The following is a 120798-nucleotide window of genomic DNA, read 5'->3' as shown; positions in this document are numbered from 1 at the left end:
GTTTTTATTAAGTAACTGTACAGTCTGCACATACTCATAAACAAAGCCAATGCTGTGAGCACCCAGTACGCCTGAGCATAATTCCCCTGATGTGCCCAAGAGCTCCCAAATACACATCCATCTGGCCCAATCCTTTCCCCATGAAGTACTTCATCCCAGAACTCATCTGTTTTAGCTGGTTACATTTAAAAAGAAAAAGGGAATTTCCTTTTTCATAACTTTTCTTTAGAGTTTACCTAGCCTCATAAACAACAGGGAGGGGGTCTCTGGGAGGATTTAAAAAAATCTCTTCCTGCATGGTATTTAAGGTTTGAAAACCAGAAGGTGAGACTCTTTGGCATTACATGGGCAAGGTGCAGAGAATCACTCTGATAGCTGAACCCAACCTCTTCTGCATTTCTGCTTAGCTGAAATTAGTCAGCTAATAATTGCTGGTTAATGCTGAACCACTCTGTGTGAACCTGCAAATGATCTACAGCAGCTACACAAGGCACATGACTGAAGCCTTCACCCCAGAACAATCTGGAAGAAGGCTCATATTTCTGATTCAATATCTGTTTTTGCCACAGAGGTTAAATAACTTCTGCAATACAAACTTGGAGACAGCTCTGCTGATGATAACTTGTCAACAGGGCAGCAGAGAAAGGCAAGTGCATTAGCCTTTCAGTCCCTGTGTATGGAAATGTGGATGGATTTCTGGGCTGTTGCTCAAGCACGAATACCAGCTCAGCAGCACATGTGTTTGGAGCACTAGATAAATTAAGCCACCTACACTACTTATGAATTACCAGAAATGGTGGACAACTGGGAGCACCTCCTTGGACCTTCAGGAGAGGGTCATAGCTGAGCTAAGAACAGAGACTTGTTCCCTGACGCGTGGCTGAGACCACTCCCACATCACTGAGTCATTCCCCATCACCAGGAAAGCTGGATCCATCTCTGGTGGCCTCTCAACAGACAAGGTGACCCCAGCATGGGAGGCAGTAGAGGGAGAGCATCCACTTTCTTCACTCATCCCTACTCAGCACTTTGCATCCGGAGCACCAAACGGTGTGGGAGACACCAGCCTTTCACTGAAGTGGGGCACCTTCCCCAGCCCTCAGCCATGACTCTGCAGTTGGCTGTGCCAGGCCTGCCCACAGCCACCCACCACAAGGACATCACAGATACATCCACTTTAAATATAGAGAGGTGATCCACTCCCCCGCCACTGCGCAGCCAAATGATGCTTAGCCAATTAGACTGAACTGAGTACCCTAAGTGGGATATAGTCAGCATTTAAGTAGATCACTGACAAAAATAGAAAATCAGAAGGACCTGGGAGCTATTTTGGTCTAGCCTTTGACTGTAAATGGTGTGGCTGATAGCTGAGACGACTGGCTCCATTACAAGTAAAAGCCCCATCTAGAGTAAACAGATGAGCTGACTCAAATAGACCAGCTTCTGGTTTTACATTTTTATAAGTCTTTTCCTATGAGAAATACTCTTAACAAGGTCTCCATTGCCTTATCCCAAGGTCCCTTACAAGTGAAACAATTAACTCCTATTTTCACCAAATACCTTCCCTCTTTCATGTGTATCCAATTATTGACGTACACAACTGTTTTCAGACGATGTCTTTTCATTCAGAACGCCAATACCCATATAGGAAAATACAACTCTTATCTTCTAGCAATATCAGAGGACTTGGCTTCCAGTAGATAATATTTCTGTACTAAACCATGCTTTGGAATGCAATATCTCTGACTGACATAATATTTGCTTCCCACTAATAGCATTTCAGAAATGTTAATGGTCTTTTTTTTTAACAGCCAACACCTGTGAGAGGGAGGGAAGTAGTATTATCTCTGTTTTACAGAGGATCCCTGTTAGCAGAAACAAGCTAAGGTCAAGGTTATCTGAAATGTCTACAACCCAGCCAGAAATAGTTCTTCTGGGTTCTATTGAAGGTATTGAAAAAGGTAGGAAAGTTGGACAAAATTGTTCTTGGAGGCTAAACTTCCCCTGGCAGTAGAATAATGCTTAATCCAGAAAAAAATGCCCAACAAAACGCACCAACACAAATCCCAGAGGCTGAAAGCTGAAATAAAGCACTGAAGTAGACAGTATTTTTGCCAGCTGTGAGTATTATCTTACCATGATCTCCCAAAAATGGTATCCTTCATTCAAGAGTTTTATTACAAGCTCATTTGGAAACTATGAGCTTAATGCAAAATGATGTTGTATGGTCTGAACCACGTAGGAGTTCAGACTGAAAGAGCATCACAATCCCTTCCAGCCTTAAAGTCTATGACAGATCAGTGTCTTTCATACAGGTAGTTCTTGCTCTGAGCAGATGCTGAATTATTTCAGCATTTAAGTGTTTTGCTGCTGGCATTTTACTACAACAAGCACTAGATCCAATAACAGACTCACAACCCAAGGTAAGAGAGTGGCAGAATATCAATTTACAGCATCTTTCTCAAGATGGGAACATCCCAGAAACACTAACCAAACACATGGATGAAATGCTTGTTCACATTGCTCCAACATGCCAAGGCTTCTCGAGTGTGTCTGATGTCTCTTGTGGAGGAACCTACTATTAGAATTCAGCCTAATTGCAAAATTATGGAATAATTTAGGTTGGAAGGGACCTCTGGAGACCCCTTTTCCAACCCCAGCTTGAAATAGGGTCACCTTCAGAGCATTCTGCTCCACTTTTGAGTATCTTCAAGGATGGGGAGTCCCCAGACTGAAACTAGTGAAAGAAGAGCAGTAAGTAGTGGAAACAAACTCTTCTTGGTAGCGGTAGAGGGTAAAGCAAGGCACAATAACAAAGGGTAGTAGAAGAGGTTCCCAATTGTGGCTCAGAAGGCTCAGACTGGCAGCTTTGGAATCTGTAACTGCAGAGAGAGTAGAAACTTCAGCCTTGGAGGTTTCCAAGAGTTGGCCACACAAAGGCTGCAGTGGCCTGACTTCCAATGGCCATGAGCCCTGCTTTGAACAGGAGTTTGGACTAGAGGTCTCCAGAGGTCACTCCCAACCAGCATGTCTATGATTCTGTACATAGGTTGTTCAATGGATCAATCAACCAATAGAAGCCAACACAGTTTTTGTAAAGCTAAGTCGTACCTCAAAAATCCATCAGGTATTTCTGAATATGCCTTCATTGCCAGGCATGAAGGCCAGAGCAGTTTGGTTGATTCACTGCACTTGGGTTTTGAAAAGCATTGACATCTGGTAAAGTCTCTAAAGAAGTTATTGTTGTGGGTTATCATAAACTCATACCAGATTAAGACATAGGAAATTAAAAGAAGAATAAATTATGCTATGTATGCAAACGTTCACAGATGGGTGTATAATTTTGCTTACATGCACATTCTGACATAGGTAATAGAAGAAAAGTTTCTGGAAAATCCCCTAATGCCTTGTAAATTGTACTGGAATTTCAGGTGCTTAGTGCAAATCATAGTCATCTGTAAAGGGGATGAGCGACGGGTGAAATGACCAATGATCAAGTACTAAAAGTTATCCAAGATTTTCAGATCTAAGCCTGAATGTGAGTAATTGTGGGAAGATGCCATGACACTGAATAACCAGGCAATGAACCCACACTTAAAAGTCAGTGTCAACAAGCAGAGATCAATGTATGTGGGAGAAATCATCCTAGCCATGCACAGGAAAAGGACTGAGGTAATTGTGAATAACTGTCTGAAAATTCCAGCTCAGAGGCTTTGAAAAAGGGAGTGATAGGATTTATCAGAAAAGGGCAGAGAACAAAATTAAAAGTCCATCTCACAGCCCCAAATTTGGGAAATTTTAGCCAGCCATGCCTGATCAACATTTCCCCATAGCAAAGCTACAAAACGTGACATGGAGAGAAGCACTGATCAGAGACCTGGAGTGGTATTTGTGTGCCAAGTGACTGCATGAACTCTTCAGCTTGCAAAGAGCTGATGTTCGGATGGGTCCCCAGTGTCATAACACCAGAAACAGGCTGCTCCATCTGTAGGTTTACTTTCCCCTGGCCCTGGCATAGGTTCCTTGCAAAAAGCATAACTGCACGATTCACACCCGTGCACCCAGATGCCACCCATAATGTGTGCAGAGGACAGGCCCATTAGCAGCCTGACACCATTTAGGTGTCTCATTCTCTGATGGCCAAATTACATATATGTGACAAGGTCTACCAGAAATCCCCAATTTCAGCCTTCAGACTGAGAGAAGGGAAGAAAGCAAGAGACAGACCTCTGACTCACAGGTGCTCAGGTGTGATAAGAATAAAAGATAAACGGCTCAAAACAAGGTGCATCTTTCACACTGACAGGCCCTATGATGGGACTGTAACAACCATGTAGTCTTTGATTTATTATTATTCTTTGGTATATCAGGAACAGCAAGGATTCCAGTTTAAGGCCATTACTATTTACTTATAAATAGTATCAGTGGGTGGGAACTCCTATTTCCAGTTTTGTAAGAGAACTAATCACTCTACAAGTCTCTGCTCTCTCCAGAAATGTCAGGGTCAGGGCACGTGGCAGGTTCACTAACCTGGAGGACAAGGTCTGGGCACCAAGAGCAGTGTAGAGGACACTGTATTGCATGGGCCAAATTGGGGCTGCCGCACAAAATTTGGCTTGCCTGTAACTGTTCCCAGGTAATGAGTCCAGTGAAAGAAAAGCAGCCTGAGTCTTGGATCAAAAAGAGCTTTCTTCAGGTCTGGGTGACATGTTGCCATAAGAAGCAGGAACCTGAACTGCCAAGTGCTTTTGTGACAGCTGAATAAATTCATATTTGGTGGACAATCCTTTCTAAGAAGACTTCCATACAAAGTGCTTAAATACACTGGAAGATTTATGATACAGGTTATTAAAAGCTGAGATGCCAAAATGGTCAGGTTCATAGCTCCCACCTATGCTCAAGCCCAGTTTTCCAGACACTACGTACAGACCCTTGAGCTTTTGGTATGTTAAGCATCATCCGAATGGATTTGGGCTTCTACTCCTGGTATAATCAATGTGTAAGTCACAGGGGGCAATTTTCTGACAGTAGTATTTTGACTTCAGCTTCTTGCAGAATACTAAAGGTCTGTTCCGGAGTCCTGCAAAGCCAAGCAATGCCACTTTCACATTTTAGTTGTGCCTGACAGGTTTCAGAAAACAGAACTCAACCCCACGAAGTTTTGCAAGTAGAGAGTGTGACAGGAAAGTTGGCCAGCACCCAATCCCATCCTGACAGGGGAAACTGGCTCAGCTGTTGCTGAAAACACCTACTCAGTTCACCCATGCATCGAGCAGTTTTACAAGTTAGTCATTAACCACCTCACCCCCACTGAGGTGCACACAGTGTATAATAACCTCATGATGTGGCTCTCTACAGCCAAGTGCCTTGCAGATGTGTAATGGATCCAAATCCTCACATGCTCCTCTGGGGGCTTGGGCAGGAGCGAAAGGGAAGGGGTCTTGGAAGGAAACTCCCATGATGGTTTCAATGGTAGTCCAGCTGCCAAAGAGGAATCGGGGTTCTCCATGGGCACAGCCCCAAGTGATGAAGGTGAGTTACAGAAAGTCAGCTGAAGCATTACAGAACCTGAAAACAGCTGCTGGAAGCTGCATTGTGTGGTACTGCTCGTTGGAAGGAGCTTACCTAGGACATGAGAAAAGTGTTCCTCCTCCACCTGGAAAACACTTAAATCCCCGTGTTGCTTGGAAGGTGTCTTAAACACAGGAGACCAAGGCATCAGGGCAGGTACCCTCACAGGAAAGACTCGTGGGGCTAGAAAGAGGCCAGGTGGAGGGAAATGAGACCTGGTAATTCAGGCACACAGCAGAGTCCTAGCTCCCACTTCTTGTTCCAGCTGGGTATCCTTAGCACTATACCATGCTTCAGGACAAACTCTGCATTTAACCACTCATTTTCTTATCCATTCACATTTTCAGATGCCCATTAAATCTAGAAGGGCTGGGAATAAGTCACACAGAAGAGGACCAGCCCTTTTTGTTCCATTTTGGAGAGATCTACTTTGACAGAGCTGCTTTCTGCCATGGAGTCCCAGGCCCTTTGTCCCCTCAGAGCAGGACAAGTCTCATTAGCACAGGGGAGGATTTCCCGACCACCTTCTGGCACTCAGGGAGGCTGCAGTGAAAGGCTGGAGAGAACATTTGATAAACAAAAAGTTTCCCTCCCCTTCACAGCCACGACATTAAGGAAGGAAACAAAACAAAAAGTGACAGTGGGCTGAGATAATGCCCTGCACCCCAAATCCCTCTCTCAGGCAGTGGCTGTGCTGGTACCCACTGTCCTCTCCAAGTGTGTCAGCTGCACTCAGGGCATGGGTTGGCCTATCCTCAGATGGAAATGGGGTCCAGCCATGGCTGTGTGGTGAGCTGAGCCCCTTGAGCCTCCCTGAGCGCCTCAGGCCTCACTGAGCCCCGCCACGGGCTCTGAAGGAAGGAGTTTCACTTCCATCTGGCAGCTCTCAGCGCAACAAATCAAGCAACGCCTTGTTAGTTTTAAGACAAAAGGGGAGGGGAAGAACAAAAGATCAGAGCAGGGCTGATTTCTGTCTTGTTGGCCTCCCCGGGGCTCTTTCCTGTTTATGGAAAGTTTGCTGAGGGCTATGGATGAGCCTCAAGTACAACCTCTGCTCCAGACAGCCCTGAGCGCTTGGGAGAAGGAAATGACTCCAAACTTGGCAGCACGAGGCCCGTCTTTGCCTGCACGTCCTTCCACTCGCTGGGGAGCAGAAAGCCAAATGCCTCAGAAGAGGCACTCAGTGCGTGGCTTTGTGTCACAGGCCTCCAAGCAAAGGCAAATGCACCCTGAAACTGTGGCTCTTAAAAGGATGCAGCCAACTCTGCCAGCCCAGCAGAGTCATGGATGTCATGCATACCTAGAAATTGCTTTGCCATGGTTCTACACAGGGTTTCTCATAAAAGTTGCTCAAAGGGAAGGAAAATCTCACCCCTCAAGGCTGCTGAGTTTGCTTGTCGTGCTTGCCTGTGAACGCTTTTGGCCTACAAACCTCAGGGGTGCTGCCAAATAGTTGTGGGAAGACTTTGCCCTGTCCAGATTGTATTTGCATGGAAGTAGCATTTGCTGTGGCATTTGCAGAGCCCTTGTTCCTGCAGCAAAGGCATGCTTGTAGGGCTCTGGGTTTTGATAATTTTTTTAAATAGGAGCCAAACCTTGGGTTCCAAACACAGAGCCACTTTTCCCTCCAAACAGGCAAATCTGGAGTAAAGGGCCACGGCACCACCTTCCAGCAAGGAACGTCTCTTTGGGCAGCTCTGCAATTTCCTATCACTGTAACCCCTGACACCGGGCAGAGACAGTGATGTCATGACTGTCATCAGTGTCCTAGGGGGTATCTATCTGGATTGCACACCTGGGAGGGAAAAGCCAAGAGCCTCGGAAGAGAGGAAGTGGCAACTAAACCTTCTGTGTTTCCCCTTCTCTCTCAGGGTATGGGAAAAAAATCTGTGGCAAAAGTGCAAAGCTGAGCCTTCTCTAGAGGGGCTGGTCTGGATTTGACCCACCAGTGATGCTGCAAAGGATGATGCACAGACAACATGCACCTGTGTACCAGTGCTCTTGATAGGGACCTCAGGGTGATGAACAAAAGGTCAAATAGCTTAGGTGAGGAAAAAAAAGTTTAAAAAAAATACTTTGCCCATAAGGAACAGAAACGGGCCATGGCACAGATCTCGTCTCCCTGCTTACCAACAAAGCTGTTGCTCCATGAGCCTGGAGAGCTGAGACCACTCCCACAACTCCAGCAACAAACATCGGCCACAAGGGTAGCAAAGGCTTTTCCATAGGTGAAGCTGAGGACCCTTACCCTGCCCAGGACCCTTCTGTTCAAAATGACCAGCTAAAACATGCCCATTGCCATGCCCAGAAAAAGCCCTTCTGAGGTCCTAAGTGTAAAAGGTGAACACACAAACTGTCCCCGTGACACAACAAGGAGCGCATGGGTGAGCAAGCACAGTTCAAAGGCACTCTGTCAAACAGCAAGGCAATGTTTTCCTCCTGACTGCAGCCCTGGAAATGCAGACTGTGGTCTGAACGCCCCCTTCCAGGTTCAGCATCAGCTCACTGTCTCTGTGCAGTGCCCCTGGGGCTGTAGCTGTGTCCCAGGGAGGCCGCAGCCCTCCAATACCCTGCTACATCTGCTGGCACAGGGATACCCTGGCTGTTGGGAAAGAAAGGACATGGCTCAGCTTTCCAATTCCCAGATGAGTCTCCAAGGCAGGCAGTAAACAACCCACAGCAAACAGACTAAATAGAACCAGAGAGATAGCAAAGCAACCAGGCCATTTTCAGATGGCTGGAGTATTTTGCAAGCCAGGGATGATTTAAGTGAGTTGGCCCCAGGTTTGCACGTAGGCAAGACACAAACAGCTTTTGTTGGCCAAAATTCAGCACATCCTACAAAGCTAGGAGAAGGAATCAGAGGGTATCCTGCAGGGTGCAAGTGCTGTGTGCCCAAAGCATCCTGCAAAGGTAAAAGCTCATCCTTGCTGGTATCACTGGTGCACAGAGATGCCTCTAAGAATGGGACAGAGTTATAGTTGCACTGCATGAAAGATGTCCTCACCCTAATCTACTTTTCAGGCTGATTAATTCCTCCTTTAATTGGACCTCTTCCCCAGTCCTTGGCATACAAGGGATGTTGCCTTTCAGGGCTCTTCCTTCCCACAACCTTCCCCGTGATGAGGTGCCTCTGCCTGGAGGAGCAGCCTCCAGAGCAGTGTGTGCAGGGAAATTCCTGGTCCCTTGCATGGGCAGTGACCAACTTGTGCCCTGGGGAGATGAGACTCTCAGCCAGGTGAGGACATTCGTTTCCCAAGGCAAGGCCCAGAATTGTCCCCCTGAGGGCAGGTCAGTGCCAAGGGACACTCTTGAGCTGGGGTGACATGTCCCACATGGGCAGTGGCCTCCACCCCGGCCAATGCGCTACAGGTGGCCACAGCAACTGCAAGCTCTCCTGAAACTGGAGCCTTTACAACTAGTTAGATAACAGATATGGTCCATTAGCTTGGCAGGCCAACAGGCCCCCCGTGCCAAAAAGCCCATCTCTACTCAAAAGGGACACTGTTAACAGTAACTCAAGAGGATGCAACAGAAGAAAATAAACAACAGTTGAGGCAGTTGGTGTAATTGGCCAGCAAACGAAAATAAATTTATGCCAGCTTGTGAATACGGCTGCTGAGCATGATTCAGTGAGTAAATCGTGTGGCACAGAGCACAGGGCAGGCAGGAATAAAATTAAGTAAGAGACAAAGGCCAGGCTGCCTCTTGGAGAGTATCACCCCTCCAACCACCCAGCTTTTCCCATTTCTGCCCGTTTCACTTGCATGTGTCCCCTCATGTCACTAATGTATGGGTTTCCCAGCCAGCCATAATGTTTCTCAGGAGGGACATGTGCTTGAGCCACTGCTAAAACAAATACCCAAACCCCCCAAAACCCAAGCAGAATTAAAAAAAAAAAAAAAAAGAAAAGAAAATGTTCAGCAGAAAATCCCAACCATTTCAAGTGCTCTTTGAGCACCATACATGAATAACAAAGAGTGAGCCTGCCATTTATTCCTTTGCGGATCACTTTTAAGATCAGCTTTTGTTCTGCGCTTTTTAGAGCAGCTCAAGTCCAATGGACAAAAATTCCATTCCCAGGAGCACACAAGAAAGAACTGGGCAGCCCTGGGCTGCACATTTCACCTTTACTTTTTTATTCTATGCTATAAATATTCGGCATGGTCTTAACACATTGCGCCAGCGTCTTCCTTTATGCAGTGGGGCCAACAGCTTGGAAACTGGGACTCTGCAAGCAGGAAAGGAGGATGGAGGCTGTAGATGATGTGAATCACCTAGGAAAAAAGAGACCTCAGCCAGGGTGGAGGGGACCCTACCAAACATTAATATAACCTCTGCTTTGCAGATGCTGCTTGTGGATCTTACAGGCAGCAGAGAAAACAGCTCCCCTGTCTGCATCTCGACCTGGATATGTAGAAGGCATTTTAGACACCTGCTTATCTCCTGGTTAGCAAACCACTTGCCCTTATCAGCTTTCTCTGTGAAACACCAGCCTACCTTTTTTTCAGAGAAGCTCCAGTTCTTGCTGGCACAAAGGTGGTTTCAAAGGCAGCAGAACCCCAATGCTCATGTTGTCTCTCACCTTCAAAGAGACATCCTGGCATGTTGACAGCTCAAGCCCATCCTTTGGAGAGAGTTAGGGGGCCCTCTTTCCTACAGAGAAAGCACTGAACAAGTTCCCACAACAGTTTCTTTTCTTTTCTTTTTCCTCAAATTGGTGGGCTACCTGTTTCCCCTTGGTTTATTCACTCTTTTTCAAAACAGTCAACTAAATCACCAGCATTTTCTTGACACTTGTAACTCCAAGAAGTAGAATTTTTCCTTTTTTTTTTTTTTTTTAGTTATAGGTGAAATATTTGGGCCAGATTTTCAAAATTTAGTTCAATTCCCTGTTAGGCACGGCAAATAAACAGCCTGGTTTTCCCCTAGAACCTAGAGGTTCTTTGAAAAATCAGGTCATAAAGGTGACAGGAGCTGCTGAAGGCAGAGACCTTCCACCAAATCTTGCCCCAAACATCTTCCTGTGCTGACAGTCATTCCCTTTTACAGCCTTCCATGGAGTTTGGGAAATAACATCACACTGGCAGCACTGGACAGCTGGAGGAGGTGGGGACCACTGAAGTTTGTATTGTTAGATATAGGTGGTGCATTTAAGCAGATACACTTTCATGCTCTGACAGGATGATAGATTCACTCTGCCTTCACCAAGGCCAGGAAGATCCACAGCAGGCATCGTGTGTCCAGTACAAAAACCATTTCCCTCTTTGAATACGAAAAATAAATCCATAGGGTGACCACAGAGTCTCCAGGCATAAGGCATTTTAGGGTAAGGTTAACTCATTAACAATGAATTGTTGGTGAGGAGACTCTAAGGCATATCTTTGTACCTGCAAAGTCACTCATCCAAAGTCCTCCAACTGCCATGCAAATATTAATTGACAACTTGCATGGTGGGGATGTAGGTAAATATCAGCTCCCCTGTTTTACAGACAGGTCAACTGTTGCATAATCTCAGTTGATGTAATTCAGAAACTAAAACCAAAAGGTCGTTTTCTGTTTTAAAGACTATATGACTTTCCCTGTGTTGCGTAATACTTCTTCATGTTATGCAACCATTTTTCCTGGTATTTTACACATGTGTCTATCCTGAATTCCGCTGTCTTCCATGGTTGTCTGTTCTGCAACCCAGATAAGTCCTCTGCTTATTTATTGGAGATCTCCCTTATCTGCAGGCTTTCATCACATTTTGGAGTCCCCAACAGCTCCTATCCCTACAGACCACCACTAAGCCCCATATGCAGGTAACTGGGACTAATGGTTTGGACATAAACCTTGAGCAGGTATCACTGAGGCAAGCTGTGAACCAGACACTGTTATGTCTAATGACTGTCTAGATCCATCTGGAAATGTGAAATGAAGCCTGAGTAGAAGGCACATCTGCCCTAGTAACAAATGGCAAATCTAAGGCACCTCTTGAGGTTAATTTTCAGCATTTGGCACACAGCTTACCCCTTTATTTGGAGAAATGCCATTGATCAGAGGATTTTTAACTCCCCAGGCCTCCCTAGGGTGGTGGATGTGTTAAACTACACCTCGTGAAGAGAAAAGAAAAGGTGTGATCTCAGGATGGAGGGCTACTGGAGACTGACACAACCATAGGGACACATATCTCAGCTGTGGGGCAATTTCTGCTGCTGCTTCATTATTGAAGTGTGCAATTACAGCCAGCTTTAGAATAACCTTGTTTGCAGCAAGTGTAGCTCCAGATTTCACATCTCTGAGTTAATCTTTTGTTTGCTTTTCTCTTGTTGTCCAAACGTCTGGTAGAGTTCTGCTCAGGAGGACAACACCAAGTTACAAAGGCTGAGTGGATAAAGAGCAGGAAATGAATTTCTCTAATGGATAAAAAATTCAGCATCAAGGTATCAGGGTCAAGCAGAAAATGAGATTTTTTTTTCTTCCCCTCCTTTTTTTTTGAACAGGATGAAATAAGAGTGATATTCTTGTCACAGCTGTGTGTAGCTGGTGGCAAGTGACATGAGAGGCTGTTACTTGATTCTCCTCCCACCACTCCTTCAGTTTCCCATGGAGGATGCCCCCAGGAAAAGAACTAACTTTGACAAGACTGTGACAAAATATGCAGGATGATCACCCTGGGAGTAGTCAGAGGACTTTTTTGGCACCAGCCCAAGGAAAGCCATGATTCCCCTTGGACCTGGGGCAGGGCGGGGCAGGCCTCACATGGCCTCTGCCCCCACATTGCACAAGGTATCCTTTAAAATAACTGGATGAGATACCATGCAGTCTTTACATCCTCTCAGTATTGGTTGTGGAAATTCCATGTTCATCCCACCTTAGTGGTGGAGAATGCATTTTGATCCCTATCTGCCAATCCATTAGCTATGCTGGTGCTTGAGGCTGAAACATCAGCTTTAAACTGAGTCCTCTTCCAGGAGGACAACAGAATGTTTCTGTCCACACTGATGATGGAGGACTTAACCTAGGAATGAGCTCAGTTCAGCAGTCAGAAAGATGAAGAGTTGATACCCTTCCTGCCCAGCAGTAGTTGAAGTTATACAACACCTACTAGGTTTTCCAGAAGACTATTTTACTCTTAGACAGGCTCTTAAACTTTTTTCTTTTTCTTTTATGCAGTACAGAAGGGGAAACACTAGCCTTGCTGATTGAAAACTCTGTTTCAAGCAGTAAAAGCTGGCAATACTGAGGAGAAACATAAGCTCGAGAAGGAACTGTGCTCAAACGAGTGCCCTATTGTGAGATAAGTTTTTCTTTTGGTGATGAATCAACATAATAATCCATCTGTAACACTAGATGCGTCTGCCTGTACTACAGCAAAGGGCCATCTGCCCATCTGCATATATGTTCAAAATGCTGCTGGGACAACCACGATGGTTTCTTAATGAAAGGCACTTGGCAATCAGTACTTAAGTGAAACCGTGCCTGGGTGGTTCTGAGCCCTCATTTGTCCTTCCCACTCCAATGCAACAAGTGTCTGTAACTTTTTCTCTTTATTTTTATTCCAGCAATTTCTTTTTAAAGCCGGTGGGGAGGAGTGAACACGTTCTGATTCCTGCAACAGCAGGAGCCGAGGCAAGTTGTAATCAACATATGTCCGGTGTAAGCTGGGCGGCCACGAATTATCGGGGCAAACCGCCCGTCCTTTCCAAAATACCCACCTGCTCGGGGGCCAGGCTGCAGCAAAGCCATCCACTACGTGGCTCCATCTGTCCGATAAACAGGCTGCACACATTTGCTGAAAGCTGAATCATTTTGCCTCTATTTACTTCCTTTCTTTCCCCCCTCTTCTCCCCCGCTCTTCTAATTGGAGCTCGCTTGAAAGGTGCAGACACCCGCAAAAACAAAGCAGCACAATGAGGCCAGTGCTGACTGTTCGTTAAACTGCTCCAACTGAAATCCATGCCTGGCTGAGGCTGAGCATAAAGGAGACAGACCTCGTCAGCCTCCAGCCTGAGCGGGAAAATTAAAAAGAAAAATTAACCAGGCTACAGAACGGTGCATGAAATCCACCGGGGGAGGGTTGTGTTAAAGCTAAAGTAGCTGCAACCAGGATGCAAAGGGTGCCATAGCACCGGGGTCCTGCTGGAAAACCAGGTGAGAGAACATGCCTTATGCTAAAAATCCCGAGGATCAGCTCTCCAGCAGCACTCAGCCAAGGAAGAAACCAGAAGGAAGACCAGAGCATCCTTGAATCCCTCCCCAGCTCCACCACAGACTCTCTCATCAGTTTTAAGGTACAGTCCCAACTGTTACATCAAGCACAGGACTAGAGCACAGACCCCAGAGTGTACAAGAAAGTAATGAAAATTATGTGTATTGGCATTGTAGTGTCTAAGCAGATGTAATAAGGAAAGCACAGCTTCTTGGAGGAAGTCTTCCCTCAGCATCCACATCCCAGAATCATCCTAGCAGTCCTGTCATACGTAAAATAAGCATGTTTCTTTCCCTACTGCAGAGAAAAAAAGGATGGCCAGGAAGCTCAATTGCTCCCAGTGTGGAAAATGCAGGCTGCTGCATGGAGCTTCTAGGCCAGGACATACTGTGGTCATGAATTTCCTTCATCTAATCGCTTAACCTCATTAGGGAAACGCTGGATTTCTCCGCTAATCAGACCTTCCATTTCACTTACAAAGGAGAGACTGAAAAAAAAGGGAACTAATTGTGATTCTAAATAAATTTTACTAAAAATATTCACCAATCTACTAGACAGTAAAGACACATTATTTTCCCAGTCCTCTGAACTATCTCCGTAGGAATCAGTTGAGTTTTCAGATGGACTACTTGCAAAAGGCATTAAAATTAGACAGTAAAAGCTGTTTGCAAGAATTAACATTGGTAGAAGCACTGACTTTCTGGTGAGAGAGTGAGACAGGGGGAATGAGTCAAGTTTCAAACACCTGACAAGTCAAAAAGGGTCTTTCTGGGGAAAACACCTCCTCTCTGTAGATGATGGTGAGATTTGTCTTCATTCTTTGCCACTGTCTCATTGGGTTGCTCCCCAGAAGGACACAGAGAGGATCTGAAAGATGCATGAATTTACTATTTAGCATAGGAAGACCATTGGAGAATAAGTGTTGCCTACCTGAAAGTGTTGCTACATGCAGCCGATGCTGCTGCCAAGTGCAGTAAATTTCTCTGTGGGTTGCACGCAGTGTCTTAAAAGGTAGTACTTTTCCATTCTTTATATCCATGACCCACTGTTTTCCACTGGCTTTGGAAACCCATATACCGACCTGTTAATCCAAGACAACCTTCCTTCCACACAAACATCTCACCATGATGAGCAGCTTTGCCCCAGCCCACCATGAGTCCCCACTGCCTGTGTGTCCCTCCTGACTCCCCACCTCCAAACCATGCAGTTCAACATTCAAGAGCCCAAAAATTTGCATGACCAATTGCACTTCAAAGTTTGTCGGGGTGGATTTCAACACCTGAAATGATGCTCGGCCTTCAGCCGGATGAATTGTTGGTCGTATTTTTCCAGTCTTGCTCCCACCTCTGCCCAGAGGAAGGGTGCTGAATTCCCTGTATCCGTGCATCTGGTGTCCTGGCTGCGTTGTATCCCTGCATCCTGCCACCCACCACACCATGGTGGGGGTTTTGATGTCAGCATAGACACGTGGTGTGCTTTCCAGGAACAACTTTTATGGGAGCCACGTGTTTCACAACCACACACATGCAATGACAAGGTGAGAGGTGCTGGTGCAGCACATCCACTCACAGGGTGCAGCTCTGGAGAGCTTTTGCCATTGGCTTCAAAGGGGAGTGTTCCTGGACACCCGTGTGTGTTTGGTAAGGGATGAGAAACACAGTGACTGACAGGGAGCCAGCAGGCCCACCACAGGGCCAGAGCCCAGTGGATGAGGTTAAAGGGAGACCAGGACCATCCCTGAGTCCCCACCCCAGCTCCACTGCAGGCTCTCTCATCAGTTTTAAAGTACAGGTCCCAACAATTAGATCAAGCACAGGACTTGAGCACAGACCCCAGAATGGACAAGAAAGCACCCAGTTCTCTGGGTTGCAGGTGTTGCTCTTGCAGGTGCCCATGCCAGCACATAGCACAGCATGTGCATCCCTCTTGCGTGGTCTCCCACCACAGCATCCTGTGCTCCTTCCTGCCCTCTGGTATCGCAGGGGGCACTCCTGCTGCCCTCCTGCCTCTCAGCTCTCAAGGTTGAGAAAGATCTGGGAAGAGGCAGGGAGGAGGGAAGGGGCAGCTGCCCTTTGTAAAAGGTCTGTGAGGGATCCTGACCCTGTCTCAGCCCAGGCCAAGGCTGTCAGTCCCTGTCCCAGTGATGCTGTAGGACACCAGACCACAGCTCCTCACCGTGGACACCACGGAGCCAGGACAGACATGCAGGCTGATGTCCCATCCCAGCACCCAGGGTACTCCCAGCTCAGCCCCTCCCCAGCCATTCAGGTTGTTTGGGTGTACAAACACCCCAGTGAAGAGAATGAAAATAGACCCATTGGGACAGAGTCCTCAGTGTGAGGGAAGTTGAAAGAAAGGTGTGGAAATGAGGTTGGATGTTACTATTTGCAAGTGGATTTAGGAACAGGTGTAACTCTGGATACCAGATTCTGTGAAAATGCAGCATTAGACAAATTAGGAAAAAAAAATACATTTAGAAGTTGCTCTTTTCCTGCCTGAGAGCCTCTGGAGTCACTGCTACCATTCTGAACAGCTCTTACTGTGCAAGAAACACACATCTTCAGGAGTTCAAGGTCTAGACAACTTTGTGTATGCACAAATAAGACTTACAGTCCCGGTGCTTTCCTGCCTATGGGCTAAATTCACATTCTTTTCCTCAAGGGCAATAGTTTTAGGAAACCTGTCTTGGCAAGAACTCAAAGAGGTTGGTGCCTAAAGACTATCCCAGCCCTTCCCACTAGCCCTGACTGAGGCTGACTTATAGAAATGCCTTCCTTTAGAAGGAATGGTTTTGGTTTGAGTCCAAAAATATACTGGGTAGAACAACTTGCATTTGCTACAGTTTGAACATTGTCCACAAGCCATTTGGTTTAAATCACGGTTTACATTACTGGATATTTTTTTTTCCTATTCAAATTCTGATATTTCTGTTGATTTCTGTGGGTTTTCCCCCTTTGTTTCTCATTGTCATCATTTTCTCATTTGCCTAGACAGACTCCAACATAATGACATTTGAAAGCAGAACGTTCACATCAGACAGACCAGTCAGACACACTTACCCTGCCCTACATGATGGAGAAGAGCTCCAAGATCAGGTCACCCAACATTTTCCATGACAAGATCCTGATTTTACACTTGTTTCCCATGACTTAAAGGTGTTAATTCTTCCATGTTAGGTATTTGTCTTGGGTTGGTTCAATCATCACAAAATTAGTGTCACAATTCAGCATTTGTGATTCCGATAAAATTTCATCCAATTTTGACCTTGCTTTAAGGTCTTAAAAACCAGTTCAGTTTCTAAACTCTCATTTAAGATTTAAAATTTCAGCATCTCAATTCTCTAAACATTTCATACAGGTTGGGCAAGCACCTGCTGTCCCAGTTCCCTGCTGCTGCCCTGTTAGCCCACATACCACCCAAATCCTTCCAACAAACCAGCTCTGGACATGATTTTTCAAACTGACGAGAGGATGATGGATGTAACTGAGCAGAAGAGGAAAACCAGAACTAGATCATCTTGTAATAGCCCGACTTAATTCCAGAGTAAATCCTATGCCCCCCAGGCATGGATGTTGCTTTCTTGGTAAGCAAAAAGCCATGAAGACATCCGTAAAGCATGTATCTCATTTCCCCTCTGGTGGATCCATACTATCATAGAATCACAGAGTCCAACCTATGGCCCAACACCACCTTGTCAACAAGACCACGTGACTCAGTGCCACATCCATTCTTTCCTTAAACACCTTCAGAGATGGTGACTCCACCACCTCCCTGGGCAGTCCATTCCAATGTCTTATCACCCTTTCTGTGAAGAATTTCTTCATAACGTAAAACCTAAACATCCCCTGGTGCAGCTTGAGAATGTGTCCTCTCATCCTGTCTCTAATTTCCTGGGAAAAGTGCCCATCTGGCTACAAACTCCTTACAGGTAGTTGTAGAGAGTAGTAATGTCTCCCTTCAGCCTCTTTTTCTCCAGGCTAAACATCCCCAGCTCCCTCAGCCACTCCTCATAGGACTTACAAAAGTCTTAAGGTCCTGACAATGCTGATGATCAAATCTGAACAATTAGTGTATTTCCATATCTTCTTTCAGTGGGGGATCTACATCACAGAAGGTTTTTAGAACTGTGTGCTAGGAGATGAAAATTGCAAAGTCCCTCAGAATGAGCAAACAGCAGATGCAAGGCTGCCTGCAGACTCATAGCTCACTCTCATGCACCTTTCTGCATTATGCAAGATCCTCCGTTAATGCAAGGACATGCTCCATCTTCCACAGGAACACATCCCATTCAGTGCATGGGAAGAGCTGTCGGGAGGACGAAGCAGGGTCACGCAGCAAAATCAGGTTGTTGAATGCTGGACTGAAACCTCATTAGCTGCAAAAAAACTCAAAAGCTGCAGACAGTACAGGGCCACCCTCTGCCTCTCTTTTCCAAAATCTCCCTCTTCTTCTGCCTGGGGTTTATATGAGAATGAATTTTGAGGGATGTCTGCTTCCCTGAGATGTGAGCAGCCCCGTATTTTGATGAGCAACCCACTGCTACCACACACATCACAAGCAAGGGCTACAGCACTGACCTTCCCCTTGCTGTAGCTACCTTGTCATGAACCACAGGTCTGACACTTCAAGAAACCTGTTCAGACAGTGTCTCAAAGCCCCACCTGATGCAGAGTAGCCGTAAGATGAAGCAAGGAAGCACAAAGAAATAAAAAGTCAGCTGAACATCACCCCAGTGCATAGCTGAGAGCTCTGGGAATACATCCTCAGTCCATGCTGCTGCAGGGAGAAGTTCAGCCAAGTCTGTTTTGGAAAGTGGGACACTAGTTTTGAGTACTCTACAGAATAGCCCTCACTTCCAATTCACATCACTGCTCACATCAGACAAGATCACCTGAATCAGGAGACCACAGCTCTTTGTCCAAACTGAGGCATCATGAAACATTTAAACTTATGGTTTGGGTTTTAAAGAGTTTAAGAAGTGAAATGCTGCTCTAAGGAAGTTTTAAACTTGTTTCCATAGAGTTCATGCCATATTTCCCTGGCTCAGAGCACTCACAGAATAGATCTCAAAAGCACTTTACAAGAGCAAAAAACCATAAAAGCAGTACTGCTGATGGGTCCAAGAAGCTGCAGATAGTGAAAGCAGCCTCATTTTCCCCTAGTAAATACCCAGCACTTCAGCATGCCAGTGAGTATTGTGATGACCAGATGGTGGTGGGAGCAGTAACTTGGATGATGTTAATTACACACAAACTCCAAAACAACTGATGTCAAAACTCACTTTGAAAATACACCAGAATGGGCTGCTCAGCATATGGCAGCAACGCTCCAGTAAAACTGCATTTTGTGTCCATTAAACAACTAACAAGCTCCACCAAGGGGTCCAAGGACAAGCAGCCACAGCAGCAGGGCCCCAGATCCTGACTGTTTGATGCTCATCCCTTTAAAATGCTGATGAGAAGGTACAGAGGTGTGGTGGAAGTGGCAGCTCCTGGATCGGGTCCTTTGCAGGGTGAGCACATGCAACACACACCACCAGCACGGCTGTGTCACCTCTTTCCATGACAAGACCTCAAAGGAAACATCCCAGGCTATCTGCTGAGCAGCACTGGATGATTCCTAATGAGAGGATGAGCCCTGCTGTGAGAGCCCACTGTGCAAGCACGCAGATCTATACTCCGGTACTTTTAAAAACAAACAATGTGTAGTTTGCAAAATAAACACAGTGAACAGATTTAGAAAAAATTATCCTGGCATCTGCCAACCACCAAGAGCTTTCCAACAAATGTGTGTTTGCAGAGGTACTGCAGAGGCCAGCCTTACACCAAGAGGTGAGCAGCATCTTTACCTGTGATTTGAAAATAAAGGTAAATTCACTAAGCACCACCCACCCCAGAATGGACCTGGATACAGACAAATACATATTTACGTTTTTCTGAGACATGATTTAGCCCAAACTTACACCATAGGGGCCTATATTCTAAGAAATGTGAGCTCTGAGCGGGAGCTACAGATCACAGCTGAACCCTGCACTGGAAGCTCCTACCTCTCTGCTCTATAGTGCTCTCCTTGCCACCTCAGCTCCTCTTCCTCCAACAATTATTTACCTTGAAACATTTAGGCTTGCCCAGAGATGCAAGCTGCACAGATCCAGAGGAAAATGGGATAGGAAAGGACTGTGGAAAGTCAGCCAGCCTTCTCCCCGCGTCAAAGCAAGTCAAAAAGCAGCTATTGCTCCTGAGAGATGCTTGCTCTTAACAGATCTCCATTTGTGGAACAGCTACTACCACCTCCCCACAATTCTGTACAGTGACTCCCTATCCTAATTTTTTTTGGTATTTGGCCTTAGAAGAAACTATCGCTCATTCTAGCTACAATTTAAGCCCCATCTACCATATGATTTCAAGCTCAGTTCTTCCAGTCCATCCTCACAAGCGCCTTTTCCCACATATTCAAGGTATCAGTCATGCCCCTGCCTATTGCACTTTCCTGTCCTGTACAGTGTCTCAAGTTCCATACTTACAGGTGCTCCTGTGAAGCACGGGATTACCTTCAGTCTCAACAAACCATTTGTGAAACCCAGACTGAAGCTTTTCTACCACCAGCAGGACAAGCTGCCAGAGCCTTTATCTGAAACAGTGCTCACTAGTTGGCACCACTCTGAATTTGTGCATTTGTTTTCCCCTACCTAAATTTAGTGCCTTGATAAAAAGGATCTTGTCTTTCCCCACCATCTCCTCCCTGCTGCAACCATTTCTGCAAGTTGCCAAGACTATTTTGAACTCTAATGCTATCTTATCTTCCACATCTGTCCAGCTTCCTGTTGACTGCAGATTTAACGTGCATACTACTTTGTTATCCAGGTTGTAATAAAAATGAAAGATAAGTGACCCAGAGCAACTCCCACAGCCCCATGCAACACGGCCTTCCGTTCTGACACTGGGTGCAAGGTGGAAGGAAACCACTCCCAGAGCAAGAGCTGCTTTCAGCCTCGCTCAGCCCGCTTCCAAACACAATCCAATCTCTGAAACCACGCTTTCCCTTCTTGCAAACCACCTTCTGTATTTGCCCAACAGCCGCTACACTATCCTATAAGCAAATGCAAAGGTACCAAACTCATCATCTGCTGTTTTCTTTTAGAGCAGAACTTCAGATCTTGCTGGGGATGCAAAGCCCCATCTGAAGGAAGTTTTAACCAACAATTCCTTTTGTCATTGTGGGGGATTACACTGGCATCTGCAGACAAAGTGCACAGATTCCTTCCAGCAGATTTCCTCATTTGCCAGTGTCACTGCACAGCTGCTCAACTGCTTATTTTCTTGTCACTGACTAATATGAGTCTAAACTAGATAATTACTACTTCCTACTGTCATGAAACTTGTTCTTCAGTATCCAAACCCACTCCTTTTGTGTGTTTCCATGAAAGGGCTATTTAGAGTTTTAACAGCTGGCTTAGCAGGAGACTGAGTCCTGTGTAACCATAAGCAAATGTATCTGTACCTTCCCTTGGGAAACTCCTTCCGACCCTAAGGATCTGGGTAGGAATGTGGCTTTGTGTTGACTGAAAACAGCACAGCTACTAAAGGTAAGTGTAGAACCTTACCCTTGAGGCTAGAGAAGTCAATTCATTGAGACCATAGCCAGACCATATTTTAGAGCTGGAACAAATATTATCTGGTTCTCTACTCTTGCCTTTGCTTTATCACTACCTTCTTGTTTATGGCTTCAGCTCTTGTTATTTTTTCACTGACACTGCATATCTCAACCTCCTTCTACTCATGTCCTCTAAGGTATTTTGTTCTTTTACTTCTTCCAGGAGCTTGCCTTCCTTGGGGGAGGAAGAGCTAAATGGATTGCCACATTAGCTTTCTCATTCCATGCCATTACACTTTTAACTAGTCCTTTCAAATAGGTAAATTAGTTTTTAAGTGATCCCAGTTGTACTATCGGCCTCTGCTACAATCCTGCATTAAAGCTGATTCAATTTTACTTACCTCTATTGCTCAATTAAGAAGAATACACAACAAGAAAGTAGTTCTGCAACCAGTAATTGCAGTCCAGAAGTGAGCTGGGTTGTTCCATTGCCCACAGTGTCTGACCATCACACTATTGCATATTTCCCATTTACCCAAGAGGGGAATTGGCTGTACCTCACTTGCTGTTTCTTGAGGAAGTACCAAGAATAGTGATCCTCTGACACATAAGGTTATTCCAAATAGCTGTATGGATGTGCACGTCACCATCTGTGTGCTCTGTGCTAACCCAGAGCAAGTACCTGTGGGGTGAAACACTGTTAATGGGAGCTTCTGAATTTTTGCTCCAAAATCAACTCCTTTATTAACTCATCTAGAAAAAGGAGAATGATTTTTGTCAACAGTGAGCAGCTTCACTTCTCCCACAGAATACACATTAACACATCAAGAACCCAACAAGTCTCTGCAATGTTCTTGCATCTTACTACACACATATACCAGCATCACATATCACTGCCACTCACAGTTGCATATGCAATAGGAGCTATAAGAGTAAGAAAAAAGTTTAGAGCATCTTACTGACTACCCTGACTTTTAAAATTTTGTACAGATCTTGAGTTATGAACGCTGGTTCAGTAATTAAAGGTTGGCCCTAATCACAGGGCTGGATCCTGTACCATATCTTGCCACAGCCTTTGGTACATGTTTTAAGATATTTTTTTCTCATTTTAATCACATTCCATTAGCTGACTTAAAATAAGTTGCTGTAGTTTGGTTTTATGGCACAAGTTACAGTAGAAGTTGGCTCACTTAAGCAAACTAACACGATGCACTCAAATGCCATAATCTAAGCTTCCCCTTTTCTATCCAATTTAAAACCATTTCAAGATCCATTGTTGAGGAAATTTCTTATTGCAGTTGAACTAACAAAATAAGTATGTGTTGCAATAGTCTGCAATGAATGCACTATTACATTTGAAATTATTCCAGTGTATGTAATCACTGAGACGCTTTTGGGATCCAGCATGAGTTGTTCCCCATCTCTCCAGACAAACCTGATGTCACTTTTGTTTCAGACAACCAGAAATCTGCCCTTCCACTCCACCCAATCCTACACATAAGTACCACATCACAGAATCTGCCACAGACTACACATTTTCCACTAGTAAAAGTCATAAGCAGACACAAGTGCAAAGCAAAATGTCATTTTATTTAATTCAAGGACTATTTTCCTTCTAGTATTGCTGAAGGGATCACCTCCTGGGGAATTGATCATTACAAAGTCCCTGTCTAAAAGTTCAAGTGCTCTTGTTGTACATTCTTTTGAACCACAGAAAACATAATGACCAAGTAGGTGGGCAGCTACTTGCAAGTTTTAGCCCACCTAAATTAGCATTGCTTCAGGCTAGAAAACAATTCAAGTAGTAAAATAATGGAAAATGTTAACCTTTAAGGTCACTACCATATTTTGATCAAAAAGTCCCGAATGTATGAAAAAAAACACTTGTACATGTTATGAAGTTGTTTTTTAACCAGACACTGTCAAAGATGGCAGTTAAGTGTTTTGGACCAGTTGTCAACCAGATATTTAAGAGTTCTATCTGAAGGTTTATTACCAATTTCATTATGCAATTCACTTTTCACATTAAGCTCTTTAACAAAAGCAACATAGACCCGCACCAGAATCACTGTAGACAGATTTAGTTTTATAGAATGCCCTTCTGAAAATTCGTTTCAAAATAGAGATGCTTTTTCTCCAGAACTGTAAAAGCCATAAAAATGCAAAATATCTGTTAGGAAATTTTTAATCAAAATTATTCCTTAATCTTCAAAATAACATTTAACCTCCTACTTTTTTTACTTTGTTGTCATCCACATATTGACCAATAGACTAAACAGGTAACAATGGTTCACGTTTTTCCCCCACCTGAAACATTTCTTCTAACACAGCCCAAGATAGGCAATACAGAGATTCAGGGACATGGATTATGCATGGCAAAGGTAATCCTCTATCACTTTTAATTTAGAACAATTCTGATTCTAGCACACAACTTGGAGTTCTCAGTTGTTTTCAATCTGCTCTAGGTCCAGGTCCCCACAGTCTAGAGGAAAGATTCCTTCTTCGGTGCTCTCACAATCACTCGTGTCCTCGTCGCTTTCACACACTGCGTCTGCTTTCTTATAATCCCTTGTTTTGAAGCCACCTTGGCATGACCCGTGATGCCTGACTTCATCCAGCTGCTGTTCTTTCATCGGGCTGGAGCCAGGGGTGATGATGTTCATAAGATCATTTGAGTCACATGGCGATGACACAATTGTCTTCATTTGCGTGTCATCATCATCATCTTCATAGTCAAGGGAGCAAAGACTTTTGGAATTTTTTAAAGTCTGCAATAAAAAAAAGGAAAGAAAAAAGAGAAGCGATGAATATATTAACCACAACTGTACAGGAGTAGAATAAATTCCTTAAATTCCTGAATGGTTTGAGAGTATGTACTCAAGAGTGTCACGTGTTCAAAGTAATCCTGGAAATGAGAGGCATGAAGAAAAAGGAAGAATAGTATTAACTTACTACAGTCTGGTTTTGCACTGATATTTTGCCTGTGTAGTTTCCCATTTGTGAGAAAAACAGTCCCTTTTTTTATGCAGAAATATCCAAAAACCTAATTTTGGTCAACTACCATGAGGAAGTGCACACACCCACCCAGTTCGCTGTATTAGGTTTCTGGCAAATCCAGAGCAGAGCATTTGGTAACATCAGCATTTAGGTCAGACAGCTGCACTGCAGCCTGGTCAACAATTAATTTCTCATGCAGACAATGAGCCCTTAGGCGTCACCTCAGCCAGAGTCAGCAAAGCAACTGGCACATTTGGGTAAACTCTGAACAGAAGGAACCCAAGCTTCTACTGGGAACATCTTGCTCCAGAGTCAGCTTAGCTTGTCTTTTCAGTTGGGTACTGTCTGAACAAGAGCTCAGGAATTGGAGCAATTCTGTTTAAATTCAAAGTATATTAAAAACCAGAGGGGCACTCGCCTTTATTTAGACAAAGGAAAGAAGAAAAGAAATCCCCAGTAAATGTGCTACCTCTGCCCCACAGATAAAGGAATAAAATGCCTAAGTTCCTCATGTAACTGTAAGAGACCCTTGACTAGAATCCAGAAGCAACATTTAAGAACCATCAGAAATATGCAGACAGCAGAACTTAGATTTTAACTAGTGGGAAACTTCTAAATTCTGCCTCATACAAGCACACAGTGAGAGGAAGCTGGAATAGCCAGGGGTCCTCAGAGGTGGTGTGAGACAGGAGAATAACATTATACTAATTTTCAGTATCTTACTGGTTAAGTGACTCCAGTCTCACACACGGCAGTCATTTTATTACAAGTAGATCCGCAGGGAAAAAGACCAACTTTCACACCCATTTCCAGCTTCCTCCCCCAATTTGTCATTTCTTAAGTATTTTATATTTGTTTATTTGAAACAGGGAACATTGCAACATTCCTTGTATGCTGTATTCCAGATGCTCTTCCAGAGCACTGGGTAATGTTCCCGCTTCACCATAACACATCAGCACCCACTTAAGCATCTTACCAGTATCTCTGGATACTTTTTAAACAAATCTTAACAAATTCAGAAGAAATTTGATTTAGTCAGCCTTGCTTGTATACAACTGCATAAAAGAGAAAACCTCACTATGGTGAAGTTTTGGTATAATATACATTCCTGTTTTCAAAACACTTCTATATTTCTCATTTATAGCTTATTCAAATACAAACATTTAAGAACATTTGAGTTTCTTTCTATGACTAAGAGGTATGAATTTCTCTCATAAAGCAAAAAATTATATTTTTAAAGTAAAAAATGTTAAAGTATATTTTAATTCTAAGTCTATCTCATTGCTTTTAAAAAGAACACATCCTGTTGTATATCTCCATACAGGGGACAATATTTTCAGTTCTTTAAATCTTATAGTAGGCACTGGGAAGGAAAGGGGCCAAATAAAGAAAAGCTTTGAAAGTTCTGCTTTCAATGTTTCAGAAAGGAATTCCCGAGTCCCCCTTCAAAATATCTTTTATTCAATTTACTGCTAGAAATTAATCCAACCACACAGCTGTCTTTCTAGAAGGTTTGTGTACATAAATGGAAAATTGCCTGTTAGCTGTACTGTGCTGAAACCACTTGAATGGGAACTTTTAGCCGGTTTCAACACAACAGCAAGTGCATTCAACTGGTTCTTTGTTCACCCACTTGTCACAACCTCACCAAACTAAAAATAGGTGGATTTATTATCTCGCAGCACAATCCCGCTCCTTTCACAAAGCAAAAGGTAGAAATTGCAATGCATTCAGGGCCTCTGAACTGCAGCTTTCCATGTTACACTGGTACAGTACCACACCTTTCAAGCACAATTGTGCTCAGTGGGGAGCCTGCGAGTACTTGCTCAATGGTCCTCATTTTATAAAGGATGCTGGACTGGCAAGACAAAAGAGTCCACAGTTGGCAATGGATAGAACTCAATCAGCTAAAAGTATTCTTTTGTGTGACGGAAAAAAGAAAAAAAAAAAAGAACCTCAGAGTTTTAAAAGAAGTGAGGCGATAAAATGTCTGAATATTAAGAAAAAACCCCAACTTTGTACCAAAAACAATGGTGGGGAAGGAAATAAAAGAAATCTCTCTAGACCCTTGCCATACAAAGCAAACAAGAAAGGCCCAGAGCAGCCTGAAAGGAAGCTAATGTCTGTACTCTTTACTAAACCTTCAGTTCAGAAACCCGTAATACATCACTTTCCAAATATAAGAAGCAATAAAAAGGTTGTTTTTGTTTTACTAACAAAACTAGAGCATTTGCTACAGTAGTCAAAGGGAAAAAAAATAAGACAGTTATGTGCATGAAAACCTAGTGTGTAATGGGAGCAGCAGTTCTCATGCTTCTCCCCCATATCCCCATCATACTCCAAGTTCACCCCTCGGGTTTGAGTGGGGGTGGAAGATACAGCTGCTCTCAGGAGGTGCAGCTGCGGCAGCTGCACACAGTGAGGAGCAGAGGAAGCCTGAAACCACCAGAAGCCCTGAGCCCATCCTACTGATTCTCAGCACCAGTTATCATGACAGGATGGGCTACACCCTCAAGTCACAGGCTTAAGGAAGAGACTGAGTTCATCAAACTGATTAGACTCGTTATCGGGTTTGCCTTCTGTCCCATCCTGAGACTTTTGCCTGTGATGGCACAACACAAGAGATGTTGCTTTAAGATATACTGGCACACAGGATTTCTCCACTGTTAAAGTCTCTCTGCCAGGAACATGAAAAGATGTGAATAGTGCAATGGTCCTCATGACTGGGAGATCCTGGAATTTCCTGGAGTATCAGCATCCAGTCCAAGAGTAAAACAAAATGGCAGAGTCCAAGCATGGAGCAATATGTGGCTTTTTTTGTTGCTTCCCTGTACCCAGCCAGTCGGAGATGGAGCAAGTTACATGGGCTGCACTTCTCCCTTCAAGGGCTTCACGGTCCTTGCTTCACTTCCTTGACTTACGCTTCCTACAGATTAGTCAGACTGGCTCAAAACCAAATGCCTTTACTGATGGTAACTCAGTTAAGCTTCAGATCAGAAGCACCACAAACAGCACGACATGTTCACGTCTCAGGCACTAACCTGCCTGCAAAGAGGTCACAGTTAAGTCTCAGCAACAACAAAGTCCAACTGCGGTATAAATTCATTATTTGAGGAGGTTTCATTCAATGAAACTAAGAGGGAGGCTTAAGGGAGGACTCCAAATTATAAGAACTGTCACAAAAGACTGGTGCTAAGCAACCCACAGTTGTGTTGAGAACTGCCCTTGAACAAGCCATCCCCTGACATCACATCTGACCACAAATAGATGTGAAGAGTCCCTCCCTGTAAACTGAATTTTCACTTCATGTATCTAATTACTCACATTAATATCTTCACCTGTGACAACTCAAGCTGGAGATATGTGCAGTGTTTACTGTAAATTATTAAAAATGTCAGCTGGTTGTATAGATTAAGAAATATCCCGTCACAGTCCCTAATCCCGGAATCTTCTACTATGCAGGAAGTGAGAAATAGTAATAAAAATGCTGTGTTGATGTAACAAACTATTAATCTTTCTGTAGAGTAAATCTCTTGACATTTGACTCTGACTTTTCTGTCTTGAATTGCACTGAGCATCTTGTGAACACTTCAGTGTTCCCAGATAACCTTCGCTTTCAAGACACTTGCAGTTGAGAAGAAATATTGCTTCATGGGTACAAAGGGGTGCTGACAGGAGGAAGACAATATAGTATTCTCCATAATGTTATATGCTTGAGGTTTACTAATGCACTAAAAGTTAAAAATCAAAGGTTAAGTGGGAAAGAACTTCTCCCTGTTCAAATGAGAAATTAAAGGTGTAGGAATACATTAAGGGGTTTTTTTAATTCAAGTGCCTAAGAAAATACTTCAGGTCAAAAACCATTGCAGATTTTTAAGCTATGCATTTGAAGTAAATCAAAAGAAAAGTAATTATTTTTCTTGCACTGACTTTGAAAAGTACTGAACAAAACCATTTCTATTTATGTATTATGTAGAAACACAATCAAATCCCTAGAAAAACCTTCACGGGCAAAATTGAATCTCTGACCAAAATCATTTGGGAACCAAACATGGTATTCACTTTTTGTCACTCTGCAGTTATCCCTTGTTTTCCTGGAAATTTGAAATGTACTTCTATACATTAAAAATGCAATGTTATTTCATCATCTATAGCTAGAAAGAAGAAAAAAATACAGAATACTGGATATGAATGAGAGAGAGCAAACAACCTCTAGTATTCTGCCACATAATTAGACACTGAACTACAATAACCATTCCTTCCCCCAGAGAAAGAATTACTGCTGCAGTTCCTCTAGTCAAATAAGGTAAATCCTGTTTGGAATGCCAAAGACCCAGTTAAAAATCAATACAAGCTGACACACAGCAATATGGCTATGACTTGAAATGAAAGTTGTTCAGTGCTTTGTCTCTGCTGTATCTTCAAAGATTATTTTAATTTTTTAGATGTAGGTGCCCAAGAAGGGAAGGAAACTGCCATCAACTCATTTCACATCAGATGCTAAACAACATCATGATGTAACAGACTTTCATCTCCCACTAGCCAGACTGTTCTAGATTTAAGCATGCAAGTTTTCTGGCGTAGTCTACCATGAAAGTTGATCTATTTATTGGCCTAGATATTTATGCTTATATTCTAAATTGTGCCACAGTATCCTTAAAAGTTTTGTTTATAAGCTGTAAGAACCTGTGATTTAATTTGGCTTTTTATTCAGTGCTATTAGTTGAAAAAATACTAGGACTTAATGAAATAGAAGTATTTAAGGGAAATGCTGAATTTGTCTAATTATACTCAGATACGCAAATTTACAAGGCTGCTCATTGTATGAATAACAGAGAAACTACCAGAATAGTTAAAGTCTGTAAGTGAGAAAAACAAAATGCACAAAGACTTGGGGGGGATTTGGGGTCCAGTTCTCTGACTGAGCACCACTGCAGTCCACACATGGTCACCTGCACTGGTCAGGAGGTTTCAAGAGTTCATGCACTGAAGTCTTCAGACCTGTAAAGCAGCCTACTTGTTTAGCTAGGAAACTTCTAGGATCCAGCTAACATTATTGCTATCACACCAAATTCCAAATAGCCATGTGCAAAGTCAGAGGTAGATCCCAAATACATCAGGAATTACAACCACCATGGATTAAGTTCAACTGGGATGCCTGTTTCCTCCTTTCCCAAAACTCAGACATAAAAGTTATACATGGTAGGCACTCCACATGTGATATGAAATTACCCAGACTAAATATCTTTTCCTTTCAGTGGTTTTTTTCAAAGATCATCTAAACAACTGAGAACATACTCAGTCCCTCAGAACTATCAGCTCACCTCTTCATGTGCTTGCAGTGCACATGCACTCAATGAAGTTCCAACGTCAAGAAAAAATAAACTAAGGACTTTAAGTAGATTAAAGAAAAGTTTGTCAGTCTAAAAGTGTTCGAACTGAAATTAAGCAGCCAAACCACTACTGACATTTTGTATTTATTCCTTTGTAAATTAAATTTTGATAGGGGCAGTTTAGTGTGGGGAAACTCAGGTGCTGGGGTTTAGCAGTTTCTGAAGTCCAGGACCATTCATCACAGGGGTTAACTTTTGTTTGCTTTTAAAGATAAATTGGAAGCTGAGTTATTACAGTACTTAATGTAATGCAGTCAACAATATGATTCAACACCAACACTAACATGAAGAGGGTGAGCATATATAGCAGTTTTCTCCTTTTATAAAATCCAGGCCAACACTGAACTGCATTTTAAAAAGTTTACAATATGGAATTTTAATTAAGATGATGGTCTCTCAGATTTTCTAATTCAGTCGATTTGTGAACTGCAACCTTTTACCTTCCCTGTTTGAGCAAGTATAAATCATGCAAGCTTTTATTGTAAGAATGTGGAATTACACTCTACAAACATCAGGGCCTACCTATTTCACCTGCATGTAATTAAGCAGAAAAAATTTTCAGCTATTCTTAGTACCAAGCCCAGCACAAATACCTACAGATGCTATGAATTATGCCATTAACTAAAACAGAGGAGGCTCACACAGTGGATTTAACCCTCCTGAAGGGGCTCCTAATCAATACAGTGTCTAAGTGGAACACAGTGACAGTGCTTTGTTCAGCTGCATAATAAAAGTGCAAGACTTGGGCCAGGGAGAAGGAAGATTAAGCCAAACAAGACAATTACTAGATAACAGCAGCAGTGTTCATCTCAAATGCACTGAGGCATTAAAACAGAGCTTTCCACAAGAAAGGACCACAGAAAAAAGGACTCAAAAGGGCACTGAAAGAGCAAGAAGAGTGGTCTGGGAGATGGTTCTTGCTCTGTTCTTGCTTCAGCAGCAGCTGCAGTCTGGGGTCTCTGCAGGACCAAAGAAATTTCTCTGCCTTAAGGGAAACAAACTGTCTTTGCACACCTTTGTCTAGATATTTTCCTACTCCCTACTAGACCCTATGCACATCTCTAATATGGATAGTGAATTTATTCACTTTATGGACAGACTGAAGGGCTGGACAATGTGGAACTGGGCCTCTACTGTGCTTGAGCTGCACAAGCTCAAGAGGCCTCAGTCTGGCAAACCCAATCAGCCAACAGCACTAATGAGCAATGGTGTGATGAACAAACAGCTGCACCGTTTGTGTGCATACAGGGATGACAAACACATCTGGTTTTGTAGTAGAAGGACACAGAGGGAAACAATGTAAGCACATGCTCTCTCCCAACAAAAGTGATTCATGTTTTGCCAGAGTTGTTCCTTCTTTTCCGACTCAAGAACTATTACCTTTCCTTTCAGAAAAGGAACACAGGCTCTGGAAGCAAGAAACAACTCGAAATGCATATTACCCTCTTCATTAGCAATATGACAAAATTAATTTTTAAAGATTTAATTTAAATCATACCTAGTTCATACAGATGAAAGATATATGTAGTTTTTTGCATTTTAAACTGGGAAATAAGAAAGCACGCACACATCGTTAGCATGAGCTACACACACATCCCTGCACATAAACATATGCTCAAAAGGAGCAGTGCAAGAAAACTCTTAACAAGACTATGACTGCTTGCAGGACTTGCAGTACCATCTCCCAGTGTTCAGCATTCAGGATCCAAAAACAAAGACCACCCTGGGTAGTCAAAGCCTTCTGATGTATTATTCTTCTGACAGAGGAATTAACAATCAGCTCTGAAATAACAAACAAAGAAGTTACTTCCAACCCCAGGAGTTTTACTAGGTTTCTCGATTTCTAACTAGATACATTTAAACAAGAGGAGAAAAAGCTGTAGCTGTGTTTCCACAAAACTCCCAATAATCAGTGACATTTCAAAGTTTGCTTTAACATGCCAAACTCTGTTCTCAAGTAACAGGGTTTAAGTTGACTGATTATGCACTAGAGTAACACAGGACAGGATTTGACCCTTATGGCTTCAAAACATGACCATATTGGCTTCATTTCCTGCCATTTATGTGTCATCTATTTTTATAGAGAACTTCTATTCCTGAGCAGTTTAGCCAAGGTCTCATTCCTTCATGACTTTGCTATGAGCTGCAAACAATTACTTTCATAACTGAATCACATATGCAGAGACTGTTAGAATACATCCATGTAACCAACTTCTCTTAAAATTCTTGCATGTTTGTTTATTTTTATCCTCAGGTCCAATATTATTAAGTTGATATGATGGGTCAAATTTAGGAGAAATTAGAGAAGTAAACTCCAAATCCTGATTCTAAGGCTGCCCTCATTAGTTACTGACAGATGTCAGCCTCACCTATATTATTGGGTTATGCTGGAACTCCATCATAACTAGCATTTTAAGGGATTCTATAATTGGGCCATAAAGTTCACTTCTGCCAGGGAAGGGGGATGGGAGAGAAAGGGAAACAACCTCATCAGCTTGGGAACAGTTCCCCCCTTCTTCAGACCAATTTTCCACTACAGAAATGCTTGTCCAAAACAAAGCCTCAAGATCTTGTTATACAAGTGCACACAGGCACGCACGGGTTGTACACACACACACACACAAAACACAAGTGCTGTTACGGATCTTTTGCTCAACTCAATGCAAACCCCACAATTTAACAGTAAATTCTTCCAGGAGCATTTAATTCAAACTGTAGGTGGACCCTCGCCACTAATTATTTCCAGGGACAAGCTGCACAACACATTTGTTTAGAAAGAACAGAATCAGTTTTGGAGACTGGGGGTGTACAGTGCGTGGTACTGCATTTTTTCTAGCTTGGTACTTGATTTTGGACCATTTTGAACATTTCTGAAACAATGGGGCTCGGGAGATGTTCCTGACATCAGGTAGCGAGACTGCTGCATATTTTTAATACCAAGTCAACTTGTGCTAAAATTTGTTTGATAAATACATTTCAGACAAGTTGGTTTATTGGTTCAAATAGCAAAGCTGACAATGTGTCAGCAGTTGATGCTCAGTATGTTTTTTTTAAAAAGTCAGGAAACCATATATGTGGTCCTTTATCCTTCAGTTGCACATTGTACCAAATCAGAAGAGAAGTAAGGTATACACAAGTCCTGTGTAAGACAGTCAACCTTCAAATGCCTAAAACACACACTGAGGTAACACTAAAACTGAGCTCAACTTCTCAGTGTACGGCCTTGGTTTTCATCTATTTTACAATAAAAAATCAGAGTTTGCCCAAAAAAGTTGCAACATTTAAAATGCTGTATATTCAACTATTACATATACTTTGTTTTAAACTCTGATTTGTTCATGCTACCCCAGCTTGCAAGCCTCCTAGCATACCATCAAAGCCTTCTGAGTTTTAGTCATGTGGTTACTGCAATAATGAAAACTGAAATCTGGAAACTCGTCAGAAGTCTCATTTATTCAAAATTCCAGTTCTGGTAATACCTAAGTTTTATTGCAAAGCACGTGTCATCGTCAGTATATAAAGAACTGAGTACTTCCAAGTATAGGAACAGATGAGATATTTGATTATCTGCAGCTCACCTTAACACTGAACCATGACCTCCCAGATCACCTACCTCCTTATTAACTGGACTCAATTAAAAGTTGCATCCAACAGCAACTTAAAAAAAAACCCCAACAACAAACCAAAATGAAGACAAATTTCTCTTCAGTTTGTATATACTTGAAAAAGCATGTAAACAAGTCAATATTTCCCATTCTAATGGAAGAATTGACATCACTAAGTGATGTAGAGAAATTCCAATCAGTTCATTTTCACAGGCTTGAGACATATATTCTGCCTTTATCACACTTATGCACCAGTATATGCATGCAGCAGGAACTGATGTACGCAATCCAAGACTAACAGAAGACAAAGTGACAGTTAAACTTAGGACTTTTCAAAGTGGTTTTAACAAACCTCTCTGCAGAGAAAAGCCTCTGGTGAATCAGTTTGGTTTAGGTCTCTTTTAGAAAATGATGCATCAAGTCAGAAAGTGACTGTCAAAAAGTAAGGGAAGTTTCGCAACAGATAATATTCAGAGTATGGAAGACCAAAGTCTAGTTTCAGAGTTAAGAGGTCTTTGCATTCAGGTACCATAAAAATGCATTAATCTATTACTTTTATTAGGATGTCATTACAAGAATACCAAATATTTAAAGCACACTCTCCCAAAATTACCCTGAGTTAAATTCAAAGAGGTATAACTCATTTTTCTAATATATTTCAAAAGATTACACTGGGATTTCATTTTTTGCCAAGAAATCTGGAAAAAGTTCCCATATCAATGATGAAACACTACTCAACACTTCTGCTGGCCACCACCTCTTACAATTTAGAGCAAGGGAAAAAAATAACTTAATCCCCTGCCACCTGCCAAAACCCAGATGGTAAAACCTGAGAAAAGTGCTCTCACCTCTCTTTAAACCCTCTGGTGCAGCTTAGGCACATTAACTGTAAGTACCCTATATATAACACTGAACCATAGCTCTTAACTCAATATTGTATTGTATTGCAAACAACATCACCAATAATTTTAGCATAATCCAATTTTCTGACAGGATAAGTAATAATTAAAATAGAAAATATCCACAGCTGGCTGAAAACTGGCTTGTGAGTCCATAGATGGCCCCTTTCTTTTCTCATAATGTCAAATGCAGCTGGTCTGGTACTCATTAGCTCTTTCAGCAATGAATACTTATTGTACATACAGGAACTTGCCAGAAAGGAAAAGCAACTCTGCAGCAGATATTAAGCTGCCTCCTCCTCTTATTAGCACATTGCTTACAGAAGAGTACAGCAGACATACAAAGCCAGCTCCAGGTATGGCAAAGCAACAGTGCTGAACAGCTCTGGAAAGCTCTGGGTATCTGCAAGACATTTGTTACAGAATCCATTTACAAAAGAGGGGGGGAACCTCCATCCCTAATGAGATTTCTTTTCCTTCACTCTCCTCAAGGCTTACACTCCCTGGCTGTCAGAGCACAGGGAACCTCCAAGCACAAGGGCTCACTTCATTAAATGCCCTTTCGGGCCCGATTTCACATTGTGCTCTGCTCTGCCGACGCAAAGAAAGCAAAACGCCAGATGCTCCCTGCGCCTGCCACCTCAGCAGTGTTCCATTCACTAGCCCAAAAAACTTCCAGGCATCCATTCAAAACCAAGTACCCCCAGCCTGGTCTGTCCTGTCACAGGACAAAGTGCTGGCTTGTCTTCAGCTCACTTTTGATGCTTGCCCATCATCTCCCAGTCCGGCCTACTCCTACCTCCTTTCCTTCTTCCCAAGCCTGCTGGAATTTGAACTTTAAATGGACGCCCTCCATGGCAACAATAGATAAAAAAGGAGCCTTTGATTGTTCATGCGTTGCAGGAAAGAAAGGAGGAGATTCATCCTGGCTGCGACCTAGCAGGAACTCATCAAGCACGGCTCCCCTTCCATTGCAGTGGGATGCCTTTGCCTGTGGCTACTCATTCAAGCTCCCTGCATCTATGTTTCCATTCAAAGAGGATGAATTCTTCAGGTTTCCCCTGTTAAGGAATTAAATGTTGATCCTATGAATGAAGGGCAACACCAAGCTTGGAAAGCTGCCAAAAGGGTTCCGTAACACTCAGCAGTTTGGAGTTAATTCAACACTTATTGATACCTAGCAGGATTTATAGCTGCATTATTTATAAGGGGGGGGGGGAATCACAGAACCATATTTAGACCCTAGTAATAAATTATTTTTAGCACCATCTGTTTTTCTAGTTTGTTCCCTTGCTTAGGCAAGAGCATACTTTTACCCAGTTCCCTCTTCCTTGCCCATTTAAAAGAATGCACAGAGCCTAAACTGAAGCACAAGATTAGGATCACATGGAATATTTATTGTGCAGCAATCCTCCTAATCATGTTCTGGAAATCAAACCTGCTGACTAAGGACAGTCTTGGGCTGATGTAACACTATATGTTGTCTTCATAGAACTGAGCAGATTTTTTTAACACAAGGGGCAATGTGCTTCACACAAAGGAGGTTACTATCTGGAAAGAAACAAGTGATCATTAACTGCATGAAGCCATCTGAAAAGTGTTCACACTCCTGGCAGTGCTTTTCTGGGCCATAGTTGCCAAGTTTCACCCTCATTAAACCCATAGATATTTTGTCACCAGTACATTCTGCCAGGCCAGGCTGCTGTTAAGAGGGGGAGACGCAAATCATAAGCAGCTGCTGCAGGCACCTTGCCTCAGAGATGAGGAGTTTCAAGCTGCAGCTGCCACCCACTCAAAAGCTCCCCCAAACCTCAAATTACCTCTTCAAGCTTACATTAATATTCTGCTTTTAGTGTGTGACACAACACTGGTGGCCTCTGCAGCGTGACAAGAGGGACTGAGTGAAGGGGTTGCCAGTTCCTTGAACTCCAAGGGAAGCAAGGCTTTGGATACTTGCACGCTGATTAAGTTCTCAGAAACACACTTGATAGCAGCAATATATTCATCTTATCCTCCTGGCTCACAGAAGTTTCCTTTTTACCCAAAATAGTAACACAAATATTCAAAAGCTTTACTGTTAACTGTGTCACATTAAGAAATTTTACTTCGAGCAAGGCAGGAAACTCATCAAAACATGAGCTTATGGAGTTCTTACTCGTTGCAAAGGGCAGCAGCAATAAGAGTTGCAAACTGGTTTATTAGACCTTGCAGCATAAGTCAAGCATTCCTGGGAAGTAGACTGCATGCAGCAAAAAAACCAAAATAAATCTCAGCTTGTAGCACATAGGTCAAAATTAAATTCTACAAATACACAACAGACAAACATACAGCCATTAGAACGGGTTCCAACAGAGTCCTGAGGGCTTTGAAACTTTCAAGTAATCTATATTATTGATTACTGTAACATTCATTTGGCACTGGCATTATGCATCAATAACTTCAGGCTGTGAAGGAAATACAACAGTGATGCCCATCCAGCAGCCCTCGGGATGTTTCCTTCCAGCTCATCACATCTTTTGGCGGAGGAAACAGGGAACAGCACTTCTAACAGCAAGTACAACAAACTTCCAGGTAGATGGAAGGGCTCCTTGGCAGCACGGTACAGAGCCAGGCCATTCCCAGGATCAGAGCCAGGATGCTCAAAGTCTGCTCCTGGTGAGAAGCATCTCCACACGCCCCAGCAGCAACCACTGCGCCCCATCTGCCAAAAGCTCAGGACCTGCTCCCAAGTGATGTGCCGAGTGGTCTGTCCCTCTCAAGGGGAAAAAAAGCTCCAAATCTGTGCTGCTTTGACAGGACACCTTTCAAAGGACAATCTTGCCTCAACTGAGAGTTCAATAAAAGCTGTTCAAAGGAGAGAATCAGTCTGCAGTACTTTCAGTGGCCACATAAAGCACATGAACAAAAGCCAACATATACAGTAACTGTCGCAATAAATTTAGGAGTTACTGCCAAGTATGTTTAAGAGTAAAAACTAAGCTTACAACTTGTACTTCAATTCCCTAAGGCTGTTGCATAACCTGAAAATACATTACAACATGAGAACAAACTAATACTGGTGATTAACCAGGAATATAATCACAGGATCTGGAAGTCTTCAAAAATGTGGTTTGTTGCAAGCCTTGTACCAAAGCATCCAACTTTCCTGTAGGCAAGGATCTCACTTGTATGCATGCAGTATCAGTCTTGCACACAGCCATGCACTTTTATGCAGATTTGGAAGGTGTAACCTACCTGACTCCTTTTGTAAAGCTGCCACCTTATTAGCTAGCACATATGCATATTTACTATGATTATGCATTAAGACAGGACTATGGGGACAGATGAATTACAGTCTCAGAAAACAACTGACTGGAGAAGATGGCAAAAAGAGCCAGGATAAGGCTTGCCCATCCACCCTTCTCTTACACACCAGATGGCCATGAAAAAACAACAGTTATCTGTCCTTAAAAATCAGTGATCACAAAGAAAGGACTTTGTGATTAACTCTCAAGTCCATACCCATTTGAGAGATGGCTGGGTGCCAGTGAAAGGAACTGTGGCAAGTCAGAAGAGTCTGTACAAGCTCCATTTATATCCTAATCCTTTCAGAGATCTCTCTCCTCCAGCCCAGTGTCTGAAAGGAGTCTAAGCAATTGTGATCCACAACTTCAACACTGAAACCCCTTTCTCAGTCAATATTCTTATATAGCAAGCCTGTGTTCAAAATAATCTACAGCTGGTTCTAACTGTATCAAATCATATACTGGCAAAAATCAGGAACCACTAGGAGATTTGCAATTTATCCTAGTTAAGTAGCTAATAATCCGTAAGCGAAGTCTGAGTTTACCCTGAACCTCCAATTTTAAAATTAATGCTCCAAAAGCACCAAGGCAGTTTGAACAAAGAATGTGACTTTAAAAGAAAAGGGTCATACAACAGAAGTATTTCTTTAACCTCAATATGGTTGTTACCACTACTTAGCACTTTGAGCAGTATTACTTCGATCCTCATGATGATCATTATTCAGCAACGTGTTTCCATGGCAAGGCCTCCAATCTCCAGAAGCAGAGCACAGGGAACAAGGTACAGAAAACCCTTTATATAAATATATATATAAATTGTATATGCTCTTTAAGCAGCCAGAAACAAATCCCTGTCTCCTGATGCTAGTTAGAATAAACACAGCAATACTAGCCTACAAGAACACTTACATTAACTTACTCAGTGTTGACTCCTCTGATTTGGAGTGGTATCACCCTCGTTTCTAACAGAAGGATTTTATTATGACATGTACACAGATTGCCTTGACCATTTTCAATAGTCCACCATTTTCTACAACTGCTGTATTTTCACAAGAACATGCTGGCTTAAGTCCACTACAAATGTCTGGAGGCCATTTGAATGAGTCTGTATTATACTTTACTCAAGCTAAAGGTGAGAATGCAAGTATTTAGTTGATAAGATTTAAGAAGTGGGTGCATACTTCAGGTATTGCAAGTATGCATTCACAAAAGGATTCCTCCTACCCTCATTAAACAGCAAAGAACAACATACTAGATCTAAATGTACCCTAAAGTTTAATCAAATTGGTTTTGCATCAGACTGTATCACTGCAAGATGCAACAAAAACATCACCCTTGACATCCAGGTACCTCGTTGACTTGAAGAGCTCATTTTTACCTTAAAACTGAATTCTTTCTGCTGTTCACTCTTCCAGGGAAAGGACACCTCCTGCAGAGCTCAACCACCACAGAAAAGAGGTAAAGTAACCTGAATTTAGAACAGGTTTTTTTCCAAGGTACCAACCAGATAGTTTGGATCTCAAGGAAGAATGTAATAGCTGCTCAAAAGATGGGAATCAAGTTCTTTCCAGTATACTGAAGCCACTTAAGGTCATTTATCACTACTAAGGACCTATGCTTTCTAGAGTTGAAGTAGTTTAGGCTCAGTACCAGAGAGGAGAGAAAATTCTTACTTCTTCATATGGTTATTTGAACTTTCTAGGAGGTATGTCCTCTCCCTAGGAGAAGGAACAACTGGAGGAATTCAGTTATTTTAGAACATGAATAGCAGAAAATAGTATTTTTCAACATAGAGCATATATATTCTTTAGTTACAAATCTGAGGTGAGTCTGGAAATTAAACACTTCACTGCAAAGTTAAGTATTTCTGTTCATATTACATTATTACATTCCTACTCACCTGACCAAGTACTTCAATTTAACAAGCTTAAGAGCCATTTACCAGCCCAACTGCACACTTGCATGCCCTGAGAACACACCTTATTGTGCCAACTATGAGAGTTTAACAAAATTTTTAAAAGCAAGTTTTTTGCTCTGGGACATGCAATTTTAACAAGCCTTGGAAATTCAACTTAAAGGAATTTTTGGTTCTATAGTAATGCATGCTCAAGTTACAAGGGCTAGCTGATCCAAATAACATTAAATGTTAAACACAATGGCCACTGAGCATTGAGCACTTCAGGAGCATACCATCACCTGGTAACACTGAAATCCATATTTTGATTCAGGTAAGCATCCTTAAAACAAGTATGATGAATAACATTCTCAAAAAAAACCCTGCTAGGCAAGCTATTATGCAAAAGTAAACAATTTAAAAGCTGAAAAGAGAGAAGGGGAAAACCAACACACTGTGTTTACATTTTAAGGATTTAGAGCACATCAGGAGTCTCGGCCTCTGGATCAGTTTTATTATTGTGCACTAATGAAGAATTTCACAGAGGCTTTATGTTGACTGTGCTTCAAGCACATCTGATTTCTGCCACTCTAAGCACACACTACAGCAGTTAAAGTAACCTTGAAGCTCTACAAAATAGGACATGACAGTTAAGCCACAAGCACCTGTCACATGCGTTTTAAGATCCTATTTAAGATCTTTCATGCTACTTGTACATCACAACACTACTTCATATCACTTATTTTAACCTACAATTGCAGTTTAAATACCCTTATAACATTTATATTTTAAAAAGGACAAGTTACAACACTAGCTGAAATAAGGTTGCTCAGCATTAGCTGAAGTTCAGAAAATTTTTACTCCTACTGAGCAATTTATATCACAGTATTCTTGTCTGAATGCTGCAAAGACCACCAAGTTCTCCTGCTCCTTACTGTTAATGTTCATTAGTCTAGAAGGCAGGCAAAGCACACACTAATCAACACAGAACAGAACTGAAAGCTGAGAGTTAAAATAAAACTAGACAAAGAAAAAAGCCTCACACAGTATCAACAGCCTGGCCTAACAACACCTGGAATCTGCAAAACTCTACCCCAGAAGGACAGTACCTTTGCAGGGCTTAAATCGCTCAACCCCTGGTCCTGAAGGCTCCAATAAATTCTGCATTTATAAAACCTATAAGTGTAATTGGTGGCCCAAGCAATCATAAATGGAATTTCTGAGTTGTGACAAACTTGTCTACCTCTTGCATGAGAAAAGGGACCACAGGGGCTATGTGACTTCTAGTTTTACTATTCAGGCTAGGCTGAGGGAAGGGAGTTTCTTTAGCAAGAGGACAGAAATAAGTGTGGTATTGCAGCCTCCTGCTACATGCATCCCTCCTGGGTAAGGACAAGGTGGAAGGAGAAGAGGCTCAAGATCCACACAGGCACCAGTGACCCCAGTGAAGCATTAGTGCATCCAGAAGGGACACACTGAGCCAGGTTCTGAGGCAACTCGAGTGTCTACTCAAGTGAGAAATCTACCATTCCTCATCCCCCTTACACTGATGTGCACAGTGTGTTCTCATCCTACTGCACTGAAGCATTATGTCCTTTCAAAAAAGGAAATAAAAGCTACCTCATTTTACACTTGTATATAGTTACATACAAAAAATTCTGCACGTAAAATTTCAACACTTTGATATTTCTTTGATCAAGGCATACTGTATAGTGATGCCAGTGATCCTGGAATGCTAGGCTACTGAAAATGCAAATACTGAAAGTTAAACATTTTCAACAGGCCTCCAAAATATAACTCAACGTTTTATCCCACTGCATCATGGAGACAGAGACCCACCTTTGTGCTGGAGATACATCACATTCAAAACATTCTACTGATGTGAGCATGAGGTCCCCATTTTTGCAAACCCCAAGATGCCAAAATATCCCCCTTTTCCCCGTTTAGAGGAAAACAGATATAATTAAAGGCTTATACTTTCAGAGAAAGAACTGGAAAGAGTTTAGCTGTTCTACAATAGTCACTGTCCTTCAAAGCCCACACCCTTCTCACTTGATAACTGTACTACATAGACAAGCCTCGACTCACTCATACATACTTGGGGCCTTGCTACAACTTATCCACTCAAAATAACAAGTTGTCAAACCAGCAGTCTGATTAGGGGGAAAAAAATAAAATTCTTAAATTTCAGGCTTCCTTTGGTGATACTGCAAAACAATTCATGTCAAGGAATGTTTGTGCTGTTTTCAAATTAAAACCAGAGGGTGTTTCCCTACTACAGGAGAAACACGTTTGACAATCTAAAGATATCCTTTGTCAAATCATCCTGTATACCTTGCATTAATTAAGTAGAATTCAATTAAACACAAATTCAGTTCAGATGAGTTCACTGGCTTTCATGCAGCTGGAAGCAATGCTCCAAGGTTGAACAAAGAAATTTATTCAAACAGCTGCAAAAAAGTTAAATCCTCTCTCCTATCCCAGTTTCCAAAGCATTCTGCATTTTTGCTTCCCCTGTGATCCTTCTTTATAATGCCCAGAAGACAGGATTTTTGAACCAAAAAAAAATAAACTGCCAAGATTAGCTCCAAAATGTTTTAGTTACACTTAAAATAGTTGTTGAAATTATGTTTTAGTTTACATCAGTTTATCAGTTTTTTGTATCATTTGAGCACTTGAGTGCTTAGTCACTTGGTTGAAGTTTACAAGGTTGCCACATACATAATGGAGTTATCAGCACACAGAACCCCTGCGCTGGCTGCTCAGTACACAGTGAGAGCAAGCAGAAACAGTTCCACTTAAGAACTGAGGATACATTTGCTATTTTCTCAAAGCCATATGAAGACAGTTAAAAAAATGAAAGTACTATTAAGCAAACATTTAGATCAATGGAACAGTCATTTCACAGAGCTCTGAATGAACCAAGTTCATTTTTTTAATTACTGCAAATTCAAGACTCTTACAAAAGGCTAAATAGGTGGATAAAGTGTGTCATATCAGTATTGCAACTTAAAAAAAACCAATAAATGGAAAGCCACCAGCGCTTCTGCTTCACACAGGGTGCTACAACTGAGACAAGCTCTTCACATTTTTGCAGTTTTACTGTTAAAAAGCCAAAGTACCAGTTTAGCCATTACAGGTTTATCAAAAACACACTGTCAGCAAGACACATGCTTTGACAGCAAAATTAAGTTTAACACAGAGAGACCTGTCTATTACTTATCCTGTTGATGACTTGTACTAGAAATTGTATTTCATCTCTGACTACCTTCTACTGTACTTCAGAGTTAAGAACTCCTGTTCAGGAGCTGCATTTTGTTATCCATCACTTCAATATTACAACAGACCTAATCTCCAAGGTACCACCTTATTTGCTAGCTAATGCTAATATTTACTTGAACTATTTAACTGCATATTTAAACCAGACAGGTGATGCCTGATCAAAGTATTTTCCTTACAGTCAGATACACAACACTGTAGACGTGTTCACATGGCAAGGCAACTTCAAAAATCTATGGTGGGATCTCCAACACAGGGAACAGTGCAGAGAAACTATAACCATGACAACAGTGAGTCGCCAAGAAAAAGAGACTTCGACACCTCCTGGTATCAAAACAACAAGTCTTAACTTCATCCTGTGTTGCCCAAATACAAACAGTATTTTTCACTCCAAACTGACACTTTCAATCTTGATCACTGAAGAGCAAATTTGAAACCAGCTCCTTCTGCTACACATACGTAAAAATGACTCAGATTAGAAAATTATTCAAGAACTAAAAAAACCAAAGACTCCAAGACCTAAAGAAAAGCAAGTTAAAATAATTATTTTTGGGGTCTCTGCTTGCACAGAAAGGTGGACAACTCCGAACATCTAGATATGAAGAAACTAGCAAGATCTGAAAGAACATTAGTCTCATTTACTTCTCATTTTCTTTAAACAGGTTTTCCTGAAAGTGACCATATTAATTTCTGCCATAGACAACTTTTTTCATTTAATAAAAATTCTCTAATAATTTGCTTCAAAATGCACAGTAAAAAACTCATTCATCTGACCATTGAATCCTGGTAAATTCCCACATGGATTCCAGAAACACTCAAAATCCAAACCAATGGACTGCCCATCAGCACTGGGTGTCCTTCCTGCTGTTCTCTCCCTTCCACAATAAAGTCCCCAGATTGGAGAGGCTTCTCGACATTGTCGATTCCCAGATAACTCTTCTAAAATAGGAAAGATTCCTCTTGCTTTTTGCAAACTTAAATCATTCCCATTTCAAAATGGAAATTCCCCTCTACACATATACACAAGTCTTCACCCTTGTAATTTTCACAACAAAAGCTCATTTCATCTCAGGATTGCAGCTGCATTTGTTATAAGCCAATTTTATTCCTTAACCCAAAATCCCCAGCAGTCATCATACTAAAATATTCTTATGGATACAAGTTTGAAGCAAGTTATTTTCTCTAATATGTATATATACCACACTGAATTCAAGAAGTCTTTCTGAACATCAAAAACCCCACAAAAGATGAGTTTTCTGCACTAATCCAGCTTAAACCTGGTACCTCCTTATCTTCTTCCTGTGTGTACTGATCTCACAGGAAGTTTCTTGGGTGGAGACTTGAGAAAGTTTTAAAGAACCTCTGAACTGTATCTGAATTACCAGTTTGGTTCTCTTTCACATGCCCATTTTTACTGTCCAAAGAAACAGACCTAAACCAGACCAGAGAAAAACCTCAGCCCTGGCACACCTTCATCCCCTTAGAGCTGAAGAGTTCACACACCCCACTCAGCACAGCAATTATTTGCAACTCCTAACATACTCTACTTACCCTTATTGACATCATCAAACCAAGTTAAAAGACTTTCCCATAACTGAGACAGGCAAGGCAGCTGAGCGACCAGACTCCAGTCCAAAGGGGCCAATAACAGCAGCATGACACAACTAGTCTTGGAAGTTACACCTTATCCCAAAAGGAAAAGGGTTAGTTATTCAAAACCACACTATGACATAGTGACTTGGCATAAAAAGGCAAGATATAGTCTGCGTTAAAAGCCCTCATAGCAACGAACTTGCACTGCCTACAAAAAATAAACTAAGCGTTGAACCTCGAGTGCTCACTCCAATAAAGGATGCAGAAAAACAAGTCCAGAAGAGAATAATTGTTTCTTAAATAGTCTCCTGAACATCCACCCAGTGATCATCATGATCAAACATTTTCTAAAAACTATATCTCTTCTAGTTTCATGTACTTAACAGCACTGGCATGTCTACCTCAAGTGTGGCACACAAACCTGATCCCAACTCTGATGCTATCTACCTCCAGCCACACCACCATTTTTGAGTTCTGCCAGACTCAGTGCACCAATATTGAGACCCTCATATAGAGGAGAGACCTAATCAATACAAAACAACTGCACAAAGATGGAGCTGGCCATCTACAGGCAATGCATCTGAGAACCGGTGAAAAGGAGGGGAAAATATGCCCAAAAGAGTACATGATATTAACACACTTCACTAGTTGAGGCTGAGTGACATGAGCCACATAAGGGAAGGCTGGAATATTCATGAACTTGATTGAAATGATATCATGGGCACATTTATAGAAAAGCACAAGGTCACACTATCAAACTGCATCACGAGGAACTCATCAGTTGGAAGGGTCAGAGCAGGACAAGAAAAACAAGTGACTGCAGTCACCAACACAATACAGCCGTAAAAGGAGAGAGAATAAAAGCAAAGAGAAAAAAAATGTAGAGTGTTAAGAAAAGAGTTGGAGGTGGGAAAGGTTCAGCTGGTTTATCTAGCATAGGGAAAAGGACAGTCAGCAATACCTTCCTCTAAATGTGCACACTGTAGAGGGATCAACTGGAAGGAAGAGCTAAAGAACCTGCTCTAGAGAACACACAATTTGGACAAGTGATATAATCAGCATGAATAAGTTTAAGAAATCACTCACAACCTTATTCTTCACAGCAGTTTTCTGACATAAACCAACCATTTTGGGAATGAATAATAAAATCCAGTTCCAATTAAAACCCACATTAACTGGTGCTCACATATTAATCTTAACAGAAAACCAAAACACATTAACTTCTGCTTTATTCACTTGCCTCCTGCAGTAGGTTGAAGCCTGGGAACCTATGTGATCTCTTTCAACAAGAGACTTCAGCTTGGCTATACATCTGACAGCTATCACTTCTTGGAAATTGATGTTTCTACAGTATTTAAGTCTAACCAAGAAGGCTGAGGAATAGAAACTAGTAGGGTGGAGAGCATTGCACAAGAACAAACTTATCAAAAATCTCAGAACATATTTAAATAGATCACACAAAAAATATTTTGACCACAAGCTGGTCAGTCAAGGGTGAAAGCAGCCTTACTCTGTGTACACAAAGCCTTTTCAGATGGAGAAAAAAAAAATCAAAGTAGGTATGAGTCACATTAAGGAACTGAAATATGACTGATCTGGAATTGACATGTGGAAGGGGAAGGAGCTTTAATGCAGAGGGAGTTAACAGCAGTGCTCATAGTTCACTAACAGTTCCACTGAGGTTTGTTCTTACAGATTAGAGGTTATTACAAATACGACTGTTCGCTGAAAATGCATTTCAACATCCTGCCCCTCCTCTTCATTTCCTTCTCTGTAATCCCTTGGTTTACAGTTTCCAAGCATGAACTTCAAGGATCAAGTTATTTCTGCTGTAACCCAAAGGTAAAACTACTAATATGCATTTCAAACTATATTATCATTACAAAACTGGACTTGACCCTCACTCTGAATGAATATAAATCAAATGATCCCCCATAGAAGGAATGATTAAGTCCATTTCACAATAAAGGAAGGAGTTCACCACTACAGAAGGAAAAAAAAAAAAAAAAAAAACAACAAAAACACCCCAGTATGACAGCAGCTAAAGCAGCCAAGCAGTACTGCTTGCAATATCTCCTGTAAGATATCAAAGCAAAATAAGCTTGTTTTGGGTTTGGTGTTTGTTTGTTTTTTGGTTTGTTTTTTTTTTTTAGATAAACGGAGAAGAAATTCAAAGTGTCCCAAACCTGTCACTTGTTACACTCTGCAGACAATATGTTGTAGCAGTAGTCTGGATCTCTTTCCTATTTAGGTCACAGTTCCTGCTACTCCCACAAGTTACTGCAGGACAGAAAAACACCTCACATTGCCACTATCAGTTGCAATGAACGCAGCAGGATATTGATTTTTGTTTTGTATGACTGGCAGCTGGTTTTGTCACTATTTAGAACAAGAGTCTGAACTGAAGTTATTTCACAGGTGCATGAGAAACTCCTAAAGTAGAAGATCCAGCATGTATCGACAGACTCATACCTGAAGAAAAAAAACAGCATTTATGCCTAAAAAGACATTTGAAACCAAAGGCCATCTCAAGAACATCAGCCTTACAAATAGTGCTGCTCAGGGAAATAATAATTGGAAGAGACAGCCATTGAGAGCTATTCATAGACCTAGAGCATACACTAAAAAGGTTGCAGAGGACATTCCCTCCTTCCCCCTCCAATGCTGGCATCCCCTCCTGAAGTACAATAGCATGCTTTTTTTAACCCATAGCTTTAAGGCACTAACTTCCAGACTATCAAACTGCTGACAGTGGTAAAGGAAGAAAAAAAATAGCCCTAAATTCTGCTTGGGAATAGACCTCTTGGGCAGTTTTTACCCTTTTGTCACCATCATCTACCAACTGACTGTGCCACACACCCTACTTGTGAGACTTGTCTCATGGCTCCCCAGAGGTCTTCATATTTTTCACAATATGTACTAAGACAGAAAAAGCCAGAACCATGCTAAGTGGATTACAATTTACCACACTAACATTAAACTTTCAGAACCACGGTCTGCAGAAACAGATTCACTAGAAAAACACAAGTACAAGCCATAACAAGTGCTGTTTCAGTAAGTGCTGATCCCGTTTCAGTAAAGAAGATCCCATTTGAGCCAGTTTGGGTAGTGGGATGGTCCTTTTGTTACAACAGTGGTGACTGAGTGGGCAGGGAGATGTTGAGGGAGTTCACATGGCAGCACAGATGCTGGATACTCTCAGGCCTGGCCCTCAAACATGCTATGGCTACAACTGAGCCATCCAGCAAATGTCAGGGTCACTAGATCCACTGGAACTTTCTGGTAGAAGGCATAGAATATTTCTCACTGCCACAGTGAAAACGGAGCAGGACTTAGCCATGCTCAGCACCAGAAGGGTTTTCTGGACAGTTAATTCTCTACAAGGGAATTTAAACAGGATTTTGACACCTGACCAAAGAACTTGAAAAATCCCCAAACAGAAAGCAGCAAAGCAAGGAGAGTAAAGAGAACTCAGAGCAAAGCCAAAAGGGACTCACAGAACAGTAACACACATCAAACGGAACGCGAAGAGTGGCAAGCTGCGTAAACTACTTAATTCTGCACATGTCCTGGTCTCACACAGTAATATAAAAAGAATTACTCCTGCTTCCAACATTCCATTCTGTTGTCCTCCCTCCAAAAGAACGAGAGCTTACAGCAGCAAATAATAGCCCATAACATCCTTATAAAACACAAGCACAGGCAGGCACACACAGTCCCAGTAAAATGGGGAAAGAAGCTGGCAACACTTAGGAGGAAAAAAGTTTTTAGACCATGTGGAACTAGTCAGCAGACATCATACCAGCTTGCCAATTCCCAGTGAACACAGACATGCATTTTGTAAGGATGTTTAACTGCCATTTGACTCCCAGTTGAACAGTTTCATACTTTAGGTTTGTACCATGTAAGATTCATCCTGGGAGAAAAAGCCTTATGCGCCGACAGTAAGGTTTCCTTTCTCAAGGCCTGTTACTGAAGGAGCTTTTCAAGCTCAAGTACCTTTTTTTTTTTTTTTTAAAGAACACAGATGGGCAGAAGAGCATCCAAATTCAACAGTAACAGAGGCAGAGACCAGAGGTTCTTCAAACCCTTTGTCAAGCCATCAGAACAACCCCTTCAGGCAACAAAATTCAAGGTAAGAAAAACAGTCATCTGTCTTTGAAAAATAACTAGGTCAAGAAAATGCTCTGCTGTGGTTAGAAAAAAACCCACAAGGCCACTTGTTAACAAACTTTATGACCTGTACAGCCCTGGTTTGGAATGCAGTTGTCAGTTATGTTTCAGCACAGAAAACTTAAATCTGTTCTTGACAGAGAGATCATTTAAGGAGCAAGATTGAAAAAAATGTTCCCCTCTAATAGTGCTCAGCCTAAAAAGCTATTTCTGACAAATTAAGGACTCCATTAATTAGCAATTAGAGCTATAAGTACCTTTTTTATCATAATGAAAGCGGGAATTACACAATAGCTGGATTACCCAAGCTCAGATGCATCTGAAGTGGAGTCCCAGATGGACAGCAATTCCCAGTCCTCCTCTCCCCCTTTTATTTAAGCTACCTAAGTAATTCACCTTATTCATGGCAGGAAGAGGCAAAAGCATTAAATTTAAGACTTGTATTATCTCCAGCAACTTAGCAAACTGCAGATTCATCCTCAGGTATTTACACCGACACCACAGTAAAACAAGTCTCAGTTAATTGGGCCTGTTTATTAAAACAGGATTGGAAAAATTAAAACTGAGTTCAAATTCAAACCTGCAGGTAAAGGTTGAAGGTATTAGGACAGGACCATAAGTCTGAGATCACACAACAAGCTTCAGATGTGCACTAGAGCTCTTAGGAAAAGCTTTCCTGCTCTAAGACACCTATTTTGAAAGGCCTTCCTTCTCATAATGGCTGTTCCTCAGAAAAGTTACAAATGTTAACAGCTCTACTGTCAAAAATCTTCATCAGTAACAGAAGGAATTCCCCTAGTTTTACATCATCCAGAGCTATACATGAACTCCATCAGAAGCACTGAAAGAGCATAGATTTGGAAGACCACTCGTGTTCAGTAGAGACATCAAATGCTGCGGGCAGGACTCTCCCACTGAATAGAAACCGAGTTCTGATATTTAAGGACCCCAGGCTACTCTCAAAACAAGCCAAATTACTGGCAACTGGCAACTTCTAGCTCGCTGAAGTAATTATTTGTACTACTTTGAACTAAGGTAAAGCAACATAATGTTTGATATATCAAGGATCCTTCTTCTGCTCATCTAAATCAATATGAAGCTACTGCTACATGCACACCAATATGGGCAAAATATATCTCGTCTCCCCAACTATAATAATTATTTTTAATAATTAAAGTTTAATCTCTGCTGTCCCAGAATATACTCACAAGAACTAAGTGAACAAAAAAAAAAAAAAAAAAAAGCCCAACAGGTAACCCGGTGAGAGCAATTCATGCTGCTTTTGTACCACATAAAAAGTTGGCATTTAAAGGTTTCATGTGTTAGATCAAATTATAAACCGAGTAGAAAATGTTTCTCTAAACCATCCCACTAAAAGGAAAAATACCTGTCAGATGCTAAAGCTTAGCAGGAGCAGGACACTAATTATCCATGATTCATTAGCCACCCCACAAGTCTGTTATTGCTTCCTCATATGGAAAGTTCTTAAGGACTGTCACATTCTGAAGCCTGGCAGTCAGATGACTCACTTTGAGACAAAACATTATTACCAAAATATAATGCCTGTTCCATACAGACCTTGTAATCACCATTGTATTTGAAAGATGAAAACAAGGAAAAGGAATTCAGCTTCCCTTCCTCTGAGTCCTCCTCATACAAAACTCAAACCACAGGGGTGGCAATGGGAGGGGAGTGAGGAAGGGAAAAACAAATACTGAAGTGGCTTCTACAACCAAACCCTCCATAATTTCAAAGCAGACTACATGCACAACACTAACATGCTGCAGGATGACCACAGGAAAGCACAGCTTCAGAAGATAATGCGTTACCACCAATGCCTTGCACACTGCCATTTGCTTAAGGACACCCTTAAAAAAGTGAATACAAGAACTCAATTATTTGGAGAATCCAAACCTAAAATTACACAAGAGTGGATGTGAAAAGAATGAAGTTTTTCACAGTTAGCATGTCTTCACCTACATAACAAAATAAAACACAAAAAAACTAAAGCAAGTGATGAAGGAAGACCTGTAATTCAGAACAAGAAAAGATAGTTTAAGTTACTTTTTTTCCACTTACAGAGCTTTCTGGAAAAAATTAATTCAAGTTCCCAATAAGCATTTTATTGAATGGGACAGGGGGGAGTCTCAATTACATCCCAGATTAAGAAAGAATCAGGAGGAAGTTGACAAGAAGTAGTTTCAACATCCCATTTTGTATTTAATTAAGGATGCCCTCTTCTCCAGCTGTATCCAGCTGTAGAATTTCTAGTTCAACTGTAGAACTACCTGAACTGTACAGTTCAAGAAATTGATATAGCAAACATGAATTGCTATCAGAGGAGCTTCTACTTGAGGAAAGGAAAACCCTCTTTTTTTCAAAGGAAAAGAAGAAACACTGAAAGCCTTGAAATCCAGGCATCCTTCCCAGTTTAATTTGTTGGTATTCAACATCTACCATCAAGCAAAGAGGATCCCAACTCATCCACTTCAGTCTGCTGCTACACAGTCACCTACACCTCCCTGTTGCAATAACTGCACTCTACAGCCAGCACTGCTCTGCCAGGAAGCCCTCACAGCTTACACAACCTACTACATGGATTGCAAACAAAGTTTCACACACTGTTTAAAAGGAAAATTAATTCCACAAGGCAGTGGCTCTGACAATTAAATCCACAGCATTTTTCCCCCATTTTGAGCAGAGCTACATGTTCCTTATACACACTTGGATAAAGCTCACAAGTTTTACATGGAAAGCCCAGACAAGTAGCTACAGACCATAATATCATCTGGGATCTTAAGCCCTATGAGAATCATTGTCAAGTTCAGTTATAACCTGTCCTGCCTTTCCTATAGACAGATGTTGGAAGTTTTATACAGTATTAGCCTCCCTCTGAAAGAATGGTATAATCTATTATCTTTCTTCCATTTTAGGAAACTAAACTGTTCTCACTTCCACAAAAATCCATCCCAGCACACTAACAAACTAAAACCCAAGCTTGAGTCTCTGCACCTCCCCATCAGCAGTAAAAGCTCCTAATGTTTGCTCTCCCCAAGGCCCTTTAAAGTCACTCATGGCACAAAGGTTGTCCTCAGGCAATGTACTACACACATTTTGGTGAAAGACTCAGCTCTTCCTCCAAGAGTACTTCTGATTTCACCTGGTACAGTGTGTGAATTAATTTTAAAAAGTTAAAACGTAATTTGCTACACTGTTTTGCTAGTTATTAAGCATAATACCCAGTTTTAAAAATAAAGATTTTCAAGCACTTCAAATTAAAAAAACCATCTGGGTAGGGATGGAAAATGAACATCAGTTTTGCAACACCACAGTGTTAATATGAACTATGTAATTATAGATAAGCCTTTTAACTGATTTTAACAAAGTCACTCTTGAAACAGAAAAATTTAGAGACCTCCTACGTTACTTTCACACAACAGATGTGCAGTTCATCTATTTAGGTTTAGAAGGATGAAACAGCCATACAAATATGCCTGAAATGACAAAATCCAACTCAAAACTGATTGTCAGATAGTAACATAACGCCCAGTGGAAAATACAGATTTCTGACAAGGTTACAAAGCTGTCTTTAAGCTTAAGTCAACTACTTATGCCACAAATGTATACTCTAAAAATAGTTTCACACCTCCCTGAAAATACTACTGCTATTTAAGCAAGTTCCTGCTCAAACAATGGACACAGCAAGAGACAAGCACTAGATGCTACACATGATTAAGAAATTTAAAAGAATGCTATACTGATTATAACAGTATAAAATAAAGTTGTGCTGGTCTGGGATGCGTTCTTTTGTTTGGTTGGGGTTTTTTTAAATGTTTGGAGTTTAAGTCTACTTACAAATTTTTTGTTCTGATGCAATACATTTTAAGGAATTTATTCTTTTTTTTTTTAAGTTTTGAAAACAGCAGTCAATTATTTTTAACATAAGAACTTCAACATAGTAAGCAGCATCTGTATAACACTTCACAAACAAGAGTAAATAAAGCTTAAGATGACTGAAAAGGTTTATCACTTTCTACAAAATATTCATTTCATTAACCTATTTTACTGGAGTACTTTGAAGAGGTTTTAATTATTCAGAGACCTAACTATTGCAAAAGGAATAGTCTAAATGTTTGACTGGAAATGGAGATCCAGTTGAACACTTCAGTGGTCCTACTCAAGTCCTCAAAGCTCTGCAAGAAGCTCTAAGTCCTTGGCTATTATTTCTTAGAGCAAAAACCTACTGCTCATGTGTAATTGTAACTCATGAAAAAAAAAACCATTCCAGGCAAAAGTGCACTATCATTAGTAAATGTTTCACAGAACAGAAAGGTGTAACTGGGTACAGGTTCCTGGGCTCTAAATACCATACTTAATACCTGCTATCCCTCCTCCTGCAAAAGCTGCTTTCAAATAGAGACTAAGAGAGCTCATACGTTTTCATTAACTAGAGGACCAGGAAGCTTAAAGTTCTATTTCCACGAAATATGATCATGACAGTAGGAAAGAGATCCAAAAATACATGACACTATCTTAAGTGAGTCTGAATGAATATTATAGCTTAAGCGAAACTGCCTTTGCTCCCCACAAAAGGCTCTTTATCTGCTAAGGAAACCACATTCCTGGAGGCATTTAAAAGGCTACAGTGGACCAAATACTAAAAAAACATATATTGTGGGAAGTAATCAGGCACTAACAGAGAATGAGACAGGATGATTTAAGACATCTTTCCTCACCCATGATTTCCCCAACTGGCTTTTACAGACTGACAGCACAAACTTTGACTCAAACTGCTGTACATTATTTTTTATTTAATTTGAGGATATGGGAGGTTTAATTGTACTACACAGCAGATGCCTATTGCTCAACTTCAGAGAAGCAGATTTAACAAAGAGTTCAAGTCAAAATACTTGGAAATTTCCTAAGACATCTGTTACCCAGAGGCAGGTGCAGAGCTCAGTAATTTCTGAGCTGTTTCACAATCACAGTGGTGCTGGGACTGTCACTGGCCACCACTGAAGTTTGCTCAAGAAGTCTCTCCCTTTTGTAAATGCCACAAGAATAGACATCTCAAGAAACTGCTCCAGATTTCCACCTACCTGTTCCTCTCCAAAGAGAATTTCTTCCTGATCTTAGCAATTCTCTGGCTTCTTAACTGATTTCTAATGAACAAATAAGATAGCTTGACCAACCTCTAGCAAATTGCAGCTGACTCGCACTTCATTATTCAAAATCCTGGAGGCATAGCAGTAGTTTACTTTCACTCTGCTGAAGCTTAGAAAACCTACAAGTATCTTACTGCATTCATTTCCATTCACACATCTGTCCTACAAGACATAAGGTTACCCTCAAAGGAAAAAAAACCACACTTTGGAAATATTGAAGTCTGTAGCCTCTTACATGTAGGGGTACACTGTACAGGTAAAAAAACATTTTTCTTGAGGTCCATTGCTAACAATTTCTTTTCAGCTATAAATTATGTTTATGCCTGAAGTGGATTTAAACCACTGATTTATTTAGCTGGACAATTTTGATACAATTTTTGATACAATCTTGATATTTAAAACACAAATGATGTTACCTCTTGCTTTCTCGCTTTATGATCACTTACAGAAATTATTACCAGGGGAAGAAAAAAAGTCCTAGAACTGTTTTTTAAAGCAAAGGTAGGCCAGAATTAGTTCTATTTTTCAAATGTTATGTTAAAGGCTCCCCTGAGAATAGGTATTAAAATCGATGTTAAAATTTCAAACAAGAACTAAAATTCTGTCCCTGGTTGAACTGCTTCATTCATAGTTGTTCTTTTTGGTCCTTAAGCTAATACAAAGGGAAACTACCAGTGTTGCATATTTATGTTTGCTACCATTTTATTGATCCCATTCAAACCCAGCCCAACCCTTCTCCACATATTACTCATCTGTATTGTATTTTCCACAAACCATATTCCAAAAGGCAAGGGCATCAAGGGTGCCCTGCAGCAGAAGATACCCCCACACACAGTGCAAGGACATCTACCATCTATTTTATCAGTGCACTGCTGAATTTCAACGTGTCATTCACAGGTAGGGAAAAAAAAAAATCAGACCTACATTCTGACCAAGAGATGCTGTAGTACACCTTGCAACTGTACCACAAGAGCTTAAGGGATTAAAACCTGCAATCGCATTAAAGATCTTCCCCAAATCACACTACACTGGCGTGCAGGGCAGAGAACAGCCTTTGCTGACTCCACTGTATCCACAAGCAGAAATTACATCTACCCCAAATAACCTGTTTGTTCCCATTTTGACAGGAGGTTACGAGCTTTACATAAGCATCTCAAGCTATTTAAAGAAACATGGTTACTATTTACAGCACACAATCTGAATGAACTTCATGAGCCAGTACTTAACCTACTTTAGCCAGTGCAGGCCTGACTCACAGGACACTCTGATTGCTTTGTAAGGGACTCTGTACCACTTATCTTGCACATGCTAAAACAGCAGCCTGGGAGAAAGCCTAACATGAGAGAGCAGCTACTTCACTACACTACTCACATGCAGGAAAACTGTCTTTGCCATGTCCATTCTTGGATTCTACTTACAGCAGTAACATTGATTGTGCAGCTCAGGAACATTAATCCACTTTGCTGTAGCATAATCAAAATGAACAAATTTACTGTAACTATGCCTAACAGGGCATAACTCAAAATCTTCTGGACAACAAGAATTCTAGGAATCCAAGGAGAATGCTTTAGAGCTTATTTTGCTTAAACTTCGTGAGGTCACAGCAAGGCTAATTCATAAACCTGTCCACATACTGACCATTACAGTAACCTCAAGGGGCAAAAAACCCAAAATCAATGCCTGATAGTTCTCAGATTGCAACCATACATTTTGTTACTCTGATTTAGATACTTATACAAAATAATTAGCATTACAGCTCACCCTTGCATCTACTCACATTGGCTTCTGCAAACTGGCTCACACAAAGGAAAACTCAAGTAAGTGGATGCAGAGATTGGAGAAGAGAGATCAGGAGTTACACTGCAGGAAAATCAGCACTCATCTGACTCAAGTTCAGTCACAGCACTGCTGATGTGTTCTGCCCTTTATTAAGTACTGCTTCCTCATCAAACCCTTCAGGGAAACATATCCAGCCCCAACATTCCTGACATTTTAAAACTGCCACAGAAATCACTATCAACTAGTTCCTATGTTTATTCTCACATGTAAGTGATACTTATTTTGCTGTTTTGGTCGAAGTTGACATCTTTGACTTATGTGTTCACACTCACTCCTGTAAGAAAATCTCCTTAATATACAGAGACATCATTGTGACCTGCAGCATAAAGTCAATAATCATAAAGCAGAGACAATTTGAGTTCAATTTACTTGAAAAATCAAAGTTATACACATGTTTTGCCTATTCATGACCTTAAACTTCAAGGAAGATAATAAATCAAGCATTCAGGTATTTGCAGGTGATGATGAATTGTTTAGAAACATTAAACTCTAGTGTAACACTGTGAAGGTCCAAGACATGGGGTTAAAAAGAGCAAACTACCAACAGAAAAGAGCTCTATCAGTAGATGTCAGAGTCTGAACCACCAGTGCACACTCTGAAGCCCTCAAGGTGCACTGTGGCAGGAGCCAGGCCATGCTGGAGGAAGTATCACATTGCACATTCATTGTTCCTGCATCCCTCAAAGCAGCTGTTCTGGTTGGGCAGGGTGCCAGCTACAGCTTTGGCCTGACCTGGTGTGGCACTCAGGATCTGCCTCAGTATCAAGAAAATCCACTACTATAAAATCCAGATGACTTTAAACCATTTCTAAGAAGAGAAGCCCCCTGGGCTAGGAAATCACAACTTCGGTCCCTGAGTTCCTTCACTGTTTAGAGACCCTTAAAACTTATCACTGTGTTGTCTTACCTAGTCTAATGTTAATTAATGCATGAGACGCCATAATATGGAATAGTTGAAACTATTACTTATGTGGTTAAAGCCAGGTATTTAGTATTAACTATTTAAACAGACCAAAGACCACTTCAGATAACATGGTACTATAGTTTGGTATTTTTGTGATACCAGGATTGTTACTTTTTGGAACCCCATGCCACCACATTGGGGGTGGAGTAGCACAAGGATGTTAAACACCAGGAAAGCTTCAAACTACAGTGTGTTGTTTGATCTGAAACAGAATTAAATCTCACTGTCACAGTAGGACTTGCTTACACACTAAAAAAACGTGCAACCTCTTGGCTGTTCTTTACTTGTCGCACCTCAGGATCAACTGACATAATTCATGAAGCAGAACACTGGAAAAAGCTCAGCAGTTTCCACTTCAGTAAAGAAACATTTCTGTCCTTGTACTGCAGTTACCAGTCTAAACACCACCTTTGCTCATTCTGTGGCAGCCTCTGAGATGGAGCATATTAGCAGGGGAGCACAAGTCCGAAGAGGCTCTTTGCCACACAGTCATCTTCAAATTCCAGGGTGATGGGATTTGCCTGCACTCCTCACTGGAACAGCTTATTTGGGTGTTTTACAACTCATACAGCTCTTCCTGCTCACATAACTGAATAGAGAAAGTAATTTTGAGCCCTTAGAGGCTGAAAACAGCTATCATATTTTGTTATCTTTTCCTACAGTCTTTTCTTTGTTTTTACAGCTGTCTTCATGTTCTAGAAGGTCTGATGTTTCACAAGTTTGTATTTTCAGCTTCTAGTCCAGAAAAAGATCCTTCCAGAATTTAGCACTATGTGAGAGCTAAGCAGTGGTGTACAGCAGTCTGCCTGATCATTTCATTCTATTTCTACCTACATGAATCACTCTCTTTACTGGATATTAATGCAGCATTTGACACAAGAACTGAAGATATGGCATATTCCTTCCCAAGAGGGCATGAAAACCTAAAACAGAGGGGGAATGAAGTGTGAAAGTCTGTGGAAGAATAAAAAAAATGAAAGTACAAAGAAATAAACAGTTTATGGTGTTAAGAGTTGCCTGATTTCTTTCCTTCTTTTCAATAAAGGCACAAATTAGAATATTAAAGAGGAAGGAACAAGCACAGAAATAAAGGATAGGTAGGGATAGATTAATAATCTGAATTTTCTCACTTATGAATTCTAAGCTTAAAAAGCAATCACAATGGAAACTTTGCTTTCAGAATTAGACTTTTGATTTTCTAGCAATAAAATTTAGCAAATAAGTAGGGACTGAAGCAGATCACCAAGTTCAGAACTCAACTAGCAAAAAACCTGTTCAATAATGCAAAAAAATCCATAACAAACAATAACCAACACCAAAACAGAAACAACAACAAGAAAACAAAACATCAAACCAAAAAACACCTTTCATCCCCTTCTGCCTCTAAAGCTTCATCCAACCACAGCTATTCAAGATCTTCATTTAGATACAACAGCCCTTGCTTCAGGTTAAAGTAAATAAATCATTAATTCTGATAAATATTGATTTGAGAGAATTCCTTGCTGAAAAGCCTTAAGCAACTTTGGCAGGTGTTTCAGCATCAACCTCTCAGGACTCCAGAGCAGCAGCAGAAATGTCTGCAGCCCCAAAACTTTGCTCTTCACGCAGTCGTGGCTCCAATATACGACTGCAGAATAAAGAATTCTCCCTTCCCAGCACCTTCAGATCTATCATCAGGCAGAGCTAACCCATGTTAAGTTCTCCACAAGCAATGTTATCTAACTGTTGACCTGGTTTTGAGCAACTACTTGATAAGTTGAGCTTTTTAGGAAGATTTGAGAACATCAAAATGTTTTCAGTGAAGCTTAGAACAAAAATCCTTAAAAGCACTTGTTTCCAACAGAGGTCTTTCATAAACTGACTTAGAAGTGAATTTGAAATCACAGAAAAGGTATTTTTGGAAACAATAAGGAGCCATCAAGATACATGAAAGAAAGGTCTTACTGAACTTCCCCTAATCTTAGTCCTGATCTTCACTGAGCTGTATGCAGATATAGGACACATCCACTTCTTGTGTGACACTTCAAAACAAGCCTTCTGTAGTATTAGTTCATAATATTTTGCACAGAAGTAATTTTGTTTAACACCACAATGTAAGTTTCAAAGCATATACACCTACCAGGATTTGGGGCATGGGGAGAAGGTAAGATATGAAGATTTCTAACAATGTAATGGGTAAGCAAACTGTCATACTGAAAAACCCCAGTATTTCTTGTAAGCTTAATACAATTTTTACTTCAAATGTTTTCAGAACTTGCCTAGTTTTTAAACAGATGTTTCCATTAAAGTTTAGCACGTTTGGAAACTGATGTATCTCCAAACTATACTTTGTGCCTTTGATTAAATACACAGTAGTATCTTGATAGGAAGATTCTACTGAAACAGCTGGAAAAAACATTCATCGGGCCTTGACACTGTAAAATGAACTTTGTTGCATAAACTACTCAGCTTATGATGAAAACATCATTTCAAAATAGGCCTTATAGGAAAAAGTAGTCAAGACTGGCTGAACATTAGTCTAATTGTACAATTCTGCAGCAAATCTAAACAGCCAAAAAGCTTCCTATAGACATGGGCTGTTATCAGGTTCTCTCCACATATACCCACACCATATGGATTACTTAGAAGGTGTAAGATCTGAGCAAATGAAACTGTTCTGCCAGTCTGAAATACTGCAAACACCAAAGAATGCAAGCATCAAGACTAGCAAAAAAAAAAAAAAAAAAAAAAAAGGCAGGTTCTGAATTTTTACATAAAGAAACCTGCATCAGACCACACAGAAAGTTGAAAGGCAAATCCAATAATACTTCTGGTCTAGATTAGCAAACTAATCCCAGCAGTGATTAACACAGAGAAACAGGTAAGATCTGATTAGCTATCTAGTAAACTTGCATCTTAACCAAAACTCTGAACACTGTCTACTCATAGTTAGAACAGAGCTGGTTACCAACCTCGTCAATAAGCAAATAGATTGTTCTGTATGGCTTGCCAACCCATTACCTACCCCCAGAGTTTCACCAAAAAAGTACTTACATTTAAAGAAAAAAAATCCTTTAAGCTATAAGGAAATTGAACTCACTAAAGTACAAGACAGGGACAGATGTCATCATACAGACTTTTAGCTAAGAGGATATAAATTAGTTAACATCACACAGTTCAGTTCCAATACCTTACCAGTATTTTTCCCCACACATTTCTATGTAAAGCCCACTAATACCAGGGTACCACACACTGGACATTTTAGCCAGCATCCCATTCTAAGTCAGCTTTTCCTTTGCACAGTGCAGGGACACTGGTGCACAACTACGTCCTTTCATTTTTATTGCTACTTCTGCAAACTACCTCCTCCTCACTACTCTCAACAGATCTACTCACACAAACCTTCCAGGTCTGGTTATCTGTTGAAGGCAGTAGGATTATATTCACAAGTATAAGATTGAATTTTACATGTTAAACTGTAGCACTCAACTCTGTGGACACAGAAGCTCCAGAAAAATGAGCTGTATATATGCATTTGTATTACGTGCAAAGTTATAGGCATAAACTAAGTTTACTAGTTTTTGTATTAGCACCTCTACCCTCATGAGGGAAGTAGAATTTTGAATAACTGGAAGTAAAACACCTCTCCGTTGAGCTGAAGCAGCTGCCATATTAGAACACTATTGCCAACTTGCTTATTAGCAGTTTCTTTAGTTAATCCATTTATAGGGGCTTGCTTGCTCTAATTTAGCCTTATAGAATTACTCAAACTGTAAGGGGAGGCTTAATCAAACAGATTTGAACTAAGATTACTTAGAACTCATTGCATCTGGGAACACAGTGACATAAGTTTTTTGCTACCATGTTCACTCCCTTCCCCTTCCTTCATTTTCGAAAAATCAAGCCATTTTTCTTTGGCCTCTGCTTCAAGCATCTTTTCAGAGCTCTCTGCACTTGATATCAAGTAGATTGGACTTCAAGAACTGGGTTTTGCAAGCAAAATATAAGTTGCTAGAGGGTATGGCACCCTATAGCAGCCTGCTATCCTGCTGAAGGTGATATCCATCAGCACAAGGACAGAAGCAAATCTGTGACAACTACAAATTAGCGCAGTTTATCTAGAAACATCCTTCCTGCAAGAGTTCCCTTCCCACACCGAGGAAAGTAAAATCTCACCCGTGTCATTTTAAAAAAGTCTAACGATGGCCTGTTCCATCGTACATCCTCCTCCCGTCTGCGCTTCAGCCGGCTTTTCTTTTCGTTCAGGACGCAAGGCTGAGAGCGGCACCTCAACAGGCCCTGCCGCCGGCTGAGCTCGGGTGTGGAGGTGGGAGTGCTGTTGGCTGAAGGCAAGAGATTTCCTGTCTCGGTGATGTGCTCCTGGGAGAGGGAGAGGCGGCGCCTTGGGTTAAAGTCACAAGGGCCTCCGGAATTCCAGCGGGTACTGGAGCTCGTGCTGCCCTCGCTGCTGTCCACAAACCCGCTGCTGGCAGAGGAAGGTCTGGGTACTGGTGATGTGTTGAAGCTGGTGATAGTGAAGACGTTGTTTAGGGACAGTATGTTTTGTGGCAGACTGATGCTTGTGCTTCTCTGTAAGGTTGCACTTCCATGACTGTTGCAGCGCTGCAAGGTCGCGCTGCCGCCGCTGTTACAGCGTCTCTTTGACACGGGAGTCCAAACCTTGGAATTGCCAGGCTTCCACGGTGACCGACAGCGAGCCAGCTCATCTGGCTCTGAGAGGGACCTACAGTGGCGCTTTGTTGGCGGCGCCAAGGGCTGACCCGAGTTTTCGTTAAGGTTTAATTCACTTATCCATCCTGACACCATGGATGTGTTGGAAGATTCCTGCTGCCACTGCAGACTACCATTACTGGCAGTGCTGGTGCTGAATGGGCACACTGGGAAAGGGTAAGCTGAATTCCTTGTTGTGTCAGTCTGGATTGGGTAACCCCCATTTAAAGCTTTCCAAGGACTGTCTTCTGAAAACAGAAAAAGATACAGGTGAAAGATGAAAAGGGAAAAAAACTTATTTGTTTTAAACCTAGTTTAATGTAAAACCATCAAAGTCAAGCTTAGAAGGATGAGCCAAAAATACCCAGCTCTTAATCAAAGTTTCACACTATAGTCAAGCATTCACTTTTTATAAAGTTAGAAAACTCCAAAAACATGAAGACTGAAGTATTTCAGGAGCCAATCCAAGCATTCCAATGTATGCACCTTGTTAATACTTCTGTCTGTATACTGAATGATTACAGCACCGTGTTTCTCAGAGAACAACAGGGACAGTTTCTAGTGCATTGCACATACCACAATTAAAACATGTAACAGTCAACAACCTCAGGTACAACCAAAAGCGATTAACGAGTAATGTGAGAACCCATCAGGGAATTTTTATTCTTATTTTTTTTTATGCAAGAGCAGGGTAATCTCTTCAAACTGCTGTCCTTTATTTGGGTGTTAAGCTTTTCTATTAAGAACACCTTACTAAAGAAAACTTGCAAAGGGTATTCAAATTCTGTGGTGTGAAAAGCTTTAAATTAGAAACAGTATAAAGTTAAATCAGATTGTTGCCTTCCCCCCCCACTACACTTTGGATATAAGCAAAAAAAAAAAAAAATCTTAATTCAATGCATAAAATTAGTATCTCTTAAGAACCTCCTGCAAGTTCTACTGTGAATGCAGACATAGTGCACAACTTCTCATCTGAAGTGGCAATGCTGGGTTAAAAGCAGTCTGCCAGTGCAGCCTCTCACTCTTTTGTGAAGCGTCTCTTTGAGAACATTCTGCACATTTTACAGCTGTTCCTCCACATTATACAATGAAGTGTAAGAAGAACTACAGCAGACTTTGGATTTGCAAATTGAAAAGCAGCAAAACTGTTGGCCAGCTAACAGTGCTTCATGCTTGGTTAGAAAATTTGCTAATTTAAACCAATTAGCCAAGTAAGTTTCACTTATCCTAGCTTTAAAGAAAGAATATTTAAAATAGCAGGTTTTTCCCATACGTCTATTTTAAGAACCTAGATACAGCCTAAACATTAAATACTAGTATATTCTTATGGTTGACTGTCTAAACTAAGTTTTAGAGTAGTTAACAGATAAAAGATTTGCTGAGTAGCTTTAAAAGTTGCAAGCTCAAATAGTTGTACATGTTCCATGCCCAAAGTATGTCATGGATTATCCTGTTTATTTGGATCTTATTTAAAGAACACCCTATTGTCTCAAAATCATTTAACTGTGCAGACAGCTGGCCTATTCAAACATGTTTTATTAGAATTCCTCTGTCCTTCCTCCTCTATTCTTTCAGATGGGTACAACCACATACTGTGCTTTGCCTTAAGCATGTAAGCTCTTCAAGGCAGGGACCATCCATAATTCAATGCAAGTAAAACAGCCAACACAATGGGATCCAGCTAATGTTTGAAACTCCTAGCATCTACTGTAGGACAATTTCCTAGCTTGGACTGGCCTGATCTTAAAAAATACTTAGGAAGCTTTCTCCCAGGCCAGGAAGCTGGTTTAAAGTTTACTGTAAAAAAAAAAAAAAAGTCAAGAGATGCACCTGTGTTTTAATTGTTAATGTGGTAGAAACACCTAATCATTTAGACTAGAAAAGATCTAAGATCAGAGTAAAAACACTAACCTCACACCACCAAGTCCACCACTAAACCATGTCCCCAAGCACCACATCTACACATCTTTGAAGTACCTCCAGGGATAGTGATCTACCACTTCCCTGGGCAGCCTGTTCCGATGCTTGAAAATCCTTCTGGTGAAGAAATTTTTCTTAATATCCAATCTAAACCCCACTGGCGCAACTTGAGGCCATTTCCTCTTGTCCTATCACTTGTTACCTGGGAGAAGAGGCCGACCCCCACTTGGCACAACCTCCCATCAGGGAGCAGTAGAGACAAATAAGGTGTCCCCTGAGCCTCCTTTTCTCCAGCCCCAGCTCCCTCAGCTGTTCCTCATAGGATTTGTTCTCCAGAGCACAAATTTGTGCCCTCAATCCCCTCCTCCAGATAATTGATAAAGATACTAAACAGAACCACCCCAACACTATGCCCTGGGAGACACCACTGGTAACTGGCCACCAGCTGCATGTAATTCCATTCCCCACCACTCTCTGGGCCTGGCCATCCATCCAGTTTTCCACCCAGTGAACAGTGTACCCATCCAAGCCATGAGCAGCCAGTTTTTCCAGAAAAATGCTGTGGGAAACTGTGTTAAATGCTTTACTAAGGTCCAGGTAGACAACATCAACAGCCCTTCCCTCATCCACTACACAGGTCACCTTGTTACACAAGGAGACCAGGCTGGTCCAACAGGCCCTGCCTTTCATAAAGCCATGGTGGCTGGGCCTGTAGTTCCCCAGATCCTCCTTCAGGCCGTTCATGCACATGGGTGTCATATTTGCCAACCTCCAGTCACCTGGAACCCTTCCAGGGAGTCAGGACTGCTGTTAAGTGATGGAAAGTCTCTCAGCAAGCACTTCCACCAGCTCCATCAGTATTCCTGGGTGGATCCCACCTAGCCCCATAGATTTATGTGTGTCTCAGTGGTGTAGCACATCAACCATTTCCTTTTGGATTGTGGGGGCTTCATTCTGCTCCCCATCCCTGTCTTCCAGCTGAGGGGAACTGGTCTTACTATTAAAGACTGTGGCAAAGAGGGCATTAAGTACTTCAGCCTTGTCCTCCTCCTTTGTTCTTATATTTCTCCCTGCATCCAGGAAAGGATAGAGACTCTCTTCAGCCTTCCTTTTGTTGCTGATGCATTTATAGAAACAATTTTTAATTGGGCTTTTTGGCAGTAGCCAGATTAAGTTCTTTTTGGATGTTGGCCCTTCTAATTTTCTCCCTGTATAACCTCACAACATCCTTGTAAGTCCTCCTGAGTTGCCTCCCCCTTCCTCCAAATGTCAGCTCTCCTCTTTAACTCAAGTTCCAGCCAAAGATCTGTTCAGTCAGACCAATCTTCTTCCCCACTGGCTCATCTTTCAGCACATGGGGACAGCCTGCTCCTGTACCTTTAGGATTTCCCTCTTAAAGCACATCAAGCCTTCCTGGACTCCTCTGTCCTTCAGGACTGCCTCCCAACGGACCCTGTCAACCAGCCACCTAAACAGGCCAAAGTCTGCCCTCCAAAAGTTCAAGGTGGCAGTTCTCCTGATCCCCTTCCTCACTTCCCCAAGCATCAAAACCCATAATTGCTATGTCCAAGGTGGCCCCTGAGCACATCACCCACCAGTCCTTCTCTGTTCACAAGCAGCACGTGCAGCAGGGCATCTCCCCTGGTTGGCTCACTCACCAGCTGTGTCAGGAAGTTCTCTTCCACACACCCCAGGAACCTCCTAGACTGTTTCCTCTCTGCTGTATTGTATTCCCAGCAGACATCTGGTAAGTTGAAGTCCCCCATGACAACGAGGGCTAGTGATTGTGAGACTTCTCCCAGCTGCTTGGAGAGTATTTTGTCTGCCTCTTCATCCTGGTTGGGTGGTCTGTAACAGGCTCCCACCAGGATACCTGCCTAGTTGGCAATGCTATTTAAGACAAAACACCACTTGCCTTTGAAACTCCACACGAACCAAGATTCACATTTTATGGGGAGTCCCACTGAGCTAATAAAAGTCCTCCATGCTTAAGGAAAACAGGACATGCAAAATTTCAAGTCCATCTCTTAAAGCAGTACCAACTTTACATATCAATAAGTAAAATTTTTGGTTTTGCTAGATAAAACTTACTCTTATTCTAATAGGACCCAGGGGGAATAAAAGGAAACAACACTTGTATAAGGGCACTGGGTTTCAACTTGTAGTTTGCATCATGCTGGATATTCTATGTGGCAAAGACTGTAAGAAGGTACATAAAGACTTTTACTAGCTGAGGAACCTGAAGAGATGTTTAACATGAAAAACAGCATTACTGTGCTTCTGTACACCAGAGCAGATATTGAACAAAAAAGAAGTGTTACAAGGGCTTTTTACTATGCAAAGCAGATCACAAGTACAAAACTAACAACCAGCTATTCCCAGTATTGTTCAAAGACCAGCTTAAACCAGCAGGCTCTACAGCAGCATGCTCCATCCCCCTCACCTGATTTACAAAAGAAAGGCTGCTTGCTATACCAATTACCTCAGTAAAACACAGCTAAGGTTTCTGAAGAACTTACCATTGATTTCGAAAGGGAACAAGCTGCCACTTTTGTTCAGCTTCTCAGATGAGTACTGAAATCAGAGAAAAAAAGTTTTAAATGTGGAAAGAGTCAGCATTCATTTCAAGGAAACTGCATGCAGTTTTCAGTTTCCCTATATGTGCACTTAATGCCTTTAAAAGAATGGGGGTTTGCAGCATATCTTGAAGAAATTCCCAAACAGCTGATCTTTATAAATAAAGCCTCTGGCATGTAATTATTTGTAATGTTTTCTGATATATTGCTAAGTATCAAACTGTTTCAAGAGTTGCAACATTAGCTCATGTGAATAAACTGGAAAATTAAGAGCGATAATTCATACTTAATGAAAAAGCTTTGATCCAATTCTCATTTTAGTGGAGAGGAAATTACAATCTGGCAGTTGGGTTTCCATTTTCAATCTTAAGGCTAGAAGGCAAAAAACCACTTCATTTTCAACTTAAGAGACAGGAATAGCTTTATCTAAATTAAATATACAAGCTCTTGAGGTTCACCACCATGAACACTGCTCCAATCAAGTTTTGTTAGTATTTTATATTTTCCTATAATCAATGTAGCAAAGCGTTCTCTTATTTCTTCGAGGTAGTAAAGCCATTGGAAAAAATCTTTCCTATCCTCAAAAACATCTCTTTGCACAGTAAGACAAATTAAGTTTGTATGCAGAATGTTTTCCATTTTCTTCACTATTTCTACCTAGAAAATCTTGCTACAAAGGCATTCTTAATGGTCTAGATTTCTCAGACAAAGCATAGAGCTTGCCAGCCAGCCTCCTATAAAGGAGCTATAAATAAATGGCTCATGGCTCCATCAGCCCAAGGGTCATTATTCACTCCCCCACCACCACCTCAGGACGGAGAGGAAGATTGCTCTAAAAAAGAGCAACACGCTTTATGTGAACATTGTTCCTTGTGTATAGCCAAAGAAGATAGCATTGTACATACACTTCCTTTCCAGATACAAAGTCAATTTTTAAACAAACATCCTTGGGCTACAAAGCTTTTTTTTTTTTATTTGCTGTACAGCAGCACACAGTGCTAGTGACAACTTTATATCCTTGAGCCCCAAACAAGAGAAACGGTAAGCTGTGGTAATATTCCCTTGGTGTTATTGTTTTAGAGGTAGGAAACAACAGGGAACAGATGAAAGAACAGGGTAGCAATCAGACCTTTAATCTTATTTTTTATCAGTGTCTGCATATGAGACAAGCCATTTCATTCTTACTTGACAATTGCCTCTCTAGATGCATTTATAACTTCTTTTAAAGAAGCTATTTTAAGTAAACAGCAGAACCCCAAGTTTAAACGTCCATTGGATTTGCTGATAATTAGAGCTATTCAAACCATTTGGAGTCTGCAACCTGTCAGTTATAGAGTATCCACATTAAAAAAAAAAAAAAAAAATCAGTATCAATTGTTTACTCTAATCAGCTACCAAGGCTTCACATGAAACACGGGAGTAACAGCAGTAGTAACATTTCAGCTGTCCCTAAAGGGGAAGCACAAAAATTAAGTGACTTAAGGTTTTTCAGCCAATTCCTCCCCTCCAGCTTTCCCCAAATGGAAGGCAATACCAACCTATTCAACTATCAGACGGTAGCTAAGGAAAAGATGTTTTTGGAACAAAATTCTGTGTCAAAACATTTTATAGCTAATTTATCTTGAACCACATGGAAAATGGCAGTAAGATGACTTAGCATTAGCATAATAACTAGGGATGTTTAAGAGATTATTTATGTACACAGGCCAAGATATTCAATGCTCAGAAGGAACAGAACCTCAAGGACAATCCCAGGTGACAATTATTAGATTGATATTTAGTTTTTACAAACAGTTTTCAGCCAAATGCATCTTTAACAAGGTTCTCTTCACGAATGTCCAAGTTGTTCGACTCCCTGCACTTTAACCACCTTAAAAAGTCTTGTCCATCAGTTTAGAGACTAAACTGCTGGATCTTTGACAGCTGTGAAGCACTGAAAGCATTTTTCAAGGGGAACATGGAAAAAGTGGGATCACACAGACTATCTGTACTCCAGAGAACTGCAATGTTCTCTAACACAGACAGCAACCACACCCTTGGAGCTATTTCTGATCAGCTTTTACTGAAGTCAGTGCTCAGGTCTATGACAGACCAGATGCATTTCCTCTGCAACTTGTCTCGTAAGTGATCACTTACACAGAATCCTGCTAAGTTACCAAAAAGCTCTTTGCTGAAGATTCAGACCAAAAACCTTAAGAACATCACATGTGACATCACATGCTGAAAAAGGAAAACAACCTGCACCATTTCCAGTAAAATCTCAAGGCACTGAAATAAGGGGTGAGTGACTAAGGGCATAATAAGTAACGAACCTACTTTATAACATATACTTGGTTTTCTATAACTGAAACTAAAATACTTGGAAACACTGTCTGCTGGTGTATTTTAATGATGTCTGGAAGTCCAAACTTGAGTAGACTATCAGGCTGTAAATTCTTTATGGGAGGGAGGATCTTTTTATCTATGCAGCACATGGCACAAGTCCCACCAGATATTACTGTAACAGGGCACTGAACCAGTTTATCAGCTCTCCTGGGCTGGCCATGCTCTACCCTCCCCCATTCATTCCCTCTGTGCTATGATCTACCTGAAACTTCCTCAATGAAGGGCTTTTTATGACTGTGATAGAAAAGAGACTGCAGTTGCTGAGAACCTTGACAGGGAAGTCTGCTGCCCTCTTTGTGAAGGAAATCTTCCTTAGAATAAGGCCAAATTATTCAAGAAGGTCAGTTTCCTGAAGAGGAAACACATTCATCTTCCAACTACTGCTTTTTGAATAGATATTAAAACACCCACCAAGATCTCCTGCCTCTTGAGAATTTCCCAGGGCAAAAAAGGCAGATTTTAAGATAGACACACAAAACAATAAAACTACAATTTTCACATGAGGTTGGAATTATTCGCTTCATGATAAAAAGTGCATCTATTTTGAAATGCTTGTTCACAAATAGAACCTTTTTTGTGCAGATGGAGAGACTGTGCTCAACAGGAAAGGAAATACGTGGAACAACATTTAGGACAGTGTTGCAAGTTTCAGTTGGTTTACTGAGTCTTAGCAGCTGTTCTTTCGTTAAAATATTCACTCCAAAAGACACCTAGTCTGAACTGAGTAAGTGGTAGAGCCATGCAAGTGAGGCTGACAACAAATTATAATTTCCATCACTAATTTAAAAAGTGTTCTTTGCTCGTGGAAGCCAACTGCAACAAAAATAATTCTGGCTATTCTTCTACACTCCAATCTACTACATTAACAACTTCACAGCCTGTGCTATCCTCCTCTTTATCCTCAGAATGACGACTTCATAATTTTAAAATTAATGGCTTTAATTTCAAGACAGTTTTTTCCAGTTTAAAGTGTATCTGAGTTACTCCAATTTATCAGCACTCTTTCCAAACCACAGGAAAGTCAGTGTTTATCACTCAAGTACCAATTTAACCACCACCACCACCACACAGATGGGACTTGGTTTAAATAGGCCATGCCAGACCTCCATCTCTCAACCAAATATCATTCAAAGACAACTACCTAGGGAAGAGTGAGGAGGAACATTTGACCCTTTCTCAGAATGTGAAGAAGTGATTAAGTCAAGTCTTTGGGCCAGTGGCTTTCCATCCAAGGAAGTCAGCCCAATTCTAAGTCTTTCAACACAAGTAAGATTCAAAAATTAAAAATAATGATAACCCGCATGTACTGAAGGGTTTTACAGTAGAAACTCTTCCTTTCACAAATGCTTGTCTGGAGATCTTCACATTTCCTTCTTAATACCACACCCTGAAGTGTTACAGCTCACATGCTGTTACTTCACAAACCAACTCAAATACCAAAAAGGTACAAGTTTAGTCAGAACGTACAGAAGAATCCTCAAGACTCTTGATTTAGGAGATCTGTGTTCAGGGGAATAGAAACCAACTATTTGATTTAATCCTGCTGTCAACCCACGAAAGCCACAATGTGCTTGCAGAACTTCTCACTGTTGCAAGGTAGAGTTGAGCAACCAGGGACATGACTTTACTACAGTGAGCTACAGTACTCACTTGAGATAAAAGCTTGGGACAGCCTCCTGCTTCTACAGTAGGACACTCAATTATTTGGGTTTTTTTCTGAAGGCAGGTGCAGGACAAGGCTATACAACATAACTGAACATGCACTGGCTAAATTACATGAGTTATACCACCTTGGAAAATTAGTATGTCATTTAACAGAGCAGTAAAAAGCTACAGCCAGTATTTTACAACATAAAAGAAAGGTACTTTGTCATCATACAGCTTACACAAATGAAAAAAGTGTACTATGGCCTATACATGTTGTCTTTATGCCCAGCTTGGCTGGATAGCAAACAGCTTTGAAAGCACTATTCTTTTTTCCTTTTATAACCCTCATTCATGAGCTGTATTACAGAATAGCTTTTCCCCAGCTATTTTATCTCCCTGTGCCAAGACTGCAACTTGTGCAGATGCACTGCAAAAGGTATCAGGACACTGATAAGGGTTAACAACATTAACCCAGGCAAGAAGAGTTAGTCTTAATCCTCAACCAGCTCACAATGTTTGTTCACCACATGATGCCACAAAACTTTGTGCCAGCACAAGGAACAGAAGGTGCAGCAAGATCATTTCAGAATTGCTCTAAATTGCTGCTGCTATTAGAAGAAACTACAGCATTAACCTGAATTTCTTGCCAAAAAGACTAAATGTGCTAGCGCTGATACTAGACCCCCACTAGCAGTCGTTTTCTCTTATTAAAATGTAGCAATTGTCTTTACCAGTGATACTTTTTACCCTCTTAGGTTTGCATTTTAGTCAGAAAGTCATCATTTGCTCCCAGGAATTCTTTTCAGTCAGGAGCAACCTAGTTGCACTCTTTAATTCACAGTTGCTTCACTATTCCCACACCTCACTACGCAATTTCCACACTTTTTCAGGGTGCCATTGTGTACAAACAGAACCTGTTCCTGGCCCCAGAACCCATTTTCTCTAAGAACTCAAGCACTTACAAAACCAATTACTTGACTGATAAAAGGAGGAGAGGAACAAGAGAAGGGTGAGGAGGAAACAACTGATGAGACATCATGTGCCATTTTCCGCTCCACTTGTTCTTTTTCATGCTTTATTGTAAGTACAGATAAGGACAGGAATAAAACACAACCAACCCACAACACATTACAGAACTGGTACAGACTCCACACAGTGCAAAAGCAGTAATACATCCTTCTCCACTCTTAGAGGTCTCTGGTCCAAAACCTACAGTGTCTATCAGCAAAAAGACAGTTCAGCTTCCAAATTTATGCAAACTTTAGGACCTCAAAAATTAGAAATTACAGAATGCCACTAGATGTTTAGTTACAAACACTGCTATTGGTTACAGGTCATCATTGGCTCACACTTAGGCCCAGACTTTAATTACAAATGACGACTTTGCCAGTTCACAGATACAGCAGATCCTCCTACAAATCTCAAGTGCTTCATCAAACTAGACAAAATAAATGCCAATTGAGTGAGTAAGCACTTCTGAGAGGCAACATCCTTCCAAGACCTTAAATCTGCCTTTCAAGAATAGCATGTATTTAAGATGAAGAAAAAAGTAAAAGCAATTATTAAGGAACTCTGAATGGATCTGCTACAGTTTTGAAAATAAAACCACTTGACTGAAGTCTACTATTAGATATCCTTACTGGACAAAGTATTGGACACACGAGAATTGCAGGTGTTTGTGCACAAACTCCACCTCATTCAAGATATGCTTCACCTGCTTTGTGCTCATGAAATAAGGAAGCAGTTCACTTGTTTAAATACAAGTTACAACAGAAGCAGAATCTTACTGTAAAAGTAACTGACATGCTTCAGGTCTGATATCTGCATTATTATTTTAAAAAGTAAAAGAACTAGAGTTGAACAATACTTTGACTTTTAGTCAAATTATTTTTTTTTGTGCCCCGTTGGAATCTTCAGGTTTGACCTAGAGAAAGGTGCCACTGCAATTGAAGTCAGTAAAACAAAGCTATTCTGCATTACATATAGAATATGGTCTCAGGGTTCTCAGGCAGGCACCTAAAATTGATGAGAGACTGTTCTGCATTGCATACTCACGAGTAGATAGTATTTCATTCTTAAAGGAATAGATTCCTTAGTGTCAGAATAACATGCTTGAACCAAATCACGGGTTCAGAGATTAAACCAGCAGAAAATAACACTATAAACATTACAGAATTTTTCAGAGCACCAGGCCTCTGAGACACTGATAAAACAATGATCTGCTCTACTAGCATCAAACAACAGTCTGACACTGGCCTGACTTTTAATTGAACTGTTTTTATTTGATGACCTGTTCTCCTTTTTCCCAGTGCTGATAGTTAACTATGTGGCAGTCAGGGATTTTTGTAAATACTGTTGTCAGATACAAAGATATCAAGCACTTGGTTATATGAAGTGAAGAAACTTCAACCCATACAAGTACTTGTGTTTTTTGTAAAAAAGAAATCCTAAGATCTGATAATTCTTTTCAGTCATTAGAACACTATTTCATGAAGAGAACTGTCTTTTCACTATTTAAATTGAAGCAGTAAGGTTAAAAAGGTCATTAAAATAAGAAAGCATCACTTCAAGAAGGGACCATACACTTAAATTTTACTTTTCCCCCCCGCTTACAACTCTCACCCCACTTTGCAAACCAGCCCTAACTTAAATAGCTGAATTCTGGCTGATCTACATTCTTGAATTCATTTTGTAGTTCTGAGTGACATGTTTTTTTTGGTAGATCCTTACCAGATTAATATTGTATGTTTTACAGGTCAGATCATCCAAGCTCTGGTTCTGCAGCTTTTCAGTTATTAGTGTTACCATGGTAGTTGTTCCTTTTCCACTGCTCACACAGAAGTGTTGGAGGCTCTTCAGTCTCTTCTTTCAATACTCATGAGCCATTTCTGTTTTGGTCTAAAATCTTGAGATTTATGCTTCCATCTTACTGCCAAAGTTTATTTCCAAATGCTGTCAGTGTATCATGTCTGATTTCCTGTAAAATTGGAGTAGAAAAAGGAAAAAGTCAGATAAATTCTCATGTACATTTTAGCTAATATTGCAATAATACAACTCTTATTTGGACCATGTCTTCATGTAAATATATCCCTCTGTGACCAGTGCCAACACCTGGCAATTCAGATTATATGTCTCCACTCATGAAAGAATACTTCTATTAAGGTTTCAATAATTAAGGTTTCAATAATTACAACTTCAGAAAGGAGATGAGATTCATACATAGTAGAGATCAGGGTATTACTTCGCTGTTTCCTACTATTAAACTGATTCTACCCAGGATTTTGATCCAAGGCAGAAGGAAGACTTCAGCTTTCCATCATTTAAACTAGCCAGATATTCTGGAACAGCATATGAAACACACACATACCCACCATGCTGTTCTGCACGTTTAACATTATTTGTCATTTCAAGACATTGTTTCATCACTCCTTAAAAAGAAAAGTGGAGCAGAGTGGGTAGCTCCAACACTATAACTACTTCCCAAACCCTCAGCTACTTTTAATGTATTCCGCTCTGTTTTTTCTTTTTTTTTTTAAGGTTACATAATTGTTACCTGTCAGCAAACACCAGATCTTACACTGATAAGCAGGACAGATTCCCATGCACATAAAAGTATCACAGACAACAACTTAGATATCTTTATTCTGTGAGCAGTCATCTAAATCAAAAGCATTCGGTTCACCAGCTGCCTCTTTTTATCCCAAAACATCCCCCACATATTTTCTTCCCCTCTCTCTAATGAACTGCATTAACCATTCTTGCTTATGATTTAATTTGGTCAAGCATATTCAGTGACCACTTATGGAATAAAAAGAGGGAAGAGATCCACGCAGAGGTATTTCCAAATTTAAACAAAGCAACATGAGGCTTGGGGAAGGAACACTGATGCTGCTGGGACCTTAAGTTTTACTTCCATTTGCTAGTTTTTAATGTCTACAGTAAAAAAGAATAGCAGAAAATAATAATTTTCAATTAATGTTTCCACAAAATATTGCCTCTTCCACACTGTTACTTACCAGCTATTTAAGTAACCAGTAGTAGCAAGGAAAAAAGCCACTTGAGGCCATGAGCCAAGTTAAACTCATTTAAAACTAAGATATTAATAGTATTAATGGTGATGTTAGATTATCTTTTAAACCTGTTTCCTCTGAGTACATCCTCAAATATGATTTTCATATGCTAACCATACACTATTTCACCTTCACAGCAGTCTGCCACATACTGGCCCCCCTTAGCCTGAAAGCTGCCCCACAAACACAACTTCTGCCCATCTTTTGGCCTCATTCTGGTATCTACTTTTTTGTGTGTGCTATAAGATAGGATGCTTAGAAGTGCTTTTTCAGCACAAATAATGTCACCCAGATAGCTGAAACTTCAACTGGTCTGTTTTTACTGGATGTGTCCTGTCTTTCAGGGAGGCACACAACTTGAAATATTTACCACATCTTCTGAAATTACATCAAGTCAAATATTAAAAACCATCAAAGTTGTATAAACACTGTTCCATATGAGCATCTGTCAAAGCCAAGTGTGGTTCATGAAGTGCTAAGCAAGTTTAAGGGCAAGCATGTGAACACAGCAGTATCTAGAGTAGCACAAACCGACAATGCTGCGTCCCTTTTACACCTGCTGAAGCTCAAACTAGATCTAGAAATCCAGAATAGAAGTCAAAAGAAAGGCTGACTGGGGGTTAGAAATCGTCCCTATACAGACTGAAAACATACTGAAGCTGAAGACCTTAGTAACTGGTGCAAAGACTTTCAGATCCATGTTAAAGATGAGTATTTCCACAAGTAAGAGGCTACTAATAAGAACAAGATGAGCAGAATGTTTAAATTACTTCTATTTGGATGGGCCATAGAAGAATTTGTGTGAGGGTTTTTTTTTTCTCAAGGAAAAAAACAAATTAAATAAAACCACCACAGGTGGGAGAAAAATGTTTTGATCTGTAATCAGTTAACTATAATGTTATGTTAATATTTTGCTTAGTACTTCTCATCTTCAAATATTTCCCTGAAATTTTAAGTCAGCTTAATACAAGCTAAAATAAGGAGAGACTAGACAGAATATTAGATTTTAGTTAAGGAACCAATTGAATGAAAGGATAAAGGGAAACCAAATGAGATCACTGAAGCATGGCACTTTCAGAATCACGCTGAATTGTACAGTTACCCACGTTCGTAAACCCTATCACCTACTGAAAGTCAATACTTGGGAGCTGCAGCCACTCAGGACCTTTCTGACATCATGAAACCCAGTAAGTTCTGAAACACAATCAATGTGGAAATTCCCCCCAAAAAAGTTTCATTTTAGCAGCTCACGCTTACCAGCAATACTTTTTCAAATGGAGACATGCTCCATTGAGAAAGATTTTTTTTTTAAGTTCACAGGGGTGAAAAGGTGCTGTCAGCCAGACAAGCCTTCATCTACCTGCTCCCACTTTCTACTGCTCTCCTCATGAGTAAATTCCATTTCTCAGTAGGAAGCACAACACTAAGAGTGAGTAGGGCTTTTAGTTCAGATCAGAAGCAGGCTTTGCAAGTGAATTCCTTCCTCATCTTCCTCGAATGTGCTTGTTCAGTACATCAGTATTACCTGTTTTACACTACAAATCTGTTCCTACTGGGCAGCCCTTGTTAATGATGATACAATGAATGTTTAAGGGGACAAAATGTCACCAACATGCTCCTACCAACAAAAGCCATTCTAGGCTGCAGTTTGATACACCTCAGCTGCCATCACAACTGCCAACACATTTTCTTCCCTGGCTATTTGTGGCCCACAGCAGTGTGCCAGCACAAGTGTTTCTGCTCATCACAGAGAACTAGATCAAGGAATTTTTATAGCTGGATAAAACCAAAGCACTTCCTTTTGTTTCTGGGAAAGGTTGCTTTCCAGCTGGATCAGTTCCCCAGTCTGGTTTGCCATGAACTGGACACAAATGCTTGTGTGGGCACATTGTGGGATGCTGACACTGCTTGTCCAAGTACCTGTCCAACTACAGCGTCAGAAAAAAAAAAGAAATAAGCCGCACAAGAAAGCCAGGTGACATCAGCATTTACTACACTGAGCCAGGCAGATTCTCCTATAATTGGGAATTAGATATCTCCTCCTGAAGCATGGTTTGAACATGTTTTGCTCCCATTTTCCTTGTACAATTCATATTCCTTTGACTAGTCAAACTTAATAGCTCAAAGTGATCCAAAAATCACCTCTGCAGCCTCAGCACCTCAACTCAGTGACCAACATCCTGGTTCACTGTAGTTGAAATATTTGCACTCCACCAGGAATTGCTTCCCTCATCTTTGCTAATTAATATTGGCTGCCAAGAGACAAGAGATGCTTAAGAGTTGTTAAGCATTCTTAGCTTCACTCAGCTGTTATCATTTTAAAACTTTATTAATATGTATTTTCAAGCACTTTGCCCCTTATTACCTCCAAGAAGGAAGCTCCTCATTGTATTTTCATCTTTTGGGGGGTTTTTGTTTATTTCAAGACTCTCTGCTGTGTTATGTATTTAATGTACCCAGAGAGAGAGCAAACTGTTTGCTTTATGTACTTTTTCCACCACACTGTTTTTCCAGAGCTGATTAAAGGCAGCCAACTTCATTTTTCAGTCTCTCCTTAGCACGAACCTTATGCTTATCAGGCTGAATCTGCTCAAACTGCTAGGCACTTCAAACTAATTGGATTTTCAGTAACACGAACCATTTGACCATCCCTGTTAGGGCACCATGGATCCTGCTGAATTATCATTTGTTTCAGCTGGCTCATGGCACAGACCTTGGCACAATCCAGTTCTGCCTTAGTCTCCATGTAACCTGTAGGCACACACCTCTGTGTCACCAAGTCTCTGCAGGCAGCAGCAGAGCCAGGCGTGCAAGTTCAAACACTGATATCCTCCAAGCCTTGAGGTAACAACAATAGCCCTTGGAGCTCCAAGTTGGATGAAGTCCTACAAGATCATGGCCATCTTTCCCTTAGCACACCATCCTTTATGCAGTCTGATTAGGTAGAATACTGAGAAAGCTGAGACCTCCAAGATAAACATACACAACAAAAGATGTTAGTCAGTCTCTGTCCTGGGAGAGCCTTAATCTCCCTAGAATCTCCTTAAGCTGGGGGGCAGAGGTGAGGCGGGAGGAAGAAGCTATTTTTATTGTTGAAAGGTAGACTAATGAAATGGAATAAATGGAATATAAAAATCAAACTCTAAATGCAAGCCAAAGCTAACATTCCTCACAGTTGGAGAATGAGTTGTGATAGAATCAGTATCACCATTGTCTCCGATTTAAAAGTTCTGTTCTATTCATTCTGAAGGCTGAGAAAAGTAAAGATTCATTATTCTATCTCTATAGTACTATTAAAGAAGAGAGGTTTTATTTCTTTAAAAGTTTAGCCACAAGTAGTAATGACTTGTAAAATCTCTGCCAAAATTAACAGTGGAGATAGAAAAGAAGTGCTCATGTCACGAATTCTGTATCTTCTCAGTGACATCACTGGTGTCTTTTTTGGGAAGACTACTAAAAATATGGATTACCCAACCTCCCAGTCAATTAAAGGATGTCAGAGGCTCATTCAATTTGACAACCTACTTTCAAAGAGATGAAGAGTCCTGATGAAGAACACAAAAGCCAATACAAAAATCTCTTCTTGGCTCTAAGAAAGTAAGGCAGCCAGACTCATTTCCAACCCACTCCTCCTCCTTCTTGCATCCTGCAGGACAAAATGTTCCAGCAACAGCTCATCTCGATGGGAAAATTTACATTTGTTTGAAACGCTTCTAACAATTTCTTCTCTGTTTCTGGAAGTTCCATCTTGGATAAAGAAGAGATCACAAGATTTTTAGATGATTTCCCCATAACACAAATGTAGGTGTTTCTTGACGATCACAACCCCATCTTTTTCTGCCTATGGTACTAAAATTACCTGTGAGAACACAGAAGGTTGTTCCCTCTTTTCTGTTACTTCACACTATTCCCTATCTTTGCTCTGAGCTCTACATGGAACCCTTATTACCAACAACCCCATACAGACACACTTAGCTTGCTCCCAGCAGAAGAAAAGGATTAACTAGAGTCAAAATTCCAATTCGGATAAGTAGGCCCTTTAAAATATTATCTCTGCTTCAGCAAGCCAAAGTAGCTAATCACTCCAGCAGTACTAACTCCAGATCTAGATGATTTTGCTACTAGACTCTAGATGAAAGACAATGTGATTTTCTGCCTCCTGGCACTTTCTGCAGCATCCAAGGAACATTTCAAAATTGAAACATCACACAAAACTGATCAAGATTTAACAGAGCATTGTCTGTCCCATCCCAGTTATGCTTGAAGCAACACAAAGTTGGAAGACCAGCTTTTCAGAAACTGCCAAGCTAATGCCTTATGCCATCTGAAAAAAAAGCTACAGAATGTCTAGTTTCTTGCAATGCAAAATTCCAGCTTCCAAAAGGAAAGAGAACATTCTACTTCTAAAAATACATATTTACTACAGTGCTAAGAAGTTCACAGGGAGGCTAAGCATTCCTTACAACATAAGTCTATTATTAACTTTTAGCCCAGAAAGGTTCTCGATAGCAGGCATTTAAAGAGAATTATCTGGACTCTATCCTTTTCAGCATTAATTTGCAGTGTGGCTATTCTGTAAACCTTCCCAAATTCCACATCATTAAAAAAAAAAAAAAGCTTTAATTGCAAAGTTTCCTGCAGCTATAAAATTATGCATCAGTGTTTTGGGTGATAGGTATTAGAGGGGGACACTTCAGTTTCCAGCATACTATACTTTAGGGATCCTCTCTATTGCAGTTAACTAGCACCCATTTATTTTCCGAGGTTCTCTACAAAAAGTTTCAAAACAGTATATTAGAATAACAGTTTGTGGCCAAGAGGGACAAAGAGTATAGTCTGTATTCTGTAGAAACTGTTTCACTACATACCAAATTATGTTTAAATCTTAATTCTTTTCCCTGAAGAGTTGAGATGTGACAAAATAAGGTAAGGTTCAACACCCCACTCCACACATGCTAGAAATCTGAACAAAGCCAAAGAAGCCAGTTCCTACATTTGCAATTTAGAGTTTCTTTAAAAGGACCAAAGAGATATTTCTTCAGCTATAGAACCTCTTTGCTTTCTCCACACAGTGCTTTCATGAGCCAGATTTTATTAGAATGAAGCTTCAATATTTTGAGGTGTTCAAGCTTGGATTAAGGTTGACACAACTCCAGCACAAAACTGCAAAAAGGAACAAGAAAAATAGGCTAGAAGGCATCCTTTACATTAACAGATAGCCACTGGAGTCAAGTTTCTCAGATATTCCACAGGCACTGGAAGCACAAGCAATATCAAGAGCTCAAAGCTGTCTACTAAAGAACATACCTCACTTACTGTGCAAGGCAGGACTATAATTCACCATTCTAAGGTTACAAACTGGGATTTGGGCTGTTAATACCCCCAGAGGTGGGCAAGAATAAATATTAAGTCCACCTGCCTGAAATGCAGAAAACCACTACTGAGCCCAGAATTTCACTGTTTGGACCCTAAAGCATCATCACTAACACCAACTGGTCACTCAGTCAGCTGTGACAAAGCATAAATTGCTCCTAAAATAGGGCTGCATCCTACACACTATTTTCTACTCCATCTCCCACGCTTCAGATACAAGAACTCGTAGGAGAAGGAAGGAAGGAAAGCCTCAACTATCCCATACAGCCTTCGGACCTCAGTTTACTTAAAACACAACACATTTCGGCAAATCCCTCGAACTCAAAGGGAAAAAGCAGCTCAGTTTTTCAACTGAAGAAACAGACTTTTTTCAAAGCCTTCTGTGTGAGATGAAGGAAATCTGCAAGCAGAGGCACCAGAAGCAAACTAAGGAGAATATAATGGTCTCAGTTGTTGGCTTCCAGTTTGCAAATTCAGACGGATGATGTGCTGGAAACAGGTTAAAGGTAATACTTTGGTATTGCCTTGGATTGTATTGTTTCTCACTCTTCAGATGCAAAATTCACCCAGCTTGGCTGAGAAACACATGCAAAATAAAGATTATTTAATAAACTTGGAATTTGAAAAAAATTTTTTTACTCTATTACATGATGAACTGTTTAAATATACTATCCTTTACTTTGCAAGTTACTATCAGTGGTTTGGAGTTTTATTTAAACAAAGAGAAGAATCTGCTTCCAGAAAGGAGAAAAAAAAGGGTTGAGATAGGGAATGTTAAACCTTTGTCACAGTTTATAAAGTACATTTCTCAAAGCAACAGAAGTGGTGAAATAAGCTCAAGGGACTTTTTCCAGGTCATACCTAATTAAAGCAGGTAATGTATCACTACAGAAAACTAGGGCTAAGAACTCAACCCAGCCAGAGGTTAGAACACTTATTACTGCCAACTCATATCAGTAAGAAAGTCTCCCAGGCTTAAACCTGTCTTTCAGACCTGAAGACCACCTAATATTCACACTACAGACAAGTCATCCAGCACTTTTTAAAGCATCTTTGTCAGACAGGACAAGAGCCTGGCTGTGCCTTGTGTCTGATGCTGTACAAAGATCCTGTTCCAAGATGCTTAAGTTACTTACGCTCTTTCCTAAAATAATCTACACGACAACGACAGGCAAGGATTTCATTAATTTTGCTCAAGAATATTTACATCTACTCTGTTTGGAGTTCCATTTGAATTAGCCATCAGTACTGGCCTGTGACCAGTTATCTCCCTGCAATGTACCATTCTGGACTCTTCCTCCACCTCAGCATTACTGCAGAAAGCCCAAGACTACAACATACAGTGCTGAGGAACAGAAAATCTGGTCTAACTGAAGCTTTTACACATGAACACCAAGCCCTTGGCTTTTGCCATAACTATGAACTAAATGAGTTAATGGGCATTATTTCAAGAATATGGTACTCAAACCAAGAGTTATTGCCTGTTTGAGCAGTTCTGAATAAAACCTCGTGGGTGATCACCACTTGAGAGTATTACTGCAACTTCCAGTCTATGGTATTACTGAAAGCTTGGAGCTCAGGTTCTACACAAATTATTTTCACCTCCACATTCTGTTTTTATAAATATGCTATTTAAAAATCAATGGAAGTATTTATACAGTATACAAAGCCTCCAGTAAAATACAAAATTCAGACTCAATTTACACTAATACTGTTTGAGTATAATATGTTAGTGTTTGGAGAAATGTACCTACCATCAGTCTAAACCTTGTACACTCCTACTAAAGCAAGTGATCCAGAGTATACAAGACCCATGAGATTTTATTTTACTCTAAGGCTTGGGGAATAAAAAATAGATCAAGATTAACTGGCCCTACTACTGAGATATTTCCTTCACTCCATCAGTTAGAGAAGCCAGAGGGAAAAAGTAAAGATAAGGAGTAGTATCACCTACTTTGCCTTAGTATTTGCTGTTAAAAAACAAGAAGTAAAACAGGCACATATGCATGCTTTAAAAATACCCAGGCCTGAAAAAAACAGCACTGACCCTTAACTTGTATGGCAGTGACAACAATGACTACCCCACGCACATCCTGCTTCCCTACAGTAGAATGGAATAATATCAGCACTGAAGTCCTGTTCTATTACCAAGGTCTATGGGCTTGGAGCTGAGGGATTATACAAATCTCTTCCATACATCCTGCTCCCAAAACACACACAGCTAATAAACCTCCTCCTGTTTGCCTTCAGGTTCATTCTGAAGTGTTTCAGACATCTGGTTGGCTTGTTTAAAATAAAAAGCCCAGCTAGTACATTTGTTTTTATGATCCCGAGTGTGAAATGTTCTTGCTGGAGGCCTCAGGCCAGGTGAAAAACACTTATGTTAAGATGCTCCTTCATGGCATTTCAGGGATCTAATGAGCTATATAATCTGCACCCAGGGAAGTCTCCCTACATTAGCTTGTGTACAACTATGGAAATTAAAAATGAGGAACCTATGGCAGTCCAAATATTTTTCAGTAAATAGTACAGCTGGTGAACTGCAGATAGTACTAAATTTAGAACTCAAGTGCTGAGCAGTATTCTGTAAATATCCATACATCTCAATGCTTACAGCAACTCCAAGCTTTACTGTCTTAATTCTTCATACTATAATATTTCCCTCTCAGGACAAAGTACTACACTGAATATAGCAGTGTAAGATAAGTTTGTCTTCGCCTCAAAATTGTAACTCTCCAGAAGATCATTGTGCAACTGTACTGAATGAGCACGTGTATGTGTGTATCCTCCTTTTACAACAGTGTATGACAAATACACTGTTTACATATTTTCATATAAAGCCCAAAAGTATAAAGAAGGTGAATTACAAAGAAGAGTTTATACAAGAGTAAAATTCTAAACAGGCTTGCATAAAGTAGTTAAAGCTTGGTGCTACATTATCTGTGTTGAAAGAACATGGAAATGCATTGAACAGATATGAAATATGCTGTGTAACTGACAATCAAGCTCCATCTCATGGCCCAAACTTGTTCTCTATCATGGTTGACCATCTGTAATTTGTTACTGTAGAAACCCAAGTACATCTGGCAGGAGACACCACCTTGAGAGCTGACACACTGAAAGACCTCAAGTTTTACCACTCCCATCTAGTCATCAAATCCATTAGAATTCAGAAAATAAAGCTTACAACACTGCACAGCTTTCAAGTAGCAAAAATTTTGTTTAAGATAAAGAGGTCTCAGCTATCACACCACAAATACCAAAACTGAATGGTAAACTTTGAAGAATTTCTTGTTGTTGCTCCTCACTTTGCTAAAGCTACAGTTCCTATCAATTATTTGTTGGTGTCCAACTTCTGTTTCACACATACCATGGGACTTTGAATGCTGAAGTCTCTGAAGAGACCTGTACTACACAGAAACTGCTCTAACTACACGAGCCCTCAGTAACAGTCCAGAAATGCCCCAAGTATGAGCAGACCACAAATTAAAGTCCATCAAAATAACCAAAGGAAATTTCAAAGACAAAAGCAGTGCACACATGTCAATACTGTGTGTGCTTTCAGATATTACTTTAAGTGTCACCAGGGACATCCCTCTTGCCAGTTGCATTAAGGTACTTCAATAAAAATTAGTTCAGTTGAGCTATGCACCTCTTACTAGTTCACCAGACCGTTTCAAAAGCAAAACAGCTACTTTCTCACTATGCATTCAGCCATCAGCAGCACACTGAACAGCTGGATTCAGGACAGGCTGTGCTACATGTCAAGACACAGACTAAGGGGTACACGTTGCACTAGGTATTTAGAAAAAGTATTTGTAACAATTACATCAACTAAAAGAAATCACGAGGCAAACAAAGTTACACCATATAAGAGAAGACAACTATGTTCAATCAGAATAAAAACCAACAGTGAACTGTTTTAGTTACATTAGTAGGATTTTTTTTCTTTAAATACTGAAAGACAACCTTCTGCATGATGGAAAAGCTCAGTATTTTCCCTGTGTGCTACCTCAGCACTATCAGATGTTTAACGAATGACTTATTAATCCTACAAGCAAGTTCTGAAGAAAGATTCACTTGCCAAAGTGGCTTCATAGAAGTTACTAGAACTCCAAATCACAGAGGAGTTTACTCATGGAGGACAGGCTATGAAGCCTTAATGCAAACCCATTCCCTTGTATGGGAGGCGACCAGGCACAAGGTGCCAATCAGCACACTAGTACTGTGGACCACACTTCAGTCAGTATAAGGCAAAATAACTATTTTATTTGAGCACAAAAATGCCAGGTGAAAAAATGAGTGTTGAGGAAGGCCTTTAGTTTTAATCTTCACTGACTGGGACAGAAATTTAGCAGCTTTAAATGCCGTCAGGTAAGTCACTTGGCAAGCTCAGCTCGCAACATCCACAGAAAGCAACAGTGCAAGAGAGGACAGAATCATGAGTGTTTGGAAGGGAAATCCATGTCCTCCCACTTGGGCAGTTACCTTTGCAGATGACAACATTCTGATAAGATCAGCTTTGGTAACCAGGTTGAAGGACAAAACAGTTAAGATCTGATGAAGTCAACAGTAAGAGATGCAAGTGTGTCCTTTCAGCTCTTCACCTGAAAACTCAAGTCATTCAAATAATCTTTCAGTGCTGACAAAAAACGTACTTTTATCTAAATTTCCTTTAAAATAAGCTTCTGAAATTACATCTGGGTTCCTGGCATCTTCACACGTGCAAACGTTAAGCACACTACAGTCTGCACGAAGCAGTAACATCTTTTCTGTTGAAGATCTGAAACAAACCACTGCAGCAGGGGAAGTCACTGGATGAGCACCTGGACCCAAGAAGTACTGAAGTGATAAACAAGCTTTTGACAGCTGCAGCCTTTTCTGCAGGTGCCACAGGCATTTACTTCATTTCAGTTTGGCTCAGTTCAACACTTAGTTCAATAACTAGTTTAGAATTCAGAAATAGGTTAGGTTTTGTTTGATCAGCTTGTGCTCAAGTGAGAAAAGGGTGAAAGGAAGGTGTGTCCCCCAAACTAGTTCCAAAGGTTAAGGCTGTATTTAACAGGACTATAAAGTTTAGTCTCAAGGACATGCAGTATTTTGCAACCAACTATATTAGTAAAAATTGAGTATCATACTTAATACAGAAACATCTGCCACAACCAAGTATTAACCCACTCCCAAAAGAGCTTTTCTGAACATCGCTCTCCCTATACTTAAAAACAAGTATTAACATCCTAGAGTACACTCAATACACATTTCACCATCCACATCGCCTGTCACTTCTCAACACCAGGTGATGCTGCCTTACTTTTCTGGCAACATATTGTGGGTTCCAAGTGATCACTGAGGTAATCCCAGCTAGCAAACATCCAACATCTTTAGAGAAGGATTATCAGACTTTCTAAACTTCTGCTCAATTTAACACTGCAGCATGATTTCAAAGGACAGACATCCATCTCCTCAGAGCACACAGTGGAACGGATGGTTAGAAGATTCACTATTCCATCTTGTAGCCAGGCATAACAAAACTTTTACTACACTCAAATACACCTGTGTGATGAGAATAAACTGTTACATATTCAGAAACCATATATAAGGCATAAGATTAGAGCAAGTCTAAGGAAATTACTGAATGGTGGAGATGCAAAGTAGCTTGAAAGTGTACAGGGAGAGGTGCTGGAGAAGCAACAACAAATAATACTTACAAAACTGTGTCAAACAACCCCAACAGAGACAGGGCTTGGAGAAATCCATTTCCATGCAGCACAAGATTCATTACGTGAATCAAGTTCGGCAGGGGAGATGACATGAGAACTAAGATTTCAAAGAGAGAAAATTGCACCTGGAGAGATGTCAACAAATACTTACAAACACAAATTCAAGAAAAATACCCTAAAGAAAAGTTGTTCCAAGTAGCAGAGCTTATCCTTCAACATATAGCTTGCAATGCAAGAGCAATTTCGTCTCATGAATGGAGAGCTTAAAAGAACCCTAGCCACAGATGACTTCAGTCACTCTAACACCTGAAATTATTGGCAAAGTACTAGATTTTGAGTGTTATGTGATATATTTCAATATAGACAGGAAAAGGACATGCTTTTTTTCCAAAAGAAAAGTCTGGATATCAGTTTCTGAGGTTAGGTCTGCCTTCATTCCATGCCTGCCTTCAGAAAAAGGTCAAAATTCATGTGACTGGTCTCCAATTCCCCACATTCCACAGAATCTCTGGGGAGGGTGGGAACCTTCTGTGAGCACTGAAAAGCAAAAAGGAGGTGCTCAGCACCCACCTGGTTCACTTGGACATCAGAGTAACAGGCTTTAGAGACAGGAGAGAACATGTGAGATCATATACCCAAGGTTTACAGACTTCTGTTGTTGGGAGGTAAGCAAAGGCTCTACAGTGAATGGAACACCTGGGGGACAACCATACCCAGAGAGCAGTTACCACTGGAGAGCAGGGGAACACACCACACAGGAACACAGCTCAGTTCCATTTCTGTGCTTCCCATGATCTGCTGCTGGCAGAGCAGGCTTGTTACAAGTAGGAGAAAGGCAGGAAGAACTGCAAGACAGCCTTAAAATTCTATATAAAACTCTGACAAGTTGAAAAACTGTTCTGCAAGTAACAGGATACAACTGAGTTCTGAGAGGTGCGCTCAGGCAGGATTAAATGAACAAACAGGAAGGCAAATTCTTCAGAAGAAAGCTGTGGGCTCGATTGGATCAACAGACTGACCTTGAAACAAGTGTTAAGCTGATGTAAGAAAGTCAAATGTATGGGGATGCATAAACAGGAATATCAGCTCCAGGGCACATGAAGCAGTCTTTTTACTCCACTCAGCTCAGGAAAGCCTCAGCTGTAGTACAAACTTGGGCTTTAAGCACCATGCTCAAAGCCTGATGTGAACTAACCTAAGAGAAGGAAAAAAATTATTAGAGTTGAAAAAAACATGACCTCTCAGGAAGACCTGAATACACCAGTTTTATTTAGGCCAAAAGTATCACAAGGCTGCAGGGCGGAGGGCAAGACACAAGGAAACAGGAACATGCCAAAGGACGGTCCAAATATTTTTAAAAGATTACTTACTACAGGGGAAAGAATAGCTGTCCCTTATGCCCAGGGAATTAGGCAATGAGCCTGACCTGCAGTAAGGAAGATGTCTGGTTCCATACTCAGAACAAGTTTTAATGCTGAAGACAGCAAAGCACTGGACTGAGTAGAAAGAAGAGCTGCTCAAGCCTCTGTTATGAATCACATTAAATGTGCAATACCAGCATGGGGCAGGGGCCTCACACCCAGCCTACACGTTTTGCAGTCCTACTTTTTTTTTTTTAATTTAAATTACTAACTCAATTTCAAGCCACTACAATGTTTTTGCTTATCCTCCTAAGGTGTGTGTTTAGTTTCAACAAGCTAGAAGTTACTTTTCTGATTTTTCAAATTAAAACGTCAGGATTTGCATATCCAGCTTATTTTACTACACCAAAAAAAAAAAAAGGTTAACACCTGCCTCATACCTTCTTCACAGAGAAATAAATCCACTCCAATCATTTCCCGTGGTAGTATGCAAGTTCCAACAATATTGCAGTATCCTGCTGTATTTTTCTTCTGACCAGAGACGAGCGTGCTTTGCCTCCTAACAACCCAGCAGGGTGATGTAATGGCTTTCACCGCTGTGGTGTCAAAGCACTGTCACACAAACATATGCACACACCTTTTGCTTTTACAACCATTGCCTTAGGCTTGGTTAGGACTTCCTGAGGATGTGAAGTGCTGCATGCAAACCAAATAATCCAAATCAAAAACTAAACCATGCAGGATTTTACAGACGGGGAGTTGAAGCAGAGAGCGTCGGTTACAGACAGAGAATCTGTTACGTGTTCACATTTAAACTGCAAAACCTAAAGTCACTAAAGCACAGGAGAATTAACTCTTAAGAGCTCAGGTATAAATAGGCCACTTAAAAAGCATAAACCAAAGACAAAATACTACCCTTTTTCATCCTCTGCAATAGTTTGGTGCTGCAGGTATTTATCCAGGTCCTGGTCTGCTTTATTAAATGACATTCTTCTGATTTGTGAAACATGAAAAGAGCAGCGACAGTCCACCTCACCCTGCAGGAGCTCAGCAATTTCTTATCCAAATATTGAACCAGAAAGGTCTGGTCAGGATGGAGTGCTAATGGAAGAAAATGATGAAGTCAGCAAGTATATATGCAGCCAAGCTCAAGGAGACCACCATACATCCTGGGAAGTGAACAGGCCAAGTGACAGGCTGTCACTGGGACATGCTGGCACATGTTCCAGTGCCAGCACAATCTCCTCATCACCGACACTGGTGCTGTGTCTTAACCTTTGGTAGCCCCTTACAGCAGGCAACAGCCCTTCAGTTTAGCCTCCACGTTACTCACACTTCTCAAATTCATCAAGGTGCAACTTCGTTGTTTCATTTCATCACTCCTAAGAAATGAAAAGATGAAGTGCCAGGTACTTGCTCCTTTCCCCTTTCCCACTAGAAGAAACACACACTGTATTTTAGCCAATTCAAGTAAGTAGTTCTTGAATGCTGTTTTCATTACTCCTCTCTTCTCTCACTTACTAAATACTGCATCAAATTAGGCTCTGAAGCACAGCAGTAGTCTTGGGGCACGCTTACACACCACTACCCCCATTCCAAATAGGGCTTAATGAATTATTATTTGTCACTACTATCACTTTGGGACAACTGAACAAAGAGGTTCCTTTTTTTTTTAACTAAGATTGAAATTGTAACTGTCAGTTAATCAAAAACACTATACAGACATACCAATAGATCCTACGTATCTAAATAGAGGCCAGCAGTTAAAAACAAATAAATCACACCCTCAAAACTGCCCATAGATCAGAAGTCTCTTATGTTATGAAAACAAGACTGGTTCATAATGTGATACAAAACGCACCTGCAATCTCAGTGGCCACCTACGTGTTGACTAAGAAATGCTGAGCTGCAAGAGGCAGAACCCCACAGATCCAGATCCATCCTGCCTCAACTGTATTTCCATAGTTCTGCTGATTCATAACCTACATCACACACATGAGCCTCCAAACTTTAACCTTTTCCATATTCTGCATGCTACTTTTGGACAGTAGAAGCTGATAAAGCAATAAGGTTTTACAGATCCTAATGACACACAGTTCTCGTCACTTGCACCCTTCCTTAAACATGATAAACCCCCGTCTAAAACCAAAAGAGGTCAGATCAACAGAAACCTTGAAGGAAGACAGAAAGTGCATTTTTCATTAGGAAAGCACAGAAAGTTAGAGAAAACAGTACCCTTAAGACAAGAATTTTCACTATACACGAACTTTGGAGGGTAGAATAAAGAACAAAAATATCACACAGTATCCAGCAGTAACTGTATGAAATAGAGGAATACTTTACTAAGACAAAAATCTAAAGCCACAATTAAGAAGGTGAAACATAACATATGTGCACAGCACTGAAGGAATGATTTAGGGCCACTGACATTAACAAGAGCTGCACAGAGCAAAAATTAAACATGCTGCAATAATAATATGAACTGCCCAATTAGGTTAAAAAATACATTTACCCTACAAATTAAAAAACCTCCCAAAGCCCTCGAAGGCATTAATGCTGTTCACAATGTTATTTGAGATGCAAATTAGGGACCTAAAGTTAATATAACACCAACAGAAGTTCCTATTATTCCCATTCATGGCTCAAGGGGAGGCGACAGTAGAAGAGAAGCCTCAGCCCTGCTGTATGAGGTCTTATGAGGACAGTAAAGGTTTTCCTTCATTTTTAACATTAACCCCCCTTAACTTTAATGTAGAAATCGACAAATTAAAAATGTGATCTTTCATAACCCAAGAAAAGTGAATAAAAAAAAAAAAAGTAAGACAGCTGTCAAGGCTAGCTGGATGAGGGGAATGGTAAGGAAAAACAAGTATTCTTCAGAAAAAAAAGGAATTCAGATCCTATCTTCCAGCATCACAGAGCTGAGGCTAAAGCACAGAAGTAAAGGTATAGACAGTGGTGCTGCAGCTATTTCTTCAACTATTTCCTGTACCAGCTGGGTTCCAATTTTAAAGCTCAGCAAATGCAGGAACAGCTTTTTTCCATCTCAGATGCCTTCCCCACAATGACATGTAGGTCTTGGTATACTGAGTCAGTTTTGCAAATGACATTTGTAATACGACAGCCCTAAGCAAAAATACTGTTTGATTTCACACTCTTATCTCTATCTGTACAGACAGACACACACACATTGAAGAGCAGCTTCCATCACTGGCCCTGGATGTCCAAAGCTCTGGGCCTGCACTTTGATATATTTGATATATTATTGACAGAATTTTTCCCAACATTTTCCTACAGCTTAATTTTCACAGGAACTTAAAACAATGTTGTCATATCAAATTTAGAGCAGCAATGCTAACATTAGGTAATCAGAAGCCTTGATCTTACTGTTAATATCCAACAAGCAAAATGTGACAGCAAGAATTTCACTAAAATACAATCAAGTTCAGATAGTGGAAAGCAAATTATATTAGTTTTGGTTTTATAACTCAGTAAATTTCCTAATTGAAACAGTTTATATTATCTAAAGCACAATATTCAACTGCTTGCTTAAAAAAAATATAGTGCTGTCAGTAAACTGAGAGCCATAACCCAGATAATGTATTTAGTAACAACCCTGCCTACTTCCTCCCCTCAACCTAAAAATTAGCAGAAACATGGCCTTCAGAAGTTATTTACGCCTACTGCAAAGCATTAGCAGTTAGCTGAGCAGCTTCTTGCCAGCTTGTTGATGACACTATTCCCCAAACTGACCAAACAAAAAAGCCACAACAGCACAAAATGTAGAAATGGCTATATTAAAGAGCTGACAGTTACCTTGATTTTTCTATACTCAACAGTACCACAATATCCAGTTGGATCACAGAAAAATTTGTAGAGCAGCCTAGAAAGGAATTAAAATTATGCCACTTCCCCCCCCTTTATTTTTACAGACCTCCTCTTGAGGGATAAGAAAATCCTTAAAGAAAACCATTTTTCGGAAAATATGACTGTCTCCATCCCCTAACAGAGTGTTTACAGTTCAGAGAAACCAACAAAGTGAAGATTTTTTTTTTTATACAGACTCTGTATCTATCACTGGACTGCAATATTTCAGTGCTAAGACCTTGAGGACACAAACTTTATAATATACAAAAAAATACGTTGTCAACATAAATAGCTCCCTTGCAGATGTAGAGAGTCAAGAGATTGAAACTTACCTACCAAGAAAGTATCAGATACTGCCCTGATTTCAAGTACCTGTTTTCCTAGCAATGAATTTCTTCCTTAGAATTAATGAACAGGGCTTGCTTCTGCTCATTAACCCCTTCTTCAAGAGTGCTCATAAAGCCCTTCACAGGTTTCTGTGAGTAGTTTCACCCTCCCCAGTAAGATTATGTTGGTTACAATATCTACAATAAAAGTTGCAGGTACTCTATTTCAAAATTTAAGTTTATATGTAGATTGTGTAAGACCAAAGACAAAGTCCTATGAACATTTACCTGCAAGATCATTCTTACATAACGAATCAGATCTCAAGAATGTACTAATCTAAAAATAGTCCAAGAAGTTTATTTCATAAAAATAAAAATGAAAGTTTAAAGCAAACAAAGTTTTGTCTGAAAAGAAAGCACAAAACCTGTGAGCTTGCAGGGGAGAGAGAAACTCATTGTTGCCAAAAGGCAACATTTCTGTTTATACTATGACCATAAACATACACAAAAAGAAATGTAAATCATAACATAAATACTAAGATTTTCCACTAAAGGTTTAACCAGACTTCTTGCTAGCATTTAAGAATACTCAAAGCAGAACCAGAGAGGACAAATTCTTAGAATAGAACTCAAAGCCAGCACCAAAAAGTGGAGGAGTGAGGAAAGAATTGTGTTTGGAAAGTTTTAAGTACACCATGTTTCTAAAGGGAATAATCTATCAAACCACAGGAGGTGACTAGAACTGCCATCATCACTGTTAACACAAAGGAATGTAGATTGGGGGGAGGCAACAGAGGAAGGGGGAGAAAGAACAGAGAAGGGAAAAGAAGGAACTTAAAAAAGGGAGCCACAGTAATGGCTACCAGACTCTCAAGGAATTCCTAAAGGAAAGAATAAATCCTTCAAGGTTTTGTTTTAAATAAAGCAATCCATGCAATAAATTGCAGTCTTCTCAGTACAGTCAGGCTTCCAGTTTATCTGTCCACCATATAGTTTTATACCTCTACTACCAAAGTTTAGCACAATGGTTGCAAATATAAATAATTCTCCTTTCAGCCTCCTCATTCTACTGAATCATAGTACCCTGCAGAAAAATAGCTTTTCAAAAGGAAGTAGGGAAATTCAACTTTCCCACATTTAAAATATCCTTTTACAATTACTGAATCAACTTTAATTCTCCAGTTAAAGAGACAATAACTATGGGCTACGCACTGGCAGGTAAAGGCCACTAGAGGACTGCCAGATTACCACAGGAACATCCCAAAAGCATATCATATCATTAGGGGGATGATAGTATTTTAAGATCAGTATTTTAAGTCTGTCTAACAGGCAGCATGTACTTCCATGTGATGAAGAATAACATCTTGCTACTGATGCAAAAAATAGGGATAATTAAAAATAGCAGACATTAATATCAACAGTATTTCCCAGAAATTCAAAATGAATGAGCAGTAAACATATTTTCTAGTTAGGAGTTCCACCAGCTTATTAAGGTGTACTTGAAATGTATGATTTAGCCTTCTGACTCCGAGAGCAACTCTTCCAGGCATTTTCAGAGGCATACAAGCTCTTTGGGCTTGAACACATACCCTGCACCTCCAATAAAACCAGATCAAGTCACATGCTTTATCAGGAAAGTTTGTGCTATTCAGCAAACATTGCACTCCGGGTTTCATAAGCCAGACTCGAAGCAAGCAGACTCTTCACAATTAGAACACATCCAGAGATGTTTCAGCTTGCCACAAGATACACAAACTCACTGGTTCTTGCCAGTAACGGTTTTGACAAAAATATTTCCTATCAGTCAGGCATATGAACATGAGCCAGTGCAACAGTAAAGGCTGTAAAATAACTGTTCTCAGGAGCTAATTTTAATGTAAGCACAGCGAACCAGAAAATGGATTTGACCAGCTGGCTCAACTGATCCCAAGGCCTAGGACTGGGTATGCACATTACAACTCAGGGACTTCTTGGTTCTGAACCACCCAGCTCCTCTCAGCCCTGCAACCCCAAAGGTGAGGTGCTGCTCCAAAGCCCAGTTTCTGGTTTCTGAACCCTGTGGTGGAGATGTCATTTCCCCAAAGGGGAAAACACATGAACTTGCCGATCCCGACCCCGGGAGTTCAGATCCCTGACTCAAGGCCAACCCTGAGGATCCTCCACAAGACCTAAAGCGACCTCCCGAAAGAGCACCCAGAATCTCAAGACCACGTTTCTATTCAGCCTTCTTGCAGGCCAGAAAACATTTAATAAGCCAAATAACCAGAACAAAGCCACGTTACTGCCCTTAGAAAAGCTGGAATGGCACAATGAGCCCATTCACTCGCTCACTGAGCCCAACTGGTCCTTACACTTCGGGGGCCATAAACTAGAATCAACTTTCCTACTGCTTGAGGGGCGAGGGGAAGGAAGAAAACAACCTCCGCTCCCATTCAATGACCACTATGGAAGGCGGCTATTGTGGGAAAACATGCACCTAGTCGGAGGTAACTCTATCCTTGAGCCAGAGGGGGGGGGGAATCGCCTCAAAATCGCGGGGGGACGTGCCTGCAGACATGTGAGTGCAGGGCAGCGGCACAAAGGAATGTCCGAGCCCCGCCGGGTACGGAGATCGTACCATCCCTTCCCATGCCATCCCTTCCCTTCCCCGCACGGCCGGGGCAGGCCGGGCCCTGGGACACACGGCCGTGTGTCCCACCCGAGTGCCCGGATCCCGCCCCGAGCGGCACCATTAAACCTGATAAGTTGGGGTTTTTTTGGGGTTTTTTTTGGGGGGGAGGGGGGTTGGGGTTTACTCCCTCCCGGCGGGGCCGCCGCCGCCTCCAGCTCTCGGCAGCAGCCCCGGCCGTGCGGGGGGAGCGCGGCCCGCGCCGAGCGCCGACAACAAGAAGAGAATATCCAACATCCACGCCGCTTTACCGATGCAGCGGAAGGGACGGGCGGCCCGCAGCTCCGCGGCAGCGCGGACGCGCAGCCCCGGGGTGACACCCCCGCCCCGCAGGGTCCCCCCGGGCCGCGCTCGCCGCCCTGCCCGCCCGGAGCTGCGCGGTGCCCAAGGGGGCTCTGCGAGCGGGTTCGGGGTCGGCTGGGCCGCCTCCCCTCCGCCCGGCACTGCCGCCTGGCTGGCTGGTACCTGCGGGGCTGTTACCTGTTAATTGTTACCTGTTACCCGTCCGGCTGTTGCCGACAGGGCTGTTACCCGTCACCCGGGCGGCTGTCGGCACCCACCGGCCGCGCTCGCCGAACTGCCCCCCCCGCCCCGTGCCCCATACTCGCCCTCCCCGCGGCACCGGCGGTACCTGCGCGGCCGCGCCGCCTCCCCCGCGCGTTATGGCCCGGGCGGCTCAATGGCAACCGAACAAAACACCGCCGGCCACGCCCCCTCCACCGCCCGCCCGCGCCCATTGGCCGCGCCGCCCGCCCGCCGAACCCTGACCCGCCTCGCCATTGGCCGGTGGGGCCGTCTGGCCCCGCCCACAAAGGGGGCGGGGGGCGGGGCGCTGCCCCGGTCGCGGCGAGGACGCGCAGCTGCGGGGCGGGGCGGGGCGGGACTACAGCCCCCAGGAGGCTTTGCGGCGGCGCGCCCCGCTCTCATTGGCTGGACCGGGCGCGTGCGGAGGGGCACAGGGTGCTGGGGCGATGACGTCATCCCGTGCCCGGATGGAGCCGTAGGGGGTACGAGCATCCTCCTGCTCTTCCCAGCCCTCATCTTCCTCCTCCTTCTTCATCCTCCTCTTCCAATTCTTCTTCCTCATCTTCTTCCTCCTCCTTCTCCTAATTCTTCTTCTTTTCCTCCTGGCTCGTGGAACACTCTCTGCTTGTGCTCGTTTTGCTCCTGGCCTTGAACTGCGAATTCTAGTGCATGCAATGGGAAATTATGGTTCATCTGCTTCCATGATCCTTGTCAATACCCTTGGCAAGGGGTTTGGCTCCATCCTGTATAATCAGTTTTTTTGCACGCAGAACTCCCCATTGAGAAAACAAGTTATCATCCCTGAAGCATCTCATTGCTAAACCCTTACCCAAACTTAGAGTTAATTCTGTTGAGGTTTTTTTTTTTTTTTGAACGAAGGCGTGATGTAAATCTGCCTTTCACAGCCAGGCCCGGTGCGGAGGGACCGGGAATGACCCCCGGGAATGACCGCCAGGAACCACCACCCCCCACCGCCCTGTGCAGCTCCCAGTGCTCGTGTTCCTTTCTCGGGTATTCCCGGCGCTGCGTCCATGTGCTTACACTGCCCTCTGCTTGCCTGCTCCCTGCTTCCCTCCGCCGGCCGCTGCCAGGCGGATCCCCTGGAAAAACACCTCACCTCCATCCCCCCGTTATGCGGGTACCCAGAGGGATGCCGCCCTTCCCTCGCCCCTCAAAATGGAGGCCAGGAAAAAATCATCCACGTCTGCTTCTTACTCCACAAGAAAATGTTCCTCTGGGAGTTTCTCAGAAGCAGCTCTGAGTCAGCCGTGGCGAGGAAGTGGGATGTGTTTGGACAACAATTGCACCGTGCACTTGTCGGGGCAGAGGCTGCTTTGTGTGGGTGCATAATCCTTCACGTCATGAGAAACCAAACCCCGGTTTTACTGTTGCCCACAGGCCCAACATTACCGGGGTACAAGGTATTTCTGATTCGTGGTAACTGTTAGCGAAGCTCTTCTCATCCCTTTAACAACCATCTGTTGTTCCAGCCTTCTGCAACCTGTTCCTCTGTGTTTGCACATGGAGTTGTGTTTCACTCACCCTTCCTTTGACCCACAAGTGTTTCAGGTGAATTTACCTCTTTACCCTGTGAGATTTTGCTGAATTACAAGAGGATATGCTGCAATAGATACCTGAGCTAACATTGCAGTGTGGAGTCCAAGCCGAAATTGTGTTCCTGGGAAATGCTTACTTTGGCTTGATAATTTCTAGGCTGTCAAATTTTATCCTTAAAATTAAACCCACTTTTATTTCAAACAGCATTAGCAGGTTTTGCTTCTGGTCTTCATCACTGTCCTCTCGTCTTTTGCACTCTGTACAACCCTATAGTGCTTTTTTCAAATAGTATTCCAAGATTCCTTACCTTGATTATACAATGAATATTTAAATTAGTGTTCTATTTCTCAGAAAGATCAACACATACCTCTCTTCAGAAAGATCTCAGAAGCGATTACAGGTACACAAGGAAAGTACACAGCTTTCTCCCATCACTCAGTCCTGGCTCTTAAAATACTTTCTGGTTGTGCTCATTTTGCTTCTGGCCTTATTGTGAATTCTAGTGCATGGGAAATTGTAGTTCATCTGCTTCCATGATCCTGTCCATGTCCTTTGCAGGGATTTGGCTCCATCCATTTGTATGCATAGTTCCCCACTGAAAACAAGTTATCCCTGAAGCATTTCATTGCTAAATCCTTGTACAAACTTAGAATTAACAATTTTGTGTTTTAGAAAAGTGAAGTCATTATATAATTTTACCTTTCACAACTATCCTGTCTAAGGATTCTGCTGGAGCAGAGCAGCTCAGGTGTGAGATTTTGATGTAAAACTGGTTTTCCTTTACCTACGAGTTCAACCATTTCCAGGGTTTTGAAACAATAATGTTTCCCGCAGTTAAGCCTCAATATTTTCCTCCAGCCTCCTGCACTATCTCTGCTTCAAGGAGGGTGAAACCAGAGGGAACTTTTTGTTTCTGGAGCTGATATTTCTTGATTGCAACAGTTTAGTTACAGCCGTGGCTGCAGTGATGGGGGAGGCACATGAAAGAGGCAGAGCCACACTCCTCCAGCAGCCAGTGCTGCTGCTCCCAGCTTCCATAGGCTGGATATTTCCATCTAGGGCAAAACTTTGCAGTAATTAAATTATCTTACAGATTAGATAACTCTTAGAGCTTCTTTCTCTTTTTCTGCAATGCTCCCCTGTAATTTCTCCCTTGATTTATCACTTTCCATTCTCTTCTCAAACTTTATCAGCTTTTTTTTCCCCATTGTGACAATGGCTGATACTTCTCTTGGGGCAGAGCTGCTTTTACCTGTCTGTAGTCCAAAAACAGGTGGAAAGCTGAGCCTAAACTAGAGGTCCTACAGAGGTGGCACATCCTATGATCAGCTGGTTGCATCCCAAAACTCAGCACATGGGCAAACCATATAGAGTGGTCAACAAAAACCGAGGGACAGGATGGGAGACAGGAGTGAGTGGTCATGTCTGAGACAGGGCAGGTGGCAGCTTTAATCAATGTCGTTCAGTATTCAACCGGAGTCTTCTCTCATTTTATACCCAAGAGTAAAAGCCCTGGCAGGGATCCAGTTTATAATTCAGATCTTGGTAAACACAGACCTAAATTTCCCTCATGACAAGGTTCGATAGTAATTGTCTAGCACTTTAAATATCTAATTACAAACATGCTACCACATGGTAAAGTGGTCGGTGTCTGTTCACTCAACTGTGTGTCTTCAGGAAGGGCCATCTGTTTCCAACAAACAGTGAGACATGAATGTAGGCAGGTTTCTAAATTAAAAAAAAAAAAAGAAGAGGAGAGAGAGAGAGAGGAAAAAAACCCCAAAAGTACAGACACAAAGCTGTATTTACAATAAAGAACAGGCTGGAATAGGTTCAATCAGAATGAACCTCAGGAGACCGTTTTCAATCAGTGGAACTGATGGATGGCATGGCTGCTCTGAGATGTCCTTTTGGGCATTATAATATGCACCTGAACTACTGCATTAAGATTACAGAAGTCTTCACTACGTGTTCAGTTTGGCCCATCCTGACCCCCGTGTTCCATAAAGGAGTTGCAGTTGTTCTTACCTCCTGTCTCCACACCTAGGTCACACATCCAGTTATTCAAGAAAGGGAATGTTTTCCCCTCCTTAGTCAGAACATGGTAGATAGGCATGAGTGACACTCTGGCTTTGCCTCTCAGGCAAAAACAACAGAGAGACCTTAACGCTACGTGTGTGTGTGTGTGTGTGTGTGTGTGTGTGTGTGTGTGTGTTACTACTAAGCTGCTACCACTCTAGTCAAATTACCACCTGAGATAAAGAAGGGAAGCAGAGGAGACTATGCAACTCAATTCTTTTTTTGCTGTTATTTTCATACTGTTTGTAGATAAGGAGCCCAGCAGCTATTTGATGTACAGACATGAAGTGCAAAAATAGTTCAGGCACTCTGTAACGTGCACAGCGGCTCGTAAGGTTCATACAAGCATTTCCAACAGTATTTCAAACTGATTTTTTGAAAGTATTTTGCTGTGTACATTGATTAACTCAATATCAGTAAGCCAAACGTTAGTGTATTTACTACATAGTGTTCTTACAGTGGGTTATAGAAGCAAGACAAGTGCGTTGAGATAGCAGGTCTCAGTTGGGATTGCAAGTCTCAGGTAAATCTATCCCAAATCCTGGTATTTCTCTTCTTGTAGCAATCACTGTTAGCCATTCATCTGCTTCCCCATAAAATACATGTAATGGCAAAGGGGCCTCTTTTTTAAAAGACAAATTTATGAAGGCCTGTCAGAGGGAGTCCAGATCCAATAAAATCCTTCACTGATCCCGTTTCCCTGAGGTTCACTTTGCACTCACCCTTGGGAGCAAGAGGGCAACGTGGATTCCATCTCCCAGCCCAGGGAGCCCTCATGCAAGGGGGTGAAGAAACAAACTGGACTGACTCTGGAGTCTGACACAGAGCAGGTACAGGAGACACTGCTTGGGTATTGAGGGGTGCTGATATCCTTCCTGTTTTGAGGGGATGTTTGAGCATGGCTGAGCCCCATCAAAGCTGCTTTTCACACTTCTCCATTCTCTTTGTTGACCAGTTTCACAGGTTCTGGGCAGAAGAAGAAGTTCTGCCACTAATTACATGTATCAGTTGGTGGGTTTAATGCAAACCTTGCTCAGACTGCTCAAACAGGTGAAGTTTCTGTATAATGTGCTTTTCCTCACTTATGTTCAAGGGCTTGCTATAAATGAGATAAGGCAATATGAATGCTAAATAAATAAGCCAGAACTGAGACGCAAAGCAGTGTTCAGCATCAAAATCTGAAACAAGCAGAGGGCTCCCATCCTGGGATATTAGAGTCAGGGGTGTCTCGTATACCACTATGAGCTGGCTAGACATTATGTTCTTTCTGAACTCTTAAAAGGATTTTGAAAATGTTGAGTTAATCACGACCAGATCAGGTTTTATTGGATTTCATGGAAGAGTGACTCCATCCTGTGCCCCCTGTACACAGCTGACTTTCCCTACGTCCAGCCTTTCACCTTATTACCTGCTATTCCAGCTACACAGTTGCCTGTTTCTTCTTACATTGAGCCATCTGGCCAGGATAGAATTCATTTTTCAGGGTATGAATTAGCCACTGGATTTCAAAAAGGGCAAATCAAGCTCCAAATGCTGAGCCATTACAGCATTGTTCAGCTTTCCATTGCAGTCCCCGAGGAACAGCCCCAGCCCTGAGAACTCTAAATCACTAAAGTTCAGCCAAAGCATCTTCTGCCTACTCAAGTTTCTAGTCCTTCCTACATACGTTTCCAAGTGCCTTGTTCTTTTTGCAATATGCAGCACTTCCTTCTTAGGCCTTTCCAACATTTGTCTGCTTTTCATGGCTTGTTCACCTCCTGACTGAGCCTTTTCTCAGCCCAGAAATTTTCCCCAGCTTGTGTCTCCCTGAAAAAGCCAGGGGCAGCACAGGTGCAGCAGGTTCTCAAGTGTGCAGTTTTTTCTGCCAGGACAAGGCTTATGGAGCTCCTGCAAACTCCTCTAGTGATTTCCAACACCAGGCATAGGGAAGACAGATCACTAACAAGTAAATTTGATTAATAAGCCCTGTTACTTAAAGCACACTGTGCACAATGTATCTCACTTGTTATGGTTCACCATCCTTAATATAGAATTTCTATATGAGCCATTTAATCTGCTTCTCATTTTTTATGAGTTGAGTTTGGGGTTTTTTGTTTTGTTTCGGGTTTGGTTGGTTTTGTTTCATTTTGTTTTGCCTTTTTTTTTGTTTTAGGGAGATGCTAGTTAGTACTGTTCTGGTTCATTTCTGCTTTTACTTTCCCAGAAATCTGAGGCAGCAATTAGCAAATTAATTTTCCTTTGTAAACACACTGGATGAATACTTTCATAGTGTAAGAATTGTTTATACCTGCATAGACATTATTTTCTTTTATTCTACCTCAAAATCTGCTGTAAAGTGGTAGAAGATGTGCAGTGGGCAGTGTCATGGTGTCAGGCCTTAATATCTTTTACCATTTTCCAGGAAACAAAGATCTTCCAAACATGAAACTTTACTGGAAAACAAAGCCAGTAATATCTGTATGTCACTCCATCTCATTCCTAAATGGACTGTGGTTGGATAAAGCAGGAACTATTTTAATCATCAAATCAAACCAGGGATTTAGGGATGCATTTTCATTGTGTTTCACCTGAACAGAGTGATACATACCCAAGATTTTAACCATGAATTCTTCACATAGATTTGTGCATATTAATTATCAGGTATAGTCAAATATTAAAAGGTTGTCTTCTACATCTTATATTTCTGGATAATTTCCCCTGCAGAAGGCACTTCAAATGCCACGTTTTTCCTCATGCTCCCAGACCTTCCTCCTCTGCTCCAGCTAAAATTGCATCCTGTCAGAAATGCTGTCCCAGACATGTCACTGGCAGATCGAGCCCACTGTGACTCAAACAGAACTTTTCATTTTCTCTCCCTTTCCTCCCCCACTAAGCCAATCTCATCCCATTCATACCCATTCACTCTGCTGCTGCAGTGTCCTTTAGCCACACGAGCCTCCTCCTTCTAACTCTCCAGTGGCTCTATTTTTGTTGTATCAACACACACTCCTCATCTTTCCCTTCGCAGCCTATTCTGCCTCTGTCTACCTTTCGCTCAAGCAAAGGATGTTCTGCCTCTTGAGCCCCCCAGACACTACAAACTGCACTGTAAGATCACCCAGTGTGGCCTCTGCTTACCTCAGGCCCTTACATTTCACAAAGGTACTCATACATTAAGCCCAAAGTTTTCAATTAAACTAAAGCATTTTTATTCTCAGGAGAGTAACCTGTGTTTCACAAGCAGAAAACAAGAGTGATCACCGTGGCCTGAGGCTTTTTATGATGGCCTGAATGATTCAGGAGGTCAGTCAGGCTGTTGGCTGTAGAAGAAGGGGATAAAAAAAGACAAATGAATCTTCATGTCCTTGCTTCCCTGACTGGGAGGGAAATGTATTCCTGACCCCCACTCAACCCTGTGCAAGAGAGCGAGAGACATCCATCAGACCTGTAGAAAGAGGGGTTTCCTCATCACTTCAAAGCATCCATTTAAACTGTTCTGTGTTTTGAGCTATGAGACATCTTGGATATTTCTGAAGAAGAGAGGAGATAATATTGGAGCTAATAAATTTTAAAATCTGTTTTAATGAAACTTGGTGTCTTTTGGATGTGTTTCAAGGCTGACTGACTAAGATGCAAGTCCTGACTGAATCTTTTTCTGCACTTGAGGTAGGAGAAAACTTCACAAGTTTGGGGGTTTTTTGCTGCATTTTCTGCAGTCTGAGAGTGCAGGAGCTGATTAAGCGGCTTTGTCTTCAGTGGGACCATTTGAAGGGTATCTTCTATGCATTTGGCTACTTCCATGAATTGTGTGCAACTTCCAAAAGTTCTCTAAACCTTTACCAAATTCAGTTGAAGTTGCCCAACTGGTTTTAAATCTGTTACATCGTGTACAGGTATGCACAGACAGGCAGAGATGACACGCAACAGTGGCTACGTGTTATCATGGAAGCACAGAGTGGTTTGGGCTGGAAGGGACCTCTAAAGATCATCTAGTCCAACCCCCCTGCAATGAACAAGGACGTCTTCAACTAAATCAGGTTGCTCAGAGCCCTGTCCAACCTGATCTTGGACGTTTCCAGGGATGGGACACCTGCCACCCTTCTGGGCCACCTGTGCCAGTGCTTCACCACGCTCATCATAAAAAATTTCTTCCTGATGTCTCTTCTAAATCTTTTTTTTCTCCCTCATCTCCAACACTGTTGGTTAAAGACAGGAGATTTGATTATAGGCATTATTTGAATACTGAACTGGGGTTGTTACAAGTCAGTTGAAGGCTGTGCACAAAGCCTTACTCCCAGAAAGGAGCTGAGCAGGAAGAGTTGTGATACAGGTACTGGGCTCAGAAAGCAGCATTGGTGCTCCAGTGCTCCAAACCTGGCACCCACAGGGTGAGACTCCTTGGCTTCTTCTTGAAGCTAATGAAGCACCTCGTGGCTTAGTTTAAGTCAAAGGCAAGCACAGTGCATTGCCACGCAAGCAGCAACACGCATTTACAGTCACAAAAAAAATGCCTGTGATTTCAGACTGCAATATATCAAAACAATGAGGACCACCAGAATCATAACAAAGATCAGCCATGAAACCTCTGTCTTCTTATGAAACTACCAAAGGACACTTCTTGGCTTTTCTTGTCTCCTGGCAAGGATTATATACTTATTCTGTGTTGGTGCACTGCCCAGCATAACAGGGACCTGGACCACCACAAGAGTTCCTAGATACTTTGGGTAGATAAATAATAATGGTAATCTGCAAGCAAGAAATTGCTTTAAGGGTTCAGGGCAGTGGAGTGTTTTCTGTGAACCAAAAAATGTAGCTTGTCCTCCCAAACAAATCAGTTAAAATACTCTGCATACAGATCTGCAGGTCCCAAATGCAGGGAGGCCACTGTAAACAGCTAAAAGAATTTCTCTCACCCCTCCCTGAGAGCTATCATCAAATATGTTTTTTAGAGGAAGAAGTGCAATCTTTGAGTGTATTTTTTCTGTTTCAGTTCTTTTTTAATGTTCCAAAGACAGTACTTATTTAAAATAAGCATCTCAAACTTTGTCGTTAAGATAGCTGTTCTAATTTTTTTACAAGTGGTGCATTTTTAAACTCATTATGCCTGTATGCTGAGGCCTTCTGTGAATAAAATTAAAGGCAAGCTTCGTGAGAGCAATGTATTTTTTTCCTGGTTACCAACCTTGTACAAATTAAAAGCACATTAACCACTTTGAAAATAAATCCGACTGCAGTTCAACCTCTTTGGAGTTTTAGTTTGAAGATAGCAGTGGCATTCCACTGGCTAAGCCACTTGAGTGAATTTCCTGATTTTGCTTGGTTGCTTAATTTCCTGTTGGGCTCACATTTTGCCTAATTCAAGACAAAAAGACCCCTATAAATGGGATAAATGATTGAAATTGCAGAGCTGGACATAGTAATTTGATTGCAGTTCAGCATATGCCTCTCTGAACAGAGGTAGAATTTCCGAGACAGGCATATAAGTAACTCTAAAAATGTCTTTAATTCATTTTTAATTCATTGCTTTAAAGTATTTTCTCCCCTTATTGAATTACCCATCTATGTATCCAAATATCTGTTATCAAAGGTCTTCTCCTTGTGTTCAGGGTTTAATGTGTGTCCATGACAAGTTTCCCCCTGTTATGACATCACTCCTGAGTCTCTAAAACAGCACAAAATGTAAAACAATAGGAAGTGCTATGGTCTGTTATTCATAAAAGCTCTCTAGCAGTAATTAGGACTACATTTAAAGCAGATCTCCTTCTCTGCCTCATTTTTGCAGGGGTAGGCTTAACATTCAACTTTTAAATACTCAGGATTGTGAATGGGACTAAATAATGCTTTAGTCAGAGCCTGTAAAGAATGGATATATAATATATAGAATTGCAGCCTCTAACCTGATTTTTCCACACATCTTTCCTTTATGTGTTGCCAATCACACTGTACAAAATTACTGGGCTATAAAAACTTAAAGTAAAACTGTTGGGTTTTTCCAATGTCCCTTCCTCAGTGGACACTGCCTGTGTGGGTTTACGTATCAGTTAGATCAGGGGGAGACTCTGTGAATTAAAAGATGCACTTTGCAGCTTTATCTGAACATCATCATCCTGGGCTCAGCCGGATCTTTTCTGGGAAGGCTTTCCAGGCAGCTCAGTCCTTCCACAGCATTAGCCATGGGAGCTAATGTCCAGGAGCTCCCAGAATGTCACCTGTATGGGGCTGGGAGCTTTAGGGATTTGAACTCTGTACAGACCAAGGCTAAAATAAAACCAGTACAACACCCTGTTACAAGGTCAGTTTCTGCAATATCTGTTGTTCAAGGATCTTTTCTGTCAAAAACTTGGTGGTGGAATGAGTACCAAATAATAAATATAGGTGAACTGAACCCCTATATTTGTTAAACTAAAATGTTAGCTTAGCTTTGGATGCTTGGGCCTGATGATTCTGAAAGGGCTTTTGTGAACCACATTTCCAGCAGCTTGGTTTGCTTCAAATGTGACAGACAGATCCTGCAGGAAATGAAAGTGCTGTGTCTTCTTTCCTGAAAAATATTATTATTATTATTAAGCATTACTCTTGTATGTGTCTTTTTTTATCAGATGGTCTGTTAGTGGCAGGGATCTTCTCACTAGGTTGTACATCTGGTTAATGGCCTAGAACTTCATCACTGTTAACAGATATTCCTAACACGAACTGAGATCAAAGATCAAGTTAATGGAAGAAAAAACAATAAAAGATGAGAGCAGTCCTCTGTTAGGAGGGTCTAGATTCTGTCCTTGCAGAGCTTTATCTGGTAAGTATTTTTCCATCTCTGATGACTATAAGCCAGATCCTGTGATCTTTATATTGACCAGCATTGTACTTAAAACTACATCAATTAGACTGCATTTGATCTGGGCACATTTTTAACCCACCATCTTTTAACTTCTTGAAAAATCCATTTGACCTACCAAAAGCTGTATAATACTACCTCTAAAAATATTGTGCCTGGGCATCCTCACACCCATGAACTGAGGGTTCTAGCTTTTCCATGGTTGTGGAATTGGTCTGAAGGTTGCATCGTCTTCTGGGTTCTTGCAAATAGAATAATGTAGGTCGAGACAAGGAAAGTAATTCTTCAGAAGACCCAAATATACAAGGATCCAACAGCCTCTTGAAACTTTACAAACTAGGTAGCTCTGAGAGTAGGCTTCAGGTTTCCATCTGTATAGCAGCAAATTTAACAGTATGTATGTAGCATAAACATGACCAAGATACCATCAATGATTTGGGTGGCTCTATTTTTATGCTATTTTATTTTTAAGCTAGGTAGGAGCAGCCATGGTTTAAACTAAACCCATCACTTCCACACAATTGAAGAGGTATTTACAGAAGATGCAGACACTTCTCATGCCAAATGTTGTGCATGTACAGAGAACCAACAATCACAGTTAATTTCTGAGCCTGTACTCTGTACCCAGGAAGCAGCAACGTGCCTCCTTATCACCACAAATGCATGGGGGAAGGGATTCTATAGAGGGGGTTATGCTTTTTTTTTCCCCAATGTTGGAAGTTGTGAAATGCCTCGGATTTCTTTTTGCCTGCATTTGTCCAGGCTGGCAGGAAGGTGCTCTGTCTAGCAAGGTCTGCAGGCTGGGACAGCAAAGGGCCTGGCAGCATCTGAGAGCTTTAACTGCAAGTCATGGCAGACAAAAGCAGCGCCTGTTGCATTCCACCTGTTATCTCTGGGAGTCAGCAGCGCTGCCTTCCCCCTCCAGCTGCCGGCAAGTCCTGGCAGCGCCGAGATAACATTTGGTTCAAGATCTGCTCGTGCCAGGTTATCGATAAAGTGAGGAAAACGAATACCTGGAGGGAGCAAGGCTGGATTTTCAGCTCGCTTAATTTATGGGCCAAGTCTAGCCTGGTGCGATGGAAGTCCAGCTGTCAGCGTTCATGTCACCCCAGCTTTTAGAGGATGTCATTTTGCTACGGCAGGACATGAAAGGGGGTTTGAAGAACACTTTGCAGTGATGGTGGCTGAATGCTGCATTTCTGGTTACAATTAACAGCACATTCTCACCAACTCTCACCGATTCTGCTTGTTCACAGGCCCGGGGCAACCGGAATATCTTTCTTTTGTCCCACACTCCTTCATCACCATGGCAACAAATGGGCAAATATCATAGGGTTTTTTTTTTTTTAATTTGCAAGTAGACTGGTGAGTTTTCAAGACCACACACACACGCAGAGTAGATGTAGTTCAAACTCGGGGATTAGCACGTTAAAACCAGTGGGTTTAAGCAGTGACTTGGGCTGTGGCCTGGCTCCAAGCCAGTGCCCACTGGAAAACATCCTCACCAAGTCACACAGCGCGGTGGTGACAGCACAAGTGTGTGGGCCATGTTCAAGGCCAGCCTGTGGTTGTTGTCACCAGCAATTACAGGGAGGTTGAGGTCCTCCCCAGGACCACCCTGAGCCCATCGTAAGTGTGTCACTGGTGGAAACAAAGGTCAGCTCTTGTGCAGGGGTTTAAAAGCTGAACTTGCTCTCCCAAAGGGACAGAGTAGCCCAGGGCCCACAGGGACACTGCAGTCACTAATCATTGTGGGCTGGGAATGAAAGTCACCATCTGCCTCAATAAGTGCTGGCCCCAAATGGGAGGGCAAAAGGACTAACACCAGTAGCTCATCATACACTGGGAATTGAGGGAGAGGATTCACCTCTGCCTTTATGCACGTTGAAACCCTTGTTTCACCAAGAACCCCACCAGGCAATGCTCTTCCATGCAGCAGTTAATTACAGGATTGGGGCTATAGGCAAACGTGGACTTCCCATTTCTGGTTTGGAGTCTGGGAAGTGGTCCTTGCCAGCTGCAGCTGCTGCAAGGTACTGTGTCTTTAGCTCATTAGGCTGATAGATCACCTGGCATGAGATCCCAGGGAGCTTGGAGGCTCTCATCTGCAGCCTCTGGATCCAGAAGGTAGCCAGAAGCTCTCTTTCCCTAACCTGCGGTTCCTTAAGCACCCTGCAACATCTGTATGACTTGGGTATTTCATGGGAAAGTTTTCTTTTTGTTGGTTACGTGTTGCTGCTTGCACATGTTTTTTTCCCCCTGTATCTAGACCATCTATTCTTTTCAAGTGACAGATACTAAAAGTAGTAAGCTGTAAAAACATGTACCACTGGAGTTACAAAGAAAATCTCTTGGGAGATGGTAAAACAAACCCAGTCCCAAACACCCTCCCCTTGCCCACGTTGCCAAACCACCTCCTTTTCTACCACCCTGCCAACAACTCAATTCTTCCACAATACCTACAGGGAGGGAGGTGGCAGCAGATTAAAAAGCCAGGTTCCTCCCTCGCCGAGGTTTCCCAGCACGTATTGCCGGCCTGGGGAATACGGGGGAAGGGCAGAGGAAAGGCTGGCTCTGCCCTTAGTAGGGCCAAGCAAGTTTTCAGGCTGTATAAAATATATTAAGTCCCAATCTCGCTGGAGCCGGTGTTGAAAGATTTCAGCAAGGCCAACACTTGACCTTTCTCAGACAATAGCCCCGGCCCTAATTGGCAACTGCTCATTGTGCGGTTTCAGCTGTGCTGAACAGGCGGGTTTCATGCTCGTTCCCCCGTGGGCTCAGGTCTGGGGCTGCGGGCGGGAAGCGGCGAAGGTTTGGTGATTCCTGATTGTTCTATAATGCCACCTGCTGACTCGAGGGCGACGGTAGCCAGTGTATCAAAAGTCCTTTCACGGAGCCCTGCTTTTAACTTTGGTGCTATTTATATTAATGGGATCATTCAATGCACTTCACTCATGTCCTGATTTAGAGTCCGAGGACAGCCCCGAGTTACAAATCCTGAGTGAGCACCGTAAGATATATTGGACGCTAACTATACTGGCTTATTGTGCTTCTGTTGGGTTGTGACTACAAAATATAATGAGGAGGTGATTGAAAAGGTCTTGAAACTCAAAATATTAACATGTCTGTTTATAACACACTATGCTTGTTCATGACTGATGCAAGCAGCAAACATCTGTGTACCAGCACTACAATGCATCTTCACTGAGTGACCAAGATGATAAAAGAGGGGAGACATAAGTGGCTACTTTACTTCCAAGGGAGGCTGGGATCTTACTCCTGCTACAAGCATCCATAGCAATTCATGCAAAGATACATAGAGTAATAAAGAGGCTCCCATCCAGAAGAGGCTCCCTATCACCTACTTTGCAAAGCCTGGGAAAGTGCAAACACAGATCTGGAGTGAATGCCACACCGCTAATTTAATCTTTTTACAAATTGAAAAATCACGGCCCTTTTATCTAACAAAATCTGCACTTCCTGAATTCATCCCATTATGCTGGTTGGTCCTTGTTCTTCATCACTTCCCTGTCTTGACCAAAATCCTGTTTTCACCTCCATCTCTGGCTGAACCCTTTTATTAAGGTATCACCTCCCTTGCAGGGCGTACATGCTCCCAGCACACCTCAGCTACTCCTGCTGCTCTGCCTGTGCTCTGCTGTCCACTCACATCCTTTCAGCTTCTCTTTCCCTTAGCTTTTGCTCCTGGCACCAATCTTATTTATCAGCTCCATAAACAACTGTTCATCCAGGTCTCTCTCTACCAGCACCTGCAGCAAATCTTTGTGTCTTGCTTACGAGCTCCAGGTTGGTGTTCAGGGTACATTTTTCAGAGGGCTCCTGCCATGGGCAGCTTGATGCTCTCCAGCGCAGCAGAGTCAGGCACTGCAATGCCTTTGCACCACTCTGCTCCTTCTGGCACCTTAATGAGGTCTAATTTTTTGTGCTGGCCTCCCACACACTTAATAAAAGACGCACATTCAAGCAGGCTTTGTGCCCAGAACGCAATTAAGCATCCAACTGTCCGATCTGTGTGGCCAAATCCTCGGCGTTCCCGGGTGTTCTCAGGTGCAGGTTCACACTGGTTCATCAGGTTTCCATAGGGGGGAGGAAATGTAATTTAGCTCTTTCAGTCTTAGTCATTGAAAATAAAAGGGGAGTAAGTGAAGCTTGTCTTTGGCTATAGGAATGGCAAACAAACGAGGCATGATTCTTTATCTTAAAAGTGAAATTTGCAAGTGAACAAGGCATTATAATTGATGCAGATTTAAAGATATGAGGTGAGGCTATTCCGTGTTTCAGTTTGAATGACAAACCTTATCTCACTTTTCCCATCCCCTCCCTTTTTCTTCCCTTGCACAGCAAAATTCTCAGCAATAATTTCTTCAGGCCCAGTCCTCAGAACTGCTGTTCCCTACAACTCCAGCAGTTTTTTTGAGCAGCTGGAGATATTTAGCAACCCTGAAACCCCCCCCATTGAACCTCTCTTTCATCACAAGCTGACACCAGAAATGTCACAGTACCTGTGATGAGCGGTTTCACTATGTGCTCTGGGTCAGTCTGTGCCACTAACAAAAATATTATGTGTGATAAAAACAAGCCAAAGCCACAGCACAGAAAATAACTTGTGCATCAGCCCACATGAACATGTGGAGTGACACAGTCTGCTTGACTGATATAAAGACATATATATACATATATATCCTGGAGATAGATCAGATGTGTTTAATTCCAGAGCTGAATCAAACTCAAGCTCTGGATTATTAACTGTGCACTCTGCTAAATGGGAAATGCCTTTCATCATAGAGCTGTGGCCTCTGCCCATCGGCACCTTCTCAGGAAATGCCTGGCATGGCAGTATGGACAGTGCAGAGCCAGCTCTGGCTCCACCCATGGTCCTCCAGCACTATCTCAGCAAACTTTGCATCCTCAGGGATGTCTGGCTCCTCCTCATGCTGCATGCCAGGGCTCACCAAAAATACACACCTGCAGTTTCATGCTATGAAAAACCATCTTGATGGGATACAGCACAGCCCTGGCATTGATTTGGGCACTTTGAACCTCAGACTATGATGTCTTAGGGCCCAGAGGAAACCACAGCACCATAGACCTACTTATGTAGCCAGGCTGTGCCAGAAAACAACATCTGCTCCATTCTATTTAGCAACATAGATGTCACCAAGGAAAGGAACATTTTCACCTCCTAGGACTTACCAGGGGGCATAATTGCCCCTTAATAAGGTCTTATCCTGTAAATTTCTGTTACAAGTTCAACCCTGGCTCAGAAACACTGAAAAACACAGTGGAAGATTTGATCTCTTCCGTTTCTTAAGGCAGTGAGAACATGGGGGTTAGAAGGCAACAAGAAATGACTGATGCCAGAAAAACAGTCCAGGATGAATGGAAAAGTAAAGAAAAATTATTTTATAATGGTGGTACTAAATGACAGAGAGCCATTAGCATACAAATGTGTTGTGTAATTACTCTGTGAGGGAGGTTTTTCATCCGTCTAGAGATGGATCCATCTAGAGATGAATTGTAACATTTCTCTCTCTCACAGCAGCTTCCTTTGCAGGTAGTTGGGCATTGCATTGATTTTATCCCTCAGGTGTAACTAGGTAAGGACAGATAAAGTGTGCAAAGGAGTAAAAGCTGCAAAAACACTCAGACTTCCATCAAAGCCAGAGACCATGGGAGCCTTAGGTCCTTCCATTTTGATTTGCATTTTCCAGCTCTTCCACAGGAAAATGAGATATCATCTGACTGACAGAAATGCTTTCCACTGGAATATTTGACTACAGAGAGAGGTGGATGAACCTTTGATGGATCAGCTCAGGTTTGAAAGAGGTGCACAAAGAGGGAAATAACACATTGGAGAACAAGTGTAAGCTAAGCACACCTTGGAATTCTGAGCTCCAGGATTGGGTTTTTTTTTTTTTGTTTAAACTAGAAATTGTTGAAATTGCTGCAGAATTGTTAAAATTGGTCTGGAAATGTTCTGTTGCATATAATAAAAGGACTACCTCAGTAATTGAGTGGGTCAGCCTTACTAGGTTACATACTTTAAGAGCAAGAAGAACCTTGTTGGGATAACAAGATTTAAAACAGGGTATCTAAGAAATGTGTTTATTTTTGGTCAGTGCAATCAGTGAAGAACAGTTCCTGTTGCACAAAAGCAGGAGGAGGTGGGAGTGAGAGGCAGTCAGACAATGAGGAAAGCATGTTTCCCATTTTTTAAAAAGCTAGCAGCCTCTGCAAGGATGCCCAGGAGTTGCACCCAGCACCACACTGCTTCTCCAGCTTGCACTTTTCCAAATGACTCTCACTTTCCTCTTTGCTCTGCTGTCCACTGCTGTTGGAAGCCCATTCTGTCTCATTTTTCTACCCTCTTAAATATTCCTGCTGCCCTGCCCTTTCATTTTACCCAGAAATATCATCAACAGGTCTTTTCTTCACTCCTCTACATCCTTAATGCTGTCAAATAAACCAAATAAACCAACTGCAGCATCCTCACTGTCGGAAGCTATGAAACACCAGGCTTGGGAGTCTGAAGTGTTACAGGGCAATCACACCACAGAAACAAAAAAATAATCAACAGATTGTGAAGATTTAAGTAATTCCTAAGTAAAAACTTAAATTTTTAAACTCTTTTAAACACTTTTGTACAGCTGTTTAGTATTAATTGTTAATCTGAGTGATACATAATACAACAGTAAATTTGCTTTAGCGGGCAGATCTCTTCTGAGTGAATCAGGAGGTTGTAGGTTTAATGAAGAGTCAGTTTTTAATTATATTTTCTATTTTATTTGCTATATATTAATTATGTTTTCAGTGCTTGAAATGAGAGTGAAAGAGAACATGAGAAAAACTTGTTCTGGGTATTTACTCTGAAGAACCAAGTCTGAAAATACACTTTGAAATTACAGTTGCAGAAATTCTGCCCAGTCTTTTTCCTGCTAAGATTATTGATGCAAATTGAAGCAATACTGACATTTTCATTCCAGTTTGGAAATAAAGGGTGGACAACGACTCCTATTGGAGACCAAAATTAGCCACCTGCTATTTGCAGGGAACACTGGATGGGATAGTTTTCAGAGAAAAGGAAAAGCACCAGCACAGGACAGCCTGCTGGCTTGTCTGGTTTAGAGAAATCTCAAGCCTTTGCATGTTGTAATCTTCCCAACCCAACTCCAGATGTTAAGGCTGGAGGGCTGGAGGGAGGAAAGGAAGACATGGAGAATAAAATGCACCAGATATCCAAGATTAGAAGTTATGAAGTCTCAGGCATTCATAAAAGATGGGAGCTTGGCAGCTCTTCCACATATGGGATGGAGATCTGAAAGTGGAAAACAGCTGCTGTTGTCCTGTGCTGCCTCCCAGGCCATGGAAGTCATGCCACTGGCCCACCACAGCTAGAGATGGTGAAAGACCCTCAACAAAGAACCCCAGATGATGGAGTTAGAGGTGACAGAGGACAATGTCATCATCTCATCCATGACTATCAACCCTGACCACAAGACTACAGCTGACCTGTGATAATGTTAGACCAACATCCTTCACCTGGGGCTGACGTTAACCACCACTGATATGTAAAACCCGTGTGTGACTGTCACATGCACTTTCTCTGTACAACAAGAGTTCCCTGAATCCCTCCATATGACTGATTAGATTTTATGTTTTCTCAAACATCTCCACAGTGAACGTGAGCCTTTGTCCAGCTGCAGTCCCATATCCCAGCTCATTTCACAGGCAGCTCCAGCTGCTACTGTCTGCTACCCTGGCATGCTGAAATCTTGCACAACACACTGCCCTTTGATGTGGCATTGGCACAAGGAGGATGTTCCCTTCCAGCAATGCACAGTGAAACGCTGAGTCCAGGCAGGGTCAGGACGGATTCCATGGCTCCTGTGCTGCTGCTGCCTTCTCTTCACTTTTCCCTTCCTGTAGCAATTATTGCTCATCAGCACAGACTAACAATTGCACAAGCAAACCCATGGAACAAATGAATTCAAGGCTGAGGGCCAGCCTTAGTCAGTGGAGCTGTGCCACTGACTTTACATGGGATTGGGATTTAGCCCTGCAGCCTTTCCCTGTGTTTCCTCTTTACACCCATTCATGTGCTGCACATGTGTAGCTCTCTGGCAGCTCCCCCAGCTTTTGGGATGAGGCACTCACAGGTACAAGCTGCAAAAGTTGCACCCATAACCTTCTGGCGTTCTTCTCCACCCACTCCCTGGCCCTGGCTTTCTGCTGAGAGTTATTCCAGCCATTTTATGATTCCTTTTAAAAGGTAGGAGAATAAAGACAAAAATAGATCTCAATCCATTCATATGGGTTTCTGTTGGGCTGTGAATAATTTAGAGGTCCTCTCACCTCACCTCTTGTTTATCTCGTAGCCTCAGGCCTCATCTACATGAAAGAGTTGCACCCATTCAACTGGATGTTAATTTAAACCAATTCATTAAACTAATACAAACCCCGGAGCGAGCAGAGGGATGGATGCTCCTGCACCATATTAAAACCAGGCTTCTACCGGTTTGCTTTAATCTGGTGAGAAACTAAAACAAAGTAAGGAGTGCCCGTGGACAGGTTTGCTCTGGTTTTACTGAACGCATGGAACAGAGTGATGCAAATCACGGCAGGGAGCTCTCCCTCGGCAGAGCTCTGCTGCTCCCTCCCTGCAGAGACCGAGTCACCACTTGAAACCAACACCTTCCTCTCCGACCCGGTGCCTCCGGTGCAAGACTTCCCTTTCCTGCAAAAGAGAAGCAATCTAACTCCACCCTAACGCTTTAGAGGGGATTCTTCGGATAAACCCCTTCAGCAGACAGGCTCCAGCAGATCCAGACGCACAGCTGGAAGTGCTGCTGCTCCGCAGCTGCCAGGGAGCAGGCGGGGTGGGAGGGACACACATCCCGGGCTGCTCAGGTCACTGCCAAGGACGGGGAGGGGACAGAGGCAGCAGGTTTTGCAGGTTGGCTGGAAAGCCAGCGTACAGCCCTTGCTGGATGTGTCGTGACCTTCCACACCACAGGAAGGGAAAAGGAGTAGAAGCTTCTTGTCCCTCCTCCAGCAAAATTCACCGGAGTGGATTGGTCTGTGCCATCGATCCTGGCCCCGAGCTCAGACTTTCGGCAGAGATCTGGAACCACCAAAAAACATGGCCATGAGCCTTCACCACACAACCAGGGCTGTAAATCCCTCTCTTGCCTTGGGCTGTGTTCTGGAGGTCTCACCCCTCATACCAACCCAGAGGCTCTGCTGCAAGTCTTTGTTTCATGTGTCTTTTATTTTCAGTGTCCCTGCAGGTAGTAATAAAGCCATAACAGTGTTTTCATACCACAGTAACAGGGACTATATAAGAAGCCAGGCACAGTGAAGGTCACCTGAAAAAACTGCCACGTCAGTGGGAGCCAAAAAAAAAAGGAAAGAAGTGCAAGGAACACCACCCCAAATTCACACATAAAGTCTCTATTCAATGAAAACAAACCAAAAAGGAGAGAGGGGAGGAATGGGACCAAAGCACTTTTGCTTCACAGCTCTGCCCTCTTTTCAGGGAATGGAAAGGACTACATCACCTGTTGTCAATATTGAATGAGGATTATGGAGAGCATGAAGCCAGCCTCCTCTCACATGTGCCTAGTAGGAGGATGAGAGGTGATAGATCCAAGCTGCATCAATGAAATTCCAATGGATATTAAGCAAAATTACTTCATGATGAGAGTGGTTAAACAGGGGGCCAGAGAGATGGTGGCATCTCCATCCACAGAGAGAATCAAAACTAAACCAGAAAAATCCCTGAGCAACTGATCTAATATTAAAGCTAGCTGTCTTCTGAGGGGGGTGGAGTTTTGATCTGATGGTTTTAAGTCCCTGTTAACTTAAATCATTCTGTTTTATTCAAGTAAAATAAGGCAGGAATTTCTTCTCCGAAGCCAGCTTCCCATTTAGGCTCGGGAAGTTACTAAGATGTTTGTTGGTGGTGATAATATCAGTTGGCTTTCCCCTGTGTTGGTAAACACTGGGAGCTGGGATGTAGGTGGCTGCTGGATGGTTCTGGCACCCCAAAGCCACACCAGTAGCCCTACACCATGGTACCTACACCTCTAGCAGTAGCCACAGCTCCTAAATTTTCACCATTGAGAGAGCTCAAGGCAGGAAGAGAAACAGAGTCACTGTTAATATGGGCAAAACCCCTTAGGCTGTGTGGGGGCAGCATAAATATAACAAGATTCCCATTATTTAAGAGGAAGAAGAGTAAGACAGAGGAATGGTTTTGCAAAAGGTATATGGATTTTACCAATACTTGACTATTTTTTGATTTGTTTTCATTTTTATATATATATAAAAAAGTAGGAAAAACATTGTGTTGTTTACATGAATTTTGCATCATATTGGAGGAATCCTGGTGTTTTCCTGCAAGATCTGTTTCTATATCACTATGGTTCCTTTCATCCAAGGAATTTCCAGAGGGAGGGCATGCCAAGGGCCACAAAACACAAAATCATGATGTCTAACTCAGGAAGCCTTTAAGCCAGGGATAGCTGGGAGCTGGGATAGTGTACCAGAGAAATCTCAGCAGGTACTGCTGTCCTTGTCTTCTGTTCTAGCACCCAGCAGACGGGACACTGGCTACATGATGTCTTCATATTCTTAACCAGCTCCTTGCACCTCTTGTCCAAGTGATGGTGGTGTTCCCTCGTTTACACTGATCTGCTCTCCCTAGGGATAGATTCCTGGGCTTTGTCCACGCTGCAGCACCTTCCCCTCACACAGACTGAGGGTACAGCCTTTCCTTTCTCCCCACCCCTCCCTCACACTGACCCTTCCCTGCGTTCATTCAGATCCCTTCAAGATGCAAACTCCTCTTCTATTCCCAGTGTACTTTTCTGCCTGCTTAGCCAGTTGATTCCACGTGTGCCAGGGCTGGCCCAAGGGAGAGGAAGGGAAAGCACAGCTGGAAGCAGAAGGAAGAAGAGCAATGTTTTCCCTCACCATGACCTGCTGTTCAGTTTGCTTTTGCCATAACAGAACTTCTGCCCTTGGGCACAGCTCCACCCGACCTGAAGACCTTTGGTGCATCTCCAGTGCTTTCCCTCAGCCTCTTGCTCCTCCTTTTTTGCACAGGCTCTGGCTCTTTTTGTGACCTTCACTGAGCTAAATCAACTGGCTGATGCACCAGTTATTTGGCTTACAAAGGGGTCTGACAACTATAAGAGATGGTACAAAATAAGTAGCAGGACTAATGTGGCTGTCTGGTGGTCTCTTCCAGCTTTAAATGATATTGGGCATTACCTAGACCTTGTTTCAGCTGTTGAATTTAACTCACCTCTTCCACAAAACAGATGTGGCTATAAATTATAGCCAGATTAGAAGGATCAGTGGAGACCATAACAATGCAAGAGCAACTATCAGATTTGGAACTCTGTTGGGTTATGACTTATGTAAACAGTTTTCAGGTGGCTCTGGCCTTCAGCACAATGGAGTCCTCAGTGGCTGTGCAGTGTGGACAGCAGAGGAGTCTGCTCTGCTGCACTTCTTTGACAATACAAGATGACTGTGAAGGATGAGGAGCAAGTGCCCAGAGATCTCACAGAGCTTCCCAAAAGTCCACTGATAATTGCTGTGAGGTGCCTCACAGACATCCTCACCTTGCCCCTAGATGTTCACGGGAGATGCTAAAGTCAATCAAATTATGACTGTAGATGCAAGAATTCAAATCCTACCACTCGGGTGGGTGCTGGTGAAGCCCTGTGTTCAGAAACAATATTCAGTAAGGCCAGCAGAAAAGCAGCCCAGCACAATTAACACATCTAGAATGAGGAATCAGACAGAGGCAGAAAACCTGGTGTAACACAACTTGAGTCACTTCTGTCACAGGTGGTGTTTGTGGCCTTCCCAAACACCTAATCTGGGAGCCGTCTGAAGTCAGTGGGAGGTTTCCATTTACTGCAGCAGATCTCATATCAGACAAGTTATCTGTAAAGCACTGAGATACAAGTATCTTTCAGTCCTTGAAGTCTACAGAATTTGCCACCTGGTCAAATTTGTACAGATGCTGAAGTTAATTTCTAGTATGAGGTCTAGGCATAGTTGAGGGGAGAGGGTGCTTAGAGAAGGAATATTTGTGAAATAATTTTTAAAAAGTATAAAAGCGATCCTCCTTTTTCTAGGGAAACTTCATGGTTTTTCATACTCCACCAGTCTGAAGACCAGTTTTTATTTTCTGATAAAGTGCTGCAGAAAGTTGAGCAGAGGCTTTAAGAAATTATACTGAAACAGGTAGTGTAGTTGTCACTGGGCTTGTCTTTTGTTTGGTTAAAGAGATTAGAACTTGGGCAGTGGTAAGCTTTGCATGGCAAAGAGACACTTTTCTTCAGATTTCTGCACACAAGAGACCTCTCTGTATTTCATGTCTGCTCCATAAAATATACCCACCCTGACACAAGAGATCGAATCCTTGGACACAGAAGACAAAATTTATTTCATTTGTATTTAAGATATGGTGCCGCTATTGCATCCTCACAGCTGTAAAATAAAGAAAATAAGTGAAAATTTTCTTCCAGTCACATGCTGACAGAAGAAACCAGAACCTGTATCTCATCTTGTTTGGACAGCATGGGAAAGACGAGATGGGGCAGCCAGAGCAGCTGCAAATAACTATGTCTGTTTCAAATTCAGAACAAATCATCTTCTTGCTGTAATTCCTGACAAATAATTTTCTTGTCCAAAAATTTTTAGGTTGATCCCACAGGACTGCTGGGATAATCATCCTGACACTGCAGATAACAGGATTGTGATCATAAATCTTAAGATTCAAGCACATTCACCATGGTTGAGTGACCACCAGAATTTTGAGAGAATGAGAATATTTTTCCCCTGAAAAGATGACGGCACGAAGGGCACATATGCAGAAAGTGAAGCCTCAGCATTACAGAACAATGCATCATTTTTATTTTCAATTTGCCATGCACTCCTTATCATTTCACCCACATTCTGCCCACTAATCAAGGGAAGAGGCTTGGCTGGTGCAACTGGTTCTGGATAGATCTATTTGTGGCTGTTGCCATTGGAGCAAAACTGCCTTTTATATAGAAGAATCTGTCACAGAACATAAGTCACTTATTCTGTGGACAATTATTTTTATCTACAGAGTGAAAGAACCTTTACTCCAGACTGGTTTTGTGTGGGGCTATTCCAGTCATGCACATGTGAGTGATGAAGGGAAACACAGTTCTTCTCATTATTTGGCCCTGATTGGTACAATTCTGCCTTTTCCCCGTGGAAGAAGAGAAATCAGTTATTTAAGCAATAGTAATATTACAGAGCTATGAAGCTATTTTTTTGCCTTTTGAATCTAGTTTGTCTTCTGCAAGCTAAATGAGAAAAAACGCAAAATAGCACCGAGTTGTTTATCAATATAAAACACTCAGCTGATGAGATGCCCTAATCCACAGCCAAACCCTGATAAAGGCCCAGCTGACTCGTATTTAAGCCACCACCTTACTCCACGGGTTTTAAATGCGAATGCACCCAAATCCTTAACAATACCTACAATTTGAGCCAATTCCACAGTTAACCACAGCCCTGCATTTCCGTGGTGATTAAAAAAAAATGCTCACCTTCCAAAATGTGAGGGATTTGACATTAATAAAGGCGTGCTGCTCCCTGCTAGGCAATATAGGAACAGAGCAGACATGCCACATTATATCACTTGCAAACCAGCAGCATCACAGGGCAAGTGCATTAACTGAGATGTTGCTGTGCAAAGGGGAAGGGGCTGCACGTCTGGATTTACTTTCTTCCCCAAGGACCTCTCCAGCAACCAGTATCTTCTTCTTAAATTGCTGCCCCATGTCGCACATAATTCTCTTTTACTAGAAATGCCTGATAAGTCTTTTAATTTCTTGTAATTTGCAAAGTGCTCTCCCCTCCTGTGCTCTGCACTCCCACATCGCTGTTCTCCTCAGGCCACACAGGACATCCTCTTTAAAAGAATACAAACAGAGCTAAAAACCAGGAGAGGTGAAAGCAAATGACTGCCCAAAACAAGGCTATAAGCTGTGTTGCAGTCTCAGCCAACGGGGTCTAACAAGTCCCTTTGCTTCCATTTCCCCTGGACTGCAGGCAACCTGGTAAAGCAAACAGACCTCTACAAACAAAGCACCTTTGCTGCACAGGATGCCCAAGCTTTTCTGGGAAAAGTTGGTTAAGCCAACGAGTTAACAGCTTTATTCCAATTGCAACAACAGTGATCTGGAAAACAGCGAAAGCCTCTTACCTTCCCTCTTTGCAATTGCAAAGCTCACGCAACAGGACCCTCATACCCTTGCTGGATGGTTTATATATTCCATGTGTGTGGGAGTGAGTGCTCAGGGATTTGGGAAGGGAGGGGGAAAGGGGGAAGAGTCCAAATAAAACATTTAAATGTAATTCCTTTGATGGCACAGCTGTGAGAGGGCAACTGAGATGATTTTACTGTGATATTTCAGAAGCTGCATAGTTTTCCTGTCTTTCATTGAACAGAAATAACGTTTCCATGGGCAGCCTCTCCTCAAGTCATCTCTCCTGCCCGCAGAGCAGACCTCTGTTCTAAATTCCCACACAACACCAACCAATACTTAGTTTTCTTAATTCCCACACAATACCAACCAATGTTATGTTTTGCCCTCTTCTTGTGACTCCGTCTCCCACCTTCTCTCCCAAACATGGCATACAAGAGGCATTTCAGTGTAAATGAAACAGTATAAATGAAACAGTACAAATGAGCCCTTTTTCTTTGCAAGAAAACCCCAAATGAGAATGTAAGTTGTCAACTGGCCTCCTGGTTCATTCTCAATTCCCTTCTGTGCTTGTACACTCCTTTACATGGTGCCATGTGTGCACCACTGAATCCTGGTCTCCACGGCACCAAGAGCACAGAGCAGGTACCCCAGCTGAGGGTGATCCAGCAGCACCAGGAGTTGTGGCAGTGCAGCTGGATAATGCAGTCGTGCTGCTTCTGATCCACACAGCTACTCCAAGGGCAGGTCACTGCCCACTTCAACATGTCTACAGCACAGAGCAGGTGTGTCCCCACCTGCTCTATCAAACAGGATAAAACACCTGCCCTGTCAGACAGGAGTGATGGTGCTAAGAGACTTTAGAGGGGATGTTTTCAGAACAAAACCCACTGCAAGGCTGTGCTCCGCCTGTGCCCCAGAGTTCCCTTCCTTGAACCTGCAGCCCCCAGAGCTCACAAACCATCCAACCCTTTCCCTCTAATCCTGGTTAAATCAGGGGCCAAGGTGACAAAGTGCTGCTGGTGTCACTGGACTGCACATAAAGGACTATGGGCAAGGCAAGGAGTCAGTCAGTACCTGCAGTGCTATATTGTTTTATTGCAGCAATGGGAGGAGGCACAGGAGGGTTTGCAGTTCTCAGTTTTACCCTCCACATTTAATAACACACATGAATTCAGTCCCTCTTCCAGAATAAATACAACAGTTGAGCCTTTCCCTGGAGGGCTAAACCATTCAGAAAAGGCAAAGAAAGGACTAGAGGGTGCAGAAGTATCTCCTCAACTGCACACCTCTGACAATCAGTGGCGTGACAGGCCTGACGTGATTACAGAGCACAGTTTAGACACCCTCCCTCCCAAACCATTCATCCTCATCCTCCCAGCCCAGCACCTGGCTCCCTGGCTAAGCCCCCCCCCCCCTCTGTTATTTGCATCGTTACTGTCACGTCTGTGAAGACAAGAAACTTGTGTCACACTCTGGGCTGCATCTCGGAGCATCCAGAAAGGGGGAGGGACAGGGTTACCTAGGAGCTCCGGGATTTTCTCCGATAGACTTGGTTCATTTTCTCTGAAGCTTCTGTGTTTTATTTTTTTCCCCTTTCGCCCCACTTCTCTCAATGGTCTGGTGCCCTCAGAGAGTCCAGGAGCAGACACCAGCTGGCCCTAGCAAAGGCCACATCCCCCACTGCCTGTGTTGTTCTCCCCAGCTCGCCTATATGGATCCCTTAATTGCATGCATGTCTTTCAGGCTATTCTCCATGCATGAGCTGTCAGCAAAACCTTGCTGGAAACACTGGAATTTCACATTTTTCATGGAGATTTTCCATATCAAATGGGCAGTTTCACATTTTCCATGAAATTCCTAATGACTACAAAAAACCCCCACATACAGCCCCAGTGTTTGGAAGGGACTTGCTCAGCTTGCCTTCGGGCACCATTTGCCTGTTAAATGCATGTGTGTGAATTTACTTAGCATATCATTTCAGGGATGGGATTGGAATATTTTTTTTTTTTTGTTGGGGATGACAGGAGAGAAGCATGCATTCATCCATTCATTCATAAACTCAACTTGTGGCACGGCACGCCGGGGAAGGGATCTCTCGCATCATTTTTAAAACAGAGAGAGTGCAAAGCCCTGTCAACTGACAATATCCATCCAAGCTGTCATTGCCAATCACTTGAATGGACTGCAGCAGAGAGTATTTTCCACAATGAGATACCAATGGGGGTGACCATTAGGTCAGGAATCTTATTTTCTCAGCTCACCAACCCCTGCAAATAAATTCTCACCAAAAGGAGAGAAAAGCCTCATTGATTTGACAAGCGATCAGACACTGCAGTTGTCATTTTCCCAGCAGTTGCTAGCATATTTTTTTGCCTGGTGTGCAAGATATGAATTTTCTGACTTAACCTATCAAGCTCTTAAAGGGATCATCCTTTTTTCATCTGCATCCTCACGAAAAGCACAACTCACAGCGGC

The 120798-nt window shown here is 41.9% G+C and overlaps 1 protein-coding gene across 3 annotated transcripts; it reads right to left on the bottom strand.

Moving 5' to 3' along the window:
* Positions 1 to 22927: 22927 nt before the first annotated feature.
* Positions 22928 to 93647, bottom strand: FAM53A (family with sequence similarity 53 member A). 3 transcript variants are annotated; one of them, XM_027699877.1, is made up of 6 exons: positions 93547 to 93647; positions 72412 to 72658; positions 65593 to 65647; positions 60599 to 61401; positions 55059 to 55103; positions 22928 to 24126 (listed from the first exon to the last, which is right to left on the bottom strand). In XM_027699877.1, the coding sequence occupies exons 2-6, from the start codon at positions 72487 to 72489 to the stop codon at positions 23800 to 23802; spliced, it is 1308 nt and encodes a 435-aa protein (XP_027555678.1). In that variant the 5' UTR covers positions 72490 to 72658; positions 93547 to 93647; the 3' UTR covers positions 22928 to 23799. The 3 variants fall into 3 exon arrangements, with proteins under 3 accessions (XP_027555678.1, XP_027555679.1, XP_027555680.1); XM_027699879.1 differs by having other exon boundaries at positions 24013 to 24126; positions 55012 to 55103; XM_027699878.1 differs by lacking the exon at positions 55059 to 55103.
* Positions 93648 to 120798: the final 27151 nt, after the last annotated feature.

Source organism: Neopelma chrysocephalum, unplaced genomic scaffold (assembly GCF_003984885.1).
Source record: "Neopelma chrysocephalum unplaced genomic scaffold, ASM398488v2 Primary Assembly neopelma1_142, whole genome shotgun sequence".
In the NCBI taxonomy this organism is placed as follows: domain Eukaryota; kingdom Metazoa; phylum Chordata; class Aves; order Passeriformes; family Pipridae; genus Neopelma; species Neopelma chrysocephalum.
The sequence above is the reverse complement of the archived record's forward strand: the minus strand, read 5'-3'. Positions and strand labels throughout refer to the sequence as shown.

What these genes read in the sequence shown, in the direction of transcription:
- FAM53A (XM_027699877.1), bottom strand. Translation starts at nt 72,489, where the DNA reads ATGGTAACACTAATAACTGAAAAGCTGCAGAACCAGAGCTTGGATGAT. An exon ending in AAACATACAATATTAATCTG is followed by an intron (nt 65,648 to 72,411) that starts GTAAGGATCTAC and finishes CTCTGATTTCAG; the next exon opens with TACTCATCTGAGAAGCTGAA. An exon ending in GCACAATCAATGTTACTGCT is followed by an intron (nt 24,127 to 55,058) that starts GTAAGTAGAATC and finishes TTTTTATTGCAG; the next exon opens with ACTTTAAAAAATTCCAAAAG.